The 119285-nt window shown below is 49.0% G+C and overlaps 17 protein-coding genes across 28 annotated transcripts; 10 read left to right on the plus strand and 7 right to left on the minus strand.

The window, feature by feature from the left end:
* The first annotated feature begins 1571 nt into the window (after nucleotides 1-1571).
* LOC1274167 (putative ankyrin repeat protein RF_0580) lies at nucleotides 1572-2624 on the plus strand. The gene has a single exon (XM_313249.5). The coding sequence runs from the start codon at nucleotides 1655-1657 to the stop codon at nucleotides 2564-2566; it is 912 nt and encodes a 303-aa protein (XP_313249.4). The 5' UTR covers nucleotides 1572-1654; the 3' UTR covers nucleotides 2567-2624.
* A 56-nt stretch (nucleotides 2625-2680) lies between these two features.
* LOC1274177 (protein Skeletor, isoforms B/C) lies at nucleotides 2681-18553 on the minus strand. Of its 2 annotated transcripts, XM_313250.4 has the most exons (8): nucleotides 17882-18553; nucleotides 9631-9786; nucleotides 9120-9467; nucleotides 8636-8895; nucleotides 6445-6544; nucleotides 5663-6355; nucleotides 5400-5593; nucleotides 2681-5329 (listed from the first exon to the last, which is right to left on the minus strand). In XM_313250.4, the coding sequence occupies exons 1-8, from the start codon at nucleotides 17961-17963 to the stop codon at nucleotides 3026-3028; spliced, it is 4137 nt and encodes a 1378-aa protein (XP_313250.4). In that variant the 5' UTR covers nucleotides 17964-18553; the 3' UTR covers nucleotides 2681-3025. The 2 variants fall into 2 exon arrangements, with proteins under 2 accessions (XP_313250.4, XP_003436505.2); XM_003436457.2 differs by lacking the exons at nucleotides 2681-5329; nucleotides 5400-5593; nucleotides 5663-6355; nucleotides 6445-6544 and adding an exon at nucleotides 7699-8082 and having other exon boundaries at nucleotides 17882-18552.
* A 4808-nt stretch (nucleotides 18554-23361) lies between these two features.
* LOC1274172 (phytanoyl-CoA dioxygenase domain-containing protein 1) lies at nucleotides 23362-29435 on the plus strand. The gene is made up of 3 exons (XM_313252.6): nucleotides 23362-23867; nucleotides 27145-27701; nucleotides 28687-29435. Exons 1-3 carry the CDS (start codon nucleotides 23844-23846, stop codon nucleotides 28967-28969), a joined length of 864 nt encoding a protein of 287 aa, XP_313252.6. The 5' UTR covers nucleotides 23362-23843; the 3' UTR covers nucleotides 28970-29435.
* A 204-nt stretch (nucleotides 29436-29639) lies between these two features.
* LOC1274176 (omega-amidase NIT2) lies at nucleotides 29640-30564 on the minus strand. The gene has a single exon (XM_313253.5). It carries the CDS (start codon nucleotides 30562-30564, stop codon nucleotides 29734-29736), a length of 831 nt encoding a protein of 276 aa, XP_313253.5. The 3' UTR covers nucleotides 29640-29733.
* A 1018-nt stretch (nucleotides 30565-31582) lies between these two features.
* LOC11175773 (omega-amidase NIT2) lies at nucleotides 31583-33245 on the plus strand. Its single transcript, XM_003436458.2, has 2 exons — nucleotides 31583-32377; nucleotides 32473-33245. The coding sequence occupies exons 1-2, from the start codon at nucleotides 32039-32041 to the stop codon at nucleotides 32965-32967; spliced, it is 834 nt and encodes a 277-aa protein (XP_003436506.1). The 5' UTR covers nucleotides 31583-32038; the 3' UTR covers nucleotides 32968-33245.
* Nucleotides 33246-34907: 1662 nt separating this feature from the next.
* Nucleotides 34908-36207, plus strand: LOC1274168 (omega-amidase NIT2). The gene is made up of 3 exons (XM_313255.5): nucleotides 34908-35062; nucleotides 35120-35205; nucleotides 35288-36207. Exons 2-3 carry the CDS (start codon nucleotides 35187-35189, stop codon nucleotides 36124-36126), a joined length of 858 nt encoding a protein of 285 aa, XP_313255.5. The 5' UTR covers nucleotides 34908-35062; nucleotides 35120-35186; the 3' UTR covers nucleotides 36127-36207.
* A 121-nt stretch (nucleotides 36208-36328) lies between these two features.
* Nucleotides 36329-36904, plus strand: LOC133392293 (uncharacterized). Its single transcript, XM_061652917.1, has 2 exons — nucleotides 36329-36537; nucleotides 36618-36904. The coding sequence occupies exons 1-2, from the start codon at nucleotides 36423-36425 to the stop codon at nucleotides 36893-36895; spliced, it is 393 nt and encodes a 130-aa protein (XP_061508901.1). The 5' UTR covers nucleotides 36329-36422; the 3' UTR covers nucleotides 36896-36904.
* Nucleotide 36905: 1 nt separating this feature from the next.
* Nucleotides 36906-39033, minus strand: LOC1274174 (phenylalanine--tRNA ligase beta subunit). The gene is made up of 3 exons (XM_313256.6): nucleotides 38833-39033; nucleotides 38522-38735; nucleotides 36906-38451 (listed from the first exon to the last, which is right to left on the minus strand). Exons 1-3 carry the CDS (start codon nucleotides 38888-38890, stop codon nucleotides 36951-36953), a joined length of 1773 nt encoding a protein of 590 aa, XP_313256.3. The 5' UTR covers nucleotides 38891-39033; the 3' UTR covers nucleotides 36906-36950.
* A 1786-nt stretch (nucleotides 39034-40819) lies between these two features.
* Nucleotides 40820-67026, plus strand: LOC3290856 (ankyrin repeat and KH domain-containing protein mask). Of its 4 annotated transcripts, none has more exons than XM_061649905.1 (20): nucleotides 40820-42116; nucleotides 49680-49718; nucleotides 50742-50877; nucleotides 50971-51060; nucleotides 51169-51229; nucleotides 51308-51464; nucleotides 51550-51849; nucleotides 52317-52731; nucleotides 52865-54579; nucleotides 54726-54822; nucleotides 54925-55400; nucleotides 55508-56321; nucleotides 56410-56676; nucleotides 56887-57014; nucleotides 57124-57411; nucleotides 57499-57768; nucleotides 57840-63932; nucleotides 64029-65894; nucleotides 65977-66129; nucleotides 66214-67026. In XM_061649905.1, the coding sequence occupies exons 1-20, from the start codon at nucleotides 41025-41027 to the stop codon at nucleotides 66244-66246; spliced, it is 14490 nt and encodes a 4829-aa protein (XP_061505889.1). In that variant the 5' UTR covers nucleotides 40820-41024; the 3' UTR covers nucleotides 66247-67026. The 4 variants fall into 4 exon arrangements, with proteins under 4 accessions (XP_061505889.1, XP_061505890.1, XP_061505891.1 ...); XM_061649907.1 differs by having other exon boundaries at nucleotides 40821-44144; XM_061649906.1 differs by lacking the exon at nucleotides 49680-49718.
* A 3198-nt stretch (nucleotides 67027-70224) lies between these two features.
* Nucleotides 70225-71887, minus strand: LOC1274170 (alpha-2-macroglobulin receptor-associated protein). Its single transcript, XM_313261.6, has 2 exons — nucleotides 71576-71887; nucleotides 70225-71485 (listed from the first exon to the last, which is right to left on the minus strand). Exons 1-2 carry the CDS (start codon nucleotides 71777-71779, stop codon nucleotides 70541-70543), a joined length of 1149 nt encoding a protein of 382 aa, XP_313261.5. The 5' UTR covers nucleotides 71780-71887; the 3' UTR covers nucleotides 70225-70540.
* A 5246-nt stretch (nucleotides 71888-77133) lies between these two features.
* Nucleotides 77134-82314, plus strand: LOC11175584 (uncharacterized). The gene is made up of 4 exons (XM_061652918.1): nucleotides 77134-77225; nucleotides 77311-79183; nucleotides 79273-79459; nucleotides 79560-82314. Exons 2-4 carry the CDS (start codon nucleotides 78616-78618, stop codon nucleotides 82189-82191), a joined length of 3387 nt encoding a protein of 1128 aa, XP_061508902.1. The 5' UTR covers nucleotides 77134-77225; nucleotides 77311-78615; the 3' UTR covers nucleotides 82192-82314.
* Nucleotides 82315-82465: 151 nt separating this feature from the next.
* On the plus strand, nucleotides 82466-84387 carry LOC1274179 (cytochrome P450 9b2). The gene is made up of 3 exons (XM_313263.6): nucleotides 82466-82558; nucleotides 82648-82925; nucleotides 82999-84387. Exons 2-3 carry the CDS (start codon nucleotides 82705-82707, stop codon nucleotides 84299-84301), a joined length of 1524 nt encoding a protein of 507 aa, XP_313263.6. The 5' UTR covers nucleotides 82466-82558; nucleotides 82648-82704; the 3' UTR covers nucleotides 84302-84387.
* Nucleotides 84388-84552: 165 nt separating this feature from the next.
* On the minus strand, nucleotides 84553-93653 carry LOC1274180 (uncharacterized). Its single transcript, XM_313264.6, has 5 exons — nucleotides 90980-93653; nucleotides 90356-90475; nucleotides 90172-90252; nucleotides 85820-85959; nucleotides 84553-85718 (listed from the first exon to the last, which is right to left on the minus strand). The coding sequence occupies exons 1-5, from the start codon at nucleotides 92642-92644 to the stop codon at nucleotides 85499-85501; spliced, it is 2226 nt and encodes a 741-aa protein (XP_313264.6). The 5' UTR covers nucleotides 92645-93653; the 3' UTR covers nucleotides 84553-85498.
* Nucleotides 93654-93761: 108 nt separating this feature from the next.
* LOC1274182 (uncharacterized) lies at nucleotides 93762-97986 on the minus strand. The gene is made up of 5 exons (XM_061652919.1): nucleotides 97676-97986; nucleotides 97177-97340; nucleotides 95519-97102; nucleotides 94981-95450; nucleotides 93762-94908 (listed from the first exon to the last, which is right to left on the minus strand). The coding sequence occupies exons 1-5, from the start codon at nucleotides 97838-97840 to the stop codon at nucleotides 94307-94309; spliced, it is 2985 nt and encodes a 994-aa protein (XP_061508903.1). The 5' UTR covers nucleotides 97841-97986; the 3' UTR covers nucleotides 93762-94306.
* A 293-nt stretch (nucleotides 97987-98279) lies between these two features.
* LOC1274183 (regulator of gene activity) lies at nucleotides 98280-109319 on the plus strand. 8 transcript variants are annotated; one of them, XM_061652926.1, is made up of 9 exons: nucleotides 98280-98439; nucleotides 99807-99999; nucleotides 101386-101599; nucleotides 102858-103463; nucleotides 107742-107964; nucleotides 108061-108378; nucleotides 108476-108680; nucleotides 108783-108947; nucleotides 109051-109319. In XM_061652926.1, exons 4-9 carry the CDS (start codon nucleotides 102861-102863, stop codon nucleotides 109274-109276), a joined length of 1740 nt encoding a protein of 579 aa, XP_061508910.1. In that variant the 5' UTR covers nucleotides 98280-98439; nucleotides 99807-99999; nucleotides 101386-101599; nucleotides 102858-102860; the 3' UTR covers nucleotides 109277-109319. The 8 variants fall into 8 exon arrangements, with proteins under 8 accessions (XP_061508910.1, XP_061508908.1, XP_061508909.1 ...); XM_061652924.1 differs by lacking the exon at nucleotides 101386-101599; XM_061652925.1 differs by lacking the exon at nucleotides 101386-101599 and having other exon boundaries at nucleotides 98282-98439; nucleotides 99810-99999.
* A 344-nt stretch (nucleotides 109320-109663) lies between these two features.
* On the minus strand, nucleotides 109664-113998 carry LOC1274184 (myosin-11). The gene is made up of 3 exons (XM_313268.5): nucleotides 111455-113998; nucleotides 110385-111314; nucleotides 109664-110311 (listed from the first exon to the last, which is right to left on the minus strand). The coding sequence occupies exons 1-3, from the start codon at nucleotides 113630-113632 to the stop codon at nucleotides 110114-110116; spliced, it is 3306 nt and encodes a 1101-aa protein (XP_313268.5). The 5' UTR covers nucleotides 113633-113998; the 3' UTR covers nucleotides 109664-110113.
* A 499-nt stretch (nucleotides 113999-114497) lies between these two features.
* LOC1274185 (O-phosphoseryl-tRNA(Sec) selenium transferase) lies at nucleotides 114498-116328 on the plus strand. Its single transcript, XM_313270.5, has 4 exons — nucleotides 114498-114702; nucleotides 114772-114901; nucleotides 114977-115888; nucleotides 115961-116328. The coding sequence occupies exons 1-4, from the start codon at nucleotides 114586-114588 to the stop codon at nucleotides 116248-116250; spliced, it is 1449 nt and encodes a 482-aa protein (XP_313270.5). The 5' UTR covers nucleotides 114498-114585; the 3' UTR covers nucleotides 116251-116328.
* Nucleotides 116329-119285: the final 2957 nt, after the last annotated feature.

Genomic DNA, 119285 nt, shown 5'->3' on the forward strand with positions numbered 1-119285 from the left:
AGAGGGGAAAAAGAAAATCCTACGCCCCACTCTCGGGCACTGGAAACTGATCGACCAATGCGAACGGAGTAATGACGAGCGACTCGATCCACTTGACAGTTTGCCGTTCCTCCCTTTCGTGCAGCGATGGCAATGTCGGACGGGTTACATCAAGCGAAAGAATATTGATTGAAGGATGTGGTGTATATAATTTACACTCCATTTGCTGCCTCCTCCGTTGGAGGGATGGCTCAGTACGGGACGGGGTTTCACTGCGCGGGCGATAAATCATTGAACAAAGTGTACCAAATGTAACCCGCCCCAGCTAGGTTGTACGCCGATATCGAAAGTTTGTTTATGGACGTGCGGAACCCGTGCCCGGGTGTTGATATTTTTTGGCTCAATTTTGGCTATTTACGCAACAGACTTCAAGAGAAATTTCAATCTTGGTACTGAGAAATGTGGAGCTGCGATATGAAAGAAATGAAAGTTCAACGTAGAAAGCAACGAGGGAGACTTTTTACATTTACGAATTAATTAACGTAGGCATTTAGAGAAAAAATCGGCTGGCTGTAGAAAAAAAACTAAGCGAGATAATTTCCTTCCATGAACATCCTTTGAATGGTAATTATTAAAGCTTATTTGCAAAAATAAATCTACGACCTTACGAGCTGCCTGTCGTCGGTTATTAGGAATTTTTGCCATGGCCGACACGCCTATGACTTCGTGTAGGCAAGTTTAAAGATCCTCTTTCGATTTTTATCAATTCCAATTATCAATTCCAGTTTTTCCGACATCAGTGGACGCGTTTCCGGCTTCTTGATATGTTTGTTCATATTTCCCAGAGACCTCCCGGCCAAGCTAACGTCACTTTTCTCTCGGTCTTTATTTTCAGCTTCCTATGGAACCTCCACTCGCGGCCGGTCGTTGGCCATTCGGAATCGAGCTTTCTTTCGATGCTCATAATGTTATTTAATTGTGCCAAGATGTTATAGATACCGGAACAGGCTTATTCAACGTCCAAAACATGCCGAACACAAACTCGTGTGAAAGTGTAATTAACTGTTCGTTATCGCGGGAGAAAATAAACCCAGGAAAAACGGGCGATTTTTGTCTTTTCCTTGTCATGCAAGCCAATATTTCCAATGTCCAATATTTAAGCCAAAAGACGAAAAATTGATATTTTCATTGATTTTTTTTTTGTAAAAAATGACATGAGCTTTAGTAACATAAAAAATTTACAACTTTGGAGTTTATCTAAACAAATCTATCTGATCCATTATCTATTGATGTTCGAGACGTCACCATCCGGGACAGGAAAATGTATTCTGTAATGCAATTTCAAGCAATGTAATGATTTAATTCAATTGCTTTTGGCCGAATCACATTTAAGCGCAATTTTCTCTTGCATCAACATAATAAGAGCTTTTTACGTTTTCAAGTACCACCCGAGAGATGGCGCTAGCACCAATCTGAAAGCTTCTCCACTTGGGGTAAATTTCAAACTTATTCTAACGGTTATCCAACATCCGCCAAACAATGCGCATGCGTTTGAATAGAAACGTTCCAGATTGAATGCCGGCGTTACATGTTTTCAAACTCCCACAAAACTATCGACCAAACAAACGAAACCAAACAAACAAATTCAAACACTCCCTATTCCAACACGTTCATCATGCCGGTGAAAACACTTTCCTCCGACGATTGGTTCGAAATTGCGCTGCTAAAGCAAACCACCTCCTCGATTACCTTCCAGTGGACATTCCGGAACCCGCTCGCTGTGCCGTACGATCTGTTCAAGGTGGAAAAGTGCTACAGCGTCAAGCGGGATCGCTGGGAAACGGTGTACTGGGGCGCCGGTACGACCCTAACCGTGCGCTGCCTCGAGCAGAACCTCTGCTACTCGTTTCGGGCAAGCATCCTGCATCAACCGTCGGACGGTGCCGACTTCCAGTACGCCTATCAGTCGCCCATCTTCAAAGCGTGCACCCTGCCAAACATCCCCTCGACGATGGGACTTTACCGGGCGGTCAAAAAGTGTCAGCCCGGTTTGGTGAAGCGGCTACTTCACGCTCGCCCCGAGCTCGTCAACGTGCCCGTGCACGGTGAAACGTTCCTGTATCTGGCCGTGCGGAGCAACAGCCTCGAGCTGATCAATGCGCTGCTCGATGCGGGCGCCAACATCGATCTGGGCGTTCCGGATACGGGCGTAACGCCCCTGCATCTGGCAGTGTACCGGCGCAATCTGACGCTGGTGCGTCATCTCATCGAGCGGGGTGCCAACGTGCAGGCACAGAACTGTGTCGGTATGACGGTGGGACATTATGCGGTCGATGCGAACGATGTGAACATGCTGAAGTACGTGCTGGCCCAGGGTGTCAGTGCGGAGACACGCGATCGCTGCCAGTGGACACTGATCTTCCGGGCGCTCTACATGCGCACATGCGTCGATATCGTGCGCCATCTGCTGGAACGAAAGTGCCGACTGAAGGTGAAGGACAGGCTACGGCTGACACCGCTCTACTACGCACAGCTCTGGGGACAGGAGGAGATTCTGCGCTTGCTTAGAAGGAGGTTAAAGATCTGATTAAGCTTGAGTGAAAATAGAAAGCCCAAAAGACACAAAGCAAAGGAATAACACATGGACACGACCGCTTGCCACCCTTCACCTTCGGCCTGCTCGACATAATACGAAATGGAATATTTTTCTGTCAATTTTCAACTTTATTTACAACTCACAACAAATAGACTGTGTGAGCGTTGCCTCGCACAACCCAAGCAGATGTAGATCTTCTTATGCAATCTATCCGATGTTTCTCGTTTAATTTAACCTGCTGCTTACTCGCTTCCATCCGCACGCTCGCTAGATAACCGTTTTTCCCCATCTCTACCTATAACCGAAGTGGTTTTTGTTGCTCTAATCAACGTGCCTGTTTCACTATTTTAAATAAAATGCTAATTCTACCGTGCTCCTCGACCGCTCCACAACTACCCGCTAATACTGCATCCCGTGCGCGACCTGCCCCTCTACAGACGATCACACGTCTCACGCCACCACCGTTCGTCGTAGCAAAATTGTGGGCGCAACCGCAAACACAAGTCCCAGCATTACTCTACACCAACTACTTCCTGCATTAGCACCAACGCCCGTCGCCATCGGTTGCCAACCATCGTCGTGGCTGTCACCTTTATGATCCGGATGATGATGGGCCGATCGTTTGCTACGAGCTCGTCCCATGTCCGAGTCTGTCTCTTCGTACGGGATTGGATCCTCGTGTGAGCTTGCCATCGGTTTGACAATCGAAAGCTTGGTCGAGATCGGTTTACCGGCCGCTCCGGACTGATGCTCACTGCTCGCACTGTCCTGCGCATTGATGCCACCCGGGAGCAGCGGATTCGCGTACTCCGACACCGGTGGCTGGACAGCAGACGAACCACGCGTACCGTAGATAGCGGCCGTGTCCGGTGCCAGATACGCCGCTATCGGCGGATACTCCCCACGGAACGGGCCAAACTGGGGAGTTTCGCGCAGCAGCTGTTCCGCCTTCGTGCCCGGACCACCGACCGGTGGCAGCGGTTCGCTCTGGTGCGAAACCGCCGTAGGTCCGTTGACAAGCGACATGTCCAGCACGGCTTTTCCATCAAACGAAACAACCGACCCGTCCGACCCGATCGGTGGCAGATAGAACGGATCGACCCGTTCGTTTGCAGCGCCCAACGCGTCCTGCCCTTCGCCCACAACGTCGGCCGTTTCGTCTGGCAGAATTTCGACGTTGCGCTTCGTGGCCGATTCGCGGGCCGGGCCAGCCGACGGTTTCACCTGTGCCATCGCCATACTATCCAGCGGCGAGGGAATAAACATCGGCTCAAACGTTTGCTTCGACGGTTCGTCCTCCCCGTGGATCATCAGCGCATCGCTCTCGATCGCTTCGTCGATGTCGTCGTCCTGGCGGCGCAAGAACCCATGTGCCCTGTTGTCCTCAAACTCAAGATCGTAATCGTCCTTGCGGCGATAGATCGGCTTAAAGCCACTCTCCACTACGACCGAGCTGGGCTCGAAGCCGTGATTAGCCGCATGCGCTTCGTACGACATTTTCGATTCCGACACATCGTACGGCGTCTTGAAGATGGGTTTAATGTTGGGCTTCAGCGATTCCTTCACCGGTTTCGTGTGTCGTATCGGCAACGTGATCGGCACTGGCTCGTTCTTCTTCAAGCTCATTGTTAAGTGTGGTGGCATGTCCGGCAGGGCGAATGGTGGACCACCCGGTGAGCTGGGCGGTCGCTGCTCAGCACCCGAGATCTGTTTCGGCGGTTTCGCCACCATCATCTCCACCGAGGGTCCCTTGCGGAAGGGTTTAATTTCGGTCGGTTCACCCAGCAGCAGGATCGGTGCGATCGCCTTGATCGGCATCTTACCCTTCGCCACGAACGGACGCATCAACGGTGCGACCGGCTTCTGATAATGGCTCACGATCATCGATGGTTGTGGGATAACGAATGGCCGCGTCGGACGGCTCGGGCCGTGCATCGGGCGACGCTCGATCCCGATCGGACGACGCACGGGCAGCTTCACCGGGCGGAACATTGGACCACTGTTTGGTGGGCGCAGAAAAACTGGTAATCCGGACGAGGAAAGAATTGGTTTTGCCGAACCGTGGTATCCGGGTGGAGGCGGGTGGCGGTGTCCATGAGGACCGGGACCGGGACCGAAACCCGGATGGCCCGGGTGATGCTGATGCGGTATGGTTTGATTGACGCTCTCCACCGTCTGATTTGCACGTAGCTTCTCTTCCAGCTCTTCCGCCGCCCGAATGCCATCCTCAATGATGCGAGTCATCTCGGGGTTCTCTTCCAGGTTAATGTCAAACGACTCTTCCTTCTTCGTGTCCGGCGTCATCTTGTGGTGCTTAATCAGATCCAGCTCGTGCTTTTGTAGGAAGTTTTCATGCTGCTGTAGGAAGTTATCTGCCGGCAGCACTTTCGACTCATGTCGGATCGATTCCTCCACAGAGATGCCCTCGTTCGGTTCGGCGTACACCTCGTCCAGCTCGCTTGGCTGTGCCACATCGCACGCGTCGTGAACGTTGATGCGCCAGCCCAGGTAACGGTGGGTAAAGCATTGGTAGTACACCGTGTCCGGGGTGTCCGCATCCGGCGTCCAGGTGATGATACCCGGCTCACCAACATCACACTTCAGCGACAGGCTGCGCTGGTACGCACCAAACGAAGGATATTCGTCCGACGGTGGCCCATCCGGATTTGGCGTCCAGTTGCAGAGGCGTCCAACACCGGTCGGCACAAGCTTTCCGCTACGACTACGATGTACACCGGCAAAAATGCGAATGTTCTGTGAAATTAATGGAAAAATACTTGAGTGACATCCACTAACAACGATTGCGTATGGTGATCTAGCCTACCTTACGATCTTCCTCCGATTGATGTTCATATCCTCCGACTGAGTCGTCCGTAATGTAGAAAGGATGGTACTTTGCCGGTACGTTGGGATCCAGCCCACCCTCAACAACAAATGTGTACGTCTTACCACGAACCACGTTAATCTCGGGAATCAAAAGTCCATTGATATACCACGAAATTCCCCATCCGACATGGCCTGCAATCGATCATTCGCATTAGTATATCTCTCGTTCACACACACACACAAACCCCGTAAGGTTTTTACCCGTAATAGCTGGATATCCTTGTTTGCCACCGGTGGGGCCCATCTGAGCGTAGAACACGCCGTCCTCCGGTTCGTAGCACTGGATCGGAGGAATGTCCCATGCACCCGGTTTCGCTGGTGGTCTTGCCGTGGCCGGTACCTGAGGCCGCTGCTGCTGCACACTGTTCGCTACATCTTCCCGTCGATTGCCACCACCATAGCTGGGCGCTGCGCCCGACGACAGCTTTTGTGGCTGTTCTGGCTGCTTCTGGTCGGATTCCGGCGTCGGACAGTTCCAGAACGGTTGGCGCCCAAAGTCAATCAGCTTGTTACCCTTCAGATAGTGCGAATGGTACGACACCTCGTAGCGCTGATTCAACGGACCTACGGCCCAGATGATCGCCTGCGATGCGTTGGTAAACACGGGCAGATCGAGATGATCCGCAGCACGCAGCGGACGCTGGTAGGTGACGATCGAGTAACCGTTTACCATGGCCGCATTTAGCAGCCGGATTGAGTTACTATTCTCGGTAATGCGTGTATCGGGACAGCTTCCACGTCCACCCGAACACTGCGATTTGGCATCGAGATAGTAGTCCTGTGCGTAGCCCTTGCCCGTTGCCTTATCTACCCAGACTACGGCTACATCGGCTCCCACCATCTGGCTCTGCTGTGGATTGGGTGAAACGCCGAATGACATGTACTCGCCGTCATCTTTAAAAAGTTTGCGGGAAGTGAACAGTTATTAAGGTTAGTATAAACGCCGTTGAAGATATTCTTTCCAGTCAATCCCAGATACCTACCCAACTTTGCAACAAGCTGTACGACCACACTTTCACCGGCGACGGCCCAACGAACCTCAAAGGCCAACTCATCGAGCAGGACTTCACAGTTCAGCTTCGACTATTGGTGTGAGCGTGTAAAAAAGTAGCAAACAATGATTGATAATTAATGGAAAACCCGCCACACTATAAACAATAAATTTGAAGTCTTTATCCCAGCTTCACGAACCAGTGCTTCAATTTTTATTGGCTGTAGCAAAACAAACCCACCTCCCAAATTAATATGCATCTATTTACATATACTTGCAAACCTGCAAGCTAGCAGCAATGCTAAAGCTACCTATTTACAATCACTTAATTGCGTTCGCTGCTCTCTCTCACACTCACCAAGCACGAAGCACAACAATTGGGTTAGATCGTTTCCAAGCGATGTTTCCTACTTACGCACGCCACTCCAACGAAGCATCTCGGCCTCCGCCCAGATTGAGCACGTCGATCGATCGGTTGATCTCATATAATTTCAAACGCTTTTCACAAGCGGCAAGCGGAAAAGTATCGATGCGCGAACATCTGTAACCACGGTGACTACTGTACGAAACAATTATTTACACGAAACAATGCAAGCGGTTTGCGTTTCCGTTTTGCTGGTAACAACGCCGACCGTGTTGTTGGAGGTAACGATGAACGCGGTGACGCGGTGCGTAACGTCTCGGCGCGGCTGCCGACGCTACTGCCCGTGATCAATTGCAGCAATTGTTGCATCTCACGGATGCATTCCACCAGGCAGCACTTAGCGATAATAGGATTAGTTAATTACTCACGAGGCAGTTCCGCTAGGCACCTACGGCTGTATGTGACGGCTGGAGATAAAAGCATGTGACAAATAACGCGTACGGGCTCTGCTTGAAAGCTTTTAGCGCCAATCCGGTGTCAATGAACTGGCGTTGCTTGGTGGGTTTTGCTGGCGAGAGTGGGCTTGTAACCAGCAACCATTCGCGCACATCGCGGCACCGTACGCACATTCTTCACATTCGCGTAGCCAAACGTTTTTCGCTTGTTTTTTTCTAGATGCTCGACATTGTCCTTTATTATTAGTTTGTTTGTTGTTGTCAGCTGGTACAGTAATTACTACCCTACCGTGTAGAGTGCAATTACGATGAAAAATCGAATACTTTCGTCCAATTATACGTTATAAAATAGTGCGATTAACGATACTCAACAATCACGCATTTAGTTTACATTTGTTAGTAATTTTAATAACAAAAAGACAATCAATTTACATTTTTGTAGTGGAATTTTTATTTACAACCTAAAAGGATGTCACGGGACTCTTCTCAAATGTTCTTCAATTTCGTAGCTCTCGAACAATATTACAAATTCGTTTGCTTTGTTTTGCAATGCGAGATTAATGAGATAATTTAAAATTTTCATAATTTTTCTGCACAAAATATCATTTCCACCAAGATCTCCCACACGTGTTTACGGAAAGTACAGTAACACTAACAATACCATTTCTGCGTTTTGCGTCCTTAAGCAAAACGTGTCTACATTAAATAGTTATGTACTTAAAGATAGGCATTCAAGTAGATCGCTGCTTGTTCCAGAGCTCGAGCAGCGATCGCTGATCTCACTGACCCTTTTTTACGGCGAACGCGATCGCTGCAAACGAAAGTAAGGTTTGGGATACAGATATAGAACCAGAAGTATTTGGCTGGTTGATCGTAGATCACTGCTGCGTTATGAAGCGAACCTCACAGTACTGATACCTAAGGTGCGTGATATGTTGTAAGTGAAAAAGGGTTTGTTTGCAATAAAGTTGTTCGTGAAATAAAATTAATTTGAGCATGTAAAGTGTGTAAAACAGTTTGTTTTGATTTCAAACCAATCCAATGTTTTTGTTTATAGTAGTTGTTATGGGTGCCTGATATGATACACGGATGTGTGGTAAGTAACACAGACAATGAAAGTGTGAGTAAACATTGTGGCAGCATTAGATGAGTGTTTCACCCTAACCTTCCACCTGAGTGCCCGTGTTCGTTATGTATGCCATCCTAAACATCGTTGGACAGTGATGAAGACTGAACAAGAAAACCGATCCCATCTCCATCTAGAACAGCAGTGAGCCAACGTAGTCCAGCAGCCCACCAGAGCTGCCGGAGCTTCCGCTAACCGCTGGGCGACCGGGTTTACGTCGCTGGTTGCCATTAGTTACCTGTGGGCTGATGCCAAGCATCTTCAGCGACGGTGGCACATTGATCTGGTCCGGGATGCGCACGTGCCCAAAGTCGACAGTGAATGCCTCGCACCACACACCAAAGTGACCGATGTCGAACACGGTCAGATCACCGGGCAGGGTCAGAACGATCGTCTTCTTGTCGTAGCGACGCAGCGGTGTCTCCTTGCCATTCTCGTCTGGGATGCGAATACCCTGCGATGTCGGTGCTGGCCCTCGTCCCACCCAAAACTTGGCATCTGAAGCAATTGAAAGGAGATTAAAAAAGGGTCCGATTAAATAAATGCCATGACTCCTTTACTCCTTTACCATGAAAGTCTTGAGGTTGTTATTTTTTTAACTAATGACTGCGTGTTTCCACCTACGAAGGCACGGCTTGAACTAAGTTTTCTGTTTTACATGATCCCAGCGAAGAATTGAATGTTTGACACATTCCCCTCCACTTTCCCCGTATTCCACCTACCTGGTGCTTCGCCATCGTAGCTGAAGTTGGGTACGAGCAGCGTTTGCGCATCGACGATCACGATGTTGTCCGAGCTGACATCGTGCACCCCGCTCAGGCCCGCGATCTTGGTCGGGCGCGGAAAGTCCAGATCGTTCCGTATCTGCACATCACCAAAGTTGACCGAGAAGTCATCGCACCACACGGAGAACCAGCGAATGTCGCGCAGCGTCTTGCCCTCCGGCAGCGAGAGCGTAATGTCCTCGTTACGATACCGCCGCAGCACGCCGGCCCGGCCCCGCTCATCCCGCAGACGATGCGCACCCTTATTGCTAGGGGCTCGCGTATTGCCGACGTAGAAGTAGGCAGCTGTGGTGTGGGAAACATTAACAGAGGTGCAGTAGCATTTTAGCGTTGGTAGATAAAATAAACATTTATTAGGTAACCGCTAGCTTCAACCAGCAGTCCTAACGATAATGATCATTCTGTTGGAAATTACAAACTCTGAGAGAGACGACACGTCGTCACTTACCGGGACCTTCACCGTCGTAGTTGAAGTTCTTCAGAAACAGAGTCCTGGCATCCACCGCATAGACCGAACCGGACACACCATGATGCAGCTCAGAAAGATCTCCAATCTTGGTACCATAGTATCCCTGCAGTGCGCTAGTCTGGTCCGCGAGGAAACCTGCAAATAAAAGGAAGCGAAGCATAGTATATTTTTTTAAATTATTTCCATTAATCACATTGACATGGCTATTGCCATGGCTCGTTGCCTGATCGCGAGGCAAATGAGCAAGAAACAGAGAAAGAATAACCACAACAAACCAAACAAGCATCCGATTAGCATATTCACTTCGCAAAGAAGAGTGTATAAAGCATGACGTTTTTCGCAGTGGCTTCCCATTTTTCAATGTCCGCGCAAATGTCCGCACCGATTTTACCCGACTACAGGAACCGGTTTGGGAGCCAGGCAACTTCCCAAAGAAAAGCAAAAATGAAACACATTTGTAACGTCTTAAATTAATTGGAGTTTCCCTTTCATTTTCCCTCGCTTCATCTCACCATTGCCGGAGGGTTGTTACAACGAAAGACTTTTCGACCATTAATCTACCGCACCCTGAACCCCAACAGCCCAGCCAACACACACACACATTTGAAGAAGCTTTGTAAAGAGTTTGTGTGAGCGACGAAATTCTTTCGCTGCCGCCGGAAGGAAAGCACTTTCTCAGCGATCTACCGTAGCCTAGCCTAGCCCGGCTCGGTTAAATTGGGCCGGAGGGTTTTATAATGTTTGTCGAGCCTGTGGCCTGTCGATTGATGTCGTGTCTACAACCCGATCCCCGGAACCCCTGGCCCAAGCCCCACCTTTTGATTGAAGGGCGCGGACAGAGTTGAGAGTGTCGTAAAGCGTGTGCGATCGTAAATCCGACCGTACCCAGAGGTGAAGTTAGTCGAACGATTGTCTTTCCAACTGGGCGCGAAAGCATTGGAAAGCGCAACCTCTGCCGCAAGGCTGCCAAAGGATAAGAGGACACTTACGGTCGCCAAACGCACACGCTCTAGCGTCTTTCACTCTCGATCGTTCAGCATACATCTCGACACCTATGTCATTGTTGGCGTCGTTTGATTGATTGGCTCTAATGGTTGGGCTCGGGGTGCCTTTTCCTTCTCCTCGCACAACCAGAGTGCTCGGTATAATTAACATACCTTTTTGCCCGGCTAGCGTGTGAAACCCTGGCCCTGGGACCGGACGAGCTCACCGGTCTCGGTTAGGGATGGCGAAAGGAAAACAAAAGTGATTTTTCCTCCCTCAGTCATATCAAATTCTTTATGTTCGGTTCCATTTTGGGAGCAAACGGGAATGCCGCAACTCCGTCCGGGTGAAAGTTTTGACAGCGCGCTTCGGCCGGGTCCGTCGACCCGAACTGGTGCTTAACATGACGTGTTGGCAGCGTATTCTAGCACCAGCACGATCAACTCGCTGCTGATGGTTTTCCAAGTCAATCTCCCTGCCAAAGCCGAAGATGCACTTCCAAAGCCAACATTTTGCGAATGATTAGCACTCTTTATCCCCAAAAAAGGGCATCAATTGAATCAATCGACCAGCGGAATTATTCATTCTTTTGCTTAATCTTTAAATCATGGTACGTAAAAAAATACAAGCATCCCAAAAAAAGATAAATAAAGCCTGATGACAGCCTGACTGACGTAGAAGCTTACCTCATCGCTCAGAAAGCTTGCTCGATTGGAAAGAGCGTGCCAGTAAAGGAAAAATAAAGATAAAAAGGCTACGAAACACAACACACAACACCAAAACCGCTGTGCCATTTCTGTACTGCGACATGATCGTAAAGTTGCGCAATCGATGAACACTCCTCCTTCGCCCTCCTTCAGGCGCGTAACGATCCCCGGTGGACGGGGACTCGTTCTTTTGCCGGATGCAACCGGCACTGGTGCGAGCGTGCACGGGAACAGTGGTAAATTAACATATAGTTAGCTGCACCAAGCGAGCGTCCAAGACCGGCGCTACTGAAACGGATACCTAACAGAACAAAACGTGATGTAAGAGCCACTTTCCTCGGTAGGACATTGGCGGGCTTATTAGCGTGATAATCAGTGTGTTTGAGCTGTGTGCGGTTGAACCTGTGCTTTGCCTGTGCTGTGTGATAACAATTGTTAGATGTAGCTTAATGCATCATATGCCGCTGTGTTAAAGTGTGGTTCAGGAAAGGCAAACATGAAATATCGCCCAACGGCAACTAGCCTTACGCAAGGAACTTCTTTCTATATCATTAAACCCTAACCGAGCGGTAGTTAGAAAGCAAATTAAGTTTTCCTCGGCTAACAAATGTACCGCAAGCCGTAAACGATCACAGCCAAGTACCTTGTGCGTACTTGACAGACCACCGTAAGGTTCAACCGTACAATAAATAGTACTACTTTACGATCGTAGCCTCAAACCGCTCGGTATGGGATCTGCGCAATCTGTCACCAGCCAGACATTGCGTCGGAAAAGATGCTTCCTTTTAATATGGTTGATTAAAGCGAAAGGGACGCTTTTACCACTTCTTGCACCATCGGAAAGCGGTCAATGGTTTTGTTAAACGTTGCAAACGACACTCACACACAAACGGTGGTGCTTTTGTCCCCCGTCTTGTGAATAAACATGACAACTGAATAGATGACACAAAATTCAGACGAAGAAACCAGACAGAACAAGAAGAAACAAAAATGTACAAGCATTAAACCTTTTCCAACGCTGTGACCGAAAAGCGAAAGGGAACGAACGTTCGCAACGGAAGACAAATCTCGAGGTATCGATTTATGGTAGTTTGCTAAAGCCAACCCGTCCTGTTCGCTTCTTTTATGACTTCTTTTGGTGAATTTTTAGCACATTTTACACAACCGAAGCGTTGGAGATTGGCTGAATTCAACAGGACGCTCATCCTATTTAATTAATTGAGCTCAAATACTAACGATTGTTTATTAAAATAAGAACAACTCTTTCGTGTATTTCTCATACAAACAATCAATTAACCGATTGCTGTAAGTTTCTATGGTTTAACTGCATCCAATTAATAACTTAATTGTGCACCCGCTTTAATGCTTTCTCAATGCCACGTTAACAAAAACGTTACTCAATACCCCACATCCCAAAGTTCGGCCCGCAAACGGCTTTGCATATCGCGCTCGCCACTCGATGACCCCAAAAAGGCCGCTGGCCTTTTTCCGTTTTTTTTTCCCACCGACCGTTGAACCGCTCGAATGAAACAGGCTGGCAATTCTACGCGCAAACCAAGCGGCCCTCCCATTGCTCACCTTCCCGCGCGAGCGAGATCGCAGCCCGATCGCAAGATCATCTTCGTACGCCTTGCGCACGCGACCGTGCGCTCGCTGGCCGCATTCAGATGGGATTAGGCGTTGATCGTGTTAAGAAATTAACCGTGTGAAGCAGAGAAGATATACAGTGCAGACGCAAAGCACCATCACAAACACACGAACAAAACAACAACAAAAATCTGCGATCACACCCCCTGCCCCTGCCACCGTTGGGGGGAGGGGAACAACATTTGCATAATCGTTTTAACCTTTGATAAATAGCGGTGCCTCACACACGGTGTGTGCCCACCCCACCCAGCCTTTCGTCGGTTCCCGTTGCAACCGTGAGCCCGCGAAACCGTGTGTGCGCCCGCCGGTTGAAGATGCAACAATCGATCTACACCACCAATCGAAAGGTTTTGCACACAGCTGGACATCGTAGCTGGCGTTGCCGTGCTTCCCCGGTTGTTGGAGTTGCTTGACGGGTTTCGGCGGTGTCGGTGGTGTGTTTCTCTTAGCGAGTTGTTCTTGTTATTTCGCTAGCTTGTGGTCCACTTTGCTGACGTTTGTTTGTTGTAGCTTCTCAGTTTGTTTTAATAGATTGATATTTAATTTTTCCTTTTTTTTGTTGGGATGATTTAGAACCTTATTTATACATCATTTAATTTGAGATTTTCAACAATAAATTGTGTTTAAAAAAACACTGTTAGCATCGTATTAACTACATACCAAAGACCCGCTTGAGATACACCCATTTTGATGTTCTCATGGTGTTCACAGTAACAGATTTTTTATAATTTCTATCTTATTACCATTCATTAACCGTAGAGTTGGCAACCAGATTTACACACGTAAGTTGGCAACCGGCATACCCGGGTATTCCACACGTTTTGATGCAAAAAATTAACGATTTTCATAGGTAAACAATGTTTTCTATATTTTAATGCTGTAAGCAAGTAATGCCGACCATATATTCTCTTCTATTTCATTTATTCATTAAGTTTTTTTCATTTTAATATAAAAATAACGGTCATATTAAAATTTGGAATCGCTTGAATTTGACTCAAAAATAAGCACAATACGAAAAGAAGAAGAAGAGAAACGTCATTCTCCATACAGAATGTATGGAATACCCGGGTATGCTGGTTGCCAACTTACGTGGTAAAGTTAAAAAAAATTCAACATAAAATACTTATAGACTGTTTAAAATTACAATTTATGCACCAAAAAATCAGAAATTAAAAGTTGGGAGGCTACGGTAAATTTCAGGTCAATAAAAGCAATGAATCAAAAGTTATTTCAGTTTAAAGTTTAAAAAAATACCCGGGTATCCGGTTGCCAACTTAAAGGTTAACATTCCCTGGTACCTGAAATTGAATGTTTCTAACATGTAGATGCTTGTAGTGATAAAACTTATACATGTATTCTCAAAAAAAATTGAGCTAACACACGTTACATTCAACTATCGACTCTTCAATTACAGCTATACACGATGCATTGACGGATAGTCTACTTACGACTATCTCGACGACTCCTTTTCTCAGCCCCAAATCCAGACGCATTTTGAAGCTCTTATTATTACTTTTTAATATTTACACCATTGAACGAACGTTTGGGCTACAGTAATGGCATTGCAATCTGAACTTTTACCCCTTCTTTAAAGACTTGCTCGATGTATTCATTTTGCTTTTCGCACTGATCACACTAATTCATTCCAGCAATAAATGTAGCACAGTGTCTCCTGATTGCAGTCCATTTGCTTCGTTTCTCCGCCTCAAAAGAGAAAAGCCCTCTCCCCGCCAGATAGGAGCTCGCACCTTGTAGTGATATGATTTCAACTGAGCAAAATTGAACCAAACCATCCGAAAATAAACCTCATCTTGGAGGTGCTCCAAAAAAAATTGTCGTCATTTAATTCCAAACAAGCGCAAACACTCCAGTAACGCTCCAGTTCCGTTCCAGCCAAAAGCAGACGGATACGCCACAGCGAAGCGGCTGTTATTAATTGCAAAAAAAATGTATATAAAAAAGCAGACATCTCGCTCGAAAAGCTCACACGAAGCCAGCACCGAAATATTTGGGTCAAAATTTCCCTTTTCCAAGCGCTCGACGCTCACTTGCTGTGCCCACCAAACCTGTGCCTTTGTGCGCCTGTATGGTGTGTTTGTGTATGTAGGTACAGTATCGGACATTAAGATAGGACCCTTTTTTTCAATGCACCGTGCACTTGTTTTGCCACGTTACTCGTGTTTGTGTGTGTGTATGTGTGTGTGTATGTGTGTGAGTGTGTGAGTGTGTGTGTGTGTGTGTTTGTGTGTGTGTGTGTTTGTGTGTGTGTGTGTGCATGTGTGTGTGTGTAGTAGTAGAAAGTGAGTGTGCTTTTTAATGTGTATTTGCAAGTGCGCGGGTTTGTGTCTGAAAAACATAGCTTGCCATGATGTCATATTGCGTTGAAATTATTCTTATTATGTGTGTTATCATGTGAAACATTGTGCGTTTACACTTGGATAAAAACTAAAGTTTGCATCGACAGCAGCCCTTGTTCCTCGGACGAAAACGCAGGTGTGCTGTTTCATGAATGTGAATGCGACACCGGTGCGAAATGGACACACGCACAATAGCAATGAACTCGGCATTCTCTCACAGGTGTTTCTCCAGTGCACGCCATTGAAAGGCCTTCGTGCATCTCTGCGTTGCACGTTGTGTGCGAATGGTAAACTTTGTGCGTGCATTGAGCTGGCGCGCAGTTGTTCTTTTCAATGGGCGTTTTGTTTCATGAGCGCGGCAGTATTCTGTTCTCGATTTTGAAGGGAAGACGCTTACTCGCGTACTCGTTGATAGTTTTTATCCATGCGATGTTTTCGCTGCTCGACAACGATGTAATTCATCGCGTATAGAAGTAGAACGCAGGCAGAGCACGGGATCAGCCGTGTCCAAGTTTTTAACCAGCGCGTTCTTGACGGTCCAAGCAAGCAATGTTAGTAACAATGGGTCGAGGTAAACGTTGTACCGATTATCAGCGCCATATGTAAAAGCGAATGGCTGCTGCTGGCATTAAGCGCAAAAGGATCGAGTTCGTAATGGAACGATCGCGCACTTTTGTGGCAAACGCGCTTCGGACAACCGAAACGTGCTTAGACAACTGAAACGCGCTTGGACAACCGAAACGCGTAAGTCAACCGGTCGTCCTCAGAAGACCACGGCGAAAGAAGACCGTAACATTGTTAATATATCGAAAACACACTGATCGTGAGGGCGGTGGTCCTGCTTATCACACCAAAAACCTAACCCAAAACACAAAAAAGCTACTTACAAATCTATCCGAAACGACCTACTTGTGAAACAAACACACACATCAATACACATTCAAACATACATCCACACACACACACACATGCACACACACATACACACACACACATACACACACATACACACACACACACACAAACACAAACACATACAAACCACACATAAACTTGGCCCAACGGGTGCACGGTGCGTTAAAAACCCAATGCCCTATCTTTCTGTCCGATACTGTATGTTTAGTGTATGTGTCTTTACGAGCCCAACCGTATGTAGCGAGCATAATTATTCAAATCCATTTCACGGCCAAGTGACTCAACGGGAAGCGCGACTCCGGACGGGCCGGACGGGCGCGCTTTTTCGGGTGCTTTGTTTTCTTCTTGCTTACTTTGTTGTACGGCACCGTCCCGTCAACAGTAGCGGACACTTTTCCGTGGACCGCCACTTTTCCAACCGTCGGGCAAATTGATAGCAGCAAGTATCGCGCAAGAGGCACGGGCAAAATCGAGACCGGCGAGATGATCAACGCTGACCGAGATCAGCCCCACTCCCGCCGTTCGCCTCCCGCTTTTCCGCGATCGGTTGAAGGAACGGTCGGGAAGAGTGAAATCGTGAAAGCCAACACGGGACACGGGGAAGCAATCATCCAAGACGAAGAGGAAGAGAAGGAAGAGAAGGAGGAGAAGGCAATATAGTTGCCGCCGCCAGCTCCCCTCCCCGATCCATACTTAAGAAAAACTGCACAACTGCCGAGGTGAGCGCAGCAGCAACCGAAAGTTGGCCAACACGGCCAACCCGTGGAGAAAAACAAATCGAACCAGGCACATTATGTGGGGAGGGGTGGGGGGAACTACTATCAAACCAGCCATATATTTGGGTCTTGCCATTCGAAAATTGTGAATTTTTATTCACGCTCAATACGCAACGCCATTATTAATTATGATGTCGGCCCGGCCCGGCCACTCGGGACGGGTATCACTGCGCACGGATTCCATCCGATGGAACTGGGGAACCGGCACACGATAATTTTCAGCCACCCTGGTACTGGTACGGTCAGCAGGGGAGCAACAAATCTGGCCCAACCGGAATGGGGATGGCACGGGAGGCCCGCTAGGATGAATGGACACAAAAATAAGGGGCATGACTCTTCATCACGTCAAGATCTGTAAGACGTGTAAGATCAAGGGGCTGTATTACAGTTCCCCGCAATCTTGCTGCTTCTAACGCTCGTCTATTGCGAAGCTTTTGCTTTTTGTAGCTCCCTCCTGACGGTGGATCGAGAGTGGAGATGCCTTGCCCGACAATCCAACGTGCTGGGTGCAATGATAGTAGCGTCTGGGTGAAATGGAAGCCTGAATTCATCATAGCATCGTGGCACACATTCTTCAACCTGGGACGACGGGTTGTGCGAGTGTAAAGCGGAACAAGCGCCTACCTGGTCCACAATTGACCCAAATCTCAGCGCCTTGCACGCGTCAATAATGATCGTCATCAGACGATCCGTTTCTGTGCTGGTTGGATTTTTGTTTGATGTTCAAAGTACAGATAATCTGAAGCCAACTAATGCGATCTTACACAAAAAGCATACACAGCCACTAACAGATGGGGTAGAAGAGGTTTACAGACATAGGCCTAAGATAGCACAAATGACTTACAGATCAAAATCATGCTAGCGACGGAAACGATCACTCTCGATCGCTGCCGGACGCTGCTTGTATTGCCGCTCGTTAGCAACATTTTCTCCACCTGGTGCTACTGCTAACGGTTATTCCGCTGTAGGATGATACGACACGTCTTAAGCCAGTCTTGGCTGGTTAGATCACAATAAACACTTTTAACACCAAAAGGTCCTTCAGATTGGGGGAACAGTTCACTTTTAATACGTCTCTTCCGAAAGGTTCACTTTTAATCGGTTCCGAACTGATATTCTTTTTTGTGTCGTATCGACTTTGATTTCAACTTCCAGGGTTTTCTAGCAAAAAAAAAACACACCCAAGTCCCGTTCGTTTTAGTTTCCCCGTCTCTCGCTAGCGTTCCCTAGCGATCGTTTTGTTTTGCTGCACTACTTCACTTTCTGCGTGAGCAACCTCAAAGCCCAACACAGCTTGGGCTTCCCTTGTGGGAGCAAGAGTCCCGTTTCTTTTCTCTGGACACACAAACGCGCACACATTCACCTGCACACACACACAACACACTTGCTTCCACTACTTCCACTGTGATCTTCTGGTGCAAGATCACCTCCAGCACGGGAATACGGGGTCCAGTGAAGCCAAAGCCAACTGTTCTCTGGGCAATGGTCCAAGCCCAAATGAAGCCCGCCGCGATGGCGCACGAGCATAAGTATGGATCGCGTTCGCGTGGAGTCGTTCGGATTCGGATAACTTTGACGCTCTCGTCGTGATGTTGCGCTGAGAGGCTGGAAGCATTCTCGCGACTTGCAATGCTTTTCCATTGGTGTTTGCTCCATTGTTGAGTTGTTGAAGCTGGATCTTCTTACTGGCAGGCTACGTCATATGGTCGTACGCAAGAGAGTAGGCCTACTGTGATCAAAAGCACTCTTTCAGATCAATCCTCCAAGATCACACTGCGAAACTGCAAACCAACATTTAAAGTTCCTCCAAAATTGACTGGTAATCCTCGCTCGTGGCCTACATCGCAACAGGAAGACCTTCGCTGTACTTCCCCAAAAGTTGAACAAAAAGTGCAATTCCAATCAAACCCAAGTACGATCAACAATGAGCAGGCAGAAAAGCCTGCCCGTAATAACAAGATCCTCGCTCGAAACAGAGCTCCTTCCGGTAAACAAAGTCGATTCCTATGGCCAACCCAACGATCTAACCCAAACATCATCCGTGTGAACACAATCATAGCAGCACAAAAAAATGAAGAGGAAACAACAGGGAACTGGCCCAGTGGCAGCCTTGAAGCGGTTCAAAGTGGTTTTGAATTCGCTAGAAAATTAATTAATTTCCATTCCGTGCATCCATTTGCATCGTGTGCGCGTGTCTGCTAGTCGGATCATGCGATGAGGGATTAAGGTATCTACGCGGGAGTTCTGTTCGGTGGAGGGACACATATTACACGTCTTCCACCCATATCTAACGATATTATAACGCGTTGTCCGTTTCCTCTCCTTACCCTTAAATGTCACGGCTCGAGCAAATGGTTGGGGAGGCTAGTGTAACGACCGTGAACCATGGGGCTTGCAACCTATCCGGCCAATAGCTGGTACGTCCGCTTCCCATTCACTTGAACTGGAGTTTCTGAAACGGAGAACGGAGTACGTTCTAGGCGTTCTACTAGCCCCAGACGAATCGTGATAGGGCGCCGACGATAATGTAACCTTTTTCTTTTCTTTTCTATAGCGCTGCTGGCAACCGTTACCCGTCGGCCGGAATTCACGACCGTTCGAGCGCATCGTGCAGGTTGCCAATTCGCGCGATGACGCCCCGTAAAAGCGATGCCCTAATGCCTCTAGCCCACCGGCAGACGCTTGCCAACTTCACGGTGCAAGACGCATTTGAGTTGGAGCATTCGTCTGCTCAAGAACCTTGCACCACCATTCAATGCAAATCAAATCTTCGCTGCACCTGACGTCTTGAGAGGTTCGTTGCCGTTAATTTGACGGTCTGGAAAAGTTCTTTGTTTTGCTGGCAGCTTCCCTGGTGGGGCGCGGTAGGTTGTTAGGCACTGCAACAAGCCTCATCTCGTTGGCCCGGGCCCGGGCTGCAAAGTGTCCATTCGGGGCCGCTTCTGCTAGGTGCAATCTTGCACCACGCTGTATAATTTATTCTCGTTTTGCATACCGTTCCACCGTTTCCATGTCAGCGTAACTTTTCCGCCGTCCATTTGATTGCACGGTAAGTTTTACGAGTTCTGTTAAAAGACGATAAATTGTCTACCCCGGCAGTAGGTCGCTATTTCTCAATGCTTTCATTGCAACCGATGCGAGTATTGCCGACTTCACTGTAATACTGCATACTACTTTTCTACACGCCTTTGGATACTTTCATCCTACAGCCCGGTACCACAATGTGCCACACACTTATCAATCCACTGGTTAGTTTTTCCTCCCCACTATTAGTTAATATTGTTATGTCTTTTCTTTTGCTTCCTCCATCTCTCGCTGTTTATCTCCTTCGCGTGTCTTGCTGTGCTGCGACTCTTCTTGCGCTGATCGACGGAAAAACGGAAACCGTTGTCTAAAATTAGTCTCATCCGGTAGTCTACCTTCCGTCTACCTTCCCACTGCCGCACAGCAAACCGGCTCGCTGTTATCGTTCTCTCAGCCTAACGTCACTTTTGCACCATCCGCCGGGAACCATCCCATTTCCCATTGCAAACCTTTCTTCTTGCGCAGTGCTGTCTTTTGACCAACCATCGTTCCAGCGATCATAAGCAAGTGAGGGATGGAGATTTTGTGGGACCAAAATGTGGGACAGATGCATTCATTGTTTGATTTTACTGCGCAGCCGGAGCGACTGTAACGAACGGTAATGGTGGAGTGGATACGCTTTTACTATCAAATTTAGCAGGGCAGAAAATCGATGATTGATACGGGACGGGAGAACGCTAATGAAGACATTAGCTGGCAGGCCGTGTTTGCGATCGTGTGAATTGTACTCACTCATTAAACGATGTATTTTGGTGCTTCTTCGCTTATTTTACCTATTTGTGCGACATGAAATTTTGTATTTACCTATTGTAGCAAGCGACATGAAAAAGAAAGCTGTATTTTTTTATTATTTTCATTTTTTAAGCTAAACCAACATTAGTCTTAAAATATATATTGATGCCATTGTTCAGAACAATGATTACAGAAAAAGTTGTTTTTATTATTTCAGTAAAGAAATATTTTTTACAGAAAAAAGTGATATTACTTGCAACTATTGTTTTCAAATATTTTGAATTTGAATTTATTGCTTGATATGTTAAAGATCATGTAACTGAGTCTTTATTTCCCTCTATGATCCCTCGATGTTTACATACGAAACTGCCTTGTTAAATTCCGGTATTTGTAAGTACTACGCCGCCGCAGCCGGATTGTCATTATTTTATTAAGGGAGACGAGTAAGATCTACGAGTTGATGACTGTATCACGGGACCGCTCTATACGCTAGTATTAATGTTTAATTAGAGGATTTCCCCCGTGTTATTTTTGTAACCGTTTAAACAAATTAATACACTATATTGCATACTTTCAGGAGCTCAGTAGGACAAGATGCTTGTTTAATGAACAAAATAATTTTATTAGTTTAGCTTTAACCTTACGAACTAAAATAAAAATTTTAAATATAATTTCCCGAGTTACACGATACTGAAGGAAGGCGTTTTTAAAATGTTGACAGTTTGTAAGTCAAATCGATGTAATTTTCTCCTACAATTGTCAACATAAATTGAATTTTTGAAAAAAATTTATATCACAAAAAATCTAAATTAACTGAGTTTTTAACACGAATTGTATTAAATAAGAAATAAAATGCATAAAAGTACTATAATTTAACCAAAAATTAATGTGTATCGACTATTTTTTGGCTGAAAACATGCTATTCGACACATGGCGATAATCCGAGGTACGCGAATATCTTCGGAACGCATTACTCGCGTAATTAAGAGATATACTGTATATAAACTTATTTTCAATACGCTTTTATAAAACTATTCACGCTATTCACAAAGTTGTTTTTTTCGTTTAAATAACAGTAAATGGTATACTCCAGCTATGTTATTGCAAGTTGATTACCAATTTCAGCTTTTCTTTAAAAGATCTATTCAATTGATCGGTGATGAATCATTAGTCATTAAGAATTCATAGAAATCGATTAACAAGGTTTTTATAAATCGTACTTCTTTTAAATCTAATATCTCTTAATATTCTATTAACTTTTGTGTTCACCTAAATCAATCCTATCTGATCACCCTGTGATCGATTGCAGACCTCTCATGAGCATGAGATCCCAAAGATGCAGCAGCCACTCATCTCAGTGCATCACTTACACTCAGAGAGCTTTTCCGGCAATTACACCGTAAAAAAAAACACTTGTTGCATGTGCTGTACACTGCATTTAATGCATGTTTGAATACGCCTTGCAAGAGGGTGAAAAACTGAATGAATTATACATTTTATGAATGCAAAAAAAAAACATATGGACTCATTTCATAATTACATCCTTTCTGCGCATTTTTTCACGTGCTCCCTCTACAACACATTCGAGCTTTGCGCCACCTCTGGGATGGAATTGAATGTTCCATTCCATTTCAATTGAATAAACTGCATTTTCTTTTTGCGTCTGTAGTGAAAATAAAATCACATGGTCAATTACGCATGGCAGAAGAGCTGATGATTCGATCTTGCTGCTGGTGATCAGCGAAACGTAAACAAAGCGTAACTCAAGAGATAGTGGACAACTTTAGATGATGGTGGAGGGTGCTCACGATCAGAGAGATTCAACAGGGTTTGTTAGGTGAAGAGAAGTTGGTTTAAACATTATTGGTTATATTTATTATTTTTTGATGTTTTTATTATAAAGCAGTGAAAATTAAATTAATTTAAGTCTTGTAGCCAAGGGGTTTTCAATTCCAATTATATTTTTTCCCCTTAACCAAATTGTTCCTTAATTTAGCTTTTGTTAGAAATCTTCTAAGTCCTTCCGGCCAAGATTGCCATTAAGAATAGAATTCAATGAGGAGAGAACATAGTTTCGTACCCATTATCGCGTAAGATTTCAAACTGTTGTACTTACTAATGAAATTTAAAAATGGAATAAAATAACTAACTAACTAACTAACTAACTGATGTTTTTATTTCATCTATTCTGATCATGTTCTGTGTTTGGTTTTTATATCTTTAAATTAGCAATAACATATATTTGTATCAGGATAGGAAATGTTCAGGTCAAATTGTAATGTTTTTAACGGTTAAAATATGTTATTAACCTGTAGTTGTCGAACAATATTACTCCTCAACATGTATCATTTAATGTACTTTGATAAGTATAAAGTTGTATTTTCTCCATTTATATACAATATTTATTCATTCACATTCTTAAATAAATAAGGAAATGCTTTTTTCACAGTCCCTGCTTATATTAAAGCCCTATGCTTCAAACGAACCAAAACAAACCGACCTACACTCATGAGAGTATTGTAAACGTAAACAACGAATGTGCGCGCGCATCGCGAAGAGAGTGATTCAATGTTATTTTTTCTCTTCTCGAACGAATGCTGCTACCGCTCGCCTTTGTCCATGAGATTTACAATGTCGACAGGCCAACATAAAACCCTGCCACCGAGCGGGTCCGCGCGGTAGTTTTGCTCGCATGTCCGACGCGACTAGATCGTAGCTCGGTGAACAACGCAGTATCGCTTTCAGTAAATTATTGATAAGGTTTTGAGTGCATTTGTCTGTGTGAAGCAGTGAAGTGACGGTAGGGCATAAGGACTGCGATAAGATAAGACCTACATTATTCCAGAACAAAACCAAACACTCCATCGTGATCGTTTGTGTTTGGTGATTCGGTTCGCATTCGCTCTTCAGAGTCACTGTAAGCTTATCGTGCATCTGCGTGCTTGGAGCAGCAGTTGGGTAGCAGTAAAGCTTCTAGAAATTGCCCGACCATGAGGAACCGTCTGATCGATCAGGTAAGCAGTTTGCAATCGTGAATTCTTGCCCCGTGATCTTGCACCCAACCAACGAACACCATTCAGGCACCTAAAATTAGAAAACCGTGTGCAATTTAACGGACAACACCGGTCCGCGGGACCGTACCGTGGAGAACGGTTTCGGTGGCCAGCGCAACAGGATTGCGCAGGAATTAAAGTTTGAACACCCGCGCGTGCAAAGGAGACGACCATTCGGGGTTGGCGGGGTTTTGCGTATTTCAGTGCGGAAATGTTAAACGTGTTTGCCGAATCTCAACACGTGTAAACCACTCGAGCTCATCGGTGTAGGTAAGGATGGCGTTGATACACAACAACGTATCCCAAAACATTCCACCACTTTCGGCACGTCAGATGGACGTGCTAAAATTAGGCGTCTTCGTGTCACCGCAGACTGCTACGAGTCTTTTCACTTTTCACACTCCACCTTGAGCGTTGAGGCGACCTCTCAAACACCCGCCAGTGGCCAGCTTCCAGTGACATAACTGCCAAATTCGTTCTTCGCAATTGCTTCAATCTGTGTTTGTGTCAAACCGGGCCGGGCAAGACAGACAGACAGACAACAAAGCAACGCGGCAAAGTGGATTTCCTTTTTTGGATGACCGAATCACTGGGCGTGACCGTATAAGGAAAACCCAACTATAGTACCACCGCATCCCGCCGCTTCGGACAGCTCCGCTCGCCGTCCCTGCGGTGTTCGGGTTGGCGGTGTAATAATAATTGAATTTTAATGAACTTACCTTGCCAACACACCACGCGCGCCTGCCATTACCTGTCGCACGCTGTGCCGCTAACGGTTTCCGGCGCTTTCGCCATCCGGCAATGGATCCGTACTGGGCCGAGGCCGCCTTAACGCATTAAACCGTTGTGTGGCTTTCCCAAAACTAACAGAGAGCGAGAAGGATAAAAAAACAAACACACACACAGTGTTGCGAGAGATTTTTCCACGCCGCAACCGGTCAAGAAAAATCAGATCAGATGGGCTACAACAAAAGCAATAAAACGTGAACAAACACACGCGCACGCACAGAGCCAGATTTTCATCATCAATGGCCATTGGCCGGCACCGGACGCCAATGAGTCAATGAGATGGCTCAGTCGTCGCCTGCCTTTCATCCCACCCTTTTCATCTCGGTCGGTGTGAAGAGAAGCGTGCAGGTGAAAATATATTTCCTTCGCACCATATGTGTGCATTTTCACGCACTTGCACGCGCGCCGTACCGTTTCGTGCCGGTCGCCGCCGTACCCGGTGGTTTATGCGCACGCATTCGCATTCCTTTCCTACACCCGGCATACGGCAGCGCGCGCACGTTCACACACTAACACCCGCGAGGGGTGTTGTTGTGGGGCGATCTTGTTAGAAAACCGGGCAAGCAAGTGGGTGTGTGGGCAGTGGGATTTGTCCATGATTCACTCTATTTATTTGAATGCCAGCGGTGTGGGGTGGATAGTGGCCAGAAGCATCTGGTCGGTGGGTCGACGGATTCAACCATTGCCGGGGCTTGTTGGTGTATTGAGCAACAGGGTGGAAATCATTAACGATCGGCTTGAGGAAGTGTTATTTTCCGTCCACTTGTTCACATTCAGGGTGGCATGATGAAACGCCATCTTCACCTCCACTTAGGGTGTATTGGAGCAAATAGTTAAAGACGTGCCAAACCGACAGTGGGTAGGGTGTGAGGGTGTGTGTTCTTGACAATTTATTCTACTTAAGCGGTGGGTGTTCTACGCTTGCGACTTGATCTTCAAACACATCCTGCCAAAATGTAGATTGTCAGTGACGGCATTAAAGGGCATCTGTTTGTACTAAACTGATCAAGCTGATGGTATCTATTTAAACCAAAATTTATATGTGAACACACCGATTGGGTGAAGATCTAAAACCAATGCAAAACAGTCGAATAAAAGACTATTCGCCTTATTGCTCTCTTTTAGTTTAGAGTGACCTTTTGAGAATTGTAGATCAGTCAATAACATATTATCCAAATTTAGATATAATGTATCATTTCTGAGGTCTTCTTGTTTTATTGGTCTAACGAAAATATACGATTGCTTCTTTGAGACCTCTATCTTCCTTTAGTTTTTAAAATCTTTTGTTTTACTTTTTTCATGGTTGAACCGTGATCAGTAACCAATGAAACGTTAAATTCGGATTAAAAGGTCTTCAGAGGTCTTAGAACGAACCAAATTGAAAATAACCAATTTGACGGTATCCATTACTATCTCTTAGTAAAAATCCAATGAATAATCCACGTATTTGCGGAACGTGACATACAATCTACGTCACGAACTTGGACGCTTCTTCAGCAAACCAAAATCGGTTAACCGATTACTAACGATTCGTCAATTTAGCACATTACCTCAACCAAACAACCGCAACAACAACAACAACTGCAACACTGCACACTCAGTCACATTCTTTCGCGATTGCTCACACAACCACACTGTATGACACACAGACACACACACACAAATATAATACACAAAAACGAACATCTTCCCTTCGCTGGTCGCGCTGGCCGTGTACAAAAAAGGCAAACCAACCAACATCCTGTAGAGAGCGATGACGATAAGTCACTTTCGGCTCCTCCGCACGGTATTTCGAGTGGCGGGTGAGTTTTTAATTATAACACAAAATATTATCCGCATACTGCGGTGTCCCCGCCGCAATGCAACTCCGCACCCCGCCAGCATGATGCAATGCGCCGAAAATCCACTCGAAAAGTGCAATGCAAACGGCGTCCACCGCCAGCTCCGGAAAGAAGCAAAGTAACAAACACGCACACACACAGGCACGCACTTTGCGTTCAAACTAACGACGCGAAACGGCGTCCTCTGGCGAGGGTGATGGTGGTGGCGGCAGTGGTTTGGGCGATCGGCGTGGTGATCGTGAAATAAGAGGATTTTTGTTATTTTTAACCCAACCGCGAGCGTCGCCGTTTTGGTTCGAGAAGAGAACGTGGTTACTCTTCTTAGGACAGCGTCCTGCCCTGTCCCTGCGTGAGGGTGAATGGTTGCCTCATGTGTTGTGGTCGTGTTGCGCTTGTTTGTCATTACTTTGACCGAGTGGTTTCTCAGTGCGCGATCTCGGATGCGTCACCCCACCCGCTCGCTTGTACCCATCTTGAAAGAACACACTTTTATCTCACGCGACCGATGAGTAATTTCGAAAACAGGGAAAATGCACCGCACGTGACACACCAATCGTGTGGAATGTTTGTGATAATGTCTTTATCTTTCTCCCTTCCTTCCCATACAGATCCGTGAGGATGGTTTCGCCGTGATCGATGACTTTCTGACACCGGACGAGGTGCAGGAACTGTTGCAGGTTGGCCAGAATCTACACAAGGACGCACCGAAGGAGGAGCGCAAAGTGTTCAGCGCCAAGGCGGACAGCAAATCGGCCCAGAGTCGGGAGCAGTACTTTCTCGAAAGTGCCGACAAGGTGCGCTACTTCTTCGAGGAAGGTGCGGTCGGTGAAAACGGTGAACTGCTGGTTGATCCGGCAATCGCACTGAACAAGGTGGGCCACGCACTGCACACCGAACATCCGGCCTTCGAGGAGGTTACGTTCTCGGATCGGGTGAAGGAGGTGTGCTGGCAGCTGGGCTTTCGCCGGCCGGCCGTAGCGCAGAGTATGTACATCTTTAAGAATCCGGGCATTGGCGGGGAGGTTAAATCGCATCAGGACGCCACGTACCTGTACACGGAACCGAGCACCACGATCGGATTCTGGATACCGCTGGAGGATGCAACGCTACAGAACGGGTGTCTACACTTCATCAAGGGTTCACACAAAAGTGGAGTCCATCGTCGGTAAGTGGTGGTGGTTGCTGTAACATTTTGTTAGGTTCTTGCGCGGGAACTCAGTTGCAGCCAGTACGGTCCTACTTTTCCTTTGCTTACAGGGTTCTCATAGCCAATTCGATATTGTAAACTAGTTATCGGTTCTCGTCAAATGTGACTTTGGCGTCGTAAACAATCAATTACTGCGTTTTTTAGTTCCAAAACAATAAAACCCTCAAACTTGACAATGACTGTTTCATACATCATACTAGCACCAGAATAGAGTTGACTTGGACGCATTGAGGGTTTACGACGCCAAAGTCACAGTTGACGAAACCCAATAACTAGTTTACAATATCGAAAACCCTGTATCTTCACTGGATTCCATGTCAGGTACCACTCCAACGCCTTTCGTTGAATGTTATGGCATAATGTAAATGAATATCTTCTAGATCTAGACAAGTTGCAATACTGTTTTTGTACTCAACTCAGCCGATTGTGTGATGATTGAGCCATAGGTATTCTTGATCTTTGCCTTTGGTGTAACTATCGTAATTGGTTAAGGCCCGCTTAATCCATTCAAGGTGTGAGTGATAGGCCTTTATCTTTGTGATCAAGAAAATAAGTAATTTTTTTTTATGATAAATTCAAACTTTACTTATAAACAGTCATTGATTCAAGAATATTTATTTTTTTTATGTATTGCTGTCGATCATATTCCAATAATCACTTTCATTACAAGGACACTTTCCTTTTTAAGCTAAATTTCATGAAGTGGGTTTCAATCCTGCTATTTGAACGGTGAAGTTGGTGATCTATGCACCTAACGATCTTGCACTCTAAAATATAGAACTTCCCATAGAGAGGTCTTCCCGCATCAAAGCCTAGTATTAAGTCTAGAGAGCCTATGTAGAATGAGTTTATTATGCCTAGAAAGAAGATTATTAGTAGTTATTAGTACTAAGTGTTGTGCAAACCGTTATTTAATGTTCTTTTTTTCTCTTCGCCCTCCCAGATGGATTCGCAACCCGGACAAGGGCGCGGACGAGCTGCTAGTCTACGATCGGCCGGCACCACTCTACCCGCAGTCCAACTTTGTCGCCGTGCCGGTAAAGGCTGGTTCGTGCGTCCTCATCCACAGCCAGGCCGTACACCGCAGCGATGCGAACAAGTCAGACCGTAGCCGGCACGCGTACACCTTCCACGTGATCGAAACCGAAGACTGTGAATATTCCAAAGAGAACTGGCTGCAACCGGCCGAGGATCACCCGTTTCCGGTGCTGTACGAACGGAAATAAGGAAAAATGGCCGCCGCAATACCAAACAGTGCAACAATGCAAACGATCGATTCCAGCTGGCGACGATCGTTTTAGAGTTTAAGATGTTACTGTTCCTGCTCTACTCTGAAGCTCAGGTGGAATGAATTGTCTCTCTTTGTGTGTCTACGGTATATGTAAATCTGTGTGCTTGTGTTTGTATAGTTACTTTTTCCTACCCTACGGCCCCCTATACCGCTACACTCCACAACTTTCCAACACCCTTTTCTCCGTGCCATAGATGTTTATTTACACTTGGGCGTGCGCGATCGGGCTCTCCGGGATTCCTTTGTTTTACTCGCTTTGAGGCGGCTTATGTTAGAGCTCCTATCCACGATCAGCCTGATCGCAAAACGCAGAAGAAAAAAAAACTCAAAGCAAAGGTAACTGCACCGGTATAAAGTACGTAGCAAAAAGGTGAATAAAACAACTATTAAATTGCTAATTACATCAACTGTTGGTTCTCTCTCGTGAAGTTTTCCCTTGTCCGCCCCTTTCGAACGGAATGCCATGGTCACGAATCGGTTGCGATCGGTGATCACTGAAGAGGAAAGAACTACAAAGCAGCAATCTTTCATACCGGGCAAACACTTTTCCCCTTTTTTTCAGTGATAGATAGAGCCATTCGGTTAAATTGATCGGAGCCATAAGATAGTAGGAGCATGATTGTTATGATTTATTTAGTGCCGCGTTATTGAGTGGACTAAGTGGCCACTCAAACAGTGCAATTTCCAATGGCTTGCCTGCTATTTCATAGCTTTTAGTTCGTAAATATCGCCCCGCTTCTGACGCAGGATCGGTATCTGCTGCTTAATCTCGCCGCACATCTTGAGATCGATGTCGGTGATGAGCAATTCTTGCTCCTCCTTTGCCCGACACAGCACCCGACCCCAGGGATCGCACATCAACGAATAGCCGTACGCTACGTACTCGGTCGTTGGGTCGCGGGCCGGCGATACCAGCGCCACAAACATCTGATTGTCTAAAGCTCTCGCGCGCCCCAACAGATCCCAGTGCAGCGGTCCCGTGTACGGATCGAACGCGGACGGGAAGATCATCATATCACAGCCCAGCTGTCGGTAGCAAGCCGCCAGCTCGGGGAACCGCTTGTCCCAACAAATGCCAAGCCCAATCTTCAGCGATCCGATCGAGAACGTTGCCAACCGATCGCCTGCGGTCAGTGCAGCCGACTCCTGGAAGGTACACTGCCCCGGAATGTCCATATCGAACAGATGCAGCTTCCTGTACTTGCACAGCAGTTCACCCTTGGGTCCAAACACGGGACAGGTGTTGTACAGCCTGGTGCCCTCGCGCTCCGGATATGTACCACCGACCAGATAGACGCCGAGTTCCGCCGCCACCTTCGCCAGCGCTTGGCTCGTTTCACCGCGTGGAATTTCCTCGGCATGCCGCCCAAACTCGGCCGTACTGTACGGGGAGTTGAAACACTCCGGTAGAATGATCAACCGTGCACCGCGATCCTTCGCTTGCCGAATCTGGCTGATCGCATTAGCAATGCACTCCTGCTTCGTCGGACGACCGTACAACTGCACCAAAGCTACGCGTAGTGTGGACATCTTTGCCTATGATCGGACCAGCTGGAAGGTTCCCGAGCAACTACCGATCAGGCCCTGGGGATGGTTTATATACACAGACGACCCCCTGGGAGAATCCACCCAAACAGGCTTCAGCGATATCGAACCGGCCTGTGCCAAGGTTGCAGTAATTTTGCTAACGTGTTAACAAACGCGATGCACGCTGGCGCAAAGGTTGGGCGAGGTTGCACATTATGATAAGCGGTACAGCGATCGATGACGATCGATTCCGGGAAGCATACGCAATTAAGAAAAGGGATTAATCCGCTTGCTCGTTATCGCGTGAAAACTGATACGAGAACAAAATATGCACACCAATAAGCTGACAATGAAGCTGTCTGTGAGGAAATTTAATGAAATCTTACTACCAAATTCTGACACAAAAAGTGTAAATATTTACTAACAATTTACTTTTTTTAAATCGATACTATAATTCTACTACTTCAGATTGTATGCCTTCCCATCAGGCGCAATCGTGTATAATGACGCTAACGATCTTCAACAGCTAAACATCGCATTGTTTATCAAAATGTCGATCACCATTCGTACACTAGCCGTATCAGTAAAGCATCAGTAAAAGAAGAGGTGCTTCTGTTGCAGTTCAGTGAGGCATTGGGGTTTTATTTTAAATTACTATCGTAGAAAGCTGTTAGCAAAAATAACTATGCTCAAGATGAAACAAGAAGGATCATAATTTCTTTGAAGGCGATGAAAGAAGACATCGAATCTACTTGCTCGCGATCCCCGAAAAGATAGAATATTCATAGGTAAATTGAACTTATTTTTACTATTAGTTAACAAAATTTGTGTTGTTTTTTTATCTTAAGAAGATGTCCATCTTACAGTATTATAAAACTACATACGTAAAACATTAGCAGGTATCATTTTTGAATTATTTAATTTTAATAATACTTAAACGACAAGACAATTAAACCACTTTCCTCGCACTAGTGCCAATCGATAGAACTGAAACCGTTCAATATTCTTGTCTGCACAGAACAATCAATCATGCCTTTGACATTTCGCCTGCCATCTTTAACCGTCCGCTTCCCTAATTTGCATCTTCATCATCCCATCGCAGGCACGACCATCATCACCTCGCTCTCGCTTATCGATAGAGAGCACGGCAATAAACAGCTGCAGCCGTTTCATCGTGCGTAACGTCAAAACAAATCTCAGCCCTATACGCCCGGTCACCCGGTCGCCGTATGGTTTCCGGGGGTCAAACCAGCCAAAGCTGATAGCGTGTGCCGTCCTGGGATCCATGCGATCGTAACCCGCGAACGAACAGATGTTGGTAGTGTTCCTGGCGTGCAAGCTGCACCGTTATTAGTTCGGGAACGCACTTGACCGTGAGAGGCCGTCCAGAGCGGCAGCAGTCGTGTGTGTGTGTGGTGTACCGAAAAGTGCAGTGACTCGATCGATCAATAGCAGCGCAGAGAGTGTAGCCACCAAGATGACGATCAAGATCGCGCTCATACAGTTGCGGGTGGTAGATTCCAAGGAGAAAAACCTTAAAAATGCCATCGATCTGATACGCATCGCGAAGAAGGAAAAGGACGCAAATGTGGTCGTGCTGCCGGAGTGCTTTAATGCGCCGTACACCGCAGATACGTTGCTAAACGTGGCGGAGGAAATTCCTACCGGCGAGACATGTCGCGCACTGTCGAATGCTGCGCGCGATTTCGGCGTACACGTCGTCGGTGGATCGATAGTGGAGTCGTGCAGTGGACGGCTGTACAACACCTGTACCGTCTGGGGCCCGGAAGGTGACCTGGTGGCAACATATCGAAAGGTGCGCCCAAAACACCCAAAAAACAAACGTCCACAACAACGCAGCGCTTTAATTTGTGTATGATCTTTCGGTGGATTTTTCCCCCCATCCTACAGGTGCACCTGTGCGATTCGAGCCTAAGCGGAAAGATGACCGTGGCCGAGACGAAGCTGTTTACCGCGGGCAGCAAGTATGCCACCTTTACCGTCGGCGAAACGCGCATCGGCCTCGGCATCTGTTGGGATATGCGGTTTGCCGAGTTTGCCACCGCCTACCGTACGATGGGCTGCGATCTACTGATCTACCCGGCCGTCTGTGATGTACCGACGGGCGAGCAGCACTGGGAGCTGCTGGCGAAGGCGCGAGCCCTGGACAATCAGGCGTTTGTGGCGTTTTGCTCTCCGGCACGGGATACGCACGCGAAACTGATCCCGTACGGGCATTCGCTGGTGGTCGATCCGTGGGGCCGCATCATTCAACGGGCGACCGAATTTCAGGAGATCGTTGTGGCGGATCTGGTACTGAAGGAGCTGACCGACGTGCGCAAGCGGATACCGGTGTTCGAGCAGAAGCGCACCGATCTGTACGACCTGAAGGTTGGCTGCTCGTAATGTCGGACGCGTAATTTCCCGAACATTGTGTTTGTGATTGCGAATCACGCCACACGACACGAACGGCCAGAAGATCCTATATGTATGTGTGTATGTGTGTGTGTGTTTTTGCTTCTAATTTAAAGATCAGCCATTTGGTTGTTGTGTGGTATGGAACGCACCCAGGTTTTTTTTTTTTTGTTGTAAAAGTCAAATATGAAACAATCTTTTCGATGCTTTTATTGCTACTTTTTCGTTTTACTGATAATGAATAAAAACATTTTTACGCTTCTACTTGAGATGCAGTGTGTAATCAGAGATGGAAGTTATATTCAGAAAGGAAGAATGAGCGGGAAACGTGTTCACACGCGGCTCAGGAGTGATTATTCGCTGTGTATTGCAATACATCATGCCAGATTATAATAGGTGATCGCAAAGGCATTGTTCTACTGATTTTTTACTGTCTTCAATCCGTTCATATTGAGAAACAGCTACCAATAAAATATGTAAAATCAATAATTTCCTGAGTACTAAAAGGATAGTCGTACGTAGACTATCGCTGTGTTCACTATCAGAAAGAAAGAAATAAATAACAAAATTCCCTCAAAATTAATCTTGGCTGAAATTTGCAACATCATCCCCTATTTGAACTGCAATTGGAACGACAAACTCAGAATAATATGATAATCACCAGAGCTACGACAGAAGAAACAAATTTGCTAGTATCTCGTATACAACCGTCTTTTCGTGAACTCTTTTAGTAGCGCTAAAATCCGCCTCAGTCAACGCAGTGAATTGCTGGCGGAAAACCGAACGTGCATTGATTCCCATCCGAATCGTTCCACCTGTTGCTAATTTCCGAACTGCTCAATTGTGTGGTAAACATAAGACTGAAAGGATAATGTAATGGGTCGCTGATAGTCTATTGGAGTTTCGTGCTACAATCGTCAAGTGTTTTAACCTAGAGACAAGAGTAGTGACTCCGGAAAGTAGGTGCAACGCTCCAAGGTCTGGTTAAAAGTAACCGAGCCATGACTTTGATGATTCTGCCCGAACGGCTTCGGGTGGAACCGTGGGTTTAAATTAGATGGAATCGGATACTGAGACAATTGGCCTAATAATAAATTATAACGGGCTCCACTCGGATCACTCGATCATCTTCCTGATCAGATCTACAGTAGAAGTCGCTACAGTAGAGGTTTTTACGAGTAAACCAAATATGAAACTGCTTTAACACTATTGTCGACGAATATAAGCTGAATTGAAATACAGGCGTCCCCCGAGTTACGACGATTCGCAGATACGACAATTTTGATTTTGATAGTTAAAAGATGACATTGAGACGAAATTTATATATATTTTTTTTAATTTCTGTGCAGATAACCTTTACAAACATATTTCCTCAAATTCCACAACTCCCCGATTTTGAATATCTATATCGTTTAAACGGCTTTTAGAAGAAAATTTATTCATTATCGTACATTATTTTAAATAAAATATACGATTTCATAGATTCCGACTCTTCAATTTCGTTTATAAACTTTATATACACAGATATTCGACATACGACTATTTCGATTTCGACATTTTTTCGGTCCCAAATACAGTCGTATCTCCGAGCATTCCGATAATTCTGACAGAATCGACGAAACCTACTAGGTTCGACCTTTTTAACCTAGTTCCAATCGTTTCGCTTAAAAAACGGATCTAGTTCCGACAGAACCTACTAGATTCGACATTTTGAACCTAGTTCCGATCGTTCCAATGAAGGAACGGAACAGACCCACTAGATGCACTATTTTACACCCCGAACAAAAGAATAGTAAAAAGAGCAAATCACCGCACAGCTTCATAGCTGGCCATGAAAGTGAGTCATATAAGCGCTCTTATTAGACGCCGTACAACTATGGTCGCCATCGTATGTCGACATTATGTTGAATGGGTTTTTATTTGATAACACCACCGATGTGTATGTCAACATCCAAAGTTTTAAAAACAGCTGATGAGTGTATCTCAGTGGTTAGTTGCATCGAATTTAGTGGACCGTAACATTTCAGTTGGAAAGAATCCCGAAGTGTCTAGCAACGCGAACCATAAACTGCACCATTTCTTCTCTGTATGTAGCTAATATCACGCTTAATAACAAATAAACATTTAAAGCTTTAAATTCCAGTTCTCTGTGCTCAACCCTGACCCGGAAAGTTTGTGCAATTCATCCCAACCTTCAGCGCACTGCGTAAATGAACAGGATGGCACGCGGTAAGACCAACGCCACCGCATCTTACCGCAAACCGATTGCGCAGAAGTAACGCTTCCCTTCTTTGCTGCCCTCTTTTTACAGCCGGTTTCCGAATTGCTCTGCTTCAGCTAAAAGTCGGAGCCGACAAGGCACAAAACATCGAAAACGCGCTGGCCAAAATACGCTCCGCCGTGGCGGACAAGGGTGCTCGCGTGGTAGCGCTACCCGAATGTTTCAACTCCCCGTACGGTACGCAACACTTTCCGGCGTACGCGGAAGAGATACCGTCCGGTGAGACGAGCCGCAGCCTGGCGGCAATCGCGAAAGAGCTCGGCATCTATCTGATCGGCGGTACGATTCCGGAAAAATGCCGTACGGACAGCAAGCTGTACAACACCTGTACGGTATGGTCGCCGGAAGGGTCCCTGCTGGCGACGTACCGCAAAATCCATCTGTTTGACATCAACATTCCGGGCGGGATTACGTTCCGCGAGTCGGACGTCCTGACCGGCGGCAGCACACTGGCGACGGTGGCCATCGACGGGGCGAAGGTTGGCCTTGGCATCTGCTACGACATGCGGTTCGACGAGCTGGCAAGGCTGTACCGCAATCAGGGCTGCGATATGTTGATCTACCCGGGCGCGTTCAACATGAAGACGGGCCCGCTGCACTGGGAGCTGTTGGCGCGGGGCCGTGCGAACGATACGCAATCGTACGTGGCGACCATTTCGCCGGCACGCGACCCAGCGGCCGGGTACGTTGCCTGGGGCCATTCGATGGTGGTCGACCCGTGGGCGAAGGTCGTCGCCGAGGCGAACGAGGAGGAAGCGACCGTTGTCGCCGATGTGAATCTCCAGACGGTGGATGAAGTACGGGCACAGATTCCAATATTTAGCCAGCGGCGCACTGACCTGTACGCGACGAACGCACTGGAGCAGTAGTGCTGTGAATGCCATATTGTAAAAAAAACAAAACGTTGTTGAAAATATACAGACATGTTTTATGCATTTTTTTAAACCTAACATACGATGGTTGCGGTTTGATAGCGGTCACGATACTGCTACCTCTAGATTTAAGGCAACATTCTATCATTATTCCTCACTTTATCACGAAGGGAGATAAAGAAAACCGCACATAGATATGATGGTGTGTTATTTTACCCTGGCTGATAACGATTCAACCACGCAAGGGCTATTTGTGGAATCAATATTGCTAGCATCCGTACACATCATCAACCATGCAGCTTACAGTGATGCGGCCCTACCAAAACGTTTTGATTTTCCTATTGGTTCTGAATTTTACCCTACATTGCGATGCAAGCTGCAGTTTTGGATTGGGAGAACGAGTCCCTGGTAAGTGAAATTGAACATCAGCCACACCACGACACAGCTAAATCCGTTCTTCTCAACCCGATTTTTCGAACATCGTTAAGGTGAGCGATTGCTGCACACTATAACCATTACGAAAGGACCCTATGAGCTTGATCAAATGATCGAAATGAACCTTGACTACCGCGTAAGTCCGCTGCAGAACGAGGAAATCACCTTCATACAGCTCGACGGTACCGCCGATGGGGGCTGTTCCGCCCTCATAAGCAACAGTGTGGACCGTAGAAAGCAACTGCTCGGAACAGTTCAAAGTGCCCGCCCGGTAAAAGATTTCACCCTCACGGTGGCCATCCACGGTATTATGAGAATAAACGCACAGTAAACGCAGCAACTGAAGGTATGAGAGAAGAGGCTTTATTTCCGCATCCGACGTACATTTAAACGAAATATTCCATGTTAAACTCAACCACCGAGCAGGGTGTGGTGAGCTCGAACGCTTGCAGCACCGTAGGGTGCAGCACACCAATGCGCCCGATGGCCGCCCCCTTGTACAGCACGCTGGCGCAGCGCCCCGGGAAGTAGGCCGGATCGTCGCACGCCTGCAGATAGTAACCGGTCTGCCTATCCCACGGCACCTCGAGCAGCTGCATCACGCGATCCAACAGCCCGTGCACCACCTCAAAGCCGGCCGTTTTGTTGCAGTTGATGGCGCACACGCGCCGCTCATTCTTGGCGCCCACCTCCGACTTGCTGTCCGCCAGCACCACGTCCGACACCTCGAACAGTTTCAGGGGCAGTGGCATTTTACGATTGGCGGCCAGCGTTTTCAGCAGACCCGGTATCAGCGTAGTACGCACCACCTGAAACTCGAGCGTCTTCGGGTTGGCGATGTGCACCGCCGGGATTTGATCGATCTGCGCATTCATCTTGGTCGCGATGTCGTCCCGCGAGCAGAGTGTGAAGGTCAGCCCCTCCGTGAAGCCGGCCTGCGCGATCTGTTCGCGCAGCTGCTCGGTCAGCTTGTTTAGCGGGTACTGCTTCGCGATGTGCATCTTGGCCGGCAGCGTCTTCGGGATGCGGTTGTACCCGTACCCGATCGCAACGTCCTCGTAGATGTCGCACGCGTGCAGGATGTCGTGCCGGGTGGGCGGCACTTCCACCTCGAGCGTGTCCGGGGCGGTCTGCTTGGTCGGCAGCAGCCGGTTCAACAGGTACGCCATCTTTTCGGCCGATTCGTTCAGCCCGATGTATGCGTTCGTTTCGGCAACGGAGATCGTTTCCTTGCGGAAGGCCAGATCCGGGTACTGTTTCGTTTCACCGGTGGCCGACACCACCTCACAGTACTCGACCGTGAACTGTTTCGCGCAGTGCGTAGAGAACATGCAGACCAGCGTGTCGAGGACGATGCGCGCCTTGGTCAGATCCGTTGCCGTACATTCGATGAACACGTTCTTCGTTTGGAGGGTAATTTTCGAATGATCCCCGTTAATGATCGGAGGAAGGGATAGTACCACCCCGTTCGCGTCGTAAATTACCGGATAGACCGGCGAGTCGCGGATGATGGGCAGGTACGTCTTGAGCTGGGCGTGCGTCGAGTAAAATTCCATCAGCTCTTCGCCGGTCATCGCCTTTTCCTGATTCAGCGGCACGAAACGAATATCCTTCGGGGGTTTCGCATCGAACGTGAACGGTCCCTGAAGCTTATCCAGATCATGCGTTCCGATGGCGACGAGTGTACGCTTGCGGCAAATGTTTTGATGCAGCTTGTCCTGCAAATCGATGAAGCTGTCGTACGAATCCTTGGTGAAGGTGATATCGCGCAGAACGGCCGCTACCGCAAACGGTCGAATCTGAGCAGTTGCCTTCGTGACGATCAACTTCTGCGGCGCGGCCCCCTTGCCGACTGGGCCGACCTTAGTGAAACGGGGAAATTTTATCCTAAAAGCAACGACAAATGATCAGCTTTATAGTCGTATCGCACGCAATATACGCAACAGTGAAATCTTACTTTCCCATAAACACCTGCAGCCCCATCACGAGCCCTTCCAGGCAGAGCAGATCGTACCGGTTGGCCGGAATGTCGATACGGTAGATGATCTCCTCCGAGGCATCCTTCGCCGCCTCTACCAGACCCTGTTCCTTGGTAATCATCTGCTTCTCCGTCGTCACCTCGTCCAGCTCGAGGCCAAACTCGAAGCAAAACTTTTGAAACTCATCATCAGCTGGAAAGGAAAGCGAACCCGGGCACCCGGCGGCAGAGCGTTAATACACATGCAGCACACCACGTTTAAGCTGATCTGGCGAAGCCGAATTACTAACTGTATGTTTTGCCGAGTGCCTTAAACAGCAGATCACGTTTTACGCCGACGGTAGGCATTTTCAGGTAATAGACGCAGAGCGTAAGTAAGTAAGTAAGTAGCAGCAAGGCCTGGATATCTGCACCGAAAGGATATTTGTTATTGCCAACACACCGAAAGAATTCGCCGATGTTGGAGAGAAACGTCAAAAAAGCCGCAACATATTGATCAGAGTGACCAGAAAAACCGATTTATCTGTATTCCTACCGATTTTTTACATGCCTACCGATTCACAGATGACCGCCCTAAAACTACCGATTTTCCATTTATCCTACCGAAAATCACAGATACAGTAGAACGTCGATTTTCCGGGGGCGGATTAACCGGCGGGCGGTTTAACCGTGCCCATAAATGTGACAGCTGTTCAGCGTACAGCGAACATTTGCAGCGTTAGCCAAGTGGGCAGCGTTTGTACAGCTCTGTAGTGTCTAGTGGTGTTTTCGAAATTCATTTTTGTTCATGAACAGTTGTAAAACCTATAGTTATTGATAAAAATAATATTCTACTAACGATTAATCGATTGATTCAAAGTAAATTAATCATAAAAACTTGTGTATTTTATAATTTTTATATGAGTTTGTCATTTCTTGGACCATTATCCATACAAATCGATTAACCGGCAACCGTCCGGTCCCGAGCTACCCGGATAATCGACGTTCTACTGTACTTTCGCTTTCACTTCTTTTAACTCGAGTTAAGTTTCGAGTTTTAACCTACCGAAAACTACCGATAAAATTTTGATGAGCCTACCGAAAACTGCCAAAATAAACTGGCCACACTGATGTTGACAGCAAGTGAAAAATACCACAGTTGATGTTTTGTGAAAATCCGTCAAAAAAATTAAATTCGTTTTTCTAAGTTTTTTTTTCAATTTTTGCTGAATAGGACTTGGAATAATTGTTTGAGTAAGTCTGCTTCGTACACACGTGGTAGAGCACAATTTGATTGTCTATCAGAAGCATTTCATTGCAGTTGTATGTAGATTTTTTTTTAAATTGAATTAATTTAAGTTTCGTAAAACAAACAGTTTGTTTTCGCATGCTTATTATTCCATTCGCTGTATCCACTCTCGATTAATGCAAAGTTTCGTAAATAATTTTGCGTTTCAACCCAAATAGCCAGAATTGCTTAAGCAGCTCATTTTGGCACGCTAAAGATCGCTGCTCTAATTCGCCTTTTGCAGTAGATAAACAGTATCAAAGTTCTATGTGGGTCTTTCAAACAGCGCCTAAGCAGCTTCATTATGCTACGGTGCCAGGGATTATTTTTCTTTGTGTTTTATTTTCAAGCAAGGCGTCATCAATGAAATAAACAACACGATTTGTGTTTTGTTATGTGCATGTTTATTTTAAAACTCCAAAAGCTCTTTAATTTCACATAATTTTATATAGTTTACTAAAAAATCACAATCACTTCACTCAATATTCCTTCTTCAATTAACTTATCTTACTTGTACAGCAGCAATGAGATGATTGACGGCGTCTGTCTTTGACACTTTGACAAGACCCACCTTGTACCGATGTCATGCATTAAAAAGCTATAAAGTTCCACCAAGTTCGGTACACATTCTTAACAAGCCTTAAAGTTCTATCATGAACCCTACACATAGTGCTAATCAGCGGCAAAGTTCCAAAGAGTACCGGGTGCTAGTTAAAAAGCTTTATGGTTCCACCAAGTACTGTTTCATCTCTTAATCAGCCACAAAGTACGACATCGGCCCGATTTTTCGTAAAACAGCCCCAAATCAGCTATAAAGTACGAGCTGGCTATTTGGGAACCGTCCTCTGGAACGTTCTGATACGTCTTGCTTGCTGGAGCTCACGATACAACAAATTTTCTTTCCCCCACCGCATGATATTCGCTCCGGATGTGACGAGCCGTTTTCGGGCGAATTAGCTGTCAAAAGTGGACGGCTTTCGGGCAGATTTGCGCGAAACCCCTCTCGTTTCGAGCACATTTCGAGCAGAACGGGGTGCGGAGCGAGAGAAAGCAAAAGGGAGAAAATAAAATATGGCGAAAAATTCTACTGGCGGTCGAAGCACGGTAGCTCCGTATTGAAAAGCGATTTTCTATGGTAAAAAGTGATTGTACCCGTACCGAACGTGTGAAAAACGCATCGCGAATGCGGCTTGTTTGTTGCACACATAGACAACAATGCAGAATGCTGAACAATCCGGAGTGAAAAACCGGGAAAAAGTTGTAAAATCAGTGAATCAGCAGACTTCGTCGAAATCGCAGCTGCAGCAGAGGCAGCAGCCTCCATCATCATCGTCGTCGTCTTCGTTGTCTTCATCCGCATCAACATCAACGGAAGGAGAAGTGGCAAAGGCATTCGCATCAGCTTCCCTCGGTGGAGCACCCAAAACTTCGTCATCGCCACCATCGAAACCAGCGAACAATAGCAACAGCAGCAACAACAGCAGCACAATCGGTGGTGGCAGTAGCAGCAACAGCAGCAGCAGTAGTGGTGGTGGTGTCGGCAATAGTGGCAAGAGTGGTGTGAAAAGCAGTGGTGGTGGTGGTGGTGGTGGAAGTGGTGCTGCTGGTGCTACTATCGTCGCCGACGTCGTTGTTGCTGGTGCGGCTACCACTTCCTCGACTGGTTCGCCGCCATCGTCATCATCATCGGCCTTGGGTGCAGGAAAGAATGTTGATGACGAAACGGGAACGGTCGTAGAAGCATCGACGCATCCCTTGCCAACGTCGGCGGAAGCGGAAGACAACGCTGTGTCCGGGGCGCTGGGCAGGCTCACGCTTGGCCCAGCCGGCACAGCGACCGGCGCTGTACGCTCCGCGGCCTCCGTCGGGGTCGAATCGGGTCGATCCCAACTGGACGGTGGCAGCGTGATTTGTAAAAACATTTCTAAAAATAATGGTAAAACAATGTCGTCAGCCCAGAGTTCCACAACGGCAACAAAGCCCTCTTCTGCACCATCGCACGCCCCAGGCGCTGCTGGACGAGATGGTAGCAGCGGCGGCAAGCCAACTAACACCAACAACAGCGATGGCGATGGGGGTAAAACCGCAGGAGGCGTAGGAGGAGGTACCGGAAATACGGCCGCAGCGTCGAAGCCGGTTACCGCCGCTGCAGGTGCGCCTCCTGGCCAGAGCGCTCACAACATCAACAGCAAACCATCAGCGACCAGCAACAGCTCGTCTCCCGCCAAGTCGGATACCGAGACCTTCTCCGAGATACAGCCTCGCGTGTCGGACTCGTCAGAGTCGGAAGAGGAATCGGTGTCGGAGGTAAATACTTCACTCTAATGCTAACTTTGTTATAGCAGGGCACACGTTCCACGTGTTGTTTATTAGCGGTATCGATCCACTTCCATCATCGAATCATGAATATCTCTCTCCACATAATTTACCTCCGCTTTGGCACAACAACCTTAATCGGCTCTGCACTTTTCCTACCCCTTCGGTGATGGGCTCAGGGTAAAGTTATCATCAGTACCGCGTACAGGAACCACGAGCGGTATAGTTGGGATTTGATGATGTCCGACCTTGAAGGATCCGTTGCACCGATACCCTTAGACCATCGGATTGTTTTCTTATCTACTTTTAGACCGACGTTATTAGTGTTTCATTAAAATTTAGCTTTTGACTGCACACTCAAAACAAGCCAACAGTAGTGTTACATATCGCCCGTTTGTTCTGCGCATTATTATCCTAGAAAAAAAGCAAGCATTTCGTGTATGCTTGGTATTGTTTAAAATAATTGAAAAAAAACTCTACCGGTTCATGATACAACTGAAGGCAAACGATTTCAACGTGAAGACACTATTTTATTCCTTGTACAGCTTAAATATGTTGGCTTCACATGACACATCAGTGTCGGTATAATGTAACATAATTGTACTTTTCTCATTGGTAGCACAATACGACACAACTGTTCTTTTCGCAACATTGTCGGGTGTCATCTCTGCTAACTAAAAAATACCGGAAGTGTAAATGTGTTGGAAAACAGGAAAGAAGGCAGCAGCATTGTTCATATATGTTCACCGGGGATATTCATTATTCTGCCATATGCATACCGGAGCATGGATTATGCGTTCGGTCGTACGAACGCGGCAAGTTGCCGCGGGAAGAAGAAATGGAGCACAGAGACGGAAGAAGCTGATCCCTTGTGCCGTCCAGCATCCACGCGAAAGTGCGTTCTAGCGAAACCGGAAGCTAGAATGCTTTTCATTTTTACTTGCAATAGCAATGATCACATATTGATGATGGGTCGTCTAGGTATTGAAATAATATGCTAGAGCAAATCAGTTCTAAGTTATCCGAATACTCTGGCTATTGTTGGTCATCAAAGCCAGCCCATCGATCACACCCTTAACCCCAAATAGAAAGGGTGCCGTGTTTGTCATTCGGAGTCGAGCAATCCACCACGCTTTTTCCATCTTTTTTGTACATTCTATCTAGTCAGCCGTGGTGTGAGCTCTGTCGGTTGCGTGCTATGCAGCAAATGGGTGGTGGTTTTGCATGGGATGCAGAGCCTGCAGCGCACCGACCCGGGGAATGGGGAGATCCGGCAGTCGTCATCGGGCCCAGAAGCTGCTGGTAAAAAAAAAGATATATACGGGCCAGCAATTTACGGCAGTAGTGTGTAGCGACCGCGTAGTGTGCGTAATGGCAGCTGTGTGCGCCGCACGTGTATGCGTGCGTGTGTGTATGTGTGTGTGTATATGCGCGAGAGCGAATCAGGCAAAGCAAACTAACACAGTGACAGTGCGGTCACTGTGGCAGAAGGTGCGCGAGTGTGCGTGTGCATGTGTCACGGGTAAAAGTGGCAGCAGCAGGAAAAAGGAACAGTCGCGACCGTTCGTTCGTCGAATTGGGTGTCGGAACGTTTTTCAGTGTGCGGGCAGCAAAATCTTTTTTCGGCCCCAAAACTAGTTTAGTCTGCTGACAGTGCCGTGCAGGAAAAGTGGGAAGTGCGTGCGTGCATACGGCTGTGTGTGCGCGTACATGGTGTGGTACGTCGACGACGACGACGACGGTTTGACTGCAGAGAAAGATGCTGATGATCGAAGTAGTAGAATGTGTGACGAAGGCCTCATGATGGCGAGCATGGAAGAAGTGATGAAAAGGTTAAAAGATTGTGCCCTAATCGACGATGAGGAGGAAGAGGAGGACGACGAAGAAGTGGACGAAGAAGACGAAGAAGAAGAAGAGGAGGAGGTGGAAGTGAATGTTGGGAAATCGGAGCAAAATTCGCGGAACGTCGTTGTTCTCGGCCAGCAGCAGCAGCAGCGTGCGTTGGAAGTCAGAATGCTCGTAAGTGTCATTGAATGTGTGTTCTTGGATGCAAAATTCCCCGTACGCGGTGTGTAATGGCGTTGTGAAAAAATGCTTGCCGAAAATCATGGCCGAAATGGAGCGGTGCGAAAATATAAGCTGCAGTGTGGAAGGGGAATTTCCGCAACATGCGGATCAACGTGTGGTGTTGTGCGGAGCAGACAGTGGCCCGAAAAGATGGGATGGGTTGTCAAAATTAAGAAGAAAAAAAGGTACATCCTCCACCAACACACCGTCACTGCGTGTGTGTGAATCAGCAGCAGCAGTACACGACAGTACTGGAATAGTTTTTGCAAGTGTGTATTGGTGTGTACGTGTGTGGGAATTGAGTGATTTTTTTTAATTGAAGTTTCATCCAGTTTTTTGTTCTTGATTGCCGCCGTGCTCTTTTACTTCCTTCGATCAACTGAACCGTGGAATTCTTCACTACATCTTGTTCTTGTTAGTGTGCGTTTGCTGCAATCCCGGGAGCTTGTCGTAACGAAAAGTCATGTGAAAACTGTGAGAATCCAACGGCCCAATTGTGATAGAACCGTTTTTTGTTAAACTGTCAGCGGACTAGAAAAAAAAGAACGTGGGTTACGTGATTCGGGCGGAGCACTTTCATTGTTCCTGTCTTCTGTGTATAGCGAGTGTGCCCGGTTGAAAGACAAAAAGAGTTCAGAAGGATTGTGGAGAGCAAAAAAAAAAGTCGGCAGACATGACATGACATTACTTCCAAGTTCTGCTCTGGTGCTGGCGCTGCTGCCCCTTTCATGGCAGCCGTAGTGTGCTGCGGGCAAGTAGGTGTACCGGATCGAACCACTACATCGAATAGCGGTCCCCGGCAATGGATTGTGTGTGCATGGGTGGTAGTGTACGTGCGCCGTGAAGCACCATACCACTACACGGCGAAGAAATATAGTATTAATAGTGCACTCGAGCGAGTGCGATAGAGGGAAGAGCGAGAAAGAGACTGTGAGGTAGGGAGAAAACGTGAAAGTGCTGCTGTGTGCGCTGCCTACATAACTTTTGCCTAAACTCTTCGAAACTCTTTTTTGGATGCACTTTTCAAACGCGATTTCTAAAACAGTTTTAGTGTGCTTTATCAGAGAGGAAGAGCTCATGTAGCAAAATGTACCATGTACACAAAGAAACGCGCATCCCTAACCTTACTTTGCAATCGCGACCGTAATAGGGATAAAGAGAAGGGATGGTTCATAGGCGCCTCGTCCGTCACTGTTTTAACCGTGAGGCATAGCTCTAAAAAAATCAATTCCCTGTGCCTGTGCAGAATGGGCCCACAGTCATATTCGCACAATTTCATCACAATAATTGCATTTGCACATCCGCTGGACAAAATCTCGCAATCGTGTGTTAAGCTAATTGGTGGTTGGTTGGTAAAAAAGAGCAACGGAAATATGGCACACACAGCACACAGTATGTTTCTCTACGTGTGTGTGTGTTCCACATTCCGCAAAGTCGCAGTCGATGCGGCAAGGCGATTGTATGGGTGGGCGCATTCGGGTACGTGTGAGTGTGTGTGTGTGTGTGTTGGTGAAAGCACACTTCTATCGTAAGGGTGCTGGCTGCCGTTGCCGTCGCCGCCACTCTATGCCATTGGAGACGTTTCAACGGAACGGCGGCGATCCAAGAAGACGACGCAACGTTTCTTTGCAGTATTTTTTTTTGCTTTCACGATGTGTGTGGCAGAGCACACGGTTTAGCCTTCGCCGCACACGCAACACACACAAACACATACGCACATATGTCGCTCTATCTCACTCACGCACGAGCGTTGCCGCAATTTGTTTTCCTTTCCTGGCTGACGGCTGCTGCTGCTGCTGCTTCTGTTGCGGCTACGGTGGGATCGATTTCTCTAAAGCGTTTTTAATGTGGAATGCATTTTTCGCGTATTTCAACAATTGATTCGCAGAAAATCGATGCTCCTTGCTGCTACAGCAACAAATGCGCATATCAGAGAACAAAAATGGCAAGCGTTGTGAAATTCAAATGCTTAAAAAAGGGGGTCCACCAGCGTGTTAGGAGACGCAGTTTGGTACGCCCTTTTGTTTATTTGAATAGCTTAACATAATAGTTACCGTGTTTCATTTAGCCTGCTGTTGGTAACATGGTTTGCATACAGGTTGTTTAGCTGTTTAGTCGGCATAACTAATGTACTTCTTGATCTGTGGTTTTATATTATTAGTTCTCTTAGACAGCAAGCCGGCCTCTGTGGCACCTTCTTTGGGAAAGCAAAGCGAAAAAGGGAACAATTTTTTTTTCACTTTTTAGGAAACCTGAAACAAAATAAAATGCGACACTTATCTTGTTGTAGCATATATAAGGAAGCGATACACCGTTTCCATTGATTCGCAACGCACCGCCAGGGCCCGGGACAGGTGACATTTGTTTAGTACAAATACCATCCAACAGATGGCGCTAGCCGGCAATGCGTGTTTTCATCCGTCAAGCAAGAATGGGAAGAGTGCGATTTAAGCTGATCCACACTACACTCGCAGTAGTGGTCAATACAGGGTTTTCCAATTGAGTTTAGACTAGCAGCATACTTTTTTTTAATAGTCGCAATAGATTCTTGACTAGCATCCTCTATTTTTGATTACGAGCAATGGATTATTCACTAGGAGCAATTGATTTCAGCAGGCCGATTGCTGGCGCGGAGTGACCAGATTGTTTTTAGAGGTTATCGGTAGGAAATCTAAAGCAAATTCGGTAATTTTCGGTAAAAACAACTTTTTATTCACTCACAAAATTTATTAAATTATAATTTTACGTTAAACGGTGAATACTTAGAAAAACATTTGATTTTTGGTTAGAAAAATTGAGTTATAGTGCGCTCAATTGTAAACCGATATTCGATCGAAAATCGATAGAACTACATATGGTCACTCTGAAAAACTTGCCCAATCTAGCTCTTGGTTAGGTTATGCCTGTGGCTCCACTACTGCATATTTCAATTCAGCCGTTAAGTGCTTTTGTGTTGTATTGTGCATTCATAAAATCAAAACAATAGCACTGAAAACCTATCAGATCATTTATCTATTATTTTGTGAATGATAAATAACAATAAAACAAATCGTTTAAACTAATGGTTGCATGAAGTTAAATATTATTAACAGATAAATATTCAAGTCGATCTGTCACACCGGGTGTTATAAACGCAACGCTCTTAGGCTGTCATGCAGGGATCTGCTGAAATCAATTGCTCCTAGTGAATAATCCATTGCTCGTAATCAAAAATAGAGGATGCTAGTCAAGAATCTATTGCGACTATTCAAAAAAAGTATGCTGCTAGTCTAAACTCAATCGGAAAACCCTGTATTGCCGTACTGTCACACTAAGAATCACAAAGGTTAACAAATAGGAATTGAATTGAATTTATCGGTTGCGGAAGCACGTGGCCGGCGTCTCTTGCTGCATCGTACCGTATAGATCGCGCGGATAAAGGGTCGTGTAACAGACAATCCAGGGCTAATCATCGACGGTAGTACTAGTTTTTTTAAGTACTCCTACAGTCTTGCTGGTCTAAGCATTCCAAACATCACTTTTTATTGTAGGATAAATTGAATGTTGACTTGGGCGTTGCCGGAAGATACAGTGCGAATATTCGGGATACTTTGCTACCATTTCGTTCGTATCTAATTGTTTGCTACAAATATGAGTTATAATAATTACTTTTATTTCTTTTAATCCGTTTAAACTAGCAATACAAAGTACACCTTCAAATAGTGGTGCTTACAACGACCCGGCGTTGTGCGGTTTGATTGGAGCGAAGCTATCAAATCAACCCATCCCACCACCGACAGAATGTTTTTGAATTGACCGTCCGTGCCGTCGCTTGGGACAACATTTGCAATTATGATTAAAGCACCAGGGCGTGTAGAAGATAGAAGAAATAAAGAAGCCCGTCGCTGGTAGTAGTGGTAGTAAAGCTCACTGGTCATGATCCGGTAGCAGATGGTAATTGGGGCCATAAGAAGGAAGGGACCACTGGCTGTTGATGGTGTGTGTACGTTGGTTTGCGTAGGGTGTCAAAGAAATTGACGGTTTACACAAGGAGGGTGGGAGAGAGGAGAGGGGGGGGGGGGGGGGAGGGGTATTAATTCCACCGTTTATCGCCGTGTTTTCGTGTTCTTCTGATGGCGATTCGATGGACTTCATTCGTGACACGAACGGGGTCGATAGCGACCATCAGTGGTGTGAAGTTCAAGCAAAAATCGACAAATTATTTGCTGTTGTAAGCAAAATCCACTTAAACAGAAAATCTCAAAAATTAGAAAAAAAAACATTAAACAATTAAAACTCACTTTGGTTCAAGTATAAAACGATTGCGGTTTAGCCTTGTTGGCATATTCCCTTTTTGTCCCATTCCTAGTGATCGTGTTTCAACGTTTAATATTCACTACTTTATGCCATTCAAACAGCTAAATGGAAGTCTCAAATGCACTCACGCATACACTTACCTAACACCTATTAGCAATTTTTAGGTAGAGGATAGAGGTCAATACACCAACTACTTTTGAAAAGTTGGTGCAAAATGTCCCACTGATGAAAGGGCAGCTTGTGTGTTCAATGCTTAAGGGAAATATTATGCAAAAGCATAAATTATAGTACTTTTTACCAATTATTGTATGCCATTTGTATATAATAATATTAGCATGATAAATTTGTGAAACAAACCAATGGGATTTGTCCTTTTCAAACACGCAACGTATGTCCAAGAAGACTTTTTTTAAACTGTTTCCAAAAGCGATTCCTCAAAGCCAGAGCCGCCAGGTAGCACAAATATATGATCCCTTCCTGTCTGGTCGCGATTAGCCAGTGTCTGTTTTAATGTCAGTGCAGTGATTTAAATTTAGAGAATTACGGCATTTCCCTCTCAGCTCTGTGCTGTGTGCCGGTGTGCTGCCATTAGAGTAAACGCACACACCGCACCAGCAGAGAGACAGAACTGCACAGCAAAGTTACCTTAAACATTGACCGAAACAGTGTCACTAAAGGTATGGGATGAAACTAGATCGTAGTCTCGTTACGGCGGATCAGCCAGACAGTTAAAAGTGTTAAATTCGGCATCCAACAACTTCTTCCCCCTTGCAAACGATCTTTGCACTCGCGTACCTTTTTATAACATGTTTATTTACAGTGCAGTGTTTATTTTTCATTCGGATTATAGGGTTGGAGCTGTGGGTAGTGTAGAATATGTCGTGCACATCGAAATGCATGCTGTAGCTTTTTCTTTCATGTATGTGTATATATTTGTTACTGATTTTTTTAGAATATAGGTTTTTCTTGAAACGAACTGAAACGTGATTCGATGGGTCGTAAGGGTCTGCAATGTCATAAATTAATAAGTGTGAATCATCTTAAAATTCTTGTTCCTATAATTTTCTGCCATAAGCGAACTTTTAAGAAAAAGTTCAAAAAATAACTCTGCTGTCTGTTTTTAAGTTCGTAAATCTTATAGTTTACGTTATGTTTGCCCTTTTTTATCTTCCTTTTTATTTCACCTCTTAGATTTTGCTGGCTTGCCTATGTCTAAGGCCAGATCTGCTGGTAAGTGTTGTTGCTTGTGTTGAATGCGGTCTCCACCCTGTCCCAAGAGGCCTGCGCGTTCTCTCTGTGTGTGTTTGCGTGTGGGTGTGTTTACTTGTGCGCGTTTTATTCCCATAGCTTGATGTCATGCTTATGTTTTTTTTTTCATCACGTTAATGTGGTTTTCCTTTTTTCAACTGTGTTCCTCACTCGATAGTACCTTCCGTGAGCTAAATTCTTAACCAAAAATTGTTAAATTTCAATACCATAAACTGTTTTCCTCACATCATGTAACGACCACGTTTTGTCATGAATAAGGAGAATCAATTTTGTATTTTTTATCCTAGAAAAAGCTTAATAGAAATTATTATGCGTTTTTTACTTGTGTTTGAACAATTATTAATATTACTAAACAAATTATGCTACAGCACATGTTAAAGTTAATAACTTTTAATCGTTGCTTAAATTGATAACTTGCTAAGACCCACTCACAACCAACAACACCATCCAGCCGATCTTATGCCTTTCGACGCATCATCCAGCAAAAGAAGGGCCAGAACTAGTAATGAATCCCAATAGATGGGAAAATAGTCACAGAGATTTTTTTTTTTTTTTCAGAAATACTTTTTTTCATTATAACATGGACTGTCGGAATATTTGCTTCGTTATTTTCACTTTTTTTTTCGAAAGAAATAATTTTGAACTGGCCGGCAACAACGCATGGCTGTTCTTTGTGATGAATAATGAAATAAAAATATTCAATTTTGCTCCACTACTTTCCACCAACTAGGCGAGCAAGTTGGGAAAGTATTGTACATTTCTTTAACAACCATTTACTATTACACATTTTTGTCGTGAAAGATAATTTTAGCGAATTGTTCTGCAAATAAAAGAGAGGCTGCTGCAACGCTTACGAAGGCTTCAAATATATGTGTCATATATTTTTGACTTTAACGAATGCGTTTGAAACATTTTATCTGCTACGAATCGTTCAAAATAAACAATACGGCTTACCCTTAATTTGTTTTGTAATTTCTTTGACAGGTTGACGACTTCGCACTAGATCAGCAATCGATCGAAATTCCGGAAACGGAATGTTCCGACAGCTGCGAGAATGATGTCGATATGGATGAGTCGGACAGTTGCGACAACGATGCCGACGATAATGAAGATTCCGACGGTACGCATGATTCAATGGCGCGCGGCATTCACTGTGTTGATCGATTAATATACTGATTTGTTCTGTTCTTTCTTAAATGCTCGACCACAACAGAAGAGGACGAAGATGACGATGACATGGTTCATAGCACGGTACCCGGAAAGTTTCTCTTAGAGAACGATGACGATACCGACCATGAACGAGGTAGGTTTGGTTGGTAGCACACTTGTGAAAGAGTGTTATATTTATTTAATAACAAACTAATACTAAATAACGTTTCTTTGCATTTTCCTACCAATTTTGATCATCCAGACGAAGCAGCGCATGCATTGACGCGAATGAAATCCAGCGATGGCAGTCCAAGGGATAAGAAGTAAGTGTAAAATGTTCTTCAGTAAAGGTTCCTTAGTAGCAACACCTTGTTTTACGTCCCGTTTTCATTTTATTATAGTTTGCTATCGCGTTCGCTGATTGCGGCCTGCACTGATAACGACGTAAACACTGTCCGGCGACTGCTTGTCGAGGGAAATTCGCTGAACGAAGCGACCGAAGAGGGCGATTCTTTGCTATCGTTGGCGTGTTCCGCCGGCTACTACGAACTGGCCCAGGTATGTTACAGTGGCACCAGTGTAGCAGTGTTACAATATGATACTAATGTTCGATCTCCTGGTTCTGCTCTCTCCAAATTCCCAGGTACTGCTGGCAATGTCTGCACAGGTTGATGATCGTGGCCAAAAGAACGACTGCACACCGCTGATGGAAGCTGCGTCGGCTGGTCACGTTGATATCATTGAGCTGTTGTTCAAGCACGGTGCAGACGTGAATGCGCAGTCTTCCACCGGCAACACACCACTCATGTACGCCTGTGCCGGGGGTCACGAGAAAGCGGTGAAGTTGTTGTTGGATCACGGTGCCAAGGTGGAGGACCATAACGAAAATGGTCACACCCCGCTGATGGAAGCCGCCTCCGCTGGTCATGTTGGAGTGGCTAAGGTATGTGTCCCTCCGCTCATCCGCTCATAGTTTGATGACCCGATAATCAAGCAACACTTGTCAGTTTTATCGTACCCATTCCAAATGATTACACCCGAGAACAGAACTCTCATCCGTTACACAATTGTGCTGCCTTGCTTGTGGTCATACCAATTATACAACGAACAATGATTTGATTTCCTGATTTGCTCCGCATTATTGAGTCGCTATCTCTTTGCTCGATTCTAAGGTCGAGCAAGTTGGCAAAATTGTACCATTTATTTAGTTGATAGTTCGATAACCATCTGCATGGTGTGCACTTTTGTTACAGAGTAATGATTTTTATTTGATCTTATCTGATGGATTTAACATTCGATATTACAGTGCAACAAGAAATATGCACTCACTTTACTTATTATAGCAAGTGCTTACTGGCAATTGGTACAGCGCAAAACAGTAATCAAGAAACAATGTGGTTCTCTTCGCAGATCCTGCTGGAACATGGTGCCGGAATTAACACCCATTCGAATGAGTTTAAGGAGAGTGCACTGACCCTCGCCTGCTACAAGGGCCATCTAGATATGGTGCGCTACCTTCTGGAGGCTGGGGCAGATCAGGAGCATAAGACCGACGAAATGCACACGGCTCTGATGGAAGCGTCCATGGATGGGCACGTGGAAGTAGCGCGGCTGCTGCTGGACTCGGGGGCACAGGTCAATATGCCGACAGACTCATTCGAATCTCCGCTCACGCTGGCAGCGTGTGGCGGACATGTCGATCTGGCCATGCTGCTAATCGATCGCGGAGCCAACATCGAGGAAGTGAACGATGAAGGCTACACTCCGCTGATGGAGGCCGCACGTGAGGGTCATGAGGAAATGGTGGCATTATTGCTACAACAGAGTAAGTATTACTTTCTTACAAACAATATTGTGCTTCAATTTCTTGCACCTTTTAATTCTCGAGTCTCCCGGAGTTACACAGCATTCGATTCGATTATGGTTTACAATTTATCTCCCTCTCTCTCTCTTACCAGATGCGCAGATCAATGCTCAAACTGAAGAAACTCAGGAGACGGCTCTTACGCTAGCGTGCTGCGGAGGCTTCATCGAAGTGGCCGAGTATCTCATCAAGAATGGTGCAGATATCGAGCTCGGTGCATCGACGCCGCTAATGGAAGCTGCCCAGGAGGGTCACATCGATCTGGTGCGCTTTCTGCTGCAGCACGGTGCAAACGTACACGCCCAGACGCAGACGGGCGATACCGCGCTGACGTACGCGTGCGAGAACGGCCATACGGAAGTGGCGGACATCCTGCTGAATTACGGTGCCGAGCTGGAGCACGAATCCGAGGGTGGCCGCACGCCGCTAATGAAAGCCTGTCGGGCCGGTCACTGGTGCATTGTGAAGTTCCTGATTGAAAGGGGAGCGGATGTGAATCGCCACACCACCAACAACGACCACACGCCACTATCGCTCGCTTGCACCGGCGGTCACCAGAATGTGGTGGAACTGCTGCTGAAGAACGGTGCAGATCCGTTCCATCGGCTGAAGGACAGCAGCACCATGCTGATCGAAGCGGCGAAGGGTGGCCACATAGGAGTGGTTCAGCTGCTGCTCGATTTTCCTCACTCATTGATGAACGCTAATGCTGCCCAGCAGCAGAACATACTCAGCAGCGGTCAGATGCAGCAACTGCAGCAACAGCAGCAGGTGCACCAGCAACAGTTGCAGCAGCAACATCAGCAGGCGGCACAGCAGTTGATCATTACGCAGAACCACCAGCAGCAGCATCAACTGCAGCAAGCTCAACAGCAGCAGCAGCAGCAACAACAGCAGCAGCAGCAACAGCAGCAACAGCAACTGCTAGCGGGTCCACCCGGGCTGCGCGAGGTTCCTGAAGCAATCCGAGTAAGCAACAAACAGATTTTCCAACTGCCAAGCAAGGAAATGCTCGAACAGCAGCAGCAGGTGCAAGCGCAGGGACAACCGCAACAGCAGTCTCAGCAGGCAACGCTGCAGCAGCAGCAGCAGTTGCAGCAACACCAGCAATTGCTTGCCAACAGCCATCAGCTGATCAATCAGGCAAACATGCTGCTGGACAGCAGCGGCAACGATACTTCCGTACTGGCACAACATCTGCTGGAAATTCAGGACTCTTCAATATCGAAGGACAGCTTTTTCGAGGATTTGCGCAATGGCTTTCGCACGCGTGCCCGCCGCATGAACACCGTACCGGCGGGGTCTGCTACCTCCTCGGCAATACCACCCGTTGCTGGACAGCAACAGCAGCAACACGATCAGGCCGCTGTCGCGCAGCAACAGTTGATACAATACTTGCACCAACATCAGCAGCAGGCGCAGCAGCTGCAAGCAGCGCAGCCAATTATTTTGCAAGGCAACAACGTCGTTACCCAGCAGCAGCAGCAGCAGCAGCAGCAGATGGTCGGTAACAACAACAATGCGGCCGGGTTGAGCGGTGGAAACAAGCAGCAGCGTAGCTTGCTGCGCAAAAAACAACAGCAACCGACAGTAGCACTGCCTTCGCCGTTCGAGGCAAACCTTACCAGTTCCGAGGCACAGCAGGTGAGGAGCGAACCCATTGGGGAGGATAACAAGGGCAACTGCAGTGCTGGTGTGAGCAACGTTTCGCCGCTGCAGCAACAGCCACCACCCCGCGTGAGCAATGTGGCGATGCGATCTGATTATGAACAGTATCAGAAGCAGATGAACGAGATCCAGTTCCAGAAGGTAATTGTTTTTCATTGGTTTCATGGTTTCATGTTTGTGCTAGAGCGTAGTATGGTGCTGTACCCTCTGCTAACTTAGTCTACGTAACAGTTTGGACATCCTAGATGTGGCCATTGATTGCGATTCTGATTGTAATTTCATTGCAGAAGGCGAAAATACAATTCATCAGTGATGCTAAAGGTCCACCATCGACTCTTTTGCCACCAACGGAAACATACATCAATTTAGGCACACCCGTTCAAGGTAAGCTATACCAAAAAATAACGAAATGAGTTGGAAGCGGATGTAATGTTTTCTATGGGTGTACGGTATGTAATTGATCTTTTAATTTTATTTTTGCTGCAGCTGGTAAAACATCAATCGACGGCAACAGTGGGCTTCTCTTTGGTACGCCATTGCAAACCAACTTGCCTCAATCGCAACAGCAGCATCTTCAGCTAGCAACAATAGCTGCTAATGCCGCTGGCGCTTCGGTTGTATCCACCGGCACTTCCGTCAGTCCGGCCACCGGAGGGACCAGCAGCGGTACACTCTTGACCGGCCCTTCGGAAGTGTCACAAAGCACTGCCATCAGCGATCGTCCAAAGGTTAAGCCCGTGTCGAAGAAAGATGCCAAGAATAATCGCAAAACGGCGGCCGCAGCAGCCGCGGCGGCAGCGGCAGCTGTAGCAACTGCCACGGCCTCCGTACAGCACACTCTTGCACAGCAGCCGCAGCAATCATTTTTCAGGCCGCTGGCGGGTAACAACTCGTCCGGCGGTAGTGGCAATTCCACCAGTGTCCTACAGCAGAACCCGATGGTGTCAATTTATAACAACTTGGTAAGCACTTCATGTTGTTCAATAACTCTCCTTGTTCCCAGATGGAACATAACTATGCATCCAGATGTGTGTGTTAACTAAAATGTCACCGTTGTTTGTTTGTTTAGTCCTCTGTGATTCCAAGTTCCGAAGCGAATGTGCAAATGTTGCAACAATCGATGGCGAACTTGAATCTGCAGTCACAGTCATCCATAACGCCATCTACCATGCAGTCAGCACCAATGCCATCAAGTGCAAAACCGAGCGAGAAGAAGACCCTCGTGAATGCAGGAGAGGAGGTGAAGAAGAGCGACTCGGATGGGGCAAATGACACCGAAACGTTGGCAACTGCCAACGCCGGGAGTGAAAGTGGCAGCATGGTTCCTACGCCATCCGCTAACCCGTCGGTTATCACGAGCACCGCAGCAGCTGCAAAGCGTACATCGGGCGGCCAGATCGACGATGCCAGCAAAGGTCGATCGGCCGACCAATTGTCTGCAGCATCCTCCGCGCAAGAGGAGCGACAGTCAAGTTCGGGCAACTTACCGGCCGACGGTAGCGGAGCAGCGGACAAAGATGCAAATGCAACCGGCACGGCTACTACACCCAGCACCGCAAACGCCGAGGGTGCTAGTGATAGTGCGAGCAGCAGCAGCAGCAGTACGGGCGAAAGTGGTTCCACAGGTAGCGTTAACAGTAGCACCGTCGCCAGCAGCAGCCACTCTACGACGAGCACAACCAGCACCGATGGTAGCAGCGTGCCGGCTGGCGAAGCTGGCGCTGGTGGCGACGGCGAAGGCAGCACCACCAGCAGTGGCAGCATCAGCGCCGCCAGCAGTACCAGCAACAGCAGTGCCAGCAGTAGCGACAGCAGCACGACTACCAGCGGCAGCTGCGACAATAACACCACTGCCCAAGGCGGAGATGGAAGCACCGGTGCAGGTAAGTGGCGAAAGCGTCACCCACACACACACAGACACATTATCAAAGTCATTCTAATTTTCGAAACAAACAAACAAAACCGGTGCAGGTAATGCCAATGGTGAAGAAGAAGAAGAAGAAGAAGAAGGAGGCACCGGCAGTGGTGGTAACGGCGGAACGATGGCCAGCCTCGATCCGGACAACCATTTCAACCTTTTTGCGATGGTCGATCGTAAGTTGATGCTCAAGCTCGCGCATCGCTTGCTCTGCGATACGTCCAAATCGCCGTCGGAAACGCCACCGCTGAGTAGCAGCTGCCCAGGGTCCAGCCTGGACCCTCCCGCCTCCCCCCCGCCAGCGATGATGAACAATGCCGGTAGTGTACCGAACACCAAGAGTGGGTGGGGGTGGAGAATGGACAATAGTAGTACACGCGCTGCGCTTGATACGAATTGTCGCCCACCTTTCCCCCAGATCATGCACATTAGTCCTGTCCAACTGGACTATTTGCGTTCGATGGTGTGCAGGACCAAACAGTTGAGGCTGATTGTGTTTCGTTCTCTCTCTCTCTCTCCCCTTATTGCAGATATTGAGTACTCCGAGCTGTCGCGCATCATCTGCAGTTTCAGTCGCTCGGACATACTGCCTGCCCCTGAATTTGTGCAAGTGCATCAGCATATGCAAAACATCATTCAGCATAAGGGTGGTAGCAATGTAAGTACTGAACGACCTGGGCGCAATTGTTGCTTCCCCCTTGCATGTGTATTTTTTCCGCTGCTGGGTTTTAACTAACGCATCGTGCCCATTATTTCTACTGTTGCAGCCTATCAAACTCGGCGATTCGACCGACGGCCACCAGTATGCTGAGGAAGGCGAGGAACACCTTCCGATGTTTAACATCGAGGAATCTGAGGCAGACGGCATGACCGAGTGTGTTGGCGGAATGTATCCTGCGCTGGACGAAACGCTGGAAACGTTCCACGGGGAGGACGGAACGGCCACGCAAGCGCACGGTTCGCGGGAATCGATGTACAACTACGAATGGGTGGACAGCATTGACGATGTGATCCATGTGCTGAATGGCTGCCCAGAAATTCCAATGGCACTGCATGTAAGTACTATAACGAGTCTGCGAGGAAAAATGACACTGGCGGGGTTGTTAGCACATACACTTATACCCTACTTTTTACCCCAACAGGATATGGCTGCCAACTTCGGGTGTCAGGATATCGACATGTATGCAAATCTGATCGGATTAAATTCGTTCTGCAAGACACGCTGGGCGGGCAACCAGAACCAGCTTACGTCTGGTACGTCGTCTCCAGCCGAGGAGGACGGCAGCGCGGTTGCCCTTACCGATGAGCAGTGTGCGTACCGCCAAGGCCAAGCTGCCGCCAGCCAACTGCTGACGTTTGATCCGCAACAATTTTCAATGGATCAGATACAGCTGCTGAATCAAATACACCAGGTACGTACCGAGGTAGGCACCGCTTATGTGTTTAGTGCAATGATTAATAATTTAATTCACCTTTATCACAGGCATCCGCCTCCGGATCCGTATTACATCATCCGCAAGCGAGCAGCGGTGCCGACGGGCAGCAACCAAAGCTTGTGTTTAATGTCGACGCAGATAAAGCCTCGCAAGTGCATTTGCTATTTCAACTGCCGACTCTGCAATCTCAGCAGCAGCAGCAACAACAGCAGCAGCAGCAGCAGCAAATCGCGCAAGATCAGCAGCATGATCATATGACCATGCTTCCGAACAGTGGCCAACAGCAGTCGCAAGGCCAGCAACAGTCACTATCGCTGCAACAAGCGACCGGCCAGCAGCAGCAACAACAACAGCAGCAGCAGCAGTGTAACATTGCCACAATGCAACCACATGCCGCTGCAGCAGCAGCCGCAGCGGCAATTCAGCACGCGCAGCTGCAGCAGCAATTGCATGCGCAGGGAATGGTCGCTGCCGGTCATTCCGGTTCCGTCACGTTGCAGCAACATCAACAGCAGCAGCGACAGCAAATGCAGCACCTACAGTCCCAGGCCCAGGGACAGCAGATACAGCATTTGCAGTCGCAGCAGCAGCAGCAGCAGCAACAACAGACACAGCAACAACAGCACTGTTTGCAGCACGCCCAAATGCAGGTCTCCACTCAAACATCCCAACAGCAGCAGCAGCAGCAGCAAGTCGCATCCACCAGAGGCGAAGAAGAGATGCCCCCGCTGGTGAGGACGCAACACTTTGCGCTGATGGATAACAATCAGTCGGCGAATGCTGTCGCTGGCGGTGGCAAAATGGCCGGTGCCGGTGGTGGCAAAAAGGGAGAAAAGAATCGCAAAGAGAAAAACCGTGTCGCCGTCCCGGCAGTTCGCCAGGCACCGGCCGGACAGCAGAGTGCTGGTGGCAGTGGACAGCTGCAAAACTATCAATACGACACCACTGCCGGCAACGGGCGTTCGGTTGGAGGAGGGATGGACATTCCGCCACCGAGCGGGGCCCTTCAGCCCTTCCACGCGGGTAATGGTATATTGCCCCCGCAGGGTGGATCGGTGGTATCGGAGCGTACGATTGATGTGGATTCCGAAACGGATTCGAATCACGACACCGCGCTAACGCTCGCCTGTGCCGGTGGGCATGAGGATATGGTGGAACTGTTGATTACCCGCGGTGCCAACATTGAGCACAAGGATAAGAAGGGCTTCACCCCGTTGATACTGGCTGCCACGGCCGGGCACGAGAAGGTGGTGGATACGTTGCTCCGCAACGGTGCAGAGATTGAGGCACAGTCGGAGCGAACGAAGGACACTCCACTCTCGCTGGCATGTTCCGGTGGTCGGTACGAGGTGGTCGAGCTGCTGCTTAGCATGAACGCTAACCGCGAACATCGCAACGTGTCCGACTACACGCCACTCAGCTTAGCTGCTAGCGGTGGCTACGTGAACATCATCAAGCTGCTGCTCCAGCACGGCGCCGAGATTAATTCGCGAACCGGAAGCAAACTCGGCATTTCACCGCTCATGCTAGCGGCAATGAATGGACATGTGGCCGCCGTAAAGCTGCTGCTTGACATGGGTTCGGACATAAACGCGCAGATCGAAACTAACCGCAATACCGCGCTTACGCTGGCCTGTTTCCAAGGACGGCACGAAGTGGTAAGCCTCCTGCTGGATCGCAAGGCCAACGTCGAGCACCGTGCCAAGACCGGCCTTACCCCCCTGATGGAGGCGGCTTCCGGTGGATACATCGATGTCGGTCGGGTGCTGCTGGACAAGGGAGCCGACGTCAATGCGGCGCCGGTCCCTTCATCCCGCGATACGGCACTTACCATCGCTGCGGACAAGGGACATCTGAAGTTTGTCGAGCTACTGCTGTCCCGCGGTGCTTTGGTGGAGGTGAAGAACAAGAAGGGCAACTCCCCGCTCTGGCTCGCCGCCAACGGTGGCCATTTGGGTGTGGTGGAGCTGCTCTGCAGCGCCGGCGGAGACATTGATTCGCAGGACAACCGGAAGGTGTCCTGCCTGATGGCTGCCTTCCGGAAGGGCCACACGAAGGTGGTGAAATGGATGGTGGGCCAGGTGACGCAGTTCCCGTCCGACCAGGAGATGACGCGCTACATCAATACGATCAGCGAGCAGGAACTGCTGGAAAAGTGTCACGACTGTGTGAAGGTGATCCGCGCCGCCAAGGATCAGCAGGCCACGAAGGCCAACATCAACGCGTCGATCCTGCTAAAGGAGCTTGATCTCGAGCGGTCTCGCGAGGAAAGCCGCAAGGCGGCTGCTGCCAAACGGCGCGAAAGGAAGAAGCGCCGTCGGGCGGAAAAGCGGGAACAGCAGCGCAAGCTAGAGATGGGCGAGGAGGGTGCAGCGGGCGACGGGAACGACGACGACGACGAGGAAGAGGAAGCCGATGACGATAAGGAGGAGGAAGAGGAAGAGGAGGACGTCGACAGTGAGCACGACGAGGACGAGCTGCTTCTTTCAGCTGTGATGCAACAGCAAGCGTCTGGCGGTAATAAAAATAAAAACCGCGGTTCCAACCACACTGCCGCCCAGTCGCACGGTGGCAAGCAACAGCAGCAACAGCAGCAGCAGCAGCCGCTGAATAATCGTGAGAAAGAGAAGGAAGGCAAGGGCAAAGATAAGGAAAAGGAGAAGCACAAGGACACGGACAGGGAGAAAGGAAAGGAATCCAATCAAACTGCGTCCTCTTCCGCTTCGTCCGGTGGCAGCAATCAGCGCCAGCAGCAACAGGGTGCGAATGGGCAGCTGTACCAATACCGACCGATGTCGATACCGTACCAGGTGCAGGAGGAAGGTGATTCCGGCATCGATGCCAACAGTTTGGGCTCATGCTCCAGCTCGGAGGTAAAGTCGTCCTCGAACAGCAACGCCCTGGAGCAGAAGAAAAACAACAAGAAACGCAAACAGCAGCAGCAACAGCAGCAACAGCAGGCACAAACAGCACGCGGTGCCATTGCGTCTACCAATGCGGCCGGTGCTGCAAGAGCGGCGAAGGCAGCAGCGGTTGCCAACGCTACCGGTGGAGGTAAGTCGTCCAACAATGCGCATCAGCAAAGCAGCAGCAGTAACAGCAGCAACAGCAACAACACCAACAACAGTCGTCAATCCAAGAGCCCGGAAAGTGGTTCGGCAGCAGCGTCTAACGGCAACACTGTGGTGCAGGATAAAAACTCAAAAGAAAAGAATCGACGTCAGCAGGAGAAAGAACAGCAGCAGCAGCAGCAGCAGCAGCAATACAGTGGAGGACGGGACAAGCGCGAAAAAACGACGGAGAAGGAAAATGTCGCTCCGAAGGACCACGAGCGGTCGGGTGGAATGGCAGCGAGCACGAAAAACGAAAGCAAAAAATCCTCTTCCAACGATCATCATCATCAGCAGGCGGGCAGTGCGGGAGGTGGAGCGATGCACCACCAGTCTCACCAGAGCAGCAGTGCGGCTGGTAATCGCAAATCCATCATCGTCTTTGGGTCCGGCAATCGGCACACTGCCGAACAGGGTGATGACACTAGCGGTGGTGCTAATTTCTACAACACCACCAACGCTGGCGGAAAGAAAACGCACGGCAACAAAAGCAGCTTCTACAACACGGAGGACCATGGTCATCATAGTAAACTATCCTCCGCAAGTCCGATGAAGCAACACCAGCAGCAGGCGGCGTCCAGTGGCACTTCTGCCTCGCAGCAGCAGAGCGCAAATAGTTCGCAATCCAACTCGGCGGGCGGCGCCAAGCGTGAGGAGGGCTGGAAGGAAGTCGTTCGCAAGAGCTCTGTGCAGCAGGGTAGCGGCAGCGGTAGCAGTGGTACGGGAGGAGGCAGCAGTGGCGGGGGCGGTGGTTCTTCCTCCTCGCTAATGGAATGTCGCAAGGTGCAGGTGCCAGTGCATGCCATTTCGCGTGTAATAGGGCGGGCGGGAAGCAATATCAATGCCATCCGCGCTGCCACCGGCGCCCACATCGAGGTAGAAAAGCAGGGCAAGAGCCAGGGTGATCGCTCCATCACCATCAAGGGATCGCAGGATGCGACCAAGCAGGCGCACTCGCTGATCGTTACCCTCATCAAGGATCCCGACGTGGACATACTGACCATGCTGCCAAAGCACAACTCGAGCTCAAGCAGTGCGACAGCGAAGGGAGGATACGGATCTGCTTCGTCGTCTGCTGCCAGTGGTGGATCTGCATCTTCGACCGGCCAGCACGCAGCAGGGACATCTGGTGGTATTGGGTCTTCGTCGTCGTCTACCACACCGGCACAGCAGTCACCAGTGATCGTGCCAGCGGCCATCATACCAACAAATGGTGCTGCACCGACCATGTCTGCTATAGTGGCATCAGGCGGTGTGGCGGCCGCAGCAGCAGCAGCAGCAGCGGCAGCGGCAGCAGCGGCGGCAGCAGCCGCCGCCGCCGCAAACAACACTTCGACGGCCTCTGCCAAGGGTGCAAAGAATGTGTTCAGCTCTTCGAACAAAGCGGCGAGCGGTAGTGCCGCCAATGTCGTTGCTGGTGGAGCCACGGGAGCCAGTGCAGGAGCCACCACCGCTGGGCCAGTTAACACTAAAACTCCGTCCAGCCAAGGTTCCGCACCGTCAAACGCAAGCGCACGGCCGACGGCGGCCAAGAATCTGTTCCTATCTTCTGCCGCAGCCGCTTCGCAGCAACAGCCGTCCCGCGGGTTGGCGGCAGCCGGCAGCAACAACAATGCCAGTGTGACTAGTGGCAGTGTGCCATATGCCGTGGCTGCTTCCACTGGACAGGGCAAAGATTCCAAGCGGCAGCCGACCACTGCACAAACATCACAACAGCATTCGTCTGCTGTACCGTCGGCAAACGGTGGTAGCACCGGTGCGAAGGGATCGCTCCACCAGTCAGCAACGGGCGGCACGGGTGGTTCCGGTGCTGCAACATCAGCCCCGTTCGGAAGCTCGGGAATGAAGGCCAAGAACGGTAACATCAACAACAAGGCATCAGTTGCTTCCAACTCGGCTGTACCACAGGCTGGTGGTACAAACGTTGGTGGCAACACTGCCGGCGCGACGGCTGGTGCACCAGGAGTGGCGGCAGGATCGTTTGCCAAACTGGTCGCATCAGACGGTGGAAATGCGGTGAGCAATACTAGCCAGAAAAAGAACTTCCCCAATGCCGGTGGTTCCATCGGCAGTGGCTCGAATTCCGTCGTCGGACCGCAGGCACAGCAACAGCACCAGCAGCAGCAGGTACAACAGCCACCAGTTGGTGTGATTGGAGGGCGAGCATCGGCACAAGTGCAGCAATCGCCGGCTAAAAGTACCGGTGGAGGAGCACCTGGTGGAACACTACCAGCACCATTTGGCAGCAGTGCTGCCAATTCAATCGGTGGTGGTGGAGTATCCCCGATTGGTTCCCACTTAAATGCATCCACTTCGCTACAGTCTGCTGGAGGAAGCGTTGGAGGAGCTGCTGGGCAGCAGAAGATATCGACGTTTATTCCTCCCATCGCAACCAGCGGACCAGGGCCAACGATTGTGGAGGCTTCCGCCGTACCGCCGATACCACCTATCAGCGTACCAAACACGGCCAATCCGCTGGCAGCACCGGGCAGTGGTCGATCGATAACCCCGATCGGGCAACCACCATCCTCATCGGCAGCGTCCTCATCCGCACCTACATCCGTTTCGATCGTTTCGTCGTCCGCATCGTCGACGGTAACGTCGGTGACTGGGCCGATCGGAAGTCGCAGCGTCACTACGCCATCGCCTTTGCTGCAACAGCAAGGCTCCTCTACCACCTCGCCAACCATTGGTAGTCAGCTGCACTCGAAGATGCAACCCATCGGACAGCAGCAGCAGCAGCAGCTTGCTCCATCGCCTCCACCCTCGAACGTGTATTCGCTGTTCAATTATCCCTTTACCAACAGCCAGTGGGGTGTGGGCGGAAACGCGACCGCTAATAATGTGGCCGATGTTGGCAAACCCCCACTGTACGGTGGCCACCAGCATCAGCAGCAGCATCAGCACCTGTCGCATGGAAATATGCCACCCCACCATCATCAGCACCAGCACCACCAGCATGCCGGTGGTGTAGGTGGTGCAGGTAGTGGTGTGTTGGGCACCTTCATGGAAAATCCGCCAACGCTGCAGGTATGTGTATTTTAAGCCGTGTGTAAAAAAGCTCTCTAAAAGAGAATTTCATTAAATTAAAAAAAACGACAATTATTTCCCTTGCCTCTTTCATAGGTTGACGCATCAAAGGCGCCAGGATATCGCGGAAATGCCATCTCGTCGCCGGTTAGCTCGAAAGCCTCGAGCAATGCTACCACACCGCCAGCCTCTAGCATGTCCTCGCATCAGCATCAACATCAGCCCCAACCGTCTTTACACCCGGTGGTGCAGCTGCCCAACGGTGGAGGTCCAATGCATCTCCATCACCATCCGCCGCAGCCTCACTCGCACCAGCAGCAACAGTCGCTAGGACTGGGCCATATGCTGAGTGGGGCAAATAGCGGCAGCAACAGCACGTCGCCACTTGCCGGCCTGGGCGGTCCACAGCAACAGCCACCGTCGTCGGTGGTCGTCTCGAGGGACTCGGGCGTGTCGAACATGGTCGGTGGGGCACACTCCGTCTCGTCGGCATCATCGTCAATGTCGTCATCCAGCTCGGGCGGGGGACAGCATCAGCATCAGCCATCATCCTACCAGTCAGCCAATGAGCCGCCAAACGTGGGCATGAAACCGACACCGCCGCCACCATCAATGCACGGGGGCGGCAACAGTGCGCAGGGCAATGGGCAAGGCGCTCCCGGCGGAGGCCTGGGCATGCTGCGCTCGATGATGAATCTTTCCTCCCACATGCGCCACCCCGTTGGGGGCAATGGGCCGCCGGACTACCTGGGTGGAGGGAATGCAGGTGGTCGCGATCATTCGGCCGGTTTAGCACCACAGCAGCAGCCACCGGTAGGAAGCTCCCGCCCGCCGCCGTCGATGTTCGACAATGTCGGAGGTCTTGGCGGTAGCGGTGGCGGTGGTCCACCCGATTCACTGCAATCTTCCTACCAGCCGCAGCTTGGCCTGGGTGGCAACGGCAATACCGGCCTGCCGCCCATCTCCCGACTGAATCCGAAAGCGTCCGCATTTTCGGGTGGCATCGGCCCGTCAGTCATGCCGCCATCGCAGCACCAGCCGGGCAAGATGAACCTGTCCAACAACCATCAGCCGTACGGTGGTGGTGGTGGTGGTAGCAATGCGGGTGGCGCAGGCACCGGAATGTTCCACGCCCCGCCGCCAATCGGTATGGGCGGTGGAAAGTATCCGTCGATGTCATCGTACAGCCTGGCGCCGGGACGACCGAACAGCCAGCAGCAGCACGGTGGTGGCGGATCCGGTGCAGGTGGCAACGGTGGACCGCCTCCGGTAGGAGGCATGCATCACCGCGGCGCCGCAGGAGGAGGTGGCAGCAATTGGTTTTCGTCCGACTTGAGCCACCTGCAGCGAGACAACCTGATGGGCATGGAAAATGGGCTGGCGATGGCATTGAATGCAGCTGGCGGTTCGCCGAACATATCGCCGAACAACAACAACAACGCGCCGCATGCCATAAACGGTGGCGTTGGGGGACTTGTGCCTCAGCACCAGCAACAGCAGCAGCAACAACAGCAACAGCAATCGATGATGGAAGATGCACGAAAGCTGCCGCGTGCCATCGGTACCGAGCGGGCCTGGAAGTTCGGCGGAAATGGTAACGTCGGTCTCGTTGGCAGCGGCGCTGGAGCCGGCGGAGCAAGTGCGGGCGGTGGCAACAATGGCGCAAACATGTACAATGCCGGCATGGTAACGGCATACGTCGGGCTGGATGGACCGGATCTAATGAACGGTGGAGCATCGCCAGCGGCAATGGCGGCGGCGGCGGCGGCAGCAGCGGCTGCTGCATCCGGCAATCAACCGTGGATGAGCATGGATAAGAATCAGTTCATGGGCAGCGGTGGTGGACTGGGCGGATCGCAGCAGCAGCAGCATCAGCAGCAGCAACCGCCCCTTCCCTGGCTAACGGCGGCGGGAATGAACAGACAGTACATGGACGACATTCATCTACCGGATCATTTCCAGGTAACATTAACCGCACTCCTAACCGCATCGCCTGCTGTGATATCGGTAAACAATGTTTTGTTTTGGTTTCTCTCTTTTACAGCAGCTTCAAATGGATTACCATGGTAACATTGGTGGTTCTGGACCCAGCGGGCCGAATCCACCTAACATGAACTTCATGCAGTATCCGTTCACACCATCCAACGATATGGCGGGAGCGGCAGAGCTGCGACCACCATGGGAACATGAGAAGCACGTAAGTTCCTCCCTGCGCACACACAATTAAAGCGAAGTAGTGTTGAACCATTATTCTGACGTACTTTTCTTTGCGGATTTGCAGGGCGGCTGGTCGCAAAAATGGTCCGGACACTAGATAGAAGCGCGAATGACCTGGCTTGCTGGCGGCTGACCATGTGACGAGGCTAGTTGAGATGTCGAAAACCAGTTGTAATAATATACAATACCATAACTACCACTTGCTTCAACCAACTGCAGCAATTAGAAAAGGGAATAGAAAGAATAAGTGGGTGAAGGAAAGTCATAGAAAACCAGCTAGTAGAGTGTATCAAGTGTTTGGTAAGTTGGCCTCTCGCACTGCGCGGTGTTGATAGTTGATTCTGCCCATATTCTCCATTGCGTGCCGCTTGCCTGTCTCAAAGATGGGATGGGGTGGTGTTGATGCATCGATACAACAACACAATCACAACTCCACAACCACACACAGCACACACACGCATAACACACACTATCCTCTGGTCAGAGACCCCGTTCGCATGCCTGCGTTATATATGTTACAACTAGAGTGTCAATGCTGCTAAACAGATGTTTCAAATCGCTAGTACTGCTGACGTTAACACGTATAATCATACAATTCCTCTATAAAATCAGTAAAGCAAATCGCGCATCAGATCGCGCACACAAATATGAAGTAGTACTGAGGGGCAGCAACTGCTGCACTCAAGGGTGTGCCCCAAAACAACACCGATATTTAGTTTTCAGTCGTTTTTGAATGTACGCTTATTATGGTACAGTTTATAGCGAAGCAACACACTAATGTTCATTTACAGTGTATAGGTAAACGACACTATGTGCACCATCTCGTTCTCGGTAATGGAATATAAGAATATATGTCAAGATTGTACTTTTGTGCCTAGTTTTGTTTTTGTTTTTTTGTTTCTTTCTTACGCCCGATGTCACTTCAGAGAGGGGATCATCGCTCTGAGCATGCCGAAACGAACGCTATGAAAGAGAATGACCGAATTGACAAAAGAAAGATTTACCGTTCGCGGGACACGTTACGGTGTAGAGGAGCTCTTTATACATACACCATAATTTTTGAGTTACAATGTTTACATACAAAGTGTGTTCGATCACCTTGAGCAGTGCAACAACGACACTACCGCGCAATCCCTCAAACAGCAGAAGCACCACCAGAATGGGGTCTAATCGAACGGTTCAGTTTGGAGGCTAGTGCCGTTAACCCGTGACGCGATATAGGGCCATTATCGAGCCACACAAAGTCTAACGTATAGTATAAAAAGGATAAAACATACCATTACTATAACACCTACTAGAGTAATATCTACTTCTACTCCGTTACTACTATCCACTTATAAGCTACTCTTTGGATGATGCTACCCGCAAATAAACACACGCCTATGAAATTAACAAAAGCGAAAACATGCAAATGATTCACAGAAAGAGGAAGAAACAGACAGTATAATTCACTCACTCACCACTCAAACACTTAAAGCCATACGCTGCTGCTACCCAAGCTTAATGAAAAATTATTGACTGGTAAAGGATATGTGGAAGCTTAACTAAAAATAGAACAAACAAAACACACGGAACTAACGGCTACCACCGGGTTCATCCGCGCCCGAGTGTTGATGGGTGGTGGCTCAACGTAGTTTTGAATATCTATTGTGCATTCAAATACGAAGGGCAGGTTTGAATTTTAGGATTTAGCGTTTAGATAAAGCAAAATCTACTCAACCAACCAATAGTTTGTTCTTTCTCCCTATGCGCTACACGCGATCGATAATGGTGGAGATCATCGCGCGCGCGGCACCCATCGGTAATTGGATTAGTTTAGTAAAAAACAAAACAACTAACGTAGAACATAGTGAGACAATTTGGCGTAGAAGAATTGACTTAAAAACAGTAATGTACTAACGTCTAGCCAGGGTGCTTGAAGAGGAAAAAAACGTGGTGGACGGCTTGGAAGAACACAATTTACAAAGCACACGTATGTTAAGCCCGGCAGGAAAACTAAGAAAACTGAATGAGTGAAAACTATTGGAACATTTATAACGCATAACAACACATACATTAGATTCTCTTGGCAAATACAGAAAATCCCATTCTTTAACCTCGGCAGTGCAGAGAGAGGCAGTATGCTTTCCTTTTAACCCCAACTATCGGCACGGACAGGAAGGAGAAGGGAAGAGAAAAAAGTGTTTCTCCCCCCCCCCCCAAACTTTAAAATCACGCGCCATCAATTTGTTTTTAAGACGCTTTTTCACTAGAATCAAACCAGTGTTTCGTCGTTTGGCGAGAAAGGGCATATAAAAAGTAGAAATGCAAAACGGGGGGAGGGAGAACTATTACCACCACTATCGGCAGGCGGACGTAATTTCAGCGTAGATTGAATAACGAGGCGCATGGCATCATAGCCGTAGAACTTTAGAACAGTGGATCCCAGTTAAACAAACAGAAAGGATCTGCAGCCAAACAACAAACAGTGCTTTACCGGTCTTTTGCAACACAACACGACCCAACCATGATCTGGAAGAAAACTCTATAATGTGCATTTACAGTAAGACGACAAATGCTGCTGCTACTACTACTACTGCTTAAGCTGTGCTGTGCTGGGCAGATAGATTAAGCAACACACTCTGAGGGATGAATTGGATGAGCGCTCCTCCCCCCCCTGCGCTCCCTGAACACTCTGTTTGCAATTGGGCCTTGAAGACGGAGAGGAAAGCACGGGCGGGGAGTAGTAAGAAATATGCCAAAATCATCTATATTTCTTCGCTTTTCGTAAACGCGGCAGTGGTTGAAATTTCGTATCGAATACGAACAACAGCAACCCCAAAACGATGAACGCTTAGTAAACGATGCTAGAGCACTAACATAGATTGCAAAAAAAATGCATTGCTGCAAGTATAATGTGTGTGTGCATAATAGAGTGTGTTTAACAAACAAACGATCATGCATACATTATTTTGCTATACGTTTTATTTTTCAATTGCAATGCAGAAGAGACGAGCTCGTCTCTTCTATTGCAGAGCGCAGAGGGAATGGAAAGGAGGTGAGCCGAGCCGAGCGCAAGTCATTTCTGCAACGCAGGCACACACACACACACAGCCGTGTATTGCACATTACGATATAAGTAAGAACATGTAAACCGATCGAAGAGTGAAAAGAGAATATCCATTGGATGATTTCAAGCGATACGACGACGCCCGCCACAACATGCTGCTGCGAGCCACATATACACAGAGACGAAAAGGAAAAGTGGAAGATAGAAAGAGAAAAAGAGAGAGACAGCCCATAGGGCGTCAATGAAACAGTAAGGGGGAAAGTGGAAGGTATGTTAGAAGGAGGAAGAATAGTGCAAGCGCATTGAGTTATAAATGACGATGGTTATCTACTAATTACCAACTATATGGAGAAAACAAAAAAAAACAAACACATACATAATGAGATGAAGTGGGAGACGACGGAAACAGTGAACATATAGAGAGAAGGAAAAAACGAACAGAAGCTGCGCTAAAACGTAGAAGAATAGTCGCAACAAAACACACGTACACTCCCTCACACACACCTATTACACTAACAATTATACACACAAACACATACGCAATGTGGTGGTGGGGAAAGGTGCAGCGGGAAACCTGATCCACCCACACGCCGAGTGCACGTTTACCGGCAAAGTTGGTAAATGTGGGGCGAGTTTGTGGTGTACACGGAGGATGAAGAGAAAACATGATGCAAAACAACAACAGCAGCAGCAGCAGCAGCAACAGCAGCAACAACCGCCGCGCGCGCAACCCTTACAGATTAATGATTACTGATGGATTATTGAATAATTATTATTATTATATATTATTATTCTATAAATTATATATTATATTTGGAAGGTAACCAATATAAAAACTGAAAACACGGAATATTATAAGTAATGAAGCAGCAAACTCTAAACAACCACCACATTATTCTGCCTCTCCCCGTCATCGATGGTACTGATCTGATGCACGTGAATTGGTAAAGGGCGAACTATGATGATCACCATGATGACATTGGTTGGGGAATTTCCCAGTCCAAACAAAACAAACAAACTCCATGCTTGATTTTACTATAAATTTTTTATTCATTTCTTTTACAATTATTAGAATAGAAAAAAATATGATGATGAAATGGCAGCTACCTTATTTACTTTTGGTGGAAGAAATTTCAAATGATTCATTAGCCCCCGTCCGTTGCCCTATCGCTTACAGTCTATTCGAGAACTATTGCATTTCGATCATATTTGTGGCACTGCCGAATCAAATTGCAAAAATATCTTAGTATTGCTCATGCATGGAGAGATGACGCGTTGTAATGTGCATCAAGTCGCTCCCCCCCCCCCCTCCCCTACACTGTCTGTTACGGGTAGGAGGTTCTCACAGCTCGGAGTGTTTGAAAATGCGTCGCTCGACCTCCTCCTGCATTTTCTCCACCTTGCGCGTTTGCTTCTTGATGTTATCCTCCATCAGCTTGTGCGTATCCGCTTTGGCATCGCTGTGCTTGTGCTTCTCGAGGCTTAGCGCATGCTCCGCGTGCATGTGGCGCAGCTTGAGCAGGCGACTTTCGTAATGCAACAGCTCCACCTTCAGTGAGGCCAGCTCGTCCGCACTAAAGTCAGTGGCGAGCGCGACCCGCCACAGACCCTGCACCTTCGGTTCGACAAAATCCTGGCTCTTCGGTCCCTTCGAGGCGATCCGGTCCAACCGGTCGAAGTTATCCCGAATCTCCCGGTGCTTTTCGCGCAGCTGGTTCGATTTGTGCAGATAGGCGTGCTGCTTGTTGGCGCCCGGCTGCGAACGATCCGTCTCCTCCGCCCGATCGACCTCATTGTACCGATCATGCTCCTCGTCGTTGACTGCGTTCAGCAGCGCATCATCGTCGCGGCTTCCCTGTCCAGCGGCACCGCCATCATCATCATCACCTAGCCGCTCCAGCAAACTGTAGTAAACATCGATCTTCGCCTGATGGTGATCGAACTCTTCGCGCAGCGCGTCTAGCTCCTCCTTCGTGAAGCCGGCCGACTCGGCCTTATCCCACAGCTTGTTCAGCTTTTTGTCCTTGAAGAGGCTCTTGTTTTTGTACGTGTCCTTCTTCGGCGCCCCGTCGGACGATTTGGCCAGCTTGTACTTTTCCGGATCCTGCGTATCGTCGAAGTGTTCCAGCAGCCCGTACGTGCTCATGATGCTGACCAGCTTGTTGCGCAGCTCGGCTTCCTTCAGCCCGTCCTTATCTTTCTCCTTCAGCTGTTTGTACGTTAGTTCCTCCTTATCGTGCAGCTTCAGCTCGGTGTACAGCGACTTTAGCTTCGGTTCGGTGAGCCGCTGCACAAACCCATTAGTTTAGCAAGAGCGTAATTAGTTTGGCGATTCAGTCAGTCAACGGGGGGGTCAACGTTGTCCACGCATACTTACATGTTGGGCCTTGGTCCACACCAGGTTTAGCTTTGCCATGCGGAATGGTCGTTGAATGTTTCGGAAATCCGGCTCGTATATTTCCGAGTCGGGCAGTGCGTTTGCGTGCTTGGAATACTTGCTATGCGCTTTTTCCGATTGCACGACATGGTTGCATACTAGAACTGTAAATACTATCACACACAATCTTGTGAATAGCGGCATGGTTAGTGTGTATTTTATGCCGCGTTTTCTTCGCGCTATGGGACACAATTCCTACGACTAGCTCATTAACTTTACTGCCCTGTGCTGTTGGAAGCGATGATGCGGCCCGCTGCGCAAAGCGACGGAAGAACTCATGGAGTTCTGAGAATTTTATCATGCCTTCCTTTTCTCTCCAACGGCAAATTTGTCGAGCAGCTCGTCGAGCTGCCCGTCCCTGGCTCCGCCTCATTCCCCTCGCCTGAGCGCGCTGCCGAAGGTTTGGATGTGTTGGTGCATCAGACGGCCAATCGCTGTCAGCCATCGTCCGTGCTCTTTCCCTCCCTAGCGCTATCTCATTCTCGCGTGTGGTCAATGCTCTCGAGCTGTTGTGGCGCCTAAAAATGCCGTTAACAAACATTGCGGCGATGAAGTTGCATTTTCACAAATCAAACCAAAAAAGCGCAATGAGTTCAAACGCTGCCACGTAAAAATGACTATGGAATCGCTAGTTCACGCAGGAGGGTTTGTTGTGCATCGCGCAGAACTCTAATTCGCATTGACACGTTCAGCCCGGCGCTGATTTTCGCACTTTCCGTTCCACCAGCATCAAGAACGCAACCTGATTGTGAAACCAGCATCCTGGATGGGGGGGGCGGGGGGGTGGCCATGGGACCCCTACGATCATTTGTCACAGGCCCTAAAATTGTTGTCGCCATGGGGGGAGGGGAGGTGCAAATGGTTCTCCAGCCACGGAGCCCTAACGACCATCTTTCCGGGGGCCCTTGTCGTTAATACTCTGTCCACTTGTAGAGATCATCGGCGACCGCCTAGTCCGCCTACCGTTAGGTCCGCCGCTGGTTCATGACGGTGTTTTTTTTATCGTGGAGGTCCATCCTTCCCCCTGCCTGCAGCGTATACATCGAGCAGGAGACAGTGTGGCAGTACCCCCGTCGTGGGTTCTAACCGCGTACGAACCGTCCGCCGTATCAAGAGGTGACTATCCGGCTACGTGGTACTCAAGTCCTGAAAAGGCCGGCATGATCGCGTTGGCTATTACGCCAATAATAATAATAATAATAATAATAATAATAATAATAAAAAGAACTAAGCGTAGCAGTCCACACCCGGGTAAGAGTTTGTCTTGACTTAGTTGCTGCCGGGTCTACTGCTGTGGCGCGACAAATGCACGGAATGCACTCGACCAAAACATGAGCCTACCGATCCGAACCCATTCCAAGACATTGCCGGTCAATCGGCGTCATGATAACTACTCCAAACCAACAAGCCACCAGATTCTGGACGGACAGGTGCAGCACCATACGCGCACCGTAATAAACAAATCCAGAATCCTCTTTTGTATGGATTCAATTCAAAATGTTGTTTCCACTTGCGTCCGCTAGCTGAATTAGAAATAAATGTGCAACATCATTTGATCGACATTGATCGTGTGTCTTTTTAATACCCCCAACAGCAGAGCCGATCGCAAAGATGCCAATGCCAATTGTGTTGTCTCTCAGGTAGCGAGATCGAAAATGCATGGACTTTGTAGCCGCAGCGGATGAAAATGTACGCATCATATTCAAATAGTTTTGGGGTTTCCAAACGCACGTACACACACAAACACGCGCGCGCAAACTCACACACAAACACACGCGCGCAAACTCGCGCACACACACACACACACACACACACACGCACACACACACACACACACACACACACACAAACGCGCGCGCACACTTGCATAAACGCGCGCACGCCAGCACGCACCCACGAAAGCGCGCTCGCGAGCACGCACCCCGAAGTCGCGCAAGCACCTACTGCCCCCCCCCCCCCCACTAGACCCGCACGAGCGAGTACGGCTACCTTTTCGGTAGAACGGCTGGTTCAGCTTTCTTGTAGCGCATCCTCATTCAAAGCGCCGGGCGGGGTGGGGGATCGCGGCATGATACAGTGAATGGTCACTTTCCCCGCGCTGTGTGTGTGTGTGTGTGTGTGACGAGACCCAAAAACTCGAGACAGATTTCGGCACATTAAAAAAAATATTTTATTGCCACTATACATTGTGCTACATGATGCTTAGAAGGTCGTTGAAGCATCAAACATGTTCAAATAAAAAAATATTAGATTAGTGTTAGACGTTCTCCTACGCTTGTTTTAAATAGGCTTCTTCACCCTCAACTGGCAGGGGCATCGAATGGTCTCATCAGCAGCGGCACGGAATAAAATAAACTATCAATACACCGATAACACTTTGAATCCCAATCCAGCTTCTCCCACAGCGTCTCAAGGTCACACACAAATTAATAAATGCTAACACCCACCAATAACAATACACAACCGCAATGCACATATATGAATCAACGCATACACCACAAACACCCAATCAGCTGGCGGCGGAAGGCACGGGCAGAAGCGCAAGTAAGGCAAGGCAGGGCGAGGGAGGGAGAAGAAGCGGACGAAAAAATGGGCGCCAATTTTTTTAAATTTTTTTGACCGTTTTTTTTGCTCCGCCGCCCGAACTGTCCGAACTGCCCGAACTGCCCGAACTGCGCGACCCAGCGCAGAAATCGCTGAAGAACAGCGCGGGAGAGCAGGCCAAATCTGCGCTGGCCAGCGCAGATTTTGGTGCATTTTCTGCGCTGGAAACTGCTCGAATTTGCGCAGCGGGGGTTTTGGAACCCGATCGTCAGCTGACACCCGCTGCGCAAATTCGAGCAGTTTCCAGCGCAGAAAATGCACCAAAATCTGCGCTGGCCAGCGCAGATTTGGCCTGCTCTCCCGCGCTGTTCTTCAGCGATTTCTGCGCTGGGTCGCGCAGTTCGGGCAGTTCGGGCAGTTCGGACAGTTCGGGCGGCGGAGCAAAAAAAACGGTCAAAAAAATTTAAAAAAATTGGCGCCCATTTTTTCGTCCGCTTCTTCTCCCTCCCTCGCCCTGCCTTGCCTTACTTGCGCTTCTGCCCGTGCCTTCCGCCGCCAGCTGATTGGGTGTTTGTGGTGTATGCGTTGATTCATATATGTGCATTGCGGTTGTGTATTGTTATTGGTGGGTGTTAGCATTTATTAATTTGTGTGTGACCTTGAGACGCTGTGGGAGAAGCTGGATTGGGATTCAAAGTGTTATCGGTGTATTGATAGTTTATTTTATTCCGTGCCGCTGCTGATGAGACCATTCGATGCCCCTGCCAGTTGAGGGTGAAGAAGCCTATTTAAAACAAGCGTAGGAGAACGTCTAACACTAATCTAATATTTTTTTATTTGAACATGTTTGATGCTTCAACGACCTTCTAAGCATCATGTAGCACAATGTATAGTGGCAATAAAATATTTTTTTTAATGTGCCGAAATCTGTCTCGAGTTTTTGGGTCTCGTCACACACACACACACACACACAGCGCGGGGAAAGTGACCATTCACTGTATCATGCCGCGATCCCCCACCCCGCCCGGCGCTTTGAATGAGGATGCGCTACAAGAAAGCTGAACCAGCCGTTCTACCGAAAAGGTAGCCGTACTCGCTCGTGCGGGTCTAGTGGGGGGGGGGGGGGCAGTAGGTGCTTGCGCGACTTCGGGGTGCGTGCTCGCGAGCGCGCTTTCGTGGGTGCGTGCTGGCGTGCGCGCGTTTATGCAAGTGTGCGCGCGCGTTTGTGTGTGTGTGTGTGTGTGTGTGTGTGTGCGTGTGTGTGTGTGTGTGTGTGTGTGTGCGCGAGTTTGCGCGCGTGTGTTTGTGTGTGAGTTTGCGCGCGCGTGTTTGTGTGTGTACGTGCGTTTGGAAACCCCAAAACTATTTGAATATGATGCGTACATTTTCATCCGCTGCGGCTACAAAGTCCATGCATTTTCGATCTCGCTACCTGAGAGACAACACAATTGGCATTGGCATCTTTGCGATCGGCTCTGCTGTTGGGGGTATTAAAAAGACACACGATCAATGTCGATCAAATGATGTTGCACATTTATTTCTAATTCAGCTAGCGGACGCAAGTGGAAACAACATTTTGAATTGAATCCATACAAAAGAGGATTCTGGATTTGTTTATTACGGTGCGCGTATGGTGCTGCACCTGTCCGTCCAGAATCTGGTGGCTTGTTGGTTTGGAGTAGTTATCATGACGCCGATTGACCGGCAATGTCTTGGAATGGGTTCGGATCGGTAGGCTCATGTTTTGGTCGAGTGCATTCCGTGCATTTGTCGCGCCACAGCAGTAGACCCGGCAGCAACTAAGTCAAGACAAACTCTTACCCGGGTGTGGACTGCTACGCTTAGTTCTTTTTATTATTATTATTATTATTATTATTATTATTATTATTGGCGTAATAGCCAACGCGATCATGCCGGCCTTTTCAGGACTTGAGTACCACGTAGCCGGATAGTCACCTCTTGATACGGCGGACGGTTCGTACGCGGTTAGAACCCACGACGGGGGTACTGCCACACTGTCTCCTGCTCGATGTATACGCTGCAGGCAGGGGGAAGGATGGACCTCCACGATAAAAAAAACACCGTCATGAACCAGCGGCGGACCTAACGGTAGGCGGACTAGGCGGTCGCCGATGATCTCTACAAGTGGACAGAGTATTAACGACAAGGGCCCCCGGAAAGATGGTCGTTAGGGCTCCGTGGCTGGAGAACCATTTGCACCTCCCCTCCCCCCATGGCGACAACAATTTTAGGGCCTGTGACAAATGATCGTAGGGGTCCCATGGCCACCCCCCCGCCCCCCCCATCCAGGATGCTGGTTTCACAATCAGGTTGCGTTCTTGATGCTGGTGGAACGGAAAGTGCGAAAATCAGCGCCGGGCTGAACGTGTCAATGCGAATTAGAGTTCTGCGCGATGCACAACAAACCCTCCTGCGTGAACTAGCGATTCCATAGTCATTTTTACGTGGCAGCGTTTGAACTCATTGCGCTTTTTTGGTTTGATTTGTGAAAATGCAACTTCATCGCCGCAATGTTTGTTAACGGCATTTTTAGGCGCCACAACAGCTCGAGAGCATTGACCACACGCGAGAATGAGATAGCGCTAGGGAGGGAAAGAGCACGGACGATGGCTGACAGCGATTGGCCGTCTGATGCACCAACACATCCAAACCTTCGGCAGCGCGCTCAGGCGAGGGGAATGAGGCGGAGCCAGGGACGGGCAGCTCGACGAGCTGCTCGACAAATTTGCCGTTGGAGAGAAAAGGAAGGCATGATAAAATTCTCAGAACTCCATGAGTTCTTCCGTCGCTTTGCGCAGCGGGCAGTTTGTGCCGTGGTTAATATAAACTGCTCGAGTGGCGAGTGGCGGTTTTCTTTAGCATACTCACCACGCTCCAGCATGCTTGAACATTTAAATACCCACAAATACCGTTGCGATGCAATCAAAGAAGGCTGATGAAGTAATTTAGCATTCAGATACCAACGAATTGAGAAGCGGGTTTTTTTGTTGCATCGTTCTACTTCCCATGTGCAATGGACTTAAAGGTAAGTTTAAAGTTAAATAAAACCCCACGAAAGTTCTACAGTGCATAAATTATCGCTTTTATTCTCTCTTTTCTCTCTCCAAAAGATTCCCGAACAATGGCTTGAGTTTCCTGAGGATGTGGAGAGCACGGAAATCATCCCGCATCGCACATCAAGCACGGAAGATTTTGAAACCGACGCCGCAGACTTACCATACGAGGACCACGATCAGTTCGAATTCGATCAGGATATTAATGTTCCAACAGCAGCAACCTCAACAGCAGCCGCACATCTTGATAATGACGAAATATTGCTTATCGAAGTGTTAGTCCCTATGCTCTCGAGCAGCTCATACGAACAACGACCACTTCAAAACAGGCATCGAAGAAACGACCGAAGGAGAAGTTCTCGCCGATCACGTCGATCTCGAAGTCGCCAGAGAAGACGGTCAGAGCGCAATCGAAGAAGGCGGGAAGAGGGCGGCCCTGATAGTGAGATTAGCTTCCACAGACGCTCTAACCGATTGTTTAGCCGACGTATGCATCCTAGATCAGCCCGGGGCAATAATCCAACACCATGACGCTTCCTCGTGAACATTTCGTTCAAGAGATACAAATTTCAAGTAAGATTACCAAATTTTCTCCATTAATCAAGCATACCGTTCTAGAGCTTAACACGGTCTAAAAAGGGTACATGTATTTTTAGAAGAAATATAACATTTCTCAGCGAGAATTCCTTTCATTCAGTTTGTTGTTACACGATGAACGCGACACGTGCTTTTTGCATTGTTAGCAGTGCGCAAATGTTACCAAAATTTTAGCGTCCCACTTAATGGTGGATTGCTGAGTGTGCCACATTCATAACCAACCAGAACTATCAGCTTTACAGTTTTACTGATGAATCGTCGAAATGGCTTGCCCTTTCGACTCTCCAATACTATCCAACCGAACAAAACCCGGACGGGCATTCCAGCAAGGGGTTTGGTGCCGTTAGCTAATTACTTTCGCTGAGGCTCGCGTTTTTATGCTCCGGTGGCAGTTTGTGTAGCCCCCGTGCTAACCTTAACCGAAAACAAGCAGCCAGTGTCTAGTGTGGTGCGACGGTTCTCTTGCTATGGTGAAAGAACTGCAACGCCGTACAAACATAACAACAAATACGCCCGTGCGCCTAAGAGCCTCCGTCTCGGGTTAGGTGGGGTGGAAAGGCTCTTCTGGAGAAATTATCCCCCGTCCAACATTCCTCCCATCCCACCCGCCAGTTCCTTGTGGTCCATCACAATTAAAGCACAAAAGAACGTGGCGCCGTGAATTCCGCTGTACAGTTGCGGTCAGAAGCTGGCACGTTCTGCACGGGAACGAACCGATCCGAACGTACAAACCCGTAAGGTGATTGCCAAGTGATTGCTGTAAGCATGACGGTAGTGCAGAGTAAGGTGAAACTGTTCGCCCGATTGTGGCTGGTGGTGGTGATTTTACTACTCGTTCCCGGTGTACGTGGAGTAGATGGTGACAATGAAGTGCCGCCGGCGGCGGCGGCACCGGAATCGGTACGGCAGCTCGGTGTCAGTGTGAACACAAGGCGGCTGGCAAACGTGCTGGGGGACGAGTTTATTAGCTTCTCCGCCAAACCGCAAGACATCTTCGATGGCCAGGGCAACCCGATCACCGAAACTAGCTTCCTGATGGCGCAGAGTCTTGGCGGTACCTTCCTGAAGGTGATCGCGGACTCGTCGCAGCTTCATCTGCAAACAACCGGCGGGCAGAGTGTGATCGGCAATCCGGACGACGTCGAGTTGGTGCAGATTAGTGCAAGTGCATGGCAAGCGTTCTACGATTGGGCTCGGCGGGCCAACATCCTGCCAGTGTTTGTGCTGGACTACCCGACCGACGGCGGCCAGTGGGACGTAAAGAAGGCACTGCGCATTCTAACCGCGGCCAGCGCGCTTGGCATCGACGAATGTCGCTGGCAGTTGGGAAATGGTAAGAGATCTTCCTGGAGTGGATTTGAAACGTGAAGATTAGTGCATGTTGTTTATTGTGTCTTTTTTGGTCCACACTTGCGATTGCAGGACTCGTTAAGGACGGCGTGAAGTATGCGGATGATTTGCGAACGTTCCGCACGATGTTGCAAGCCTTCCCCAAGCAGAACTGGACGGTTGTAGCGTCCGAACTGAATCCACAGCTGGTACCGCTGGAAGATGTTCAGTATTTCCATGCCAACGGGGACAGTCTGGTGGATGCCATCACGATCTCGAGGTAAGATCCAGTGCAAAGAAGTTTTGTTTCATCTATTTTGATATTTCTTTTAATTTATCTCAATGATCGAATACTTTTGTTTCCTATTTCTACCTCATAGACCACGGTACGATAGTGCGGCCTGGAACTACACCACTCTGCAGCGGGATATTCATCTTCGTGGCCTGTCTAAGCAGCGTCTTCCGATATGGCTCGATCTAGTTGCCGATTACAATCGTAGCGAGGTGGAGGCATCTGGTGATACGGAATCTACCGCTGCTCCTACTTGCTGCAAATCATGCGTCCAAGAAGGCCTCGACTATGCTCGAACACTCGGTGAAGCTGCCCGCGGTGGTATTAGTGCGGTATTTCAGCCCTTACAGCGGGACGATATTCAACAGTATTCGTTGCATTATTTAATCTCCGCGCTGTACAAACAAACCGTCGGTCACAAAGTCTTCCCCGTCCATTTCAACCTACTTCCCGCGGGCGAAAAACCCGGCCAAACGTCAGTGTACGCCTACTGTACACGCAATCGTACCGGATCGCTTACGCTCGTGCTGGTGAATGGTGAGGAGGAGGGTGCGACCAACGCCACCATCAAGCTGCTGACACGATCCCTTTCCTCTCCGGTCGAGCTGTTCCTGTTGAGCGTACAGGACGGACAGCCGATGGTGAACAATCTGCCCCTGGATGCGACTGCGACCACCACACCGCCCAGCATAGAACCGGTCAAAGCGGTCACGACCCTTACGCACGGTGTCAGCTTCTACGTACCAGCGCAAACGATCCTGTTCGCTGTAATACCCGGCGTCCAGGTACGCGAATGTCGCAACGATGCCCTACCCGAACGTAAAAAGCTTCCCCGGGAGCTTCAGCACGATCGTACCTCTACCGATCTGCTGCTCGAAGAACTCATCGGCGAGCTGTTGGCCAATGCGCCTCGCGACACGCTGCAACGCCGGCGACGTTCGCTAGGGGAGCAGGACAAGCCCACAATTAAAGCCAACAAGAAGTGGAAACGATTTCACGCTCGTTTCACTGATGCGTCACAAAGCGATGGTCTTGCGGAAAGCCTCTCGGCGGTTCTCGCGGACGCGCAATCGACCGTTGGGCCGACGGAAAGGACAGCGCGTGGTCCCCGCCAGACGCAAGCATACAAGCGGCAGCAGCGGCGGATTCGCAACAAGGAAAAACGCTCGGAAATGCGCAACCTGAAGAAAATGAAGCACCCGTTGCGCGAGGCCCGACGGGAACGGTCGAAGCGTGGCGATTTGCTGAAAGCACGCCGATCGGCCGCCCATCCACATCGGCGCATTCACCAGCGTTTGTTGAACCGGATGTCGGCGAAGCTGGAAAGCCGCAAAACGAAACGATCCTCGCTGGCGGAAGCCGTCAATGAGCCACCGAACTTTGGCGCCGGCAGCGATGAGCAGGACGAGCTAGGCCAACGGTCGGACTTTCCGCTCGGCGATGTGCACCTAGTTATCTCCAAGGGAGGCAATGGCGATGGGGAGGTCGAATACGTGCCAACCGATGATGATGACGACGATGATGATGCCGTTGAAGTTGGCATGGTAGAGCGAAAGCAGAGCTGGAGTGGGGCCCGTCATCGACCGGCAATTCGGCGAAGGATCTCGGTGAATCAGCGCGATTTCTATCGCTTTGCTCCGGTCTGGGATCGAAGCCGAACTTTGGAGGGCGGTCAGGAGCAGTCTGACTGTGGCCGGCGACGTACGCTGCGTCGCGGTCCAAAGGATCCGGAAGCGCGGGAAACAAAGCGCATCGATCGGTTCATGTCCATTGGAAAGGAACGGTCGGAGGAGGTGAATGCTATGGAAGCAAGGCCGGGCCAGCCGGAGGCAGCATCTACTAGAGAAGAGTTTACTATTGCCAAGAAGGAAGAAGTGAGGCTTGATTCGGAAGAGGGCCAACGACAGCAAGAGCCTGTGCAAGAGAAATCCCAGGAAGAACCCACAATTGTTTCTGGCGAGAACCACGACCAAGTAACGGATCGTACGACGATGCCTCCTTCGGAAGAGGAAATCCATCTCTACACACCGGCACCACGCACGAGCGAGGAGCAACAGAGCGTGCCGCAACTTGATCCGATCTGGTCGCTGGAGTCGTCACCTGAATCATCCGCCGAAGTGTCTGAGCTGATGCACAATCGCTACAAACGTGCGCTCCAACCATCCGCAGAGGCTTCGGTCGAGTCGCAGGAAGTGCAGCGGTTGGAGGACTTTTTCCGTACGAACGCAAAGCTGCAGCAAAAGTTTGCCGAAATGTTTGACCTACTGCTGGAGGCCATCGAAGAGCTGGATGCGGAGGAAAACAATGCCCGCGAGATGAGCGACGATGGCGAAGCTGAGCATGATGGTGACGAGGTGGCGGAAAGAGCCGGAACTGGCATGCCGTCCCACAAACGCTCCAAACGTAACGTCCTGCTGCACCCACAATCCTGGGAATCCCGGGAGCGGTCGAATATGATTCATCGGCGGGAACGATCGGAAGAAGATTCGTACGAAAATCACATCATTGCAGCAGCCCAACCCAAGGCACCGTCGAAATCGCTGGCGGAACATGCTGGCGGTGTGCAGACGTCGCAAGAATCGCAGCAACCAGAGCACGAGCAGGACAGCGATGAGGGAAAGCCGGGCGCGTTCATGCTACGGTCGGTGGTGAACTTTATGCGAAGAGCGTCCACCGAGTTTCACCAGCTGTTTTCCAGCTGGTTTGGAAAGACCGCGTAAAAGAACATAGGCCAGGTGAGGGGTCGAGGGAAATGCATGTGGGTAACACCTATCGAGTAAGTTTGTATGTAAAATAGTGTTTACTAGTTTAGTGAAATAAAGTGCCTGTGGTTTCTTCCTTAATTATGATGTAGTATTTTGGTAATTGCTTTTAATTATTGAGTTGAGGTCGTTTGATTCTACCTGGCAACGGTCGTTTCAAAGCGCAGCAATCGTAAAATCGAGCAGTTTGGCTGCTCGAATTGTACTGAAATTGGGAGTATTCGTCTGGCATCACTGCCCTTGTTGTGTTTACCATCAAACGGCGTTGACATCTCCATGCCGGACATCAGCTGACCGCAAAGACCGTTTTCCTTTCCATTTCTCAGTGAGTGGCTGCTTTTTCTGAGTCTTATCAATGCAATTTTGTTACAAATAGCATTCCAATTGATTTATAGCCTTCCTTTGCTTGAATAGGAGTTCTATGTAACATTCACCAGGCTACGCGATCGCTAGCCCAACCCCAAGGACACGATGAATCAGGAAGATCTGTACTGGTTTACTTTCATCCTTGTAACGCTGCTCGGATTCTTCACCTACAAGCTGTTGACCCGCCATCGTTCGTACTTCCGACTGTTGCGCGTTCCGTTCGAAAGGCCACACTTCCTGTACGGCAACCTGGACGATGTGCTTAGCGGCAAGCTAACGACAATGGAAAAGCTGGAACAGTTCTATCGCAAGTTTTCTAATCATGGGTAAGTCAGCTTAGGTCGTTAGTCATCTCAGGAACACTGCCCTTCACATTGACTCACAACGAAACATTTGCAGATTGTTCGGTTTCTTCAACTACATGACGCCGGCATTGTATGTGCGCGATCCGGCCCTAATACGTCAGCTGCTGCAGCCGAACATGAGTCATTTTGAAAGCCATGGCTACTTTCTGGACGAAGAGAAGGATCGCTTCCTCGGCTGCCAGCTGCATCTCGTCAAGGGTGCGGAAAAGACCACCAAGATGGCCTCCTTTCTTTCGCCCATTTTCCGCACCCCGAAAGTTCCCTGCTCGATGGATGTGACTACGCGCAGGTGTTGCGCAGCGTTGGTCGATTTCATTGCGTCACGTGTGGAGCTTGAGCTGGAATTGAAGGCCATTTTCGTGAAGCACACGCTCAACCTGTTTGCCGGTATCGCTTTCGGCAAGGAGCTCAACACATTCGAGGACGATACGGATCGGTTCTGTGCCGTGGCGAGCGGGATGGCGTACGGGACAAATCCGGTGCAGGTGATCAAAACGATGGCATTCTACCTGATGCCCGGGTTTATGCGCACCGTGGGCGTACAGTTTACCGACCGAGAGGAGATGGATTATCTAGTTAAACAATACCGTGCGGCAGCTTCGACACCCAGCCTCCATTCCGTGGCGCGCTACCTACGTCAGGCGAATGGAAAGATGAAACCATCCGAGCAGCTAACCGACGAACAGCTTTCCGCGCAGTGTGCCATGTTTTTCACCAAGGGATTCGAACCGACACTGAACCTGCTGTCCTTTGCTGTCTACGAGCTGGCCCAAAACCCGGACGTCCAGCGGAAGCTGTACGAGGAAATGCACCACAATGGGCTGACCACCGGAAGCGCCACCGGTGTGCTACCGTTTGAAAGCATCCGTACGCTTCCCTACCTCGAAGCGATCGTGCTGGAAACGCTGCGCAAGTGGCCGTCCCATCCACTGCTGGTTCGAGAATGCACCAAACCATTCACCATTCCGGCCACCGAGAATGGGGACCGGGCGGCAATTCCGCTGAAGGTGGGTGATAAACTCTACGTGTCGGTTTGGGCACTGCATCGAAGCGGCGATTACTTCCCCGAGCCGGAACGCTTCAGCCCGGAGCGGTTCGTGGGGAAGGACGTAATCAATGCTGCCCAGCCGAGCACGTTCATTCCGTTCGGCATTGGGCGCGGCTGCCTGGGCCAGGAGTTTGTGAAGCTGATGGTAAAGGCGACACTGGTGGCACTGCTGCAACGGTTCAAGCTACAGCCCGGAGAGCGTACGCCGGAACCGCTGCAACTGATCGAGTCTGCCTCGTCGCTAGAAGCACGCGACGGTTTCTGGATACGGCTGGAGCCGCGGCTGTAAACGATCCTTCCACTGCCGAGCACTGACAGTATTTACGAATATGTTTTAACCCATTGCCAAATAGAATGTAACGTACAAGAAGTGTCCATATTGTGTGTTGATTCTAGTCCGCCACGATGACAGCAGCTTTATAATATTTGCGTTGCCATAGTAACGCATCACTACTTAGACCAACAATCAAATGGGGATGCACACACACAGTAGTATCGCACAAAAAGTTAATGTTTTAATTAAAGAAACACAACAAACTATAGTTTTGCAAGCTATCTAATATTGTGTAGCAGATACAAATTACTTCACAAACGTTCTTCTTACTCTTCGGTCAGGGACTTATGTGTATGTGGGTATGTGGGAGTGTGTGTGTGTTTGTGTGTATTTGTTTCTGTTTCCCACTATTTCCCGTTCCCGTTCATTCGTACAAGATGTATGATGCTCCTTTCACCCCATTCCTTATGCATTAGTACAAGTACAATACAAACAAACCTTTTCTACAGTGTAGCAGCCAAATTCCGCCAATTACTCCTGTTTGTTTTCGTTCTTCTTTTCGTTGCCCTGCGCCAAGCACGTAAAAAGTACCCGCGGGGAAAAAACATTTAAACAATTTTGCTAGCTAATGAAACCGATCAACCGTTTGCCGTAAACCAATATCCGATCATCACTGACATCCCGCTGCACATCGAAAAGATGTCCTCTCATTCTCTCTCAGTGTTTAGTGCTCCTGTACATTTGCCCATCTGCTGCTATTTACACTGCAAATACGTTTGCAAAACATATTCACCTCCTCTCCTTGGCCTAGGCTGCGCGGTCGTTGCTTTATCTTACTTACTTTCTCTACCATTCTAATGCATACTGCTCTCATTGTATTTTAACGCACAATGTGTGCAAGTACGTAAAACACTGTACGTAAGTCCTGTCCACTAAACCTCATGCACACACACACACACACACACATACACACCCACACGTATAGTTATATCACATTTGGATAACAAGGTTTTGCTTTTTGCTAATAAATTATTCGATTTGGTACGAACGCGAGAGCACCCGCGCATCACCGGGAACGGATCCAGTAAACCACAAACGACCGATCCTCCTGTCCCTGTCTATCTGTCTGGTCTGGCTGGTCGCTCTTTCCCCCTTCCACCACCGTTTGCGCGTGTGCTCTCGCTCCTCTTTCGACCCGAGACCCGACTCCGACTAGGCCTTGCTGTTAAAGCGATTCTCGCAGTCCCGCTGGTAGCGCAACCGGGCCGACTCGCGCTCCTCCGCATCGAGATACCAGAGCGTGATGGCGTACCGGGTGCGGTGGGCCGGCTGCACCTCGTGCGGGTTCCGCCGGTCGGACCAGAAGAACAGAATGCGATCAAAGATGGGCTCGATGTCAGCCACCCGATCGTTGCATCCCTCGGGGAAAATCCTACAAAACAAACAAACAAGCAAACCAAAATGGACAGTTAGACACATACACGAGTGTGTTGGATGGACGATGAACAAACGAAACGCGGCGTATAGTATTACCTTAACAGACCGCCACTTTTCCGCACGTCCCAGTCGAGATTGAGATAGTAGATGGCGGTAATGCAGCGCCCGTCACGGTTGGGATTGTCGACGTGCTTCACGTAGTGCGAACCGGAACCAGGATAACACGCTACCATGGCCTATAGTCAAAGAAAGGAGAAAGGATACATTTTAGTGCATTCCATGCGATGTAATGTACCTTTTATTTAACTAAATTCCGATTTTTCTTTCTAACGCGTCAGGAATGCAATTATTCATCGCACCATATTAATCCTTGTCGCACTCGAACGCATATCGTTCGATAAGCCGTTATCTCGTCCTCGTTTGGTGGTGCTATCAACGGTGCCAAATTCCTGCCCGCAAAACCTTCAATCAGAACAGGGAATTTACTAAATTTTAATAACTAAAAGGCATACAATTTCATACGCCCATTGCAATCCAACTTGAGCTGTTGTTGAGTTACGATAGTTGTAATTATGCCGTGCCATTTTTGCATAATTTGCATTTTCCCCAAAAAAAGTTCAAGTAATGGTGGGCGAGTGATTTATTTTTTAATCAAATCTTTCGACAAACAAAACATGAAAAAAGTTTGCATCAAATGCGTCTCCACACCCAGGCGCCGTTTGCCACCACTTCGGTCCGAAATTCCGACTACCCATCATAATATCCCCGGATTGGCGTACGTGACAAACTCGGGACGGCTCTGCTCCCTGGTCAACAAGGTGCGCCGAAGCTTTGCGCACGCGTTGCGCAAATATCCACACTGTCTACCCTCTTCTCGCCTCTTCTTAATGGCGACCTCCATAGGGGTGGAAATGTGTGTGCGCGCGCGCGCACGGGCGCGTTCGTTCGTAGCATGGTATTTGTGCGCGTTTAGTGTCGGTTGCACCTGCGTACACCACCGGGCCATTATCAGTTACCGCGAAGCAGGGACAGAACGCGTCATTATACGAGTGAGTAGAGCGCAAGAAGAAAACAAAAAAAACGAGCGCACAAAAGAAAGAAAGGATTGCACAAAAGATAGAAAGCCGATCGCAGCAGGCGCTGATTAATTGCAAGTGGCGGTGTGCTGGCCGTACAGCCGTAGAACGTAAACAATCAGGTTGGCAGTGAGCATTAGCGGGCCCAACCGTAGCTAAGACGACGATAATAAAAGGAAATCCGGTGCAAAGCTCTACCGTCTTACTATCAAACTAGTACAAACTGCGCCTCAATCGTCAAGATTGAGCGATAAAAGAGCCAGGATACGGCGTGCAGCTTAAAAGTGTTTCGTTTTTTCCCCTAGAAATGTTCATCCCTTTGAATGGGGTGCGTCCCTTTTTTTGCCGACCAGATGATTCACATGATGATAAGTGTTGGTCGCAACTCGTGTCAATCACCTGCATAGAAATGCATTGAAACAACTGTTTAATAACAAAAATAAAACAAGACTTTTAAAAATTCGTATCTCACCGGAAATGTTTTGTTGACCCGACGATAATGATGATAATAATGATGATAAAGGTGATAGTACATACAAAAGCCTTATCCGATTCGTTACCAATGGGTGGAATGGAAACCCTTGCATCGGCAATTAAATACGTTATAAAAAAACCCCTTTTCTATCAGTAATCCAGTAGAAACTGTACAAAAAAAGGATCGTACGAAAGTCTGCTAAGCGACAAAAAAGGCTAGAGAGACAGTAATTAAATTTCGTTGTTAGCTTAAGCCCTGGCAAACTGTTTACAGGGTTTTCCAGGAGTTCTCATAGCTGTGGGACACTTTATTGACTATATCTTATAAGAAATGAACTTATCGTAATGGGAACTGGACTCTCTAGAATCCATGTTGGCAAATCTAATACGAATTTTCAACGAGCCTGTCCAAAAAGGATGCCATAGAGTCCAATTTCCAACATATGAAGTACACTTCCAATAAGAAAGAGTCTAGGAAGTGTCCCACAACTATGAGTACCCATGGAAAACCATGTAACAAACACCAAAGGAAATTACCATTTAATATCATTTTTGAAAATCACTTCAACGGTTTAAATCGAGTTAGAGAAACAGGCTGATTTGTTATGCGAAGGATTTGTTTGAATCCGTGTGCGAAGGATGTTTTAAACATAATTTAATAAAGAATTTAAACTATAATGACCCACCACTAACGCAAATACCAACTCTACTCTACTCTTAGTTTGCCAATCCGTGTAGAAAAACAAACGTCCTTGAGGAGCATTCTACACGGACTACAGACTTACAACGCGGGGACTAATGAATGCTATGAAAGCGTGGCATCTAACTCCGAGTCTAAGTCTCTAATGCTTACTAATCCCTACACAAATTCCCGATTCCGATATCGAAGAATGAAAGGTGACCCCAGGCGACCTTATCGTCCGTACACGTCCCCCGTCCCATTCAAGGAAGGAATGCAATGGATTTTTTCTGTCAAATCACTACCATCCTTCTCCTAACACCACAAAGACGCCACCATCCCACCAAAGACCATTCGCAATCGGATCAACCTCCTCAAAAAAAACGGAGGGAGAACCCATGCATCGATAAACGCAGAAACCATTTAATCGAGATTTATTTTTCGGGACGGTTGTGGTTTTTTTTTTAGATGGTTTTTGGTGGTTTTTTGATACTACATCCCACCCCAACCCCGTGTGTGGGTTTCTCTCTGTCTCTCTGCGTATGGTGTGTCATCAATCACGTTTCAGTGATTGTGGGAAATTGTCTCCCGCGATCGGGATTATGAAGCTGCGATTGAAGATTGAAGATTGCACCATTCAAAACAAACAATAAAACAAATAAGTTTATCTATCGCGCCGTTTGCTTTTAAAAGATGATTTCATTGCACCAATCAAATAGACCGGATGTGGCGAGTCGGTGGGGGTGTTGTGGGAGAAGGAATTTCGGAAGAAGTGCTAGAAGGGCAGATACCATTTCCATGAAACTGATCCCACATACTGCACTGATAATTCACTGGCGAATCGAGTCAGTGTAAATGATTTGAATAAATACGATTAAAAGTTTGCGCAAGTCACTGGACAGCAGATGAATGAACACAGCTGTCCCCATGAGCATACACACCAGAGAATGACCGAAGGGGGCTAAGAGAACACTACACCTATGATGATTCTACGACTCGTGGATTCGAGGAACTTTGAAATGCTGTTTGCTAAGCAAACAAGTTGACAAGTTGGGGTGGCCGTCAAAACGGCTGATGGTTATGGTGGTGGATGGTTAAATTATTATCACGCAAAAAGGCTCTATCGCAAACACACAACCGACACAATTCTGGAATAAGCGTGGCAAAAGATAAGACTGTCATGGGCTGCATTCGATTGTGTCACTCCCCCCCTCCCCCTTCCCCACAGCCGCCCAGCCCTGGGTAAATGAGGTGTGAAAGTGTAGCCTTGGCGCGCTGATGAATGGCCCTGAATGCGGTTAATGTCCAATTGCCGGTTTGGGATGTACGTGACCATTCGGTCATACGCATTTGCCACCCGATCAGAACGAACCAGCCGTTAAAGTTTACATTTCGCGGTAACGGATGATACTCCAAGGTCTTTCATTGACATTGCTCGGTACAGGGGAGAGGGCGTTGTGGAATGAAAGAATGGAAAAAACAGGAAGGCGGAAAAGGAAATGCAAACAGATCGGTTCGATAATATCAATAAGCTAAGAAAGAGAGTTTGAGAGCGAGCGAGAGAGCAATAAGAAGCCCGCTCCAGAACCAAACGCACGCGCTGAACTCAACCCACCGAAGAGGAGGCTGTGCCGAGGTAGACAGAATGGCTCGCTCGACATTGCAAAAAGGGCACGTAGGCCACTTGGGCTCCAAGTAGTCCCTGAACCTGCAGAGCGACCGAAACGGACGTTAATCCCGGTGCCCGAAAGCGAAGCGAAACAGGGAAAAAAGCCAAGGCAAAGAGATGAGAAACCAACAGTCGGTACCATAACCTGGGCCAACGAACTGGCGGGTCTAGGGCTAGGGCTGAACTGGCTACTGCCACCCGTGAGGTTATTTGGAGGGTGTAGAAAGGCGAGCGAGATAGCGCGAGCGGGTAAGACAAGGGTAAAAAAACACACACACACAGCCGACGCGTTGCTTCGTGTGCACGTGCGAGCTCACGTACGCATCTCCCGGTACAATGCTGTTGCACGACATTCAAAATTTGGGGAAGTTTTGTCGCACCAAACCAACCAACGCTGTTCCGGTGCGTGTTCGGCTGCACGTGCTCGGAAATGCGTGTGCTCCGTGTGTACACGTGTGTGAGTGAGAGTGTGTGTGTTTTTCTTCTTCACAATCAAATCAATTCCACATTTGCGTACTAATCGCATTACTTTACAACTAGCAAAACGTACCTTTGTTCGCTCTTTGATGTTGTACCGGCCGAGTTTGCCGTTGTTCTCCATCCGTTTGCAGTTGGTAATCACTGCATCCACCTGGCAGAAGAAACATAAGTTGGGTTGTTGGTTAACGCATTTGTAGGCTAGGGACACATACACATCGCTTTTGAAGCGGCTTGCCGACGGTGCATACACTTACACAATTGATAAGGTAGCCGATACTGCTGCATCCCGGTTCCTTGCCGCCTATCCACGTGATTTTGTCTCCTCGTATATGGCGTAAATTGTTAGCGCCTCGGTTCGACACTAGCTGGCCGTCCTGTAAAAGTAAGAAACAAGATTATAGGGTTTGAATACGACTAGCTGAAGGGGCTGAAAACGAAGCTTGTGGGACAACTGTAATTCTACTGTCGAATATAGGGTACGTGCCCTGCCAGCCTACTCCGTCGCCCTGCTTTTGCACATAGCACCGTCGTATGAAAGGAAAAGAAACTGCGCTTCGGCGAAGCAGCATGAAATTGATGATAAGATAAGAAAGCACAGCACAGAGACATATTTATCCTTCGGCTATGCCATATGTTGCAAAAATAATCCAAAGCCAAATCAGATTGCAAAAAAGGGTGTGTGATAAGGTTGAAGCAAACAGAGGAGGCATTCGAACGTATGTGGTTGGCAAAAGCAAACGAAACAAGAAATGGCCTTTTTTGCCTTTAATGTGTACTTAATACATCAAAAGTCCGTTTAAACTAATCATAAAAATGGTGCTACACTAGAAGAAACACTTTGTACGTCGTTGCTATAACGGCTGCGTCGTTCTGCTTACCCGAAACACTCCAGAGGAATACATTCCGGTCACCTCGTCCAGCACTTGCTGGCCCCGCTCCTGGCCAAGGAAATTGTCCAGCACACAGACACCGTACTCGTTCATATCACGGATCAAGCTCCGGCACGCTTCGTCCAAACTGTCACTGTCGAAATCGAACGGACAAGGCTCTAGTACGCCCGCACTCACTGGCCCGCTCACACCCGTCGGTATGCCCAGCGTTACATTTGCTCCCGGTGCCCCGTTCGCCTGCACGGTCCGTCCCTTTCGATTGTCCTGCTTGCCGCCCAACAGCAGCGCACTAGCTGCATCACTGTTCGTCACATCCACTTTCGCTAGAACCGGGCTACCGTCCACCGCACCACTGGCTTGTCGGAACAACGCGGCCAACTGCTGTTGTTGCTGCTGCTGCTGCTGCTGTGCCTTCGCTGTGCGTTGCTGTTCAAGATGGTTCTGTTTCTGCTGTGGCGGATGCTGCGGTTGCTGTAGCAACATCACACTACCCGACTGTGCTAGCTGCATCGTTGCTGCTGTTTCTTCGCCGTATCGGTTGCCTAACTGTTCGTGGCCCTGCCCACCACCGCCAGTACCCACTAGTAACACGGAACTGTTCACAAAATTGTTATTGTTGTTCAGGAACGCGTCCCCACCGCCACTAAAGTTCTGATTCACGCTGTCTGTGGCCGCAAACTCGGGCTGAATCAATGGTTCTGGCTGCTGCTCGGTACCGTCAAACACGTTCAGATTGTTGATGTTGTTGAGAAAATTGTTCTCGTTCAGTATGTGGTCCACATCGAGCTGGTCGAGATCGGCGAGCTCCTCCGCGGACGCGAGTGCATCGATCGGGAATAGCTTGGAAACTGCGAGCTCGTTCAGAAACTCGTCGCCACTGTCGCTGCCATCGGACGCAATCGTCGACTGCTGCGTACGCGCGCACGTCGCTGCCGATGTTGCCGCGGCAGGCAACAACAGTCCCCTCCCTCCGCCGAACGCAGGGCCAACGACGGTTGATGCTATTGTTTGCGCTGGCGGAGTAGTGGCGGAGGGTGCGATAACAGTGGCAGCAGCAGCAGCAGCAGTCACCACATTCTGGCCAGCCTGTGACTGTGGTAGTGAAGGTTGCGAGGCGATGTTTACATTCGGCGCTTGTGGCACGAATCCACCGCCGATCGTGGTGGTATTGGTGCTGCCGTTCGGACCTAGCATTTCTGCACGTACACAAAAGCTGCCCTCACTCATCGGCACGGTGGCGGTGCCTGCGGTTGGCATTACAACATTCCCGGGCTGGCCTGGCGTCGGTTGCTGCTGGCCAGCACTGGGGCACACTATCCCGAACGGTTGCTGGGGCTGATGGATCGAACGGCATTCCAGCTTGTGCACCTTCCAGTCGACCCGCTGATGGTCGACGGAGCAGTAGTACGCAATCTGGCAGCGGCTGCACCGCCGCAGCCCCTCGCTCACCCCACATATCCGGCACTGGTGCTGAAAGTGGCGATGCTGCTGTACGACCATGCTCGTCGGAGCGCTTTGCGGCAGGTTGGGCTGCAAATATTGCACGAAGCGATCGCTCATGGCAGTTGCGGCCGTCGCAGTCGTCGGTGCTGCTGCTGCTGCTGCCGTTGGCCTGCCGCCCTGCTGCAACGCACCCGGATACCCACCATCCATGACCACATAGGCCCCGCACGAAAACAAACACACACTCACACACTACACACGGGGGCAGATGAAATGGGGGTTTTGCTACTAGAAAACAACACGCACAGCAACACTACATTCGCATGCTTCTCTGCTGTACACCACCGAGAAACAACACTCCTGGATCGATATTTGTTTTGTATGGCTTTTACTCAGTGAAACTGACACACCGCGAGGAAAGCTGCCTGTGGTAACGGGCAGCTGCTGGTGTTGTTGGTGAATTTGCCTGCAATTGTTTTGATTATCCAAGCAGGCAGTGTGGCCTTGTTTGACATTTCCAATATGCCCTTCCCGCCCCCTACCCTTCCTCTCAGCCCTATCGCTCTGTTGCACTACTGCACCCGATAATCACACGCACACACGGATACACACTCTCTTTACTGCCGCACTTTTCACTTTCTCCGCCGTGTGCCAACTTGCTGGCCAGAAATGGAAGGGAATTTCACAACTTGACCGACAACGACCTTGCGTGTGTGTACACCGTGAGGTACACTTTACTGCTGTTGGCCGTCACTTTGCTCCTACCGGCTGCTGCTGCTGCTGCTGATGCTGCTGCTGATGCTTACCACCATGGCTGACGAGGCATTTCGCATTTTCGACAATGTCCGTAGCCTGTTATGGGATCAAATTGTCGTCGCACAACCGCAGGCGGCACTGTTTTTCCTCGATTACTTTCATCTTCTCCGCTAATCTAGCTCCGTCCGCCCGTAGCACTAACACACACTGGCACACTGGGCGACAATGGCAAAAGACTTCCCCGTGCCGTGGCGTACGGGTGTTCCGCACAATTTTGCGTGCAATGCGAAAGGACGGTGTGCTGCACTTGAACTTATTTCCCAAACCCGACACCGACAGCGGGCTCGCGATTCGCAGCAGCAAAGAGCGCTAGCAGCAACACCAGCAGACCCCGACCGACACCGCGTAACCGAGCGTGCAGGAAAGCGCTGTAAAATCGTTCGCTGCATGTGTGTGCGTGTAGCGTGTGCTGCTCTGCAGCGCGCTAGTGCAGGGTTCGCACGGCACTGTTTCCGACTGTGCGCAAGCAGGGTTTCGGCTGTGTCGGGAAGGAAAAGTCACACTACGCACATTTTGTTTGGACATGTTGACGAGCCCTTTCCTTACCTGCCTACACTTGTTTTTTTTTTTATTGTTTGCAATTAATTTTCTCCCACCTCTTTGCCCTTTAAGAAGCATTATGAGAAGGGGCCCACGAAACAGCGCGTGTTTTGTGCGGCGGTGTGGTGGTGGTGCAGTAGGCGAGAACGAATCTTTTTCTTGCGGGGTACACAAACACACACACGCGCTTCAGCTGCTCACTCTGAACAATGCACCGGATTTTGTCATTTTCTACACTCATAATCCATAATCTTAGCAGACAGACCGATTACTACTACTGCTACTTCTACTTTTACCGCTACCGCTACTATTCACATTCCACGAGCGTGTGTCTGCATCTGCTGCTTACTGGAGGACTGAGTTTCAAATAAATAATACTTATTCCAGGTTTGCTTTCTCTCTCCCTTTATCTCTCTCTCTCTCTCTCTCTCTCTCTCTCTCTCTCTCTCTCTCTCTCTCTCTCTCTCTCTCTCTCTCTCTCTGCCTCTTTCCCTCGCTCACTTTCACCTGCTTTCATTAACTACTACCTAAACACGCTAATCCACCGCTAAGCTTATTGTAGTGCAGTCGATAAATTCGCCGACAACCAGTTGAGTATGCGAGCAGGAGATTATTGCTACTGGCGGCCCCCGTGCCCGCCACCGGTGGCAGCCCGGAAGCTGCTGCCGTATCGCCCTGATGATGTCCTGTACCACTTCTACCACCTCCAGCAGCACCGAACGCTGCTGCCGCTGCCGCCGCCTGCTGTGGGATGTTGGCTGTGATGTTCATCTTTGGATTGGAGGTGCCATTGTTAAGCGTGGCGGCATTGTTGCTCCGTCCAGTCGTGGACGCTAGTGGCGTTTGGCCCATCAACACTGACGTGCTGCTGCTGCTGCTGCTGCTGCTGGTGGAAGTGGTAGTGGAAGAACCACCCGACGAAGGGGACGACGAGGAGGAGGACGGAAGCAACATCCGCTTAGCATCCCAGATCCGTATCGTTCCGTCCGCGCACGAGGAAACGAAATGCGTACTGTCGGTGCTCCACGTGATGCAAGTAATGGCCGCTGTGTGATCCTTCAGCTCGGTTAGCTGCGAACCGGCAGTCAGATCGAAGATGCGCACACGATTCTCTTCCCCTGCAGCAAAAATCAGAAAGCGACAGATAAGTCAAGAGTAAGACAAAGGAATGGCGATTTGGGTTTGCTTACCTCCGGCCGCTAGATATTTCCCATCAGGACTGAAGCATATCCGCTGCACCGGTTGCCGACAGTCGGTAAAGATGCGGAGCAGCTTCCCGCTGGTGACGCACCACAGCCGCACGGACAGGTCGGTCGAACCGGTGGCCAGATAGTTCCCGTTCGGGTGGAATGCTACCGCGTCGACGTCCTGCGTGTGGCCGACGTACATCTGCAGCGGGAAGCGCCGATCGGTAGACCACAGGCGGGCCGTCGTGTCACGCGACCCGGTCGCCAGGTACAGCCCGGTGGGACTTTCCGCCACACACCAGATCGGATGGTTGTGGCCGCGGTATATCGCCCGGCACGTGTAATCGCTGCCCGTCCAGGCGCGCATGGTGCAGTCCCGCGCCACGCTTACCAGCAGTGGGCTGTGGTCGGAGAACAGCAGATCCGTCACCGCGTTGCCGTGCCCGCGCAAGCACAGTCCACCGGTTTCCGAGCTGCATCGGGTCAAAAAGAAAGGAAAATTATAGATCCACTGCTTGAGGGGAGGCAAATACAAACGTACAATGTGTTTTCCAAGCAACGGTGGTCGAGAAATTGCTTCCATCGTTCCCGTTTCGTGAGCCGGCGTTTGTGCGGTGGCAGCAGCTTATTCATACGCTCGATGTCCTTGCGCGTCTTCAGATCGAACATACTGTCGATGCCGTCGTCCAGCAGCGACGTCCCGTCCCGGTGTCTATCCTCTCCCGCTATCCGATGCTCCGGACGGTGGTCGTCGCCCCTGCCCGCACCATCGGCACCATCGTCCCCGTACTCGTCGTCGGATTCATCCGATTCACTAAACCTACTATCACAGGAAGTCACATTCCAGCAGCACTGCCGGTCGCGCCAGCTAGCGTACGGTTTCCGGCCCATCTGGGTGCTGCGGTTGGTGGACCAGAGCATAATGGTGGAGTCTTCGAAGCCGCTCGCCACATGGCAGCAGCCGGGATCGATCGCCACGCTCGTCAGCTGATGGCCCACGTTCTCCAGGCTGTACACGCACAGCGGTCGCTGGTAGATGGACAGCCTTTCCGCACTTTCCTTTAACCGTCGCAACCGTTCCTGGCTGCTCATTCGCGGGAACATTCCGTCCATCTCAACGCCGCCGGTGACCGAGCCATCTTGCTGCTGCTGCTGCTGCTGCTGCTGTTCCGCAATCCCGCTCTCCGCCGCCTGTGTGTCTTTCATACAGCTGTCGTACTCATCCTCATCGTCGTCCTCGCCGAGCAGTGTCGTGCCGCCGAGGCGATCGTTGGCGGGCACTCCGTTTTCTGCGTCGAGCATTTTGTACCGCAAGTAACGTGCATTAAAACCATTCAGCAATAGGTAGCGTTCGTTTTCACGCTCCGTATGCTCAGTAAAATCGTACTCCGGCTCCACGGCTGGACGCAGCTGGGCAGGTGTCGCACCCTCGTCCACCTCCATCGGTACGCTGGTGCCGTTCAGCTGACCATTGGAGGAGCTGGAACGGGGCGCCGACCGCTCGATCGAGCCCGCCTGTACGACGGCACTCGTCATGTCGGGCCGGTAGTCCACAAAGTTCTTGTCATCCGCCGTGTCGAAGCAGAACCACGTGCGCAACGTCTGCAGAATGAGAGAGTGGCCGTATTTCGCCAAATACTGGCGCATGGCAGCGATGGACGCGGAACGGAGCCGTAGCTGCGTCTGGCAGGAACGAAACTGCACGAACAGGGGCTCGCTTTCGCAGTCCTGAAACCGGGTGATTTGCGAGAGCTTCTGGATCAACCTTCGGTACGTTTCTACGCGTGTCGAGTCGGTCGACCGCCCCGGCCCGAAAACGATGGCGGAACTGTGGACAGCTGCTGCGGCGGGCCCGAACGGACCCATCTCCGCTCCTAGCGGTGCACTGTCGATGGTGCCGTTTATTTTCTGCTGATTCAGCAGGAGCAATGGCGACGAACCGGGCGGCCCGGCGGACGGTTCCACTTTGCCCACCAGCGGTGCATGCTTGCGCAGGAACTCGGCTGCCGGCCGCCAGTCGCGTCCCTTCAACATCTCGATGTACAGATGGCAGAGCAGCGGTGGGATAATCTCATTCAGCTCCGAGCGAATCGGGTCCGGCTGGTTTCGTACAAACTTTGCGAATCTGTGAGCGAGGGGAAGAGATAAACAACGGTGGTAATCACGGTGGGCCCTGGAAGCGGCATCGGTTACACCTACTTGGCAAAATGTTGATCAACCTGCGTTAGGTTTGTGTTTAGGCAGATGTTGGAGTACAGAAAACTGTTCACCATCGATGTGTCGTTTTTGATGGCAGTGTTCATCACGATTTGCTCGGTTGATTGCGTGAGAATCAGATCCGACTTGCGGTAACGATCGGTAACCTGGCAACGGAAGGGCAAGAAATCGGTTAGTAAAGTATCGACGGCATGATCTTCCCGCGAAGAATACGCCGCCAGGTACGGTGCGCCAAGCGTCGCGGGATTTTTTAGCGGTCAGCGGCCTCGGGTTTTTGGGGTTAGGCTTATATACGGTGGTTTCAGTACGCCTCTCTCTCTCTCTCACACACACACTCTCTTCCCGCCCTACCACCACGGAACGGAACGAGCACCAATCGCGAGCTTCCCTTCGGCCAAGATGTTCCGTTCGCCCCGCAAACAGGTTTGCACGGGCAGGGCGCGGACGAAATACCGCAACACTCCTGGCGTTGCTGACTTACACTGTAGTTGCGCGCTTTCAGATAGGACCCGACGATGCTGCGTATCAGATCGGTTTTGGATTTGCGAGATTTGCTGGTGCTTCCACTGTTGCTACTGCTGCTGCCGCTGCCGCCGCCGCTGCTGCTATTGTTCATCGTTATTGTTGATCTTTTCGCATCAGCCATTTTTCTTCCGTGTGTTTTTCCATTCGTACTCGCGCAAGAACCGCACAAAACAGGAATCCGGAACGCGGCTGGGCAAGAGGCGAGAAAAAAACAGACGACTGTCAAACCACCAATCGTCGGGCAAAGTGTGTGCGTCTGTACCAGGTTGCTACCTGCAATACGCTTTTGACAGCAGCAGCAGCTGTCGCTTCCCCAAGCTCGACAGTAGATAACCCACATCGGGCTAGAAACTGTAGAATGCGAAGAAAGCGTTGGTTTTGCGGTGGGAAAGAAATGATAAAAAATGTTTAATAATCCATATGTTTATAGAAACGCTTTGTTTCGTTCGTTTTTTTTAATTCAAAACTGATTAAAATGATTTCGATCACAAAATTCGTCCCATAGTGCCCTGTGACGAGTTCCGCTGTCAAACCCTCGTGACCGGCGCTGCTGTCGGGCGGTACCACGTTGAAAGCTTCGCGACGGTCCTCGCAACAACGAAACGTCAACGGAGGAGCTTTACTGAAAGTGGAAAGAGTTTCTCAACATTTTACGCGTCCGAAGTGTTACGTTTTTCGGTAGTAATTGCTCGCAAAACTTGGTGCAAATTGTTCGCAAAGGTATGCCCTAACGGCCGGTCGGTCGCCAGCACGGATTACGGCACGGCCAAGCGGTGCAAAGCGCATCCGAAGCGAAACCTAGATACCTAGATCCTCCACTCTTAGCAGCAGTGAGTTCGTTGTCTTCTTTGCGATACACCTCCATCGCGTATTGTGTGTGTGCGTGCGTGCGTGTGTATGATGTAGTGTATGAGTGTGTGTGTGCGTGCGCATGTGTGTGTGTATGTGTGGTTCGAGCAGCACTCGATGCATACAACCATTAGCCTTCACAATTCGCCCATGGAGTTGCTTCTTCTTCGCTCAGTGCATTCAAATAAACTTTTTCGTCCTTTCGTGATGAATGGAGGACATTGATTGTCGTCCCCCCGCGCTCCGCTCGGGGAAACTCTCTTCCTTCCCTATTCGGGGGGTGATGGTGCACGTAATCTTGAGGCAATGATCACAGCGCAAAGCACACTGTGAGCCACCCCACATACTGTTATGCAGTTGCGCTCTGTTTATACGGTGTGGTAAATTACTGTAATAATTTTTGTATATGCCCTCGCATCATCATCCCTCTGGTGTATGTGTGCTGTTGCTGCTACTGCTTCAAAGTAGTGAAACAACACAACAACGCGGATATGGTTATTTTTGGCCTATTGGTACTTGAGCGAAGAAAAGACGCGAAGGAGCGGGTTTGTTTATCCATGTTTGGTTGCGCAGAAGGCAAGTACGCTATCGCGCCAAACGCGTTACCTGTGGCAGGCGAACTTGTTCTGGGACATCTTTTTTTTTCGATTCGCTTCGGTCGGATGATGGCGTGAAGATGGCACCGCCAACTGTGACTCCGGCCGGGAAGGTGCAGGGCAGATAAATTGAGCTGAAATCATGTTGCACATGTGTGGTCACAAGAGCGGAAGATTCAGTTCGTTTGCTCGACCCACCAAGGCGGATTGTATGCTCTACTCCCCCTCTTCAGGGAGTCGAAACCGTAGCACCCGTAGCTTTCGGGTGTGCTCTTGTTCGCTTTGAATACAACCACCGAATCAACGCATAAAACCGGTTCACGCGAGAGTTGCGTACCGTCGCGCGGAGGGTGCACGTACCCTCAAGAGTGCACAAATACACGCACAAGCGCCATTGCCTGGTGGTCCAAGGCTGTGTCTCGATTTTCGCCGTACGTGCGGTTACGCGATTCTTCGCCGCTCGAAGGTTTTTCGGTCGGTTTGTTCGACCGTTTGGCCGCTCTGAGGTGCTCCCATGTCCTCCAATGCCCACCGTGCGTTGTCGATTGCCTTCCACTCTAGATTGCAAGCAAACCAGAAGGAAGCTCTAAACCACTAAAACAAAACATCACCCTCTTCGTTCTCTTCCCATTTCACTCTCAGCAGGCGACGACATCCAGTGGAAACATACTTTGACGGCGAACACACGGCGCGATCGGGAATCGGGCAGAGAAAGGGTGGGGAGCCGCGCATGATATCAACATAACAACGAACACCGACGTGTTAAACCCTTCCCTTTCCGGCACCAGTGTACCGTGCACGCACACACACACGGGTTGGATTCTGACTTGACGAGGTTGGTTTTGGCACTTTCCTGTGCGTTTTTAACGCCGAAGCAATCAATAATTCTCTATCCTACCCGCCGCCACCACTTCCACATCAGGCGGTCTTGGTGGCAGCGGTGGCGGCGGTGGCGGCGGCGACGGCGGCGGGGATATGTGATGAAAATTGCAATCGATTAATCGACCCTTCATTAGAATGGTGTGTTTGTTAGCCCCGCGTTTCCGTCGTGTTGTGTATTTGTGTGTGTGTGTGTTTGTGTGTTTTGCGTTGGCCCAAAACAGCATCCCATTTTCGCGGCAAAGTTTTGCTAGTTTGTGCGGCAGGAGTGGTTAAACGCATAGCGTTTTGGGTGTAGCAAGAGAATTAACATCATCACGAGCAATAACAACAACAAAAAACTACCATAATCATTCGAGAGAAAACGATTAGGCAAGAAGACCAATAACAATAACAATTTTATTAGACTCCAATTCATACCGCTGCTTGCGTACACACGCATACATTCACGTAGCTTCCGTGGGGTGTGTGTGTGTGTGTGGGCGTGTGGGCTCGCGTGTGTTTATGTGCGCGCTCGCATTTGCAGCTGTGTGCGTGGTTATGCTCACGGCACAAGAGAGAGACTGGCAAAGAAAGGTAAAGCGAAGAAGCAGTTTCTTCTGCTTTCTCTATCCGGCCGCTGCTACCGATTCAAGGATTCTTGTTGCGCTGGTACACATTCGCAAATTTGGCTGTGTGTTTGTACCGATTTGAGGTGTATGTGTGTGCATGTGAGTCAAGGAATTATTTGCCCAACATAGGTTTTTGTGTGATTTTCCCATAGTTCTGTTGTCGTTGCTTTTCGATGACGGGGAATGAGTGAGCGCCAACACCAAACACCAAACCGTGGCGAACGAGTCACTTCCCTTACACACTGTCAGGGGTCAGTCCCATCCCTGCTTCACATTACATCGGGCGAGGGACACGGAAGAAAAGGGCCTCAAGCACACAACAGCATTGACGGGAAAATCACGCGTAAAAGTGTATGCATGTATGTGTGCGTGTGCATGTTTGGTTTGGTGTACAGGTTGATTATTTTCCCTCAAAAACCTTAGGAAGCAAAAGGGCAAGAAAAAAGGAACGAAAAATACACACACACACACATCCCTGTAACACTCCGTTCAATGGCGAGAGCAACATCAGACCAACGAAGAAGAAGAAGCTGGTTTGTGTTGTGAGAGAGTGCGGTTTTGGTGGGGAGGGTTTTTTTCTCACTTTGAAGAAGTAAAAGTGTCATGTTTGCCAAATCAACGCATATCTTAGCAACCATCGAACCGAGTTGAACGGACACCGGAGTAATCGCATCGCAGGATACCGAGGGACAAGCTTCACATGTTTTAAGACAATTTCGCTCCACGCCTAGGTGTCGCGCTGTTGTTCAAATAACTTCACACACACACACCCGGAAGCTCTTGGTGGCCACATTGGTGGCATCTTAACGACACGAGGGACGACAGCAACATATACCACACGAGCAACAAAACTGTGTGCACTGCGAGAGAGGAAAGGCGGGGACGAGGAAAGGATTTAACGCGCTCAGGATACATTTTTTTATGAACCGTTTCCACACCAGCTAGGTAGGTTGGCTTGCACTGTACCGCTTCATTTAAGATTGATGTTGTTTTCGTTTTAGGGACTGAGCATTAGAGCAATGTGCGTATGTGTGTGTGTGTGTGTGTCTTGTTGTGTAATTTGTAATTCAAAATGATAGGAAAAGTCGAGCTTTTCTGACGTCAATCAAGGGGATCGCTGGACGAGCAGCGAAGAAGCACGGGAATAAGCAGATTGGATTGCCGGAAAATGAGGCCCATTTGACCGGCGATTCCTTTTTTTTGGCGCTCTTTAGTAGCGTGGGAGATGATGCCCTTACTAATCTCACCCACATATTTTCGCGCCGTCCGCACCCTTGTGGGAAAAGTGCGCAAAGAGCTGCTGGATGGGCAGTGCATAATATATAGGATTCGTGTTGAGCATAGAACGTAATAGACAGCAATCAGGGAAGGGAAGCAACCACGGTCCGAAGACAGTGGGCCAAAATAACAGCAACTTTTACATGCAATTGGAAGCAGTCGAAGACGATACCGGCGTACAATGGCGTGCTTTTGCTGCAACTTGGCAAGGGAAATAGCAGCAAAAGCAAAGCGGAAGCCAATCGATAATACGCGTATAGCAAGAAGATGTTACTGACGCCTGTTTATACCTATTCTCATAAGCAGTTTTATCATACTAATCGTTTGTTTTACTTTTTCTTCTCTTTCCATCTAACGTAAATAATTGTAAACCACCAAAAACCCATAACCATGGCATCATTCGTCCCGCTTCTTCTGTGCCGGATTGATGGATGCCACAATGTGATGCCACTGCTGCTGGTGTTTTGTAAATTTGAACCATCTAACAACCTGCCAACCCACCATGTCTCCCATAACTTTTGCAATCGAAACGAATCAAAATCGAACCAACCACCAAAAACATAAACGAAAACCCCAAACGGATATTTCCATTGACCATTGGGCACTCTGTGTGCTCTCTTTTGGTACGCATTTACGTACGTTCTGTCCTTTATTGATACGCTGCAAACCCTCTGTTTGTTGTCACTGTGCTGACATGGCGTCATTGCTTTATCTGATCCAACTGCGTGTGTGTTCGCGTATGGTTTGCGCATTGTCACAACAACTTGAACGCGTTTAATCCGTGCCATACACGCACACACATACACCTGATACGCTTCCAAATTACTCGGTTGGTTTGTGATGTTGTTCTAAAAAAAATTCAATCTTCGGTGTCACAAAACAAAACACAAAATACACAACCCTACAAACACTTTCGACCGTCCAGGGTATGGCAAACTTAAACTTCCAACAACCGCCCAGAAGCATACCGAGCAGTGTGTCCTTAAGCGGGAGAGGAGGAGGAGGCGGCGGCGGGGGAGGCAACAGTAGCGTGGTGGGCGGTGCCGCCGGAGCCTTCAGCAATAGTGCGCTGTCCGGTGCCGGAGGCCATGTTACCCCAACGTCCGGTATGTTCCCTTCGGTGGTCGGCGGCAGTGGTGGCCCCTTCGGACAGAACGCTACACCTCCGTCGCAGCAGCAAAGCAATCAGTCCTCCGCGTCGGTGGCGCCCCTCTCGCCCAGCGCGAACGGTGCCGGCAGTGGCAATCCCGGACGGCCGGGCGCGGGCTCGGGCGTTATGGGCGGCGCGAGCGGACCGAACGGCGGTGGCGGTGCAGGCGGCGGTGCGGGGCTCGCTAGCAATGGTCCCAACAGTAGTCAGCAGCAACTGTCCTCCACCAGCAATGCGCTAACGGGAGGGGGCCGAATTAGTACCCTGTTCGGTGGAGCCGGCGGCCAGCAGCGTGGCGGTGGGGGCGGTGGCGGTGCTGGAAGTGGTTCGGTCGCTTTCCCGGACCGGAGGATACTCTCCAGCGTGGGCGGCACATCGATGGTAAGTGGAGACGAAGCAAACTTAATCAATTTAACCAACAACACACCCACTCTACAGACCCTCTCCAAAGAGCACATCACACGCCACACTGTGTGGGCACTGTCTAGGAAGCGATCCTTTTTTTGAAGGTCTTTTTTATGGCCATTACTCACTCGTTAGTAAAATTTTCTCACTAGTAACATGACCAGTAAACATTCTTTAGTAACGTTTTCTAAACCTCCGCCGTGGATGGTGTAGTTGTACACAATATTACCAACAAGCTCATAAGCCGTTTACACATGAGTCCATGTTTTTCTTTATTATTTTGTCAAGCTTGAGTGTGTGTGTTTTGGGATTTTAAGTACCCATTACATTGTCCTTATATATGTCCTGTTTTATATGTTTGGTTTGGTTGTTTTGGTTCGGTTTTGGTTGGTTTATGGGATGATGTTTGTGTGTTTTTTTACCTTCTCTTTTATTCTTTATACTCTACGGGGAATCGTATTGGTCTCTCTTACTTCTTATTTTCTGTACCTAATTAAAATCACTTCTTTGCACATTTTGTTGTTATTCTTTTGTTATAGTATTTAATCAAGGTTTTAAGTTTAACAGTGCGGATCAACTCGTATAGCCCACGGCTCCATTAGTGGCTTTAGGAATGGATGTTAGTAGCGCCAAACATGGAGAAGCATAAGCCAGTTGTAGAAGTTCGCAGAACGTAGAACTAAATCAATGTTTTAATGTTTACCTTAAAGATACCCGTAAGGGAAATGCACAAATTCATGAAATCTTTAAGGATAATAGGCAGCAAGGGATGGCGATGGCAAAAAACAGCCTTGTTTATTATAAGGTAGTAAATGCAAACAAAAAAGCATATTCTAAATACAGGCGGTAAATCATCCATCGTCAAATGAGTAGAACGATGCACACCGCTTTTTGGTGGAATTACCCTGCAGGAGGATTCGAAGTTCTTTGCCTGCGTATCAATTTGTTTACAAAGCAGCGCTACGTTGTAAGGGTAAACGAAAACAAAAAAACTACCAGCTAGCGGTTTCGGGCAACTTTTTTTGGTCGTTTTTCATTATCAAATATACGTACCCTGGTTGTTTTTCAAGATCCGATGGCTTACAACACGATCTTAAGCTGCGTGTGATTTCGCTTTCTTAAGCGCTGGAAGATCTTTCTTCGCGATAGACGAATTAAAAAAAGAGTGGATTGCTGTGATCGCATTTTTAATGCTGCTGGTATTGCAGTTTATGTATTTTAAAACAACAAACATACAGGCACAGACACACGCACACTACGCTTCCCAGCAACAGTGGGTGAATGGTACGACCCACACAACACTCGGACTCAACCGGTGATCAACCTCTCGGCCCTTTATTCGCGGCTGAGCCGAGGGGGGGGGGGGGGGGGGGAAGATATGTGCATTGCACATTTGCATAGCGACGGCGCACAGCATACTTATTACCCCCTATCCCCCGTCCGCTCAACCTCCCGAGGCCGCCGTATATGTTGCTGTGGTTCTGGTTCTTGTGCCGCATCTGCCCTTTTTTGTTTTGTTTTATGCATCGCAAATTAGCTCGAGAGCATCCGGCAGAGAAATGGCCGCATGTGTGTGGTTGTGTGCGGTGCAGTAGGTAGGTAGCAGTCGTTTAGTTAGGGACGTTAGCGGGTGCATTTGTTTTGTCGGTGGTATGCACTGAATGCACCGAATGTCGCTGGCGCAGCTAAACGTGCCTACGATGACGCTGTATGTGTGTGCGCGCGTGTGCGTATTGAGAAGCGCCCGCGCATGAAGCGTTTTTCGTTACCCCGTGCGGTGTCCATGTATTCTCTGCTCTCGTGTGTGCGGCGCTCATCTCTCGACTCGCATTAGATGCGCGCAGCACCATGTGTTTGTTAGTTCGCTGGGGAATGTTCTTACGGTCGGTCTGTGGTGGTGGTTTGTGTCGTCTCGCTGTCCCTCGTGCCGCTTTTAAGGGCCATTAATGTGTTGCTGTTGTGTTGAACGCGCTAATTCAGAGCGCGTCCGTATATGGTGTGGTGTGATAACAACGATCCAAACAACAATCCATCCGTGGATTAGCTTTCCCTAACGCGTTTTATCGCCAACAACCACAACTATTCTACCGAATGGTATAACAACACTCTTGCTACTACGGCATCAGCACTGTACAACTACTCCTTAGCAAAACAAACGGAAGAAAAGTGCTTAACCCCGCGTGTGCAAATGTAATAAATCCCACCAATAAGGTCTGCATCGCATTGTGCAAAAAAGGGAGCGCGTGTGTGTCACATTGCGAAGAAGAAAGGCACGCGTAGAAGATTCAGCAACCGCGCTTCCCTTCTCTAATCTGCTGCGCAGTTGTGTTGTGTGCTTGAAAACAGCCGTGTGTTGACGCGCCTGCCTCGTGCGTGTTTTTTTGTTGATCGCGCTTGCGCTCATAACCTCGCTTATGGTGTTGCTTCTGTGCTGCGCTCACTGACTGACAGCTGTCGCCAGTTTTGTGTTAGGACCAAGGTGGAATGTATAATGAGGTGTAGTTATAGCGGTTTAGGCGATCCCCCCCCTGGGCTCCGATTTTGACAGATGGTTTTCCGCTTGTATATGTATTGATGGATTGTTTACGTTTTGCATGGTCAATATTTGGTGGAGATCAATTTGGGTGAATATTTTAGTTTATTAGAACACAGTCCGTGATTTAAAATGGAAATTTTCCTTCGAGAACTTGAAGCGTTCGCCAAAAACGGAAAACTAACTGTCAGTTTTCTTCGTCGATTCTTCTTCCACCTAGCTGTCAAAACGGGCTTATAACTTGACCTGATATCTTTACGGTCCTTGGTTAGGACGAAAAACACTGCGCCGTGTGTGTGAGAGTGTGCAGTGGAGCAGCCGGCCCATTGGCATTGTGTTGCACAAAGCATCCGATCCGCACATAGCCTGTTTTGTTTGTCTCCGCTCGTACCGTGCTCTGTCGCGGTTTGCGTTTGTTTGTGTGTGTGTGAGAGAGTGTTTGTGCGTTAGTGAAGGTATATCGCCAGACAAGCCGCCACTTCCGGAAGCACTTGCATTGCTGTTTCCTTTGCTTTTCCCGCACCTATTGTTGTTGTGTCGCTATTGTGTGCGTGTGTATGTGTGTGGTCTGTACGTTTGATGAAGCATGTGCTCTGTCACGCTGTCACAGAAAGGAATGCCACAGAAAGGATACTACCACCAAAGATCGGCCTCGGTGTCGTCGGGTTCATCGAGCTTAGCAACCATTGGAGTAGGTAGCGCTGCTGCTGCTGGTAGTGTGGCAGTAGGAGGTGTAGCTGGTGGAGGAATAGTAGGTGGAAGTGGAGGATCAACGGTAACAGCAACAGCAGCAGTAGGCAATGTAAGTGCAATTCGTCGCGGATGGCTTAGATCAACTTAATATTAACCGATAACGCACAATTACACGTTTGTGCTTCTGTTTCCCGCGGAAATATGACGCGCACACGAAGCATGGCGCCAAACATCCTGAGGCTGATTGGGTTGTTTAGTACCGTACAGAACAGTACTAAACACAAAAAACATTCAGGATATTGGAGCTGCGTTTATACTGAGGTCTCCAAATTTCCAAAATATCCTCGGAATTTTCGGATTTTTTAAATCAATAATTTTGTTAATAATTCGTTTGATGATTTGGCAAATGCAAACATTTCATGAGTGGTGTATAGTATTAAATAACAATAAATAAATAAATAAACAAAGGTATTGAAGTATAAATGATCAACAGGAAAACAGCTTGTGCAACAGCGATTGTGCAAGCAAAGATAGATTATTTGCGCAATAATGCGACGATTTGCGCAATTAGCTCATATTTTCCTTTGGGCCATTTACTTACTTTTTGCGCTTTCAGGTTACTAAACGTTTTGTTGTTATTGTAAAAAGTATTGTTAGACAATTCGCGTATCAAATGGTAACATGGTGTATTAATCATCTAATGATTAAAACGTGGTTTCTTTAATTCTGTTATTTTCTATCAAAATGACGATAAATCTTCAACATAGCTAATAACGATGTATACTAATAACGATCAATAATGGTTTAAGCAATGTTGCACATGTTGTGGTGTGTTGGACCCCTTTGGTTTTCGTCGTTCGATTTAACGCTCTTTAACAGGTATAATATCAACCCTCTTCTAATATTTCAAACCGTCTTCATTCTGCACTATGCTCTGGTGCCACTTTTTCCACCAACACTTCATCTTTTATGTACTATTTTACCCACGCTGATTTAACGTTTTCTTCCCTCTCCGATTCTCTTTGCAGTCCAACATGGTTTCGTTCATGCAGTCGCGAGGATACGGATCTCAAAGTGGGAATAGCATCAACAACTACCACGGTGTGTTCGACGGCAGTGCGGCGGAAACTGGCACCCCGCCCCTGCTCGATCTCTCCGAATTTCCCTCGCTCACGAACGCACGCGGTGGCCAGAACGATCAATCCCTGCCGCAGTCGAACGCGCTGCAACCGCCGGGCAGTAAACCGTACGGTAAGAGCGTCGCCCACTGTGTGCCCTTTGTTTTACCTAACAATACTTAACTTCTCATCTCTGACCATCTCTTCACACACACACACACACACGCAGTTGGCATGGTAAAACAACCGACGTCCGAACAGATTGCGTTTACGATGTCGAACGAAGACTTTCCAGCGCTGCCCGGCACGCAGAACGCCGAAGGAAGCCAGATGGGTGCGGCCAGCCAGGGCCTGCAGGGCGTGCACCATCATCACCATCCGGACCATCACGGCGGCACGGACAGTTTGGGGGGCAAGGGTGCCGGCGGCAGCGGACAGGTGGGCAGTGCGGCAGGCATGGGCATGGACCTGCAGAGTGATTCCGGCAATTCCAACGTTAACATGGACAAAGGAGCAATGAAGCGAGGCGTACAAACATCACCCAATGGTATAATTCGGCTAGCAGAATGTGGAGCCAGGCTTAGCAGTTCCATATTGAAACATCTCTCTCTCTCTCTTTCTCTCGATGCCTTTCTTACCAATAGGAACGGTAACGAACATCCCTGCCAGTATGGTGAACAACCAGTTCGGTATGGTGGGCCTGCTAACGTTCCTCCGGGCGGCGGAAACGGATCCCAATCTGGTGACGCTAGCGATGGGGCAGGATTTGATGGCGCTGGGTTTGAATCTGACCGCGGTGGAAAACCTGTACCCGTGCTTTGGCGGCCCCTTCGCTGATGCGCCCGCGAGGTACGTGTGTTTGTTGTAAACGTTTTTGTTTCCCCCCTACCTGCATTGCGTGACCATTTCTAATTTGCATTCGTTTTTCTTCGCTTTCTTCTTGTTGCACAGGCCTCAGGATATCGAGTACCACGTACCACCAGAGTATTTGATCAACATGTCAATAAGGGACAAGCTGTCGAAGCTAACGCTGCAGAAGTATAAGGATGATCTATTATTTTATTTATTTTACACGAACGTGGGTGATATGATGCAATTAGCAGCGGCTGCCGAACTGTAAGTCATTGCGCTTCGTTTCTCCTGCATCCAATCCGCAGCATCACCATTTAATTGTTTGTTTGTTTGGTTTCGTCCCGTTTTCACACACACACACTCACAGGCACAGTAGAGATTGGCGATATCATACGGAGGAGAAGGTGTGGATAACCCGTGTGCCCGGCATGACACCGTACGAGAAGAATGGCACAACCGAGCGTGGCACGTACTACTACTTCGATGCGCAAACTTGGCGGCGAGTGCCAAAAGAATTTCAAGTGGATACAATGAAGTTAGATAAATGTCCAAACATAAGTGCTTACGTTACGATGAGTGGACAGCCTGTATAATATTTATTAATTTGTAATTAAACCAGAAAATCACGGTCAGAAACCTCGGCGCTTGTTATTTTCGTTGCTGCTGTACGTTGTCCGTGTGTGTGTGGCTCGATGTGTGGTGAGCAATTTAGAAGAAATATCACCAGAGATGCCCGTCATGGGTTCAAGCCCTGAATAGACCGTGCCCCCTTACGTAGGACTGACTAGCCTGCTACGGTAACAAAAAGTCACTGAAAGCCAAGCCCACTTTCACTAGTGGGTACAAGCAGGCCTTGACCGGCAGCGGTTGTTGTGCCAAAGTATTATTTTTATTATCATTATTATTATTATCACCAGAGATATAAATGGTCAACGAAGTCGAACAACAATGCCAAAGAACGATCAAGCAACGAGGTAACGTTTTGTCAACAAATTTTTATTTAGCGACCGAATAGCTATTATCGTCCTTCTGCCGCTGACTAAAAGCACATGCAGTGTGTGTACCGGTTTATCTACAGCAAATAATGTTAGCAAAATACTTGTTACGTTTTCCATATATTCCAGCACTTCCGCACCACGGCGGGATGTGTGTGTGTGTGTTTGTATGGGTTTGGTAGCTGGAACTGGAAATAACGCCCAATTCCTACTCATTCAAAATCAATAATGCCGCGTTTACATATTGGCAGTTGTTTGTCTCATCTCTTCCACAACAATTCCAAGGCAGCTTTGTGTTAAACAATATGGTACAATATCGTCATGGAGCTGTGGTAGTATATTAAATAGCATTCATTCTACCTATTACCTATCACACGGCACGGCACTACCAAGCGCACAGCAAATAATCTTAACCTACGCTACAAAAGGCCAGTTTTAACTTTTTTGCCGAACATGCTGCAGCTTCGACTCGTACTCGGCTTCCAGCTTGGCGATCTTTTCCCGCAAGTGTTGCTCCTTGCCTTCCAGCGCTTCCTTCATGCGCGTCTGCACCTTTTGCAACGCCACATTGTAGCCTTCCTTAATGCGGTCGTACTCCTTCAGCATATGTTGCTCCTTGTCTTCCGCATATTTCTGGAAAGAGCGAAAATGTGTGTGAAAATGCGATTTCTCAACCGGCAATGCGTCATTAGCCCGTCCCAATTACCTTATAGTTGAGTGCGGTTTTCTTCGCCGACTGATACTTTTCCGTCACCAGGTCCAGGCTCTTCTGGTACTCGGTCTCCACCTCCTGGAACCGGTCGTTCATCTCCTGCTCCCGCTCGCGGAACATTTTCCGCTCGGCCGTAATCTGCGCGATCAGCTTCTCCATCGACTGCCGCTCGCTCGCGCACAGCTCGCGCTTCTCCTGCAGCTCGCGCTCGAGAAATTGCACCTTCTTCTGCCCGTTCGCTACCTCCGCCTTGTACCTGCCCATCAGCTCCGACTGCTTGTCGAACAGGGCGCGCGCATCCGCGTCCTTTTGCGCCAGCAGTTCGCGCATCTTTTCGCGCTCCGTCACGATCGCACACTTGAGCACCTCCACCTCCTGGTTGCGCACCTTCAGCTCGGCCACCCGATCGTACAGCTCGGTCTTGAGCGTGTCAATGTTTTCCTCGAACCGCGCAAACTGGGCGCGGAACCGCTCCTCGATCTGTTTGATCTGGCCCGCGAACGCTTTCGCCATCTCTTCGCGCACCTTTTGCTCCTGATCGCGCAGCTGGCGCCGGATGTCCTGCTGATCGATCGGTGTTGCGCTGGAGCGATCCTCACTGGTGGCACCACTATCCGCCGCCTCGTCCGCCGTGCCGACGCTCTGGTCCCGCGACGCTACCCGTTGCCGGATCGGTGAGGTGGCACTGTCGCTCGTGGTGGCGCTGGACGAGTTGGTGGAAATTTGGTTCCGTATGATCTGCTCGAACTGGGCCGCCTTTTCCTTCAGCTCGTCTATTAGCTGATCGCGCTCCGCCTTCAGATCGAGCCGGTTGTGCAGTTCCGCGATCGTCGCGTGCTGTTCGTTCAGCTGAACCTTCAGTTCACCGATTTCGCGCAGCTGTGACGAGCAGGCAGATTGCAGTTTGAGATTTTCTATTTCCAACTAGAGAAATAGAGAGAGAGAGAGAGAGAGAGAGAGAAAGAGAGAGAGAGAGAGAGAGAGAGAGAGAGAGAGAGAGAGAGACAGAGGAGATGATTGTAAATTCCAGTACTCGCGATGAAACGATCGTTTCCGTTAGTTACCTTTGAGATTTGTGTCAGCCCATCGATACACTTGGTGCAACTGTTGCCGGATGCTGTGCCTGTTCCTCCTCCTCCAACGGATCCCCCCTTCTTCTGACCACTCGCATCCATCCCGCAGGACACTTGCTTCAGCAGCTCTTCGTGGCTTGTCTTCTCCTTATCGAGCAGCTTGCTCAGCTCGCTCGCCTTCAGCTCGGCCAGCTGGAGGGCTCGCTCCAGCGATACGGCCTGCTCCTGCAGGGCGGCGATCTGCTTCGCACTGTCCTGTGCCCGCAGCGTGCTCAGCTCCCGGCCAAGCTCCTCCTTCGCGCCGCTCACCTCAATGTACAGTCGCTTCAACCGATCGCACTCCTGCTGTGCGTCCGCCAGGAGAAACTTTTGCTTTTCCACCTCCAGCTTAAGCGCGGCGCAGTTGCCCGCTTCGCCGTCGAGCGTTTTACACCGCTCCGTGAGTTGGGCCTTCTCGCGCTCCAACAGCTCGATCTGTTCGTCCGCTTCCAGCTTTGCCTGCTGCAGGGCGAATATCTTATCCTCCAACGCTTCCTGCCGTACGTCGTAGCTCGAGCGGCGTCGATGCGTGCCGGCCGATCCTCCCATCGACGATCGATCGCTATCCTTCTTCGCGCCTTGTCCCTCCACCGACAGCTTTTCCAGCTCCTGCTCCAGTATCCTACACTTGGAGGCCAGCCGGAACGCGTCCTCCTTGTACTGGTTCATCTGCACGAGCGTTTCGCCCTCGTCCCTTTTCAGCTGCTCCAGTTCGCGATCCTTCGCCTGCAGATTCGCTTCCAGCTGGCGGATCGATTCCCGCTTTTCCTGCTGCCCGGTCACACACACGCGCAGCTCGTTCTTAAGCCGCACCACCCGGCTGTCCCCATCGTCGTCCCCATCGCCACCCCGGTTGTTGTTGTTGGGCGTACTGCCGATCAGGTTGCGCTGCGCGAACGTGTAGCCCGCCGTTACGTTGGCGTTGGGTTGCTTTCTATCGCCCGACGACGCGTCCGCCCCATTCGCCTGCCCGTGCACGATGCTGTCCATCAGCTCCAGCTCGGCGTTCGATTTCTCCAGCCGGTGCGTGAGATCGTGTATGGTTTGGCGCATTTCCGACTGCTCCTGCTCGAGCGCATTGATGCGGCTGCGCAGCCGCAACCGTTCCTGCTCGAAATCGCCCTGAGCCTTCGTCCGGGACAGCAAGTTCGAGCACTGGCGCTGCGAATCCTCCAGCTGGTCCTGCAACCGCTGCACGGTTTCGGACTGCTCGATCAGCAGCGCCTCACGGGACTTTTGCAGCTCGCCGTAGCGAGCCTCCAGCCGGCGGCAGTCCTGCTGCCGGTCGTCCAGCTCGCTGCGCAGATTGTCGATCTGTTGCTGCATCATCGCCACCTTCGCGTTGTGCCGCTCCTCCGTCTGCTTCAGCAGTGCGTCCGTGTGCCGGTCGGCCTTCTGGGCGGAGTTTTGCTCCAGCATCCGGTAGCGGTGCAGGCTGTCCTGCAGCATCATGTTCTTCTGCTCCAGCTCGGCCACCAGCTTCACGTTCTGGTCCTCCAGCCCGGACACCTTCGCTCGCAGCTTCTCCGCCGCGTCCTCTAGCTCGGAGATTTTCGTCTTGCTCTGCACCAACAGCTCGCGGGTCTGGTCCCGCGTCATGTTGGCCCGATCCTTCTCGGCCTGCTCGATGAGCAGCTTTTTCTCCAGCTCCCCTATCTGCTGCTCGTGCTTGTGGCACTGATCGTACATTTCCCGCGTCACGTGCTCCAGTTCGCGGGTTTTCGATTCGAGCAGCAGGCGCATCTCCCGCACGGCCAGTCCATCTTCTGGCGCCGGTCCGCCGCCGTCCTTCGCAGGAGTGGCCGGTGCGTGATCGAACAGGTTCATCATGCCGTTCGATTGCATTCTTGGCGGTGGTACAGACGCGGGTGGGAGCGTTCGTTTGCCATCGCACCCCGAATCGAAATCGTCCTCCTCGTCGCTGTAGTGGTGGGTGGATGAGTTCAGCGTATCGTCGCAATCCAGATCGTCGAACGCATTCTCCAGCTCGTTCGCCAACTGCTCCTGGCGTCGTTTGTGGTCCGCCAGCTCTTCCTCCTCCTCGGCGGCACGCTGCCGCTCGATCTCGCTCCGGTTGAGGTTGATACTAACGCCATCGTTGAAGATCGACACTAGCGGCGGCCCGTTCATACTCCTCGGTCGTCGTCGTCGGTGGTGCAACTAGAAACGGTGAAACACACCCACGGACAATCGGCACTTTTATCACTGCCCCCGCCAATCACTCTCTGGCGCGATACATTTTGTTTGATGAAAAATCGCACTGCCAACGATCGTTGATTTGCGCAAAGGCCCGCACTCGCTCCCACGGTTTTCGGCCAACGCACATTCGACCTTGAACTTTGCAGCCGTAAAGGGCGGTGAAAAATGTTCGGAATGTCTTCAATCGTCTGGCGGGTGGAGATGTAAACAAAAAAAAAGTGCGATAGACAATTTCTTCTCGCTGGGATAGTTTTTCTTTTTGCCGCCGCGCTTCTTCTCGTTGCTTTTTCAAAACTTTGATCCAAGGTGTATGGATATTAGGAGGTGAAGTGCTTCAGAGCAAATTGACATTTCACGACTTGACATAACAATACTGGGGGCTCCGATATTAAAATCGGGGTGGGCTGGAGGGGGGTATAGAAAATTGTATGCGATTTGACATAACAATACTCAATGATGGCGCCCGGAAAACGCGCTAACAATTCACCTCCTTAATAAACACACCTTGCTTTGATCGTGTTTTTCTTGTACTGTCAACTTCGCGTCCTTTTGTGGCCAAGGTGAGTAGAGTTGAGGTATGAATAGGGTTAATACAGTTTACAAAGTGAAATGGGGACGCATACCGCAAGCTTTAAATTGCATCAGGATCATCAAAAATTAATAAAAGAGAAACAAAAAAATATCGACCTGGAATATCATTGTTGGTCGGTTTTAGCAAAGAGATGAGAAATAAAACCACGAATTCATATGTACACCTTGTCCCTAGGGTTATACACAACCCTGAAATCGTTTTGACAGTTCTTCGAACGAGGTAAACAAACCGGTTCATTGTTCATCAGCGGTGGAATTTACCGGTCGGGCAACGACCAAACTGCGGCATTTCGATGAACGATAATACGCTTAAATCAATCCCAAAGAATCTTGTCCCGGAAAATTATCTCACCCTAGCGAACGATGCACGTGTGGAGCGTGATAAGCAAATCAAACTACTGCTCGAACAGGTATGTAAGAAGCGACTAAACATGGCATTGCTAATGGTAACCAATGGCTGTTTTCCCCATTCACTGCAGCGTAAATTACCGGCCTCGGGATGGTGCGAACCGATGATCGAACACTGCATCAGCGAGCTGGCATTGCTGGACAGTAACAATTTCCCCACACGATGCGGCATGGGCGAACGGGAAGGACGGATCGTTTGTGGTAAAATAGCAACGAGAAGCACGCAATCATATCCCGCACAACCCGCTTAACTCTAACGCCCCTTTACTCTTGCAGATCTGGTACGACGGAGACATTACAACTTTTCTCACGGTATTGGACGTTCCGGAAATCTGACCGATGCACAACCCAAAGCAGTCGGGTCGACGATAATGGCAAATTTAACCAACAGCTTGGTGCGGGACTGGATCCGTACGATTGGCATTCTGTCCTGTGGCCACGCGATCGTTGTCCCGCTAGCTACAGGCATGACTGTGATGCTCACTTTACGCGCCATTCACGCCAGCAGGCCTGCGGCACGCTACGTGCTCTGGTCGCGAGTAGATCAACAATCTTGCTTCAAAAGTATCGTAGCCGCTGGACTTACACCCATCGCGATCGACAGTTTGCTAGCATCGGAGATTAACGAAAATGGGGAACAACCGCAAGCCGCGAATCCTACGTTTGCTACCGATCTGGCAGCATTTGCTAAGCACATTAACCAGCTCGGTGCTGACGCGATCTGTTGCGTGCTATCAACTACGAGCTGCTTTGCGCCACGCAGCAGCGACGATGTGATCGAGCTGGGCAAGCTGTGCAAAGCGCACAGCATACCGCACGTGGTGAACAATGCGTACGGTTTGCAGAGTTCGTACTACTGCCATCAGCTAAATCAAGCGGCTCGAACGGGCAGAGTCGATGCTTTCATACAGAGCACGGATAAGAATCTGCTCGTTCCGGTCGGTGGTGCTATAGTGGCAGGATCCAGTGCCGATACGGTCGATGCCGTGGCGCGACTTTATCCTGGCCGTGCCTCCGGTACGCAGCATTTGGATGTACTCATGACGCTGCTTTCCCTGGGACGGAATGGCTACAGCGATCTACTAAAGGAACGAAAAGAAGCGTACGCTGTGCTGTTGGAAGGATTGACTAATCTTGCCAAAGCGCACAACGAACGTATCCTGCCCTGCCGCAATCCCATCTCCATCGGTATGTATTACAGCAGAAACCATTTACTTTTAATGAAGGTTATGAATAGCACGCTTTTCTTTTAAATTATAGCCATGTCGCTGGTGACGTTTGAAACGACCACATGCCGGCTGGAAATGATCGGTTCCATGCTACAGAAACGTGGCGTGTCCGGGTGTCGGGTGGTAAGCACGACCGATAGCAAAACCATCGACGGTAGCGCTTTCCAGGCATGGGGCTCGCATAGCTCGAAGGCCAGCGTACCATACCTCACGGCGAGTGCGTCCCTGGGCATTAAGTCGCATGAAGTGGCGAACTTTCTTGCAAAGTTGGATGAAGTTCTGCGTAAGTATCGCACCAAGTATATGGGTGATGGAAAATAATGTTATTATTTGTTATTTCCTTACAAACAAAAATGAGAATTGTTTGAGTTTATTTATTAAAGGGAACATTGAATGGTACACAAATGTTAACACATCTTTTCGTACAGAAAGAACGCGACCTTACTGGCAAAGATGTTATTGCTTTTAACAAATCACACGAATCATACTCCGTTCGGTGGCATTACATGTCCCCAAACTCCATACACACCCGAACCCGAGTTGCGGGAGAACTACATATTCGACGTTGTCATTCCCTCCGTCAACCGCTCCGTTTCTAGCATAAGCACACACACACACACACACACACACGAACGAAACGCACTGAAGCTGAACAAAAGCGCGCAAAACAATGCGCACACAAAGCGAATGAACTGTGAGAATACCCGAATGGTCCCTAGTTGGGGAGGGAAAGAGGGGTCGGTCTGCCCGTTTCGCTGCCCTGCCGGGAGCAGCAACATGCGTACGCAGAACCAATGCCCATTCGTTCATTTTAGTGCATACGTTTCTTCACCCGGCTTCTTCACCACGTTTGGATCAGTTGCGCTCGTGCACCACGTGGCACAGCTGATCCGTTTATAGAGGGAACGTCTTTTTTTTCTTTTGATCCCCCCCAATCCCACTACCCCATCCACCTAGAACTAGAAGCGGCCACTCCTTGCTGCTCGAATCGGTACGGGGTTTTATTTTGAATTACCTCGTCTACCCTTCCTCGCGTCGTGCCCACCCGTTACCGTATTGCGTATGGGAATCGAACGGGAAGGGTGGCAAGACGCAACGCTTTTCACCTCATTTCAGGTTTTCCATTATTTCGAACGGACAATTAGAACCGCTCCCACTTCCGGCAGTCTCTTGTGACGGATCGGGTTCTACTACGGACCGACATGGCGGTGTGTGTGTGTGTGTGTGTGTGTGTGTGTGCAGCAAATTTGTTGCAGCGAACGGGTTTGAGGCAAACCAGACGGTTTTGAATCCACTGTTTGTAGGGCCACATTGTTTGTTTCACATATCGATTACAGTGGGTAGTATTAAAAACAATCCGAAGATGGAGTGAAATTAAGCAGCGATGACTGGATTACGATCACGGGGGGCCATAAGAATTCCATCTAATTGTATCTTAATTTTGTTTACTAATTCACAAACGTAGTTGCGAAAATATTTTCGGTAAATTACAGCATCCTGCACGTAATTTTTCCACCATTTTCCATTAACCAATGACCGGAAACGATCTGTTCCGCTTTTCAAATTGATCCAAATAATGGTTTCTTTGCAAGCAAGCGCACCCATGGAAACGTATAATATCCTTCCGATCCCCGACACAAAGGACCAAAAGGACGAGCCCTTGGGACGATTAATGATGCCGCAAAACCGATACCCCGCGGATGGTTTGACGCCAAAAAAGACGGACAAAACAGCCAGCTTACCTTCTCAAAAAAGGCGCCCCCTGGTTTGTCAGCACTAATGAAGATTGATGAATCGATCGTGTCCTGTGCATTTGATGTTGGTGCGTCCGTACATTTTTCTCCGGATCGGATGTTGAGCGAACTGACATGCATCACGGAAGGGATGGTTTGCTTCCACTTTAGTGTCAGAGACCGATGACTTATCGTTTTGTTCAATGATGATTATGCACGATCATTTCATGGATTCGAGATGACGTAAAGGTGTTACTTTCAGGATGCATCTGCATGAAGACGGATCGATCGTTATTGGCACGTGGTATCTTTTCAAGCAATCCAATGCTGTGTTCAAAGGAAAGAACATTTCCCTGCAAGACGGAGGGGAAAATTCCCCAAAGAATATGATTATTAATTTATTTGTCTTTTTTTATTATTGCCATTTTGAAATGGACGTTCATTAATGCTGAAAACGCTAAAAGAAAACATGTTTTTAAAATCATTCCTCCCACTGCCCGTTTTTAATTCGCTCTTTACACACTCACACCCATTCCAAATGACACTCACACACCGAGAGGATGCAATCATGCGTTCTCGTTACCGTCGCTATTAAAATTTTGAAAGTCATTAAAGTCCACTTCGGAACGCTCGCTGCAGTACAAATTGCAGCAGCGCCCACAGGGTGCAGAGCAAAAGGGCCCACGTGTGCACAATGTATGCTGTGCGCACAGCGCGGCAACAGCTTTCGAGAGGAAGTGGCCCTCGTGTGCACCTGCCCGCACGCTGGATCCTGCGCGCCGCATGCATATGCTGCCCGGCCGCCAGCCGGATTTGAACGATGTATCGTATCGCGATCGCGTGCCCTTTTGCGTGCGGCGTTTGCGAGTAGAGGAGGAGAGAGGTTCACCGGACGATTATCAAGCATCATCCCGGTTTCTTTCCACACCCGATCAACACCCGAATGGAGCGATGATGGTGGCTTAGGGGGGAGTTTGTCGAAGGATTTTAAAAAAAAGTATTGTGTTTTTATTTTCCAGATTGCCGTACAGCTTGTAGCAGAGATGGCTTTAGGGAGACGACAGTCTAAGCTGGGTAGGTTGGCCTGTGTTGTCTCTTCGGTGATTTTCGTTTCCATTTCTCCACTCAAGGTGTGCCCATTGGCTACCATCTGCTGCCGCACGGAACAAGCTCGCGTTAATCATATCCTCGAATCCTTTTCAAAAAAGGCCCGAAAACCCAAACCAATGATCGTGATGAGGCATCGAAGCAGCACATGCCAACTGGCGCAATGAATTTCACCGACCAAGATCGCGATCATGTTAAGTGTTCCGCCGCACGTCCCGAAAAAATAAACGCATAAAACCATCCACCAGCTGCCGAGAAACAGTGCAATCCCGCCGTACGATTAATAGCTTTATGATAATTGGGCAAAAGCAGCACACGTTGGTCGCGCTGCTGCTTGCACTGGCTGCTTGATCATCCTGCTGGTTGCAATTAATGTTGTCACCGATCGTGTGCCACTTGATCGCGCCAAACAAACATGACAATTAAAAGAGGTGCGTGTGTGTGTGTGCATGCTACGACGTACCGTTATGAATTTGGCCAGGTGCCTCGTATTTCAGTTTTTAAACCGAATCATGT

This window comes from Anopheles gambiae, chromosome 2 (assembly GCF_943734735.2).
Source record: "Anopheles gambiae chromosome 2, idAnoGambNW_F1_1, whole genome shotgun sequence".
Lineage (NCBI taxonomy): Eukaryota > Metazoa > Arthropoda > Insecta > Diptera > Culicidae > Anopheles > Anopheles gambiae.

Bases quoted from the DNA above. Each gene is read 5' to 3' on its own strand.
- LOC1274167 (XM_313249.5), top strand. From the start codon at position 1,655: ATGCCGGTGAAAACACTTTCCTCCGACGATTGGTTCGAAATTGCGCTG.
- LOC1274177 (XM_313250.4), bottom strand. From the start codon at position 17,963: ATGTTGCTAACGAGCGGCAATACAAGCAGCGTCCGGCAGCGATCGAGA. The intron at 6,356-6,444 runs GTAGGTATCTGG...AACTTTTTAAAG, and splicing joins ACAGCTTGTTGCAAAGTTGG to ATGACGGCGAGTACATGTCA. The intron at 5,330-5,399 runs GTAGGCTAGATC...TTAATTTCACAG, and splicing joins AATCGGAGGAAGATCGTAAG to AACATTCGCATTTTTGCCGG.
- LOC1274172 (XM_313252.6), top strand. From the start codon at position 23,844: ATGAGGAACCGTCTGATCGATCAG. The intron at 23,868-27,144 runs GTAAGCAGTTTG...CTTCCCATACAG, and splicing joins GGAACCGTCTGATCGATCAG to ATCCGTGAGGATGGTTTCGC. The intron at 27,702-28,686 runs GTAAGTGGTGGT...TCGCCCTCCCAG, and splicing joins AAAAGTGGAGTCCATCGTCG to ATGGATTCGCAACCCGGACA.
- LOC1274176 (XM_313253.5), bottom strand. From the start codon at position 30,564: ATGTCCACACTACGCGTAGCTTTGGTGCAGTTGTACGGTCGTCCGACG.
- LOC11175773 (XM_003436458.2), top strand. From the start codon at position 32,039: ATGACGATCAAGATCGCGCTCATACAGTTGCGGGTGGTAGATTCCAAG. The intron at 32,378-32,472 runs GTGCGCCCAAAA...CCCATCCTACAG, and splicing joins TGGTGGCAACATATCGAAAG to GTGCACCTGTGCGATTCGAG.
- LOC133392293 (XM_061652917.1), top strand. From the start codon at position 36,423: ATGCAGCTTACAGTGATGCGGCCCTACCAAAACGTTTTGATTTTCCTA. The intron at 36,538-36,617 runs GTAAGTGAAATT...AACATCGTTAAG, and splicing joins ATTGGGAGAACGAGTCCCTG to GTGAGCGATTGCTGCACACT.
- LOC1274174 (XM_313256.6), bottom strand. From the start codon at position 38,890: ATGCCTACCGTCGGCGTAAAACGTGATCTGCTGTTTAAGGCACTCGGC. The intron at 38,736-38,832 runs GTTAGTAATTCG...TTTCCTTTCCAG, and splicing joins GGCACTCGGCAAAACATACA to CTGATGATGAGTTTCAAAAG. The intron at 38,452-38,521 runs GTAAGATTTCAC...CGTTGCTTTTAG, and splicing joins CTGCAGGTGTTTATGGGAAA to GATAAAATTTCCCCGTTTCA.
- LOC3290856 (XM_061649905.1), top strand. From the start codon at position 41,025: ATGCAGAATGCTGAACAATCCGGAGTGAAAAACCGGGAAAAAGTTGTA. The intron at 57,412-57,498 runs GTAAGTACTATA...TTACCCCAACAG, and splicing joins AAATTCCAATGGCACTGCAT to GATATGGCTGCCAACTTCGG. The intron at 66,130-66,213 runs GTAAGTTCCTCC...GCGGATTTGCAG, and splicing joins CATGGGAACATGAGAAGCAC to GGCGGCTGGTCGCAAAAATG.
- LOC1274170 (XM_313261.6), bottom strand. From the start codon at position 71,779: ATGCCGCTATTCACAAGATTGTGTGTGATAGTATTTACAGTTCTAGTA. The intron at 71,486-71,575 runs GTAAGTATGCGT...GGGTTTGTGCAG, and splicing joins TGTGGACCAAGGCCCAACAT to CGGCTCACCGAACCGAAGCT.
- LOC11175584 (XM_061652918.1), top strand. From the start codon at position 78,616: ATGACGGTAGTGCAGAGTAAGGTGAAACTGTTCGCCCGATTGTGGCTG. The intron at 79,184-79,272 runs GTAAGAGATCTT...TTGCGATTGCAG, and splicing joins TCGCTGGCAGTTGGGAAATG to GACTCGTTAAGGACGGCGTG. The intron at 79,460-79,559 runs GTAAGATCCAGT...TCTACCTCATAG, and splicing joins GATGCCATCACGATCTCGAG to ACCACGGTACGATAGTGCGG.
- LOC1274179 (XM_313263.6), top strand. From the start codon at position 82,705: ATGAATCAGGAAGATCTGTACTGGTTTACTTTCATCCTTGTAACGCTG. The intron at 82,926-82,998 runs GTAAGTCAGCTT...AAACATTTGCAG, and splicing joins CGCAAGTTTTCTAATCATGG to ATTGTTCGGTTTCTTCAACT.
- LOC1274180 (XM_313264.6), bottom strand. From the start codon at position 92,644: ATGGATGGTGGGTATCCGGGTGCGTTGCAGCAGGGCGGCAGGCCAACG. The intron at 90,476-90,979 runs GTAAGCAGAACG...TTACTTTTACAG, and splicing joins ATTCCTCTGGAGTGTTTCGG to GACGGCCAGCTAGTGTCGAA. The intron at 90,253-90,355 runs GTAAGTGTATGC...TTCTTCTGCCAG, and splicing joins TCGGCTACCTTATCAATTGT to GTGGATGCAGTGATTACCAA.
- LOC1274182 (XM_061652919.1), bottom strand. From the start codon at position 97,840: ATGGCTGATGCGAAAAGATCAACAATAACGATGAACAATAGCAGCAGC. The intron at 95,451-95,518 runs GTACGTTTGTAT...GACCCGATGCAG, and splicing joins CGTTGCTTGGAAAACACATT to CTCGGAAACCGGTGGACTGT. The intron at 94,909-94,980 runs GTAAGCAAACCC...TTTTTGCTGCAG, and splicing joins GAAATATCTAGCGGCCGGAG to GGGAAGAGAATCGTGTGCGC.
- LOC1274183 (XM_061652921.1), top strand. The intron at 107,965-108,060 runs GTAAGAGCGTCG...ACACACACGCAG, and splicing joins GCCGGGCAGTAAACCGTACG to TTGGCATGGTAAAACAACCG. The intron at 108,379-108,475 runs GTATAATTCGGC...TCTTACCAATAG, and splicing joins CGTACAAACATCACCCAATG to GAACGGTAACGAACATCCCT.
- LOC1274184 (XM_313268.5), bottom strand. From the start codon at position 113,632: ATGAACGGGCCGCCGCTAGTGTCGATCTTCAACGATGGCGTTAGTATC. The intron at 111,315-111,454 runs GTAACTAACGGA...CTATTTCTCTAG, and splicing joins GGCTGACACAAATCTCAAAG to TTGGAAATAGAAAATCTCAA. The intron at 110,312-110,384 runs GTAATTGGGACG...CGCTCTTTCCAG, and splicing joins AAACCGCACTCAACTATAAG to AAATATGCGGAAGACAAGGA.
- LOC1274185 (XM_313270.5), top strand. From the start codon at position 114,586: ATGAACGATAATACGCTTAAATCAATCCCAAAGAATCTTGTCCCGGAA. The intron at 114,703-114,771 runs GTATGTAAGAAG...CATTCACTGCAG, and splicing joins TCAAACTACTGCTCGAACAG to CGTAAATTACCGGCCTCGGG. The intron at 114,902-114,976 runs GTAAAATAGCAA...TTACTCTTGCAG, and splicing joins GGAAGGACGGATCGTTTGTG to ATCTGGTACGACGGAGACAT.